Raw genomic sequence first — 143,708 nt, 5'->3', positions numbered from 1 at the left:
GCTTGTTGATTCCAATAAGAAAATGGAAAGGTCGCTCCCCAGCCCCCTGAGCCACAGTATGGTGCAGCTGAACAGGCACAGAGGTCCTCGCGGGTTGCCATAAATTCACGGTGGCTTGCTCTCTAATAGACAGTGAAGGAGGCATCGGCTGTCTAGGGAATGTTCCTAACCTTTGAGATTGATGGATGAGAAGCCTGCCCAGCCTCCGCCCCAAAACTCTCCCTCGAGGCTCCTGTAAGACACAGAATCCTGAGCTAGAGGGACAAAGGGGTGACAGGGGTTAACTCTGATATTCTTCTGCCGGTAAACAATTCATCAGTTTTATGTCTTACTTTTTCTGATGAGGTTAGTGGTGGAGGAGAGGGAGAGTTTAATGATGAGGTGGGTGGAAGGGTAGATCTGCTTATTCAATCACAGTCACACAAAAATAGAGAAGACCTTTAGATGAGTGATCGGCCCCTGGGTGCTATAGAATCTTCTCCGCTAACCGTATTATCGAGCTTGCCTGCGATGAATCGTTAATCATCATTAACTAACATTTAATAGAAAATAATTTTTAAAAATTAACACTGCGCTGCAGTAATTTTCCTTAATTGTAATACTTACACAGCACTATTTAATTTTCAAGTATGTAGTCGAGTTTCTTCATAGACCCCTTTTTGTTTTTTTCATTCAAACTGCTGAAGGCAGAGGATCCCTGCAGCGCCCCCTGGCGGAGCAATTCCTAGAGTTGCCCACAGGGGAAGCAGCCTGGGACTTGGAGCCTCTGTCCTTGTGATTGATTTATGAGTAGTCAAGGTGTCGGCGTCTAGATCGTTTCTCTAAGACCTAGAACGCTGTGGAGTACATGAGAATTCCCAGCAGACATCTGTTGCAGGAATACGTGAAGCTGCAGTCACAGCTTGCTGTCGGCTGCTGCCACGCCATCCGCCTTTGCCCGAAATGCCCTTACCCATCTCTCACCTTCACCTGGGTGGCCCGTCCTGATGCCCCTGTGACACGTTCCCTGGAGCTCTCCAGATTCGGTTAGGTGAGACCTCTGTGCTCCCTTTGTGCCAGACATTGCCCTTCATGGATCACAGCAATGACGCGGGTATAGGGCCCGCTTGTCCCTGAGCCCCTCCAGGGGGTGGATGTTCCTTGCTCATCTCTTCCGCAAGCAGTGTACGTACAAAGGTGCTGGTGCGAGCCTCTCGAATGGACGAGTCAAATCACTGACGCCGTCCTTTGTCCCGCCCCTTCCTTCTCTGGGACGAGTTTCCCTGTCTCAACCAGGGATGCCATAACCCCAGCAATACTTACCAAGCACATTCTCTATGCCAGGCAGTATCTTGTCATGTAAACCTCACAACAACTCTAGGAGATGGATACTTGATCACGCCCATGCTATTTCACCAGTGTAACATGTGACCACCAGCACGCCCCTGGGCTTGCCAAATAGACCCATGACATGGACCCAAGAGGTTCTGAGCCAGCAGACCTGACTTCTTTTCCTCTTCATTCTTCCTTTCCATGGAGATCACTGGCTAAGCCGTCTCAACGTCACATCCAAAGAGAGGTGGGTGTTCATTTATTAGGTGGATTTCCCTGCCTCTCCTTGTTGAAAATAGGTATGGTTGCCTTTGGTACATCCGTCAGGGTCAACATTGACCTGCCACCACTGCTTAGCTAGGATTCAAGGCCCTTTCCAGTCTGGTTTCTTTGTACTTTTCAAGGTTATTTGCAATGACTTACATCCACCAGGATGGTCTTCTCGTTGCTGGTAAATTGGCACCAATCATTACCTGTGCTGAATTGCTCGCGTGAAATGTGCCCCCCACTCCCCTGCTCCCCCTTTAAGAATCAGCTCCCACGTGGCTTTTTTCCTGAAGAAGTCCCTATTGCTTATCCCACCAAACCCTTGCTTCAGCTCAGTCTTGCATGGATGACTTTCTCCCTACACCCTGCCTCCAGATCTTCTGTCCCTCAACTGCTGTTTCTCCTAGTATGAGTCCCGGATCGCCGTCATCGGAAACACCTCGGGGACCTATTAAAAACGGGGCTTCCGGTTCCCCATCCGGGACTCTGCACCAGAATCTCTGGGGGAGGGGCCTGGAACTGGCATTTTACCAGCTCCTCCGAACCAATCACACTGACGTTTGGGAACCACTGCTCTAACCGAATTGCTTTCTTCTTGAATTAATTTTAATTCTCCCGAGAGCCCCTTCAAGAATCAATTTAGCAGAATCTCTTTCTCCTCAAGAAAATGAATCAGGCTTTCTTTCTTTTCAAGCATTTTTCAATGACTGGTTCATACTCTTCGGAAGGATGTGAGACTCCACACTGTCTTCCCCACCCTCAAGGCCACTGTTCGTGACCGTGGGGACCGTCACACCCGACCCTCCAAACTCCTTCATGGCTCTAGTTTCTGCCTCTAGGATGTACCCTCTGCCCTCCTGCTGCAGTACTTCCCCCCAAAGAGCCTGTGATGTGTCCCCAAATACCTCGGTGGTCTCTCCTATGCAGTGAAGCTCAATCCACAAGTGTGACGCTTCGCAGCTCTGCAGTATCCTTTGCCAGTTTGACTCCCCCACCCCGGCCAATGTTTCCCCACACACACCATTGAGAATGCTGTCATGCTCTCTGGAAGACTCCCTTCACCCCACCCAACACCCAACCCAACATGTCCCTCCTTGGGGTTAATTTCCAGAACCATCTCTCTTTCCCTCAATTCTTAGCCCAGGGTAGAGATAGTAGCTCTTTTCTCTGTGGCTTGAGTTCTGCGTAGCATATGATTTACAAAGAAAACATTTAAAAGAGCTTTTCTATGCACCAGCCACCGTCTGTCCATTCCATATATTATCTTACCTAACCTTCCCCGAATCCTCTGCAGGAGGTACTGTTATGATCATCTGCATTTTGGGAATGAGGCAACTAAAACCCAGAAAGGTAAAGTCACTTGTCCAAGGTTACAGAGTTAATACGATGAAGAGTCAAGATTCAAAACTATAGCATGTGACTAACACTAGGCTGCCACCAATAACATGCAAAAATTCGAAAACCCAGATGGGACAGGCTGAATGCTCTGTATCAAGACAACAGGAGGGTCTAGCCATCCGTATCGCATAGTCTCTATGGTGGATGGGAATAATCAGAGTATTTTAGGAAAGAGGAAACAGCACCCATCTGAGATGCTGTCTCGTAACCTAGAGAAACTTAAGCAAAACTATCAGAGAAAGGTGGTGGAAGAACTCGGGGCAACTAAGCCATCTCTTTGTGAGCTAAAAATTGAAAATGACATTGAAGCATTGGACTTAAAGCTAATCTTCTAAGCCTGATGAGACCACAGCAGTTTATTTTGTAAGCTTCAGGGACCATTTATTCCTAAAAGGGATCTCTGGAATACACCAGTGTTTTCTGAACCCTGACAACCCTCATTTTATTCTTGAAGCATCTAAAATGTTGTGTAAAGCAAGAAGCATAAATTTCCATCTAAGCTCCATGAAGGGCTGGCGTATGAGGTCACTTTTGCTGAAGGTAGACATTGGGACAGGTATTTCTCTTATGGTGCTCATCTCCTGTTGCTGTTTATTTCAAGTCACCCACCTGTAGTTGTTATGAGATAGTGAGGAGGAGGCTGCAATGCATTTCTCCATTTTTCTTGTTCTGATACCACAACACTTGGTAACCACCCCACAGGCAGAATGCTATACAATTATTATAAGCTTTGCAGTCAGACCTAAAATCTTGCTTCCATCAATTAGTAACTTCACCACATTAGACAATAGACTTAACCTCCCTGATCCTTAATTTCTTCATCATGATGAAAATGAATATTTATCTCATAAAGTTGTCATTAAGATCAGATGAAATAATGCAGATGAAACCTAGCACATAGTAGGTCCTCAGTAATGATAGCTACCATCATCATAATTGACATTTAATATATGTGTTAATATCAGTAGATTTAAATCTTTCATCTTAGTATTTTTTTATTCTTTTCTTCTCTTTTTTCTTCTGTTGCTCTGTTTCGGCATTCCTTTGAATTTATTTATTTTTTTACAAATATGTTTCAATTTATGTATTGATGTTTTAGCTATATGTCATTGCATTTCTTGGTGATTGTAGGCATTACAACATCCATCCTTGAATTTTTACTAGAGTTAATATTGTACCACTTTCTATAAAATTTAGAGACTTTGCAGCCCTTGCATTGGTCACGTACGGTGGGAGGGTGAAGGCTGAGGTGTTTACTTCCTCGGTTGATCAGATTATTGTCTTGTCTGTGAACTGTCCCAGAGGAGGCTCCATACGGAGCAGCTACATCTTAGCTCCACGACTGAAACTCCAAAGTCAGCTCCTAAGATAAAAGTCACATGGCATCGACCATAGTGGAGAACCACACACCTATTTCTTGTGAGTCTAGCATGGCCAGATTTTCATCCAGTCTTGCAACAGATGATCATTTCTTCATTTGGCGAAATAGCAGTTGTATCAGCTAAGTTGAGTCCTGCTAAGCTGCTGTAATAAATATACCCCCCCAAAACCTCGGTGACTTACAGCAGTAGAAATGTTTATCTCTGGCTCATAAAATGTCTATTGCAGACCTTCCAAGTCCACAGGCAACTTTCCCCATGGACATTCAGGCATGCAAATTCCTTCTGCCTCGAGGCTCTACCAACTTTGGGCATTGGGGTTCTCTGATGGTTCTTCAGCAGAGTGAAAATAGAGGGACTTATAATGCACTGGGCCTTGACGTGGCACAACCATAGACAGAACTCAGTACCTAACTGCAAGGGAGGCTGAGATATATAGCCTAGCTTTAGTCTACAATGGAAATATATGTCCTGTGTAGATGCCAGTACCACGCACCTATGTTAGCAAAATATATTGTTCCTTTGTGAACGAGGTGAGAAAGGGGAGGATAGCACATTCCCACACCCTGCGAAGCCACTCAGTAAATAAAACCATTACCCATCCCTCACCCCCGCCCTCGCACATCTTCACATCCCTTCTCATCCATCATCTATCAGGACAATTTCTGCTGGAGGAAAGAGACAACAACAATTAACGCAAAAACCCAACCCAACCCAACCCAAAATAAAAGGAAACCACGTTTCTGTGAACTAATCAAAAGCCATCATCAATTCTCCAATTTCTTTCTCCGCCCCCAGAGAGCAGATCGGAGGGCTCCTTTGCAGAGAGCTCATTTTCCTGAGTGGTTCTGCAAGAGAATGGAACATTAGCGTTCCTCCTTTAAGGGAACATTGCGCTCCTTTTAGAATTCACTGGGACATTTTGGAATGCAAACAGCAACAGCGAAGGCACTCGTGTGGGGATAATTTGATGAGATTCTGATGTCAGGGACACGCCATACTGGTCTTGGCGTCCCTGGGGGCGTTTCCTTGGTGATTCCCGCCGGGAGAGTGGGTGCGTGGACAAGAAAACACCAGCCCGACACCTCCGGCTCTTTCTCTCTTTTCCCATCTCCCTTCTCACAGAGATTTTCTGATTCCAGTCCCAAGGACTCCTGGGGAGACAGAAGACATTGGAAAATTTTTTCCAACGTCTTCATCGGAAAAGAGTCCACCAGCCAAAACAAATCCACGTGCGTTGGAGGGTTTGGCCAGGAAATAGTTTACAACATTGGAAGTTAATTATCCCAACGTTTAAACAGAAGGTTTTTTTCCTTTCTTTTTTTTTTAAGTTTAATTTTTTTCAGTGACAGTTGATGTTCGATGTTAGTTTGTCTTGGTTTCAGGCTGATGGCATAGTGGTTAGACAGCCATACACTTACCTGGCATTCCCATGGCTCCAGTCCCCACCTGGCTCCACACGTAGTTATTACATCACCGACTGCATTCCCCAAGCTGTGCTGGACATCCCCCGACTCTCCTGTAACTACCACTCTGTACTTCTCAACCCCTTCCCCTTCCCCACCCAGTCCCCCAACCTCCCTCCCCTCTGGCAACCATCGATCTGTTCTCTGTATCTATGAATTGGTTTCAGTTTTGCTCATTCATTCATTCATTCATTCATTTATTTACTGATTCTACACATAGGTGAACTCTTATGAAATGTGTCTTTCTCTGACTGACTTATTTCACTTAGCATAGTATCTCTAGGTCCATCCACACCGTCGCAAAATGTAAGGTTTCATTCTTTTTTATAGCCGAGTAATATTCCATCGTATATATGTGCCAAACATTTTTATTCACTGGTCTATTGATGGACACGTGGGCTGCTTCCATGTCTTGGCTATTGTAGACAACACTGCAATGAACACAGGGGTTCATATATATATATTTTTTCAAATCTGTACTTTGGGTTTCTTCAGATACATACCCAGAAGTAGATTTACTGAGCCAAAAGGCAGTTTCATTTTGAATTTTGGGGGGAACTTCCACACTGTTTTAAAACAGAAGATTTTTGCATGAAAACCCCAAGTTCAGGCATCCCTAGAAAAATCAGAAGGGTTGACAACACAAGACCACATTCCGGCTCTCTGACAGTGAGCTGGGGTGAGTAGCCAAGTATGACTCTTACTTTGGCATGGTTTTCTTGCACTCATGGCCCCGCCGGGTCCATGTCACTCATTTGCATTTCCTGCCCGCCCGCCAGGGTGGCCATCTGACCTCACTGATTCTGCCCCTGAGCCTTGAGATCCTCCAAGCTCTGGCCCTCCTAGACTTGCCTGGGATTCTCTATTTCTTGAGCTAGCAAACTGCAGAAGACAACCAGATCTGGTCTGTTGGAATGGAAATTTCCATGCCGTGAAAAGAAGGACTAGTTCAAGATTTTTATTTTTTTTTAAATTCAAGAGGTTTGTTAGAGTCAACTCTCAGTCCTGCCGAGGCGTGTAGTTGACAGAATGTGTTGGAGTGGGATCAGGCCATGAGTGGCACTGGCCGGACTCTGCTTCACGGAGGAGCAGTGCCATCTGGGAACAGGGCTGTGAGCAGGAATGTAGCCCACCCCACCCCTCGTGCCCTAGATCCCAGGCCCCGGAGATAAAGTCTAAAGGAAGAGACCCAGCTCTGCCTGCCTGTCCACTCTGCTTCTTCATTTTGTATGCGCTGTGGCTGCAACCATGAGTCTATGAAGATGTAGGCTCAAGTCCTGGCCGTTTGGCTCAGTGGTTAGAGCGTCGCCCCTCGAATGGAGGGGTCTTAGGTTAGAGTCCTGGTCAAGGGCAGAGATCTCAGTTGCAGGTTCAATCCCCGGCCCCAGTCTGGGTCATGTGGGAGGCAAGCAATTGATGTGTCTCTCTCAAATTGATGATTTTCTCTCTCTCTTTCTCTCCCTCCCTTCCACTCTATCTAGAAATCAATGGAAAAATATCCTCAGATGAGAATTGACTGAAAAAAAGTTGTAGGCTCAAAAAATACCTTGCCAATGATTCAGTTCAGGGTTTTTCCACCAGGATCCGAGGGAAGAGGGGGGTCAGCCCAGGGCCCCACTGCATTCAGGCAGCTGTCAGCAGGAGTAGGCAGAATCCGGGAGTCAGATGGAAATGACAGAAGGGCCAGGGGCCATGCATTCGCATCACAGGGGTCCAGCCTGGGCTGGTGGCCGGGAAAGACTCGGCAAAGGGATCGAATCTAAGGCACAGTGGCACCTAACACGGTGAGGGGGAGCTTGTTTCAGAGAAAGAGGGCGGCCGGTCCAAGAACCCCGGGATGGGAGGGGACATGATGGCTGAGTTAAGACAGGAAAATAGGAGTTGGGGGCCACGCACGGCCTTTCAGAGCATGGATGGGGACTGGTCTGTACCCTAACAGACATGCAAGGGTTTTATAGCCCCACAGAGTCAACCAGAGAACCCCATTTTTATCTTCTTTCTATGTGCAATTTTATATGTTCTCATTAACATAAAGGACCCGGTCGGTAAGTCAGTTGGGAAAACCACTGCTCCAGCCCACAGCTTCTAGAAATGAGGAAACTGAGGCTCGGAATGGGACGCGACCAGGCGCAGCCCGAGCCAGGAAGGGGCCTGGATGGGGCACCTTGAGGGAGAGCCGAGGCAGGCTTGGCGCAGAGCCAGCAGCTGGGGATGAGCAGGCGGAACAGGGAGCCTGGGGCGCAAGGCTGGGAGCAGCCGTCAGGCATCATGTTGGGATTAGAGCCCGAAGCTGGAGCCCAGCCTGGGGTCAGCACTCCGGTCCTTGGGAATGGGATTGGCAAAGATAAAGCGGAATTCACAAGGCCTAGATAGGCTGAGGCTGGGACAGAAGCAGAAACCCCATTGTCAGAACCAAAAGCTCTGTGTCAGTCATTCGAGCATCCATGGGGGCTGAGTCCTAAATCCCAGAGAGGGGGTGGGCTGAGGCGCCTCGAATCCCTCCCACCAGGGGGGTGGGGCTGGCTGAGAGGAGGCTCAATTTATCCTTGTAAGCCTCTCCCTGACCCCTAATTTGTTTTTAAAAGCAAAAGAGCTGTTTCATCCTGGGGAAATTGTCTTCCGCTTATCACTGGATGAGTACAGTTCTGGATGAGAACACCATAAACCTAATACATGGAAGCCAGGAAATGAATTCAGCTCCTGGCTGCAGGCGCCGGCTGGGTGGCCCTGGACGTGTCCCCTTACCGTGCTGGGCGTCAGCTTTCCAGTCTGCAGAGTGAAATCCGAGCCCCCTCCCAATGCATCTCGAACGTCCTGGGAGCTCTCGTAACGCACGTGATCTGTATCTGTTTAGCAGGGGTTCTCAACCTTCCTAATGCCGCCTCCCTTTAATACAGTTCCTCATGTTGTGGTGACCCCCAACCATAAAATGATTTTTGTTGCTACTTCATAACTGTAATTTGGCTACTGTAATAAATCGCCATCGTAAGTATGTGTTTTCGATGGTCTTAGGCGACCCCGGTGTAAGGGTTGTTCGACTCCCAAGGGGGTTGTGACCCACAGGTTGAGAACCACCGGTTTAGAGGATTGTAACCAACTGAAAGCTATGGGCAGTGTCACCCCAAAATGCCCGCACCCCACACCATCGGTCACACAATTTAGTTAGTTCACAGACCACACATCCCAACACCCATCCCTGCATCCCAGGTTGAGACCATGAAGGTCCTGAAGGAGCCAGAACTATACAAAGCAGGAATATCACGTGGAGTGTTCTTGTAAGAGAATGTGCTGGCCGGGGCTCAGATGAAGTTTCAGGAAGGAAGCAGCTTGCCCAGAGGAAAGGTGTCAACAGACAGACAGCAACACCTGGTTTTTTAACAAGCCTCAACAAAGGAAATGTGGAGCCAGCTGGCCCGGATTTGGAGGGGAGGGAGGGGAGGGTGGGCAGCCTGCAGTTAGGAAGAGCTCAAAAGGAGAGAGAAAGGAATCACGATTTGGGGAATAGACAGGGTTTGGGGGAAGGGGCGGGTTGGTCATGAACTTTGAACATTGATGAACAAAACCATTTGCCCGGAGGTCTTGAGACTGCTCCTGGTCCCACTCCTCCCCTTTGCTGTGTGCCCTTTGGCCAGTCATTTCCCTTTCTGGGCCTCAGCTGGAAGAGGAAGGGTTTAATCTAGGTCACCTGCGAGGTTACCATGAATCTAACCATCTAGACAGGACTAGCTTCCGACAATCTAGACAGGATGCAGGCAGGATCTGCTGCCCTCCGTGTCATAGGGGTGGACAGAAAGTTGGGGGATAATGCTGAGAGTGGCCGAGGACCCGGGGCTGTACAGTCATGGGTCACTTGCTGGCTTTGTGGCTTCACTACCTGAGCCTCCATTTCTCCAGACTGTAAAATATTTCATCACCTCTAAGATGGCACTGATGATCTGACAGGCAATATTGTAGGGGCCGCTACGGAGGGAAAAGTACTGCCGATGAGACTGTGACACTGTCGATTATGAGGTGCATTCCAGATTCAGAGATGCTAAAGCTGTAAATCTCCGAGCAGCTCGGGGTCAGTGAAATACGGTAACGCCCTCTTCACAGGAATGCCCTGGGGGTAAGACAGACTGCATCTAGGATGCTTGGCATAGAGCAAGGGCTCAACGTGAGCTACTAGGTATTAATTAGGCAGGCACTAAATAGATGCTTATTGAACTACAGATGTGGTTAGAAGGTGATACCTGCTTTTTAAAGGAGAGGAACAAAATGCTTGAAGAGAAATGCTGCTTGGAACCAACCTTCCACTGGTTTAGATATGGGTGGCTTTTGGTTAGAGGGGAGAACTGGCCCTGGCCAGTTTTGCTCAGTGGTTAGAGCGTCAGCCCGCAGACCAGAGAGATCCAGTTCGGTTCCCGCTAAGGGCACATACTTGGTTGTCCCTGGCCCCGTTTGGGGTTGTGTGGTGGCAACCAGTCGATGTGTCTGTCTCACATGGATATTTCTCTTTGCTCTCTTCCTCCCTCTCTCCCTCCCGTTCTATCTGAAGATAAATGCAGAAATGTTCTCGGGTGAGGATTAAAAAACACAAAAAGGAGGGGGAAGTGAACTACCTCCGTGCAAATAACCTTTGCCATGTTTAAATGTATTTTAAAAATTGTAATGTTAAGTGAGATGGTTGCGCAATTCACTTTTGGCCTAAAACACAGTTTTGCATTGCTGGCGAGGCCCTGGTCTTGCTTCCCCGGCTTGGAGAACTTTCTTGGTGGACTGCTCCCACCGTCCACAAAGGAGAACCGCCCCCAACGAGACACAGGAAGAGATGAAAGAAAGGAAAAGGAAAAGAGACTTGATCCACAGGGAAATTGGAGAGCAAAGCTGTGAGAAGCAGGGCGGGAAAGGGGAACAGAAAAGAAACCCGTGAAGAAGGAAATGAATGAATAAAAGGAATTGCTTGGGCCTTCATTTCTCAGCCTGAAGGTTGTGCCCTCGGAGGCTGGATTGGGCTTTGGGTGGAGTTGGTGATTCCGGTGCCTTGTCGAGGATCGTTTCAAATGCGCTCACCCCGGGAAGAAGGGCCGCCGGGGTGGCGAGCGGGGTTTGAGGCCGGGGCGGCGTCTCGTCTGATTAGCTGGGCCTTATCTGCAGGGCCCAGTGAACGGCCTAATGCGATGAGCCAGCTTTGCGAAGCACTGAACCGTCCCAACTTCTCGCTGACAGAAGCAGAGCTGAGGTCCTGGCCGCTCCTTATCAAGTGACAGGAACACTTGGTGAAGCCACGGAAATTGGATTTGAGTGATTTCCATCCTCCTCCCTCCCTGCCCCCAACCCAGAGCATTCTGATCGTCCAGGGAGTTAAAGGGACAGCTCCTATCTCGGAGCAATGCCCAGAGAGCAGGGAATAGAACCGGGGAGAGCTGGGGTCTGCCGAGGCCACAGGGGCGGTTGGGGGAGGGGCTGGAAATGGAATCCAGTTCTTCAGGCTACGTCAGTCTTTCCGCTGAGTTGTCTTAGAATGTTTCCCTGAGCAATCACTCTGCCCTGGGTGCCCAAGGTGGTGGATATTTAGTTAATTGCCCCAGAAAATGACCTGGCAGGTAGAGGTATTATCTTTAATGTGAATAAAGCCAATTTGGCAATAATAATAATAGCTGTAACTTATCAGCTGCTATTAATTTGTATTAAAGTCATACCACCCACCCACCATGAGGTAGTTCCTATTATTGTCCCCAGTTTGCAAATGGGGAAACTGAGGCTCAGTGAGATAAAATCGCTTGCTCAAGGCCACACAACTAATCGTGGTAGGTAAGTGGTAGGGTTTGGCTCGGACCCAGGTGTCTGGTGTCAAAGTCAAAGCTCTTAGCACCGGCTCTCCTGCCTGCCCAGAGGGCCACATGAGCAGAACCAGGACTGAGCCTATGACTCCCGACTCTTCACCAGTGCTCTTTCGACAAATGATGATAACAGTAACTTGTTCATTATTATCTCACTTATTCCACCCAACAGCCTTAGGAGCTGCATAGATGGATGGATAGATGGATGAACGGACTGATGGATGGATGGATGGATGGATGGATGGATGGATGGATGGATGGATGGATGGATGGATGGATGGATGGATGGATGGATGGATGGACGGACGGATGGACGGATGGATGGATGGACTGATGGATGGATGGATGGATGGATGGATGGATGGATGGATGGACGGATGGATGGACTGATGGATGGATGGATGGATGGATGGATGGATGGATAAATTGATAGGTTGATGGATGGGTGGATGGTGGGTGGGTGGATGGATGGATGGATGGATGGATAGATGGATGGATAGATGGATGAATGGACTGATGGATGGATGGATGGATGGATGGATGGATGGATAAATTGATAGGTTGATGGATGGGTGGATGGTGGGTGGGTGGATGGATGTGTGGATGGATAGATAGATGAAAGAGGGAGGGAAAGATGAAAAGAGTAGAGATAGAAAGAGGGAGAAATAACCCTTCTTTGGAAGAGTCAATGAATGTTGAACAGATAAAATAAAGAATGAAATGCAACTCAAATCCCTCTTTGACTCCCACAACTTACCCCCTTGCCCATCTGACTCTCCCCACAGCCTTTAAGGCCCAATTAAATCTTACCTCGGCCATATGTTCCAGACCGCAGAGACCGGTCCTTTCCTAACCTTGTAGTGTTCTCATTGCCTAATTGCCAATTAGCGTCTTGGTTACACACTCTCCCTTCCCCTGACTGAAACCAACCATAGCACTTGTTGGCATCGAGCAATGGTTCAATCAGGCTGTTGGAAGAAGACTGGCTGCGAGAATTTTGACTCTGCCACTTCCTAACAAAGCAACTGGGAAAGGTACTCCAACTCCTGGAGGCTTTGCTGTCCTTGTGAAACAGAGACACTGTCCCTGCCTCATCCAGGCGGTAGGGAGACTGCCCAGGAGAAAGCATGCGACAAGCTTCTTGGGAGGTCCGGCACGGCACAAGCACTCGCTCGAGGTAGTTGTTACTACTACTACTGATGTCTGACCTGGGAACCTCCATTCTACCCAACAACATGTAAGGTTTTAAGAGATAGCTACCATCTCTCCTCTCCAGGGGACACACACACACACACACACACACACACACACACACTCAGCTCTAACTAGGACTAGGTATCCAGAATGCTTATTGGTTGATGCCTGCACGGACCCAAGTCTTGGTGTATGTTCTCAACAAGCCTGTAGGGCCTTGGATCCTCTTGGGTCATCAGTAGATCAGGGCACTGTTCCCAGAGCAGGGACCCAGTACCCCTTCTATCTGAGTCAACTGGGGTGAGGCTGGGGCCTGGTTAAAATGAAAATTTCTAGGATCCAGCCCAGGCTTTACCTAATCAGAAACTCTTAAGATTAAGGCCTGGGGACCTGCACTTAAGCAGTTCCTTAGATGATTTTAGTGTGCAGCCTTGAAGAAACCTAGAGTTCAATCCGTGGGGATCTTTGAGAGTTTCTAGTCCACCTTCCTCACTTTATAGAGTGGAGAAAGTGAGGCCCAGAGGGGGTAAGTGATTTATGCAAGGTCACACACAGCAAGACAGTGACAGGGCTGGGACACAAACCAAGGACACCAGCTCACTGCCTCTCTGGCTTTACCCCATTAAGCCACCTACCTCTTCGTCTGGAAGGAGTCCTTGCTGGCTCTACCAAGGGAAGACGTCAAGTAGCATTTGTCGAGCCCTTAGTGTGCACAAGGCACTTGACATAGACTTTCCAGAAACCTAGGGGCTGGGTGTTACCATCCCGTCCTTCTAGAGCAGGAAGCTGAGAATTGAGTGAGGAAACACCACGGTTGCTGTTATAGAAAACAAGTGCCCACGTTACAGGGGAGCCCTTTCATCACCCATGTGGTGAAAATGATTTCAAAATAGCTTAACATGAAAAACATCTTTTCCTCATTCACGTAAACACAATATATGATAGACCGGAACCCATTAGGAATCCCGGAGAACACTGGCCACGACCTTTCCTTACCGTTAGAATTTCATCCAGAGGAGTGATTCTCCGCTGCGAGCAATTCCACTGACATCTTGTGCGGAGAGGCCAGGGATGCTGCTGAACATCTTACGTTGCATAGGCCCGCCCCCCACCGCGAAGAGTGATCTAGCCCGGATGTTAGTAGTGTCAGGTTGGGAACCCCTGGTCTGTGAGATGGGAAGCTTTTATTTTGTGCATGGTCCTTGTGGCCACCCCCACCGCTAGGAGGCAGTGTGACTGCTACTTCCTGCAGCTCACCCCAGACAAGAGACTCACAGGACTCTGGATGGTCCAGTGTCCATACACAAAATGGGTACATTAGGGCGGTGTGAGATGAGGGGGTGGGGGAAAAACAAAACAAAACAGAATAGGGAATACGTGACTGAAGTCTCCTGTCAGATCAAGCGACTGCTAAGAAGTTAGACTTCAGCTCCAGGTCTGTCTGATTCCGCAGTTCATGCTATTTCACGCGCTGCCTCTTTCTTTTTTTTTTTCTTAAATTAATTAATTTATTTTGGTTACAGATGTTTCTCCTTTTTTCTCCCACTAGTTAACCCCCCCTCCCCGCCCTGTCCCCAGCTTTGTTGTCCATGTCCATTGTTCATGCATATAAGTTCTGTGGTTTATCTCTCCCCCACGCCCCCCTTTCTGGGGATTGTCAGTTTGTACCCCACTTCCGCGTCTCTGGGACCACCCCATTCCTCAGACTGTTATGTTCATTATATTCCACAAATAAGTGAGATCGTGTGATATTTATCTTTCTCTGTTTGGCTTGTTTTGCTTAGGATAATACTCTCCAGGTCCCTCCATGTCATCTCAAAGAATAAGAGATCTGCCCTGGCCAGTTTGGCTCAGCGATTAGAGCTTCGGCCTGTGGTCTGGAGAGACCAGGGTTCGTTTCCCGCTAAGGGCATGTACTTCGGTTGCAGTTTGTCCCCGGTCCTGGTTGGGTTGCGCGGGTGGCAGCCACTCAATGTGTCCCTTTCATGTCGATGTTTCTCTCTCTCTCTCTCTCTCTCTCTCTCTCTCTCTCTCTCTTCCTCTCTCTCCTTCCCACTCTATCTGAACAAAAATAAATAAATAAATAAGAGATCTTTCTTTCTTACAGCTGCGTAGTACTCCATTGTGTATATGTACCACAGCTTTTTTATCCATTTGTCTACTGATGGACACTTGGGCTGTTTTCCAGATCTTAGCTATTGTAAATAGTGCTGCTACGAATATGGGGGTACATATATTCTTTGTAAGCACCGCCTCTTTCCATAGCGGTGACAGCCTTGTGAACCAAGATTCTACAACAGAAGCCATCAAATTCCTTTGCATCAAACACAGTCTGTTTTTAATTACATTGTAGGGTAAATTGAGTTTCCCAAGTTTCATTTCAAGCATAACCTATAACAAAATATCTGTTCCCCAGTGTCCCCTTCTGTGAGAAGAACACAGTTTAGGGACTCACAATGCAGACTTACTGGTCAGCCTGGGTCTGCATCCTGGCCCTGCTGATTGGTAGCTGTGTGACCTTGGGGCAGTCCTTTTATTTCTCTGGGACTCTGTTTCCTCCCCTGTAACATGGGGTAATAATAGAACCCGTCTGGAAAGCATATTGAGGATTTTAACTCAGATAATGGATGTAAAATGCTTAGTATAGTGTCTGGTACATGGAAAACACTCAGTAAATGTTGACAATAATACTATCATTGTCGTCATTGTAAGTAAAGCTTCAGGTTAGGGAGAAGGTGGAAAGTTGAAAGTCAAAGCTGATACAGTCTGGGTCTGACCATTCATAGATCACTAAATCTGACCGGTCATTTCTGCTCTTTTATTATTATTATTTCTTTCTTCATTGATTTTTAGAAAGGAAGGGAGAGGGAGAGAAATATAGGAACATCGATGAGGGAGAACATCGATTGGCTGCCTCCTGCATGCCCCCCACTGGGGATCTGGCTCACAACCTGAACACGTGCCCTGACCGGGAATCGAACCAGCGACCTCTTGGTGCATGGGTCGATGCTCAACCACTGAGTCACACCGGCCGGCTTTGTTTCTGCTCTTAATGAAATATACTCAATATTAGAATTAATTACTATTAAAGTGGCCTTGTTATTAAGCACCAAGGGATCGATGGCACACTCAGCGGATTATCGTCTTGGAGTGAAATATCTCAAGTAGGGAAAAAAGCAGAATGAATGCAACGTACTGAAACCATTTGGAAACTCCCTGACTGATGATCTGAGGAGGCCATACCTTATGAGAGAGCTTTGGAGGCAGAAGCTAAGGTGGGAGGGAAAATGAGGAAGAATTCAACTTATTTGGACTCTCTTGGACATTTCTAAATGGGCGGTTCTATAATCAAGCAGGAGTTCGGGAGATTTGAGACACTGGTTACCCCAACGAGGGGTCACTCTATGGGGTCCCTGGATTGGGAGTCAGGATGGTCCAGGTGTGGTGGCAGAGAGGGAGAGAAATCGGAGTTATCAGAGAGACGGTCTGGGACAGATTATCTAGTGCCTTTGAAGCCATGGCAAAGAGTTCGGATTTTTTTCTAAGTATAAGGGTGTAGAGCAGGGCTGTGGTTAACACGGTTGTTTAAAACTCACTCTGGCCACTGGCTGGTGAGCAGACCGAAGGAGGGTGACGTGGGAGACGAGTGGAAAGCTACCGCAGTCATCTGGATGAAAGTTTACAGACGCTTGACATCGGATCGGGTCATGGCAGTGGTGTGGAGAGAGCCCTTAGATGCTTGTACAAGGTAATGCCCTGAAGGTCAAGTTGGCAAGAGGCGCTGATGGATTGGATGTGGAGAGAAAGGGACAAAGGAGGCCCCCAGGGATACCTCCCCTGGATTAGAGCTTAAGTAGCTAGATGGGTGTCAACACCTGTATGCGTCAGCTATTGCCATGGCAATGCTGCATAACAGATCAGCCCAACTCAGGGACGCAGAACTACGGCAGCATGAGTCTGCAGTCACCTGCCGATCCGCTGGGCTCAGATGAAGAAATCTGCTGTAGACATGCCACCTGAAATGTTATTACATCTTGTTAGTTTATTTTTAATACATCTTTATGACATAACCTTATCATTTTGGCATAATGTCGGGAAAATTATTACGAAAGTTCTACAATGAACATGGTTCCCTATAGAATCTGGAAAAAAAAAAAAACTTTAAGCTACCCTGAACAGATGGATGCCTCAATGGCCCGAAGAACCCAGGGTGGAGGATCCTACAACCACTCTAAAGGTTGGTCCCAGCGACCCTGCGACTCAGGGCGTGGAGAGAGGCGCGCGCGCCCGTTTCGCCCAGGAATTCAGCAATTTCGGTTTTCTGATGAGCTTTATGCAGCTGGCGGGGACTCTGTCGGGCAGATAGCTTTGTCGTGCCAAACACAGGACAAGCCTGTCACTGGTCAAGAAGCCCACTCGGAGAGATTGGCTTCCTTCCCCCTGATCCAATGCCATCCATGTCGCACTAAGAATCACCACCAACGCCAAGCCAATGCCTGCCCTCCTGCCCTCCTCCCCTCCTGCCCTCCTGCCCCCTTGCCCCCCTGCCCTCCTGCCCTCCTGCCCCTCTGCCCCCCTGCCCTCCTGCCCTCCTGCCCTCCTGCCCTCCTGCCCTCCTGCCCTCCTGCCCTCCTGCCCTCCTGCCCTCCTGCCCTCCTGCCCTCCTGCCCCTCCATTACTGGTTTCAAGCAACAGGCTCACTCCGCTTGCCAAGAAGCCATTAGACTCCGGAGCTGGCTGATTCTGAGCAGGAGGGTGGGGTGTCTTCAAGGACAAGCTGAACACAGAGATGGGAAAACAGACAGTGGCCTCGACCCAGCATCCATGGCCGAAGGATGGTGCCAAGAAGGAAGCCGACCAAGACCACGCTCCGAGCCCTGCTGGGCAGTGCGTCTCGCCCGCCACGGAGAAGAGAGATCAGGCCTGTGCTTGAGGGACACTGTCGCCATCCCAAGTGGCGACTTGCAATCTGGACAGGAAGGAAGCAGATGAGACTCACGAGACGCAGGCAGCAGCTGAGGCCGGGAAAAGATGAAGGCCTTCGCAAAGGAAGGATGGCTTCTAACTCCACGCAACGGCAACCCGCGCGTGCTCGCGCTCCTCCAGCCACCATGTGCCCCGTGCCTGGTCCTCCTCGGTGGCGTCTGCTGGCTTGGTGGGTGGTGCCGCCATATACGGGCTTGAGCAAGAAGTCATCCATCACTCCTTTCTCTTCCTCACTCCCCTCACCCAGTCCATCCTCAAGTCGGGTCCATTGTGCCTCTGAAATAGTTCTTAAAGCAGCTCACATTTTCTCCATCCTTACCGCCATCGCCCCATTATTAGCCAACGCCAGCTATCACCCGGCCAGCGGCAGCAGTCTGCTTGCTGGTCTGGCTCCCAGCTTTGCCCCTTTGGTCCATCGCTCACACTGCTGCCGCAGACGTCTCTTCAGCACACAGACCTGCTGCTAGTGCCTCCCCCCTGTTTTTAGACCCTCCCGTGGCTCCCGACTGCTTTCAGAATAAAGACTAAAATGATGACTCGGATCCACCGTTCCCAGCACGGGCTGGGTGCCCGCCCAGCTCCCGCCGCTGCACAAGCTGCTCCGTCGGCCGGAACACACTTCTCTCCAACTTTCCCCAAGTTTACCCAGTTGTTCCTCAAATTCTAGCTCGAGCATCCATTGTGCAAAGCGGTGTCCGTTGCCCACTGCCCCCATTTCACTTGACATCAGAAACTTAAATATATACTCAGGGAGTCATAGTCCGTTCCTTCGGAGCCCTCATCTCGGCTAGTAATGATGTCTTCATTTACCTGGGGTTATCAGTTAAACCCTGTCTCCCTGGGAGCTTATGGCTGAAACTGTGGCTGAGTTTACTGAACACCCAACCTGCCGCCGTCCTCTCTAGCCTTTCTCGACGATGGTGAATTCCCAGCCTCCCTTGCAGCTAGGAAGGGCCCAGGACACTGTCTGGCCAGTGAGCTGTAAGCAGAAGCTGCTGATGGGACTTCTGGGAAAGATTCTCAGAAGAGGACAGATCCGACGTGGATGCCCTTGGTCTCTGTGCCTCTTCCCTTGGTTCCTCTTTGGAACACAAAGCCCATGAAGACTAGCACCGCGGACATCCTTCAGCCGTGGAGTCGAAGCCACACGAGGATGGCAGAGCAGCAGAAGGAGCTGAGGGCCTTGTTGCCTCTGTTGAGTGGCTGGGTCAGCACTGATTCACTTACCACCAGCCTCCTATTGCCACTGGGTTAGGGTTTCATGTGACAAACAGCAGCTGAGTTCACCGATACATGTCCATGGGATTTGTATTTATCCCTTGAGAGTCTAACTCATACAAGCTCCATAAGAGGTGACCGGTGTATGCTTTGCTCTGCACACATCCCCAGCATGGTTCCTGGCACAGAGTACATGCTCAACACACATCTACGGAATGAATGGATGGAGAGAGCCCGTCTTTGGATTCCAACAGGCCTGAGCTCCGGTTCCTGCTCTATTGTTGATGGCTGTGTGCCCACTTAACCTCTCTGAACCCCGATTTCCTCAAGTGCAAAACCAGGCTACTCACACCATTTTCAGGGGGGGTTTTCTGAGGGTCTAGGAAGTGATGTGTAGAACATGCCAGACCTTGACTCAATAAATAGTAGCTATTGTTATTATGACCCTGAGTGATTGGCTCTGTCACCTCCAACTGCCACTGTGGGCACTAACTCTGATGCACAAGGCTCTGTGATGGGCATTTGGGGACGAAGGTCTACAAGGTGGACTCTGCCCTCCAGGACGTGGCAGCTCAGTGGGTGAGAAACAATTTGCACAAACGCACGGAGGACTCACAGTACCTCGCAGGAAAACTGGCCACGGAAGGGGCACCGACCCTCCGCGGGAGTGGAGAACAGGGAAACATCGTTTGTCCGGAGTCAGGCAGGAAAGACAAGGCTTCACCACATCCACGCCCACCCCAGGGTCCCCTATGTGCAGGGCAATTCCCCATTGGCTCCTCCTCCTGTCTCCTTTGAAAGCCAGCTGTGTGCCAGCATGGTGCCAGGCAATGGGCACCCAACTGAGAAGAAGACACGGTTGGCAGCCCTGTGCACCCCTCCCCCATCCCAAGCACTCCTCTCCTTCCGGGTCCTGCATCCTCCGCTCAGCCGGCCTGAGGGTCGGGAGATGCTGGTGAGTCTCAGATGAGTGGCAGTTACGCCGGAATAGGAACCAAGACTCTCTGCAGCCAGAGGCTGGGCTCTTGGTGGCCGTGTCTACTTGTGTTTCTTTCCTAAGCTAGTGCATCTCAAAGCGCATCTTCAAGGTGCACAGGAAGAAACCTACTCTCTTGACAGCAGCGATGGTTTCGTGGATGTACATGTATCAAAACTTATGAAAGGTCACTCCTTATTTTTTATTTTGTTAATCCTCACCCGAGGATATTTTTCCATTTATTTTTTTTTTAGACAGAGAGTGGAAGGGAGGGAGGGGGAGAGAGAGAGAGAAACATCGATGTGAGAGAGATACATCAATTGGTTAACTCCCACACGACCCCGAACAGGACTGGGGATCAAACCTGCAACCCAGGTACATGCCCTTGACCGGAATCAAACCCTAAACCCATCAGTCCATGGGCCAACACTAACCACCGGCCAGGGCCAAACCGACCAGGGCCAAAGTGTACTCTCTATATATGCAATTGATTGCATGTCAGGCCTCAATAAAGCTGCTATTTATTTAATTATTTATTTATTTATTTATTTTTATCCTCACCCAAGGACATTTTTGCATTTATGTTCAGATAGAGCAGGAGGGAGAGGGGGGAAGAGAGAGAGAGAAACATCAATGTGAGAGAGACACATTGAGTGGCTGCCACTCACACGACCCCAATCGGGGCCGGGGACAAACTGCAACCAAGGAACGCACCCTTAGCGGGAACCGAACCCGGGACTCTCTGGTCCACAGGCTGATGCTCTAACAGCTGAGCCAAACAGGTCAGGGCATCAGTAAAGCTGCTTTTTAAAGAGCAATGAAAAGTATGAATGTGCATAACAATCTCCCAGGCTGCTTATTAGAAAGTGTAGATGCTTGGACCCCACCCACTGCCCCCAGAGATCTTGATTCAGCAGGTCTGGGGTGACACCTGGGAACCCGTGATTGAACAGCATATTCCAGGTGACCCTGACTCAGAGCCCCCAATTTGTATAACCGGTGGTCCTTAACCACAGCTGAACCTCCGTGGAACTTGGGGACCTTTTACAGAACACCAAGCTGGGGTCTCTCCGCAGCCCAGTCCAGACAGACGCTCTGGGAGTGGGGAGCGGAGAAAATGCAGAAGTCATGCGGGCGCCTCACATGGGCAGCCTGGGCTGAGGACCACTTGCATCAGCACCAGGCTGGGCTACACAAAGCCGGGCCCAGGTGATAACCGATGCCCCCAGGTCCGCCAGTGACGCCCGGCCGGCACCTACGGGGTGGGCCAACATACGTTCACAGTTGTTCGTGTGGGAAGAGCCGGGCAGGTTAGGAGCATTACGATAGCTTTGTTAACGCAAAAGAATGTCACAGTGCAGTGCAGACCTACTTGGGCCCACCCTTGTATTCCAGAAGAAGACCGAGACACTCTGGCTAAACAAGCCCCTCTCTGGCCTGCAACCATTAGGTGACGTCTCTGACGAGCGGTGCACAAAGTCCTCGGCCGCCTTGAAGACTTCTGCGGTGTGAGAGCGAGGCCGGGCCCTGGCATCCGTGTCCCCAGAACAGCGCACAGGCTGCAGGGCCAAGGAGGAGGAGGCCAGACGAACCTGTTGTTTCACAGAATCCAGAGTCAGAGTAGGCGGGGCCACAAGAACAGTCTCATCCACCCCCCGCCCACTCTTGGGGAAGCTGGGGGAGGGAAAGGTAACCACCGGAGGGTAGCCCTGGATCATTATGGTAGAGGGGACGGAGCAGGGTTTTCCTCCATGCAGTCGGCCCTGATCGACACATCTGTCACGTGCTATGGGACCTTGGGCAGGTTGCTCATTCACTGAACAAATACTGATCGAGCACCTGCTCTGTGCCAGGCCCGGGGGCGAGGACTGCGTGGTGAGCGAACAGGCCGGGCATGTGTGTGGCCCTCGTAGTCTAGTAGATAAATCAGGCAACACGCACTGAACAGGCAGCGACAGGAAGAGAAGGTGCAGCCGAGACTGGGGAGAAAATGCCCCGGGGCGATGGGATGGAGACACCGTGGTGACCATGAGCGGAGGGGCAGGCGAGGCTTTGAGAGGAGAGCACACTGAAGCGGAGGCCTGAGCAAGGGAGGGAAGGAGCCAGGGGAGAACAAGGGAGAACGTTCCAGGGAAGGGGGTCATGAACACAAAGGTCCTAGGAGGGGACGAGTTTGGGGTGTCCGAGGACTCCAAGGACGGCCCGTGCAGCGAGCGATGGGAGAGGTCATCGGCGAGGCCAGTGAGGTGACGAGGGACCAGTGGCCCGGGGCCAGGCCAGGAGTCCATTCTCTGCTCAGTGCGCCGAAGCCGAGGCAGGCTCTTCCGTTGTGCGAGACCTTCTGTCCGACCCGTTGTCCTTACCCATGGGGAGGTGGCACTGGGGGACTCGGTTTCTATTCCGTCCGAGGATAGCCCTGGAAGTTGACTTGTTGCCCAAACTGATTCTCCTCACCCCTTGGTGCCGCCGCAAAGCTAATGGCTCGGTGTCAAGGCTGGGGAGCCACGTCATCCGTCACCCACCGGCCTTCATTTGCCCTGCGCCTTGGCAGAAACAAGCCGTTGTGAGCTCCCTCCGCTGTCCCCACGATGCCGAAGCCCTCAGACCCCTGGGGCCAAGTCAGCGGCCACTGGTCAGAATCAATTTCAACCCCAACTTCAGTTCTTAGCCTTCACGGAGCAGAGGCTGGGGACGTGGAAGACCCTGGTGAGCCAGTTTGGTGTCCTGGCGACATGTATGGGCCACAAGGGTACCTGCCAGAGGGGCCCCGAAAAGCACTCCACGAGGCTTTGGAACAGACCCAGGTTTGAATCCCCTTTGTCACCTACTTGCTCCATCATCCTGAGCAGTGACTTCGCCTCTCGAAGCCTCAGTTTCCTCTGCTGTAAAATGGGCTCAGGGTGCCTTCCCCCTCGTGGAGTGGATGGGGAGATAAGTGTGAAGACAGCCCTGGGCCTGACACCTCATGAGCATTCCTGCATTTACTCAGAATCCCCAACCTCCTCCTGGTTTCTGTCAATGGGCAAGGCCCCAGGAGAATTTCTTCCCCTGACCCACTCAGTTTTCCTGTCTATGAGAAGAAGCAGCCGTGTGCCCTGACCTCCAAGGTCCCTCTTGCTCTAAAAGTCATTTAAGTTACATGCACACACACATTCCCGCATGTGCACATGTATGTGCATGCACACACACATTCCCGCATGTGCTAAGTACTCGGACTCTGGAAACAGACATGAGTTCAGATCTCAGCCTCACCTGCCTGACTGTGTAACCTTGTACACACGACTTAACCCCTCTGGGCCTCAGTCTGCTTGTCTGTAAAATGGGGATGCCCGTGTCAGCAAGGGGGGCTTCGGTCCTTAGCCCAGGGGTTTTAGAAATGCTGCGTCGGTATCAGCTGGCTGACCCCTTCTCCCCCCACCCCGCGCACCCCGTCTTGGACTCAGCGGCATCTGCCACAGGTTGATCTGCGACGGGAGCAGGAGCACACGTTCCCCGTTCAAAGCCCCCAGTGCCTCCGTGCCTCCTGAGGGAATGAACAAGAGTTCCACTCGCAGAAATCTCCCTGGTCGCCGATCACTCCCTTCTGGATGTGCAGTGTCCTTTGGGTGGCTCGAGGAATACAAATTTGCTCTTGTCTGGGCCTCTCCTCTCTCTCGGAGCAGCTTCGTCAGGGAGATTTGCTTTCTTCCTTCAGAGGAGGCTCCTGGAGCCCTCTCCCTGCCTGGTGCGGGGCCCATCCTTGCACAAGGGGACCGGAAGGGCCCTGTGGCAGCTTCCCCGTGACCAAGTGCGAAATCTTCACACCCAAAGAATAATAATGATGATGATGACTTTGTTATTAATAGCACTCTCCATGGGGCCCTGCCTTTCCCCATCACCACGAGGAAGGCAAGTCGACCGAGCTCACTTCCAGATGAGGAACCTGAGGCTCAGAGCGGGTAAGCGCTTGGACCAGTGCCCCCAGCTCTTCTCCAAGCCTGGGTGAATGTGCCAGGTCAGACGCCCATGCCTGTTTCACATGCATTTAGGAGGCTCTGGCGTAAGCACAGACACAGAGGACAAGCAAGGTGGTTCTAGCCTGCCCACTGCCGTGCCAGGGGGGTACTGAGAGTGTCAGTGTGGGGGAAGAGGTGGTTCCCTGCAAGGTGCTCACTCACCTCTTAGAAGGTGATATTTGAGCTGAGATCTGGGGAGTGAGGAGGAGCCTGTTCACGGGGACCTGGGAGGAGATTCCAGGACACCGGACCAGGCTTGGGAATGAAGACAGGAATGCAGGAGGGGACGCCGGTGAGCTGGGAGGAAGCAGCTCGCATGGGGCTCTGAGGCCAGCGTAGGAGTCTGATTTTATTCTCAGTGCAACTGGAGGCCACGAGGGGGGTGTGAATCAGCCCCTGAACACTTGCAAGGACACTTCTGAGTGACTTGGGGAGACTAGAGTGTCTTGGGAGCAGGGAAACCCTTCCGGAAGCATTAGCCAGTTCCCCTCTGCAGCTTCAGAGGTACTGAGGGCAGTGGTTGGCGGTCGTGGAGCTGGGAGGGGGCGGGGAGAGAGAGGAGGCAGGATGGGAGGGGAGGCCCGTCGCCCTGGTGAGGCACTGGCATGGTGTCCTAAGTGCCGCGGAAGCTTGAAGATCAGCTTTGATATTGATCAAGGCAGGTGCTGGATAACACAGCCTCTCAGTTTACTAAGCAGCCAGGACGAGTGTGGGGAAAGCCAGGTGGTGGGGACATCTCAGGCAGGAGGGAAGGCTGGGATGGTGGACACTGCTGTCCAGGGTCAGGAGCAGCTCGGCGGAGAGCAGGGCACTTAGGGGAACAGGCCACCTTCTCCTTCTTCTCCTCCTCCTTCTGTCTCTCTGGTCCTATAGACCACATGACAGACAGTATCAGACCACTGGGGCCTGGAGGCAGGGTACCTAGCAACTGAGAAATGGGGCTTATTAGTCACAGCCTCCTGGGTCTGAGTCCCAGCTTCACCAGTAACTGCCTGGGTGACCCATGCAGTGATCTAACCTCTCTGACCCTCAGTTTATCTTTCTTAAATTTTTTTTTTTTTTGGTACATGCCCCTAGCGGGAACTGAACCCGGGACTCTCTGGTCCGCAGGCTAATGCTCCAACCACTGAGCTAAACCAGCCAGGGCCAGTTTATCTCTGTAAAATAGGAGTGAAACATCATTGACTTCATAGGGATGTTTTACCAGCTTTGTTGAGGTATAATTGGCATTCAATTAACCGCACATGTTTATAAAGTACAATTTGAAAAATTTCAGGATATATATTTACCCATGAAATTATCACCACAATCAAGATAACAAACATACCCATCACCCTAAAAGTTTTTTGTGCCCTTTTGTAAAAATTCCTTCCTCTTATTACTTTTCACTCCCCCAACACCTTCCCCAGTCTACCACTCTCACTATTTATTACTTTGAATTTTTCTAGAATTTTCCATAAAGGGACTCGTATAACAGGCACTCTAATTTTTTTAAAATTATATCTTTATTGTTGAATGTATTAAAGATGTTCCACATTTTCCCCCATTGACCCCCCTCCTCCCCACTCCCGCCCCCCTCCTGTCTTTTCCCACACTGTTGTCTGTGTCTATTGGTTATGCATATCAGTTCTTTGGTTTATTTCTTCCCACCCTCCCTACCCCCTTCCCTTTGAGGTTTGTCACTCTAGCAACCAATTTGTACTTCTTAATCCCTTTACCTTTTTCACCCATTCCCCCAACCCCTCTCCCATTTGGCAACCAACAAAATGTTCCCTATATCATGAGAATGTTTCTGTTCTGCTTGTTCATTTTGTTTGTAGATTCAATTGTTGATAGCTATGTATTCATTGCCATTTTGTTTGTTCATATTTTTTATCTTTTTCTTCAAGAAGACCCTTCAACATTTCATATAATAATGGTTTGGTGGTGATGAACTCCGTTAGTTTTTCCTTGTCTGGGAAACTCTTTATATGGCCATCAATTCTAAATGACAGCTTTGTAGGATAGAGTAATCTTGGTTGTAGGTTCTTGCTTTTCATCACTCTGAATATTTCTTGCCACTCCCTTCTGGCCTGCAAAGTTTCTTTTGAGATATCAGCTGACAGTCTTATGGGAACTCCCTTGTAGGTAACTAACTGCTTTTCTCTTGCTGCTTTTAAGATTCTCTCTTTGTCTTGAAACTTTTGCATTTTGATGATGATGTGTCTTGGTGTGGGCCTCTTGGAGTTCATCTTGTTTGGGACTCTCTATGCTTCCTGGACATGTATGTCTGCTTCCTTCACCAAGTTAGGGAATTTTTCTGCCATTATTGTTTCAAATAGGTTTTCAATTTCTTGTTCTCTCTCTTCTCCTTCTGGCACCTCCAAGATGCGAATGTTGGCATGCTTGAAGTTGTCCCAGAGGCTCCTTACACTATCCTCATTTTTTTGGATTATTTTCCTTTTTGCTGTTCTGATTGGGTGTTTTTTGTTTCCTTATATTCCAAATTGATGGTTTGCTTCTTGGCTTTACCTACTCTACTATAGAATCTGTGTAAATTATTCTTTATTTCAGTTAGTGCCTCCTTCATTTCTGACTGTGCATCCTTCATTTCTGACTGGTCCTTTTTCATGCTCTTGAGGCCCTCACTAAGTTCACTGAGGTTCTCACTAAGTTCATTGAGCATCCTTATAAGCAGTATTTTGAACTCAGCATCTGTTAGGTTTCTTATCTCCATTTCACTTAGTTCCTTTCCTGGGGTTTTGTTCTGTTCTTTGATTTGGGACCTGTTTCTTTGTCTCCTCATTTTGGCTGCCTCCCTGTGTTTGTTTCTGTGTATTACTTAATGAGAGGTATGGGGCTAGCTGAGACCAGATGTTGCTTGTTTGAAAGAATTTAGGAAAACCTGAAGCAGGATCCAAGACAGGCCAATCCTATAGTTAACCAACTAGCAACAGCTTGGGTGGGCCTGAAAGTTGGGTGGGGCGGGGCCTCAGGGAATCACCAGGGTGGGGCTACCAGTGTGAGGAGGGTTGCTGGAGTCCCAGATATGGCTTCTCTCTGCCATCTCAGGGAAGGGCTCACCAAAGGAACAAAGGCCTCTAACAGCACGTTTGTCCCGGAGAAAGCCCCCTCTCCAGCCCTTGCTCCAGTGCCAAATAGCTCAGTTCTTCCCTGTATGTCTCTGGTGCCCCTCGAGCTGCCTCCCCTCCAAGCTTAGAGGGAGAGAGTCCGATAAGTCCGTGTGCGGCCCCTTTAAGAGGAGCTACCTGGGGCTCCAGCAGCCTCAGCCTCCCTGAGCCTTAGTTCCCGCTGGTTTTTCCAGCCAGAAGTGATGGGGATTCTCTTCCTGGCACTGGAACCCTGAGCGGGGCACCTGGTGTGGGACGGGGACCCCTCAGTCCTCAGGGAGGACCTTCCTAGCCAAGGTATGCTAATTCTTCCACATGTGGGTGTGGGGCCAGCCTGTCCGCCTCCGCCCCTCCTACCAGTCTCGATGCTGCTTTAATTCCGTAGTTGTAGGACTTCCATTCAGCTTGATTTCAGGTGGTTCTGAATGATGGTTGTTCTGTAGTTTAGTTGTAATTTTGATGTGGTTGTGGGAGGACGCAATACCGTGTTTACCTGCGCCACCATCTTGATTGGAAGTCCTCTAATTTTTTTTGATCTGGCTTTTTTCAGTCGCTATAATGCTGTTGATGTTGTTGTTGTTGTTGGGAGATTCCCTCGTGTCCTTGCTGAGCTGGGTTCCATTGCATGAAGGTACATCTCCTCCACCCAGACACTCGCTGACGACACTCCTAGCTGGGTCTGCTGTGGACATGGGTCCACTTCTCTACAGGGACAGATGTTCTCACTTCTCGTGGGTAAACATCTAGGAGTGGAATGACTGGGTCACATGGGAGATGGCGGCTGGCCTTCCTGAGGAACTTTCTGGTTGTTGTCCCACGTGGTGGCACGATCCGCACCCCACCACACGCGCGGGAGAGCGCCACGCCCTTCCCATCCTTGCCGACACGTGCGACTGTCTGCCTTTTCGTTTAGCCATTCTAATGGGCATGTCAGGGCATCCCACTGGGTTTCAATGTGCACGCCCTCCTGACCAGTGGGGTCGGGCATCTTTCCATACGCTCGTTTGCCATCGGTATAGCTTATGGGGGCAGGGTCTTTCAAACATGTAGCCCACTTTGAGACTTGCTTATTTTATTCCTATTGAGTTGTGAGAATTATTTCTATATTCTGGATACAATTCCCTATCAGCTGTGAGATTTTCAAATAGTTTCTCCCCATCTATGGTTTGCCTTCATTTTCTTAACAAAGAACCAAAGTTCTTCATTTTAATGCGGTACGATTTATTAATGTTTCCTTTTATGGGCATTTTTTTTTCTCCTCGGGTGTTAAGATAATCAGTGCTGTCTGGCTGGTGTGGCTCAGTGGTTGAGCATCGACCCAGGCACCAAGAGGTCGCCGGTTCAATTCCCGGTCAGGACACATGCCCAGGTGTGAGCCTGCTCCCCAGTGGGGGGCATGCAGGAGGCAGCCATTCGATGTTCTCGCTCATCAATGTTTCTATCTCTCTCTCCCTCTTCCTTTTTCTCTCTGTAAAATCAGTAAAGGGAAAAAAAATTAAAAAATAAAAAAAATCAGTGCCGGCACAGGAGTAAGCACTTAGTAAATGTCAGGTGTCGTCATTATTCCCACTAAGGGGACACACAGCTCTTCTCACAGCCTGGGTACGCTCCCGCCCCTCTCTGGGCCTCAGTTTCCTCATCTGTGCAGTGGGGGAATTGCATGGCTAGGTGATGTTTGAGGCCTTCTATCCTGGACAGGTCAGAGTGTCAATATTTTGTAAAGGTTGGAAAGGAACATGGAGGGAAAGGGTTGGGGACTGGGAACCAGCCACGGGGATGTTCTGTTCCCCAAATCAGAAGCCCTGCCTCCCGTTGCAGCCAAGCTTGTCTGCAGGTGGTTTCAGGTCCTCCGAGGGCCCTTGGGTGATGCTGGAGTGGAGACCCCCCGAGGCTACGTGCCTTCCAGAACTACTCAGAAGTGAAGATTCTACAGGTGGGGAAACTGAGGCTCAGGGCAGAGCCGGAATCTGAACGCTGGTGTGCATGACCCCAAAGTGCACGCACTCTGGGCGTCCACCAGACTGGACCCTGGAGGAGGGACACGGCCAGGCAGGCAGAGAGCGCGTCAGCCAGAAACATGTTCTCTCTGAAAGTCACTGTGTGCTTCTCCCGAGCAGCTGCGAGAAAAAATAGAGTGGGTCGGAATTAGCAGATCTTTTTATTCCTCCATTTTAATTTATAGCTTGTTAGTTGACGTGCTCATTGGGAGAACGTCTTGCTCCCTGGCTTGGCAGCAAAGTCAATGACAAAGTACTGACAGCCCAGCACAGCCTTCCCCCCGTGTCAGTCACGGGCTGGGAGCCAGGCATCTCCGCAGCAGGGGTCCTCACACAGGCGTCCCCGGCCTCCCGGAGGAGGGAGAACCCCACTGTTGGCTTGATAGCTGCAACAGGCCAATTTCTGATTTTCATCTCCCCAAACATTTAATGAACCACGCGTTACTCTCCAAGCACCGGAGAAACAAAGGCAGTTAGGACTCCACCCCTGTGTGCAGACTGGAGGGGAGACGGTCTCACTACAAATAATGTTAGGGTGGTGCAATGGACATGGTGGCAGCTGAAAGGAGGGGCAGACTGAGCTTGGGCTGGGGCAGCAGGGAAGGCTACATAGAGGAGGCAATACCTAAGCTGGGTTTTGAAGGATGAGTAGGCGTTCAACAGGATAGAGACGCCCCCCGCCCCCATGCCTGGTGTGTGTGTGTGGAGGTGGGTGGTTTCAAGAATTGTTCCTGCTCTGTTATTTTCCAGCAGTTCTAAGCTGTTGCCCGTATGCCTGGCCAGATTACAGACTTGTGGGGGAAATCATGCCTTTGCATCATAGGTATCCTATAGCACCCCTGGCTCCAGATCACTCCCCCCTTCTCCCCACGAGTCATGACAAACACAAAGGGTCTCCAGACATTGTCACATGTCCCCAGGGGGGCAAATCAAACTGGGGTGAGAACCACTGTCACAGGACATCCATGTATGCATTCATTTATTCATGTAAATTTTCATTTATGCCTTCATCAGACATTTACTGGATACTTGCCAGGGGCCGTGCACTTGGTAGGCATCAGGAACACAAGGATGCACCAGGTCCAGCCAGGTCCACTGCCCTCTGGGAGCTGCCAGGCCACAGAAGAAGAGAGACAAGCTGATGAGATGTGAAGGGAGCGTGGTGGTGGGGTAGGGACAGCGAATAGCTGGGTGTATTCCGGGGAGGCTCCCTGGAAGAGGTGGCACCTCTACTGACTATCAAAGATCAGTAGACATTAGCCAGGTGCAAAGGAAGGAAGGTCTACTCAGTCAAAGAAGAGAGCGAAGACATTCTTAACCAAACGGTTAGGCAAAGGCCTGGCGGCTGAGCCGAGCCGGCCCTCTGGGGGATTACAGATCTGTAACTCGGGCACGGATCTCCAGGGTGGCCAGGGCTGTGGAGTGGAGGGCCACCCATGTCACCGAAAAGCATCTGTGTTGTGTTCATCCTGAGGGCCATGTGGGAGACATGGGAAGATTCAAAGCAACGAAGGAAGAGACCATCAGATTTGGGGGAGAGCAGCCCAGCAGCCAGTGACAGAGAAGCCCCATGATGAGGTCTGCATGACGTGGCCAGGGCCATGCCCTCATCACTTCAGAGGAGCCCCTGATCCCCGCCTGCCCTCGCCCCTGCTCACTGGGGTCCCTTTGCGGAAGAGACGTCTGAGTCACACCTCCTGCCCCTCGGTGGCTCAGTCTCCGGCCCAGCCTGGCTGCCCTCCACCGGCCCAGCCGTTTCTCAGCAACGACAGTCCCTGCCAACTAACGTGGCAGCAGTGTTGTATCTACGCGTCGTTAGACTATTCACTGCGCCCTGATCACACTTGGAGTTTGAAGACAGGCTATGCTATGGTACCACTTCATCTCCGGGGAGTCTCAACTGGCAGCCCCTCGGGTCCAGGGGGCAGAGCCGAGCGGGGCCCAGCCTCTAGGTGCCTGAGGACGGCAGGGTCCAGACACCTCCTCGTGCCCAAGTGATGTGTGATCTTCCGGGTGGCGCGGGCATCGCAGTGGCTCTCTAAAACAGACGACGTTTTATTTTTCTATACCATTTAGGTATGTATTTGGTTGATCTGGGGAGGGAGATACATTAAAGATTGGGAATGAGAATGGAAATGGGAGGTGGTCCAACCTTTAGAGACTGCAGACTTGATTGATTTCAGGTGTGACATTTACTTCAAAAAGGCCCTTCAAACAGGGAGTCACGGTGGTCCGTCTCCCCTCATCTGCTTGCCTTCTGTGGCTTGTTGCCCGCAGTTAACTGGGGCCCAGAAATGTTCCAGTTATGCACCACATGGCAATGTTTTGGTCTATGATAAACCGCATGTACGACAGTGGTCCCGTAAGATTATAAGGAAGCTGAGAAAATCCTATCGCCTGGTGATGCTGTAGCATCCTAATGTTGTAGCGCAAAGTGGCAAAAAGAAACCCGAAACACTAATTCAAAAGAATGTGCACACCCCCGTGCTCACGGCACCATCACTTACAATAGCTGAGCTACAGAAGCGACCGGGTGTTTCCCAATAGACCAGTGGACTGGAAAATTGTGGTGCATAGGTACAATGGAATGGTACTCGGCCATAAAAAGATAATGAAATCTTGCCATTTGTGACAGCATGGATGGACCTAGAGGGTATTACGCTAAGTGAAATGAGCCAGACAGAGGAAGGCAAATACCAGATGATTTTACTTACATGTGGAATCTTAAAAACAAAATAAATGAACAACAACAAACAAAGAGAAACAGACTCATAGATGCAGAGAACAAAGTGATGGTGGCCAGAGGGAAGGGATGTTGGGGGACATGGTAAAAAAGAAAAGGTGATGGGTCCGGCAGATGTGGCTCAGTGGTTGAGCATCGACCCATACACCAAGAAGTCGCCGGTTCGATTCCTGGTCAGGGCACATGCCCGGGTTGTGGGCCTGATCCCCAGTGGGGGGCATGCAGGAGGCGGCCAATTGATATTCTCTCGTCGATGTTTTTATCTCTCCCTCCCTCTCTCTCTGGAATCAATAAAGAAAAATAAAAACAAATTGTCATTTAACAAAAAAAGAAAAAAAATTTAATACGACAAAGCTTATAGAATAAGACGATAAAGAAAATATTTTTATACAGCTGTACAATGTGTTTGGTTTAAGCGAAGTGTTATTACCAAAGAGTTGATACGAAAAAATTAAGCTTAAGAAGTTAAAAAGTTACAGTCAGCTAGACTAATTTGTTATCGAAGAAAAATGCTTTTCATAAACGTAGTGTCGCCTCAGTGGCCCGCGCCCATAAAGGCGCTGTGTGCCACCCTGTCCAAGCCTCAGCTCACCCCACTCAGCACTGCCTCTCCCGGGGCTACTCCGTCCTGCCGCTCCATTCACGGTCCCCGCCCCACACAGGTGTCCAGTGTTTATCCTGTGCCTGTGTTTTTACAGGACTCTCTAGGTGCGCACGGGGACTCGTGTGCACCAGGGTCTGATGCACAAACACTGACCACGGCGGTACCATTGCCGGCATGTTCGGTCTAGGGGTGTGCTGAGCGGGCCCGCGGCCCGGGGCACTAGGTCTCCCGGACAGTCAAGGGATGCGTAAGTGCCTCTGTGATATTGGCACGGTGACTACATCGCCTAAGGATGCATCTCTCCGAAACCATCCCCAAAGCTGAACGACTCATGACTGTACATGGACAGTCTCAGAAATGCACAATTCATACATTTGAAACTGTACACCATTCTCAGTGGTGCGATGAAATCTCACGCTGTCCTGCTCCATCCCGCCCGGGATGTGAACCCTCCCTCTGCCCAGCCTATCCCCGCTGCTCTGCCCGTGGGTCACCGAGTAACCGGCTCAGTTACCAGAGGGGCTGATGAGGTGTCACAGTGCCAGGGTTCAAGTTATTTCACCCTTGTTTTACTGAGTGGTGGCCACAAAGTGCATGAGTAGGGATGCTGGCGATTTGGGTTTGCCAAAGAGAAGCCAGGAAGCTCTTCCCTGAAGTGAAAAGGTCTGCGTGGGAAAGGCGTTGTGTGCAGTGCTCGGTACCATCCCAGTGTGGGCCATGCACTGGGGTCTTGGAACTTACCCCACGTGGACAAGGGGGAACCGCGCTATAAATTAAACTTTCAGTTCCCAGTCTTTGGAAGGGGAGATGGGCAGGGTCTGATGATAGGGAAGGGTTTCGAAACCCTAATGGCGACTCTATACGTAGCAAAACTACAGCTGACTCTGCGAGCTGAATGGTCAGGTTTCTCCAGCTTAAAAGGTGTTGACAAGGCCTGCAGAATGACCTGCTACCTTTGACCTCTGAGGCCCGGCTTGGCATGGCCACTGCCAGCCCCTCACACCGCACAGTCACCCACCCCTTACAGCTTCCCCGCCTCTCGCCCCGAGCAAAAGGCCAAACACACCAGTCCCCCACTGACACACCAGTCCCCATACACACCAGACCCATACACACCAGTCCCCATACACACCAGTCTCCATACACACCAGTCCCCATACACACCAGTCCCCATACACACCAGTCCCCATACACACCAGACCCCATACACACCAGACCCATGCACACCAGACCCCATACACACCACTCCCCCACTGATGCACCAGACCCATACACACCAGACCCCCACTGATGCACCAGACCCCATACACACCAGACCCATACACACCAGTCCCCATGCACACCAGACCCATGCACACCAGTCCCCCACTGATGCACCAGACCCCAATGCACACGAGTCCCCCATGCACACCAGTCCCCCACACACGCCTGTCCCTCCCACATCCAGTGTCCACCTGGGACCCTCTCCCCCTTCATCTCAAACCTCACCCCAGACTCAGCACACGATCTCTCCTCCCAGAAACTGCCACAGCCACTCAGGCTACCTCTGACCTGTGCTCCCGGGGTCAGAAGCCCTCTAGGTAGCGTGACCTGGGTTCAGGTCCCGGCTTGGCCACTTACTTAAGGCATGACTTCACCTCCCTGAGCCTCAGTTTCCACACATGTCAAGCAAGGATAACCAAGTGCCTGCTCACAGGGTTATCGTGAGGACTGAACGGAACATCACTGTAGATGTCAGAATGGGCGCCGGAGCCACTTACCAGCTGGGTAAACCCGGGCAGGTGTATTTCCCTTCTTTGCCCCAGTTACCTCGTCTGCAGGTTGGCTGTCACAATAGTACCTACCTTGCAGAGTTGCTGGGAGGATAAAACGAGTTGTTACGTGCAAAGTGTTGGGCACAAGGTACACACAAGTTAATGTCACTCGTCTTGTTTGGTTAACAAAACCAGGCAACTACATGATTCCTCACTGGGCCGTGCTGAGCCGCTGTGGCCCCGTTGCCCCTGCCCGCCCCGTCTGCTCCCGGGCCCCCGAGCCGGTGGTGGCGGGGAACCGATTCGGAATGCTTTTCATCAGCAGCGTGCAGGCATGCTATTTCACACGCCGGCTGTTTAAACGTACACCTAGTTACAGCTGACTGCCTTGGGTGATTGGTTGGTGGCCAAGTTCCCGTTGGTCCCCGATCGATCTGGAAGCTGAGAAGCAGCCAGAACATTCATCCCGCCATCAGGCCTGCAGCCTGGGGTAATTCTTCGTGGGGGAGCTGCCAGGCCCAGGCGCTGGGAGGAGGCAGAAGAGATGGGTTCCTCCCGATGCACGGACGGGGCCTTAAGCAGCCCAGGTCCCCGTTATCAACTGGGGGGCAGGACACCATTCCGAGGGGCAGGCTAAGGTGACTTAAGAGTGGTTCTGGGCCCCACGCTGCGGACGTCAAGGTCGTATCCTCGGCACCATGTAGCCCAAGGTGACGAGCCAGCACACAGGCTGGCATTTCATGGGCACCCGAGAGAGGACACACAGAGGGAGCATCAGAAATACGAGTTCCATGGGGACGAAGCACAGCGTTGGGGAACCGTGTTCACAGAGATGGCCCTATGACACGACGGCATTCATCCCGTCACTTCTTCGTTGACTTCGAAACTGTGCAGTTGCACCTACCACGAGCCAGGCGTGGCCCCGAAGACTCGCAGATGCCAATAGCAGTCAAATGCAGGCCCCGCTTCCCAACAATCGCAGCAGAAATCGTGGTACCGGCTGCGTGCCGGGCACTGACAGTGAGCCAGGCTTCGCGGGCGTTACTTTAATTCTCACAATCACTCAACGAGATGGGTCCTATTTTTGCCCTTGGTTTGCAGATGGTGAGCCCGGAGTTCGGAGAGGGGTGAGTCACTGGACTGAGGCCCATGCAGTTAGGAAGGAATCAAGATTCAAACCAGTCCCATCAGACCCAAACTCCGGTTGCTCACCATGAGGACACCTGCCTCACGAAAGAGCCAGAGCGCAATGTTTTAACTGGGTGAGAACTACAGAGAGTTCAGTGGGAGTTCCTAGAAGTGGGAGAGCCCACCAGCTGGTGGGGGGGGGGCTAGGAAGTGATATGAGGACCTCCGTCCCCAGCATGCACCTTAACACCTTGCACATAGTAGGTGGTCAATAAGCACCTGCTGGTTGACCAAGTTCATTCAGAGCCTTTCTGAGTACTGTCAGGCAGGCTTCTGCCCCTTGTTTCTTTCTTTTCTTTTCTTTTTTTTAAATAACTATATCAATTTTTTTAGGGAGAGAGAGATAGAAACATCAATGTGAGAGAGACTCATCGATTGCTGCCTCCTGCATGTCCCCACTGGGGATCGAGCCCACAACCCGGGCATGTGCCCTGACCAGCAATCAAAGTGGGCCCTCTCAGTCCATGGGAGATGCTCGGTCCATGAGCCACACCGGCCGGGCTGCCCCTTGCTTCTTCAGTGTCATTCACAAGGCATCGTTTTGTCCACAAGTCCATGAAAAAGGACCTTGGTGATCGTCACTTTGTAGAGGAAGAAACAGAGGCTGGTGGGAAGGGGGTCCGGGCTTGAACCCAAGTCCCCAGGACTCTGAAGCCCAAGTTCTCCCCCTCAGCCTTGGAGCCACTCGGCACTGACTCAAGACGAGATCCAACCCCGGACCCCAGACCCTTCCAGCTCCACATGCTGCCTCCTCCTCAGACCCAAGGGGGTAATTTATCCCACGCGGGTGCAAAACACTCTCTCGTCACTTTCCACACAGGGAAAATGCATCCTCAACCTGCGGGCCTGACCTTGGGCTGCTGCAGGCTGACCCACGCAGGAAGCCTTTCATTCCAATGCCATCCCCCCAACCTCCAACAGCCTCCTGGCCCCCAAATCCAGCTCAGCCTTGGCTTAACTCAGGATGTGGGGTTCCCTCCACTGGCCTGGGCCTGGAGCTCCTTGAGCGGAAAATATCATTGAATTGTGGAGTTTATTCTACTCCTTCCTTTGCTGTCTGCTGGTGTCTCACGGGTGTCGTTTTTCTGCCCTCCCGCGGCAGGGACGCGTCTCCTTTTGCATCCTCCGGTCGCCTTCCCCAAGGCTGGCGCGTGGTGGACGCCCAGGAAATGCATCCGGTGGAACGCCTCGCCTTTGCTCAGGCTGCCCCTCTGTCTCGTGTGCCCTCTCCCCCTCCAGCCAAACGACCCCTCCTTCTCGATGAGAAGAAAGCCCCATTCATGGTGTGTGCCCGACACAGGGCTGGTGCTGGAAAATGAACTTGGAACTCAGGCCAAGGTGATCGGACTTGGAACCGGCCCTCGCCTGCTGTCAGCTGCGTGAATGTGGGCACCTCGCCTCGCCTCCCTGAGCCTGCGGCCGATGGGAGTGAGACAGTACCTGCTGTACCTGGTGGCCGGGGGCACTGAGGAGGGAAAGCATTTAAAAGGCGTCTGGTCTCAGGCCCAGCCGACAGCAGACTCTTCCCGAGAAAGTGCTTTACTTGGAGCAATTTAAATAACAACTTATATGCTGCCAACCACTGAGCTATTGCTAAGTCATGGGCACTAGGCTAGGTATTCCATAAGCATCATTCATTCAGCATTAAATGAGCACTTACTAGTTGCCAGTCATTGTTCTTGGCACTTGGGATGCATCAGTGAAACAAACAAACACAAAAAACAGCCCATAGATCCTTGCCCTCAGGGAGTGTGGTGGTAGTCAGGGAAGACTTCGTGGAGGTGGTGACATTTGACATCCATGTTCCCCAAGTCTCCAGCAAAGAGGACCTTGCCAAGTTGCAGACAGGGGAGGGTGCCCTGGGGTCTAAGCACCCATGTGAGGGAGCGAGCCCTGTGGACATGTTAGAGAAGAGCGTCCAGGTCCGTTCATTCATTCATTCCATCCCCACGAGAGGCATCGGGTCCTAATATTGCCGTTGGAGACCCAGTGGGGCTGACTCTCAGGCTCAGCTCACATGTGAGGGTCACAGCGAGCAGGAGACATCCCTGGCTTGTCACGTGTCTATAAGGCTTTGTGCCTTATGTGGGAGGCAGCGATCACAGAGGTGACGCTATCGAGCCTGGTAGTGAGCACAAGGCAATGGGGCACGGCCCGCCCCTCTACCGCACGTGCATCTTTGCGCCTAACCATGTCCTCGCGCTTTTGATGCTCAGCGTCTCTGCTGAAGAAGATGAAGAAATCTTAGGGGACACCGTCTACCGGGGGCAGGTGTTCGAGAAATGCCCCTTCCCAGTGAAGAACGTTGGTGTCTGCTGCACTGTGACTCCCACAGTGGCGCCCACATGTGCCGGGAGTCCGGGGACCAGACCACCACCTCGCGCAGTGCTGCGGGTACGGAGATGAGGAGTCCAGGCACCGCACCCCACACCTGCTTTTAGGTGCAGGGCCTTCCTGTCCGCTGGTCTGCCCCAGTGAACTCTTTGGGAAAACACCAACGACAAAATGCAAGGCTGTGTTGTGCTGCGGAGCTGGGTGCCTTGTCTGATAAACAGGGAGACCCTCGCCCTGGCCGGTTTGGCTCAGCGGTTAGAGTATTGGCGCGCGGACTAGAGAGTCCCGGGTTCAGTTCCTGCTAAGGGCACGTGTCTCAGTTGCAGTTTGTCCCCAGCCCCCATTGGGGTCATGTGGGTGGCAACCACTCGATGTGTCTCTCTCACATCGCTGTTTCTCTCTCTCTTCCTCCCTCTCTCCCCCTTCCACTCTATCTGAAGATAAATGCAAAAGTGTCCTGGGGTGAGGATTAAAAAACAAATAAAGGGACACTCTTACACCCCTCCGTTTGCTCCCCCACCTGGTTTTGAGGCGACCAGTGGCTCTGCCCCCAGGACCCTCACACTGGTCTGGCTGCACCCACGTGGCTTGGCCCTGCGCCCTCCAGGGGAACCAGCACCGGAGGGAGGAGAGGGGGACCCATCACCTTCCCGTTCTGGGCTTGAATCCTCGGTCTTGGAAAGCAAGTCTCAGAACATCTGCTCCGACGAGTCCCAGCATATTAAGCAGCCGCCGAAAATGTATTGTTGTTGCCTTCAATACATGGCAATTACATGGTGTGTTTTGCTCATTAGCAAGAAATTGACACAGAGGCAATCCTCCTTTTTAAAATTACCACTAATCTCACTGCACCTGTGTGGGGAAAAGGCAGGAGAAAAAAATAAATAAAGGTTGGTAATAACAGTTTCGTGATATTTTAAAAGCAAACATTTTCAGAACTCCCTTAAAAATAGCTTTTGGGGCTTGTGGGCTCCCCCCATCTTATTTTAAGAGGCGCCCCTGTGCCTCATGCCACAGGCTGGCGTTACCCTCTGTCTGCGTCACGGGCTCCAGTGCCACACGTGTCTGGGCACAAGGAACAAGGGAGGCCCGGGGCATGAGCCTGGCTTCCTTGAAGTCTCAAAAGCAAGATGCCACGGTGGATCGTGTGTTAGGGACTTGGTGTGCATTAGTGACACCCATCATACCTAAGAGGCTCGTGAAAAACAAACTTCTCTGGGGGGTGGGAGATAAGGGATGCATATGCCCCCCCAGGGCTCAGAGAGGGAGAGTCACTGCCCCAAATCACACAGCCCGCCCCGCAGCTGGCATTCAGGCGTGCTGCCCACACTGGTTGCTGGAATCATGGTGCCTCACCCTCCCACTTCTTTCTCAGTACACGGGCCACGTGTCATGCCCAGTGCAGCGGCTCACCGCGTACAGTAGGCATTCCACAAACACGTCCTGACGCCGCTGCTACGCTGCTTCCTGACACCCCACCGTGGATGCCCTCCAGGCCCCGGGGCCGGTCTCATTCTGGGGTCAGGCTCCTCTCTGGCTGGCGATCTTGGGTGAACCTCCCATCTCTGTGAGCCTTTGCCGTCTCGGTTAGAGAACTGAGTCATAATCAAGTGCATCTCAAGCTTGTTGGTTGGTTGGCAAGTGCCACGTGTGATACCGGGGGGGAAGGTGCTCACAGAAAACAGTTCAGGAATCAGACTGGTTACTCTGGGGTTGGGCACTCCTTGGAGGACCTGCTGGGCACAGCCTGGAGCTGCTGAGAACGCCAGAGCTGAGCACAGAGCTGGGCATGTGGGAGGTTCTTGATGAAGAATTCATTCACGCAACTAAAAAACACACTGACGGAATGCCTAGTCTTGCCAGGCACTGGCCTGGGTGCTGGGGGTACGTCAGGAGACAGGCAGACAGTCCTGGAGCTGATAGTCTGCTAGAGGGTTGCTCTGCCAACATACCACACCCTGTGGGACTGAAGACAACAGAAATCTGCCATCATGGTGTGGGCAAGGCGGGTTCCTCTAAGCTCTGAGGGAGAGCCTGGTCCACACCTTCTCCTAGCTTCTGGTGGCTGAAGACATCCCTCGATGTTCCCGGCTTCTAGAGGCGTCACTCCAACCCTGCCTTCATCGTCACACAGCACCCTCCTCTCTGTCGGTGTCCAAATGTCTCTCTTCTTATGGGAGCACCCGTCATTGAATTAGGGTTCACCCTAATCCAGTATGACCTCATCTTAACGTGAAGACATCTACTGAGACCCCATTTCCAAATAAGGTCACAATCGCAGGTGCCAGGGGTTATGGCTTGAACATATCTTTTTGGTGGAAACAATTTAACCACCTATAAGGAGATAAAGGGTAACAGATACACAGGGAATGTGTCAGACAGAGGTGGGTACTGTGAAGACAACTAAGCCAGGTGAGGAGGATTTCAAGTGATGAAGGGTCAGGGAAGACCTCTGTGAAGAGGTGACTCTGAGCAAAGGGAACTGAATGAATGAGAGCATGAGCCATGCAGATATCTTGGGGAATAGCATTCAGATTACGAGAAGAGCACGTGCAAAGGCCCTGAGGTGGGATCGTGCTCAGGATGTGCACGGGACAGCAAGCTGCCCTGGATGCAGGAGTGGAGGGAGGAGATGAGATTGGCCAGGTAGGGCAGCTGATCATTTTAGAGACCCAGGGCTTCGGCTGTTACACCAAATAAAAGAAGGCAGCAGAGGGTTCTGAGCCATGAAGTGACCTTGCGTGGCTCAGGTTTCATAAGAATCACTGTAGCTGATTCATGGAGAAAGGTTGTGAAGGAACAAAGACAGAAACAGGGCACTAAAAGAAGAGGAGGAGAGAGCCCTCCGGTTCATCAAAGGACTTGGTTTGGTGGCTCCGTTGACCCATTGAACCCCCCAGAGGAGAAAAGCCAGCAGAGTGACCCATGCCAAACCACAGTGGTGCAGCGTGCACCTTGTCACAGGTGATGAAGCACCACAGCCTCCGAGGCAAATCAGCTCGAGACATTTGCTTCATGAGCACCTCGTGGTGTTACATTCTAGTCACCAGGAAGCCCAGGGATGAGGAATCCATGCAGCCCGGCAGGGGCTCAGTGGTTGAACTTTGACCCATGCACCAAGAGGTCGCCGGTTCGGTTCCTGGTTGGGGCACATGCCCAGGTTGTGGGACTGATCCCCAGTGGGGGGCATGCAGGAGGCAGCCAATTGATGTTCTCTCTCTCGATGTTTCTATCTCTCTCTCTCCCTCTCCCTTCCTCTGACTCTAAAATTAATAAAGGGAAAAAAATTTTGTAAAAAGAATGCATGCAGACCCCCAAACTCAAAGGACTGGCAGAGCAGAGGAGGCGCTCCGTGCACACAGCTTGCCACAGTGAGCTCCAGAACAGAGAAGCATTCATTCTAAATGGGGCATCAGGGAAGTCTTCCTGGAGGAGGTGGCGGCTGAGCTGAGCCTTCTAAAGATGGATGGGATTTGGGCAGAAAGACTTGGGGTGTGGACCTGCCTGGTCTTGGAGGAGGAACTCTGAGGAAGATGTTGACTTTTTTAAATTTTATTGTTGGATTATGGTTTACATTCAATATTATTTTGTATTTGCTTCAGGTGTACAGCCTTGTGGTTAAACAATCACACATTACAGAGTGTTCCCCCTAATACTAAATTTCAGTTTGTCTCATGGACAACTGAAACAGGGAGCCTGCTCAGGGTAGAAGTTGACATTTTTCACTTTTAATTCCTTTCTCCTTTTTTTCTCCTTCCTGGGTGCCTACTGTCAGCCAGGAGTTGGCTGGGCACCAGGGAAGCAACAGCGGATATACAGTGTCCGTCTCTCTTGGAGCCCACGGACCGACGGGTTTGCACCCTAGTGTGCAGCTGGAGTGGGGGGGCTGGGGTGAAAACCACAGCAAAGGGTCTCTTCCTGCTCCTTGCGGCACTGGGTAGCCACGGCGGGTTTTAGGCCGGCCCGTGACACGACTTGAACCGGACGAGGGATAATCATTCGGGCAGCACGCGCAGCATGGATTTGAAGGAGGCCGGGGGCAGAAAGGTGAGTGAGCATTGAAAGGACGGCTGGCAGGTGCACCCTGTCTTTATCTGGGTGACCCTGCTCCTGTGCGGGGGCGAGGAGGGGGGAGTGGAGCGTCAGGGAAGGGAGAACAGGCGGCAGGTCTGGAAAAGGATGAAGGGTTTCCATGGCAACCTTTGCTTGCCCGTCGCCAAGGTAGCTCTGCAAATTCCCCAGGCGTCATTCCCATGGACCTTGAAGCCGGCATCCCTGGCAGCACAAAGCCTGCCTGTAGAAAGACTGGGGTGCAGTGCGTCTGGGAGAGAGAGGAGAGAGTCGAGGGAACCGGGCCACCCTCAAAGTGCCCCTGAACCCCTTCTGCAGGCTCCTCCTCCCTACTTCAGGCAGGGACCCTCCCAAGTCTGCCTTTACCCCTTGGCTTGTATTCTACCCCACGGGGCCTCGGGCATCTGGAAAATGGGCTGATGTGGCCTCCCTGCAGGGCCCTTGTGATGACTTGCAGTTCTGTTTGCAAGCTCCGCACAAGGTGCCTGCTCCCGAGGGAGGCGAGTCAAAATGCCAGCGGTCACTGTGCTCTGTGGCAACGGGCAGCCGGACACCAGGTCCGCCTCTCAGGCCGGCCGCTGACTGGCGTGCGACCTTGAGAAAGTCACTGCCCTCTTCCCTTCTTCTCTCCATGTGCCATAGGGGGATGCTGGCCCATTTCCCATGCACCACAGGTTCTTTAGCCTGATTATCATCATTAGTATTGTTATTGTTATTATTGCTGCGGCTGTCACCACAGGATTGCTGTTCTTAGAACCATTATTATAACCCCTATACCGATGATCACTGATGCAAAGGCAAAGATGATGAGTCCTGTAAATAGTCCACTTAGTTGAGAATATGAAATTATTGTATCAGAGCAGACAATGCCCTACCTCTCGTCTTCCTTTAGACGTAGGATGAGAGCCCACATTAAACTCTGTGTCATCCACACATCAAGACAGGATTGCCTGACCACGTTGAGATGTATCGAGCAAGTTAATCCTTCAATATTCATTTGTCTTCATCTTCATAACGGACCCACGTCTCTGACCCCTGAGTTCCCACTCCAGGTCTGGGTTGTATTTCCTGTTCCATCCTAGATGACCTGAGATTTGATTGAGAATCTTGAGTTCATACCCTTGTAAGATGCAACCCCTCCTCTTGTAGAGAAGCACCTTCAGGGACCAGATTCGGCTCGTGGCTGCATTCCTACCCCTAAGCCAACTATTGGGCACATAGTTGACACTCACAGGTGTTGGAAGGAAGAAGGGAGAGAAGGGAGGGGCGGGGGGCAGAAGTGGGGACGATGCTTTCCAAAGCCAACCCCCTCCAGCCATTCACCCCGAGAAGGCAGAAGCAGACCCTCCGTATCTCTCAGGGGGAAGCCTATGTTCCTCCGGCCCCAGTTTCTCTGTCTTCCCTTTCACTCACCAGCGTCCAAGGGAAGAAAAACTACATTTCTAAACTGCGAGATCACCCCCGTCTTCCAACCTGCCCGCACTCCTCCTCGCAACGAAGTCGGTGACTCTCGTACTATGTCTCCTGGGCCGTCGTAAATTGAATTAAATGAGATAATATTTGTTGAGTACTTAGCACCGCGCCTGGAAATGTTTATTGCGCCGAACTGAATCCGTAATGGGTAGCGACGACTAGCATTGTTGGGGCTGCTCTTCATTAGGGTATTAATAACCCCCCATTAGCACAGCACTTTGGAGCTTCTGACCCACTTTCTGAAGCGATTCCTCATGACACCACCTGGGTGTCCATTTTTCCATCAGACAGATGGGGGTGGGGTGATCGTGCACAGAGCGCGACATTGCTGGAAGGTCATGCACAGGTGCGGGGGCGGTGTGTGGCGAACTTTGGTGGGTTTGGCGAGCATCGAGCGTGCGGTATTGGATGTTGTCTGAGTGGAGAGGTGGAGAGAGCCCTGTCTGTCTGCAGGAAGGCTCCAGGTTCTCATCCCCAGGCGCGCGGTCACTGCCTGGCCGGGCTCTGTGGGCCTGGACCAGGTGCGCGCAAAGCCCAAGTGAACGAGGTGCGTTTGCAGGGCAGAGAGGTCTCGATGATGTTATTCGCGGAACACCTAAGAGCACAGACTTGGGTGTCGCTGAATCCGGGTTCACCTCTGAGCTCCGCCACGTCCTCAGACTCGGGGGCTGGTCTGCAGGCCCGCCACCACCTGGGGGCTGGTTGGAAATGCAGACTCCTTCCTGGACCCCGTCCCAGACCTACTGAGTCAGAATCTGCATGTTCGCAAGATGCCAGGTGACTCATGCACACGTTGAAGCTTAAGAAGCACCAGGCCAGAGAATGAGGGAAAGGAGAGGGCTGGGGAGAAGAGAACCCTGGGAAGGAGTCACTGGGTGACGTTATCGGTTTTCTACTTATTTTCGATTTCGCGTCTGAAGGTCACACCCTACCTGAGACCTTTGAAGAACCTTTCGGGGAATCATTCCTGACCCCCAAATGTCTGACCCCCTGCAGACAAGGTTCTTGAGATTAACAGAGTGATGGTAACAATGATGGTAGTCTGTGAGCCCTGACTCCAGGCCAGGCACTGTGCTCATTTCTTAGGGAGCACCGTCTCATTGAATCGTCACCCGTACCTGGAGGGGTGGATCTTATCATTTGTCCCATTTTACAGATTTGGAACCTGAGGTCCCATGGCTGACCCAGGTCACCTGGCTTTATTATAATCTGAGGCTGTACCTTCTGCTCTCACATGAAACACACCTGCTCACAAACCTCTCACCTGCATTATCATTGCTGCTGCTGCTGCTACAATTGCTGTCTGTCTGTCTGTATTCACTGTCCCCAGACCTCACTTCAGGCTGTCCCTCCGACCTCCCACTTATAACACCCTTTCTCCACCACCTCATCTGTCTGCGCTAAAAATGGCAGAAGAAAGGGTATCAGAGGCCTTGACGTTTTGTGGTTGAATCCACAGTGACTAGCTCATTGCTCGTACATAATGGGTGCCCAGAAAATATCTGTTGCGTTGAGCTTATGGATTTAGTTGAGTTATTATTTGGTTCATTCTCACTAAGTGGAACTATTTAGTTGAGTTTCGTTTCTTGCATACATTCTCAAAAAGGTCAGTGCTGCCCCCGAGGGGGCAAACATTGATTCCTGGGTCCCTGTGTATGTATAAAGCGTACAGACAGATATATCTGCAGGATTAAAGTTTCATGAAAAAAATTATTTGGAAGGTTTTCTGGGAGGGGTGATAATAAAAAATAAAATATCTGATAAGCAGGTTTACAGTATAACTCATTCAAAGTTATCGTTTTCAACATCTGGACCAGAAAACACAAATAGATAGGGCGCAAAATGAAATAATTCACCAGCGTGAACCACCAGTGAAAAGTTCATGGGAAATATTCATCCTTCTAGAGGTCAAGTCGCTGCACATGAAAGTGCCCTTGAGGGACCACATTACAATGACTAAGTTAGCCTAAAACGTTTGGACCAATAACACTAGGTGCTGGCAAGGTTATTGTAGCATTGGCGAGCTTGGAGGTTTTATCATTTAGAGACCCCTTAGGAAAGCAGCTAGGGCTATAAAATTCTTCATGCCCTCTGCCCAAAGAATCTCATTCCAGGTAATTTGTGCGTGGAAATGGATTCCGTGGTAGCAAAACTCATGGGCATACGGGTACTCATTAGCTGTAGCTAGCACTGAGGGAGGAAGGGGAGAGGAAAGGAAGGGAGGGAGGGGGAAGGAGGGAGACGGGTTCAATAAAAACGACACAGGTCATGAAGCACTTAACAGAGTGCTGAGTTCATGGTCAACACTTCAGAGACCGTGGCGTCTGCGTTACCCCCCGCCCCCAACCAGCAATCGGGTAGGAGGAAGCCAGGTCAGCGAGCACCTGCATCTGTCGGGGGGCGGGTGTCTCCAGGCACGAACGTGAGGGTTGTTTTCTGTGTGCAGAATTCTGCTACCTGGTCCTCCGAGCTCATCGCTGGTGGGAAAGCCTGTGTTCTGGTGTGTGCAGTTCGCTCGCTTTGGTTAAGGGGCCCCTGGGGAGCCAGTATGGGTGTGCCGTGCAGACCAGATCTGAAGAGCACTTTGCTAAGAGTTTAGGGAGCACCGGGCTTAGCACCAGGTTCGCTCCCTCTGCCCGTCTGCCTCCGGCCTAGGGATATAAAGGCACCGTAAGGCATTATCTACCTAAGGCCCAGGCATCTGCATTCGCACACTTGCCTTCTGCTCCTCCCAGGAGCCCAGTGAATGCATTAGGAAGTCTGTGCTGATCCCCCAAATCTCCCCGACCATCCCCAGGAGGCCTGGAGAGAGGCCCACAATCCCTTCTGATGTATAAATATCAGAAGGCGGGGGATTTCCAAGTCTGAGAGGTGCCCCTAACAAAGAAGACGGCCAACTCAACCCGTCTCCTTGTTCGTGGACGAGAAATGCTTCATGTGGGTTTTGTAAACCTGGGTCAACTTGAGAAATGACTACTGACCACCGAGAACAACTTCCGCCATGATCCTGGGCACCAGGCTTGTCGCAGTGTTTCTAGATGACCTCCCAATCCATCTAGGCCCCCAAATGCTGGGGAAGAGCCCCGGGGTGTGACTTCCATGTCCGTCAGTCACCAGCACCAAAGACCTTGCTAGAGGGAGACAGGCAGGGAAGGGCGACCTGTGGCGGGTCCAGGCACAGTGTTTGTACAACACAGGGGCAGACACCGGGCCGGACACTGGAATCCAGTGGAAGCAGAGTAGCCAGAGCCCCTGCCCCCGTGGAGTCAAGTGAGACAGACGAACAGTAAGCCTATAATTTGAGAATCGTCGTAACTTCCATCCAGGAGATCTGCAGGCTTGTAAGAGCACATGAGGCGGGGCTGAGATCTGGGGAGCGATGGAGCCTCAAGGAGGATTAGGAGGGAGGGGAGGAGGAGGGGAAGGGAGGGAGAGTTGTCTTAGCTGTCTTTCTCCGCCCTCCCGGCTTGCAAAGCAGAGAGGAAAGAAATGAGCAAATATGAAAATGGGGAGGACAGTGAACAAAAGGTGGGGGACAGGAGGAGGTGAATAACAGATTAGGGGAAGATAAGGGGTGGGGGGTGAACTGGGGAAAGGGAGGTGTGTATCAAAGAATAATAGCCCCGACTGGTTTGGCTCAGCAGTTAGAGCATCAGACCCAAGGGTCTCAGGTTCGATTCCCAGCGCCTGGGCTTGGGGTCCTGCAGGAGGAACTGACCAATGTGTCTTCTCACACTGATGCTTCTCTCTCTCTCCCTCCCTCCTTTCCACTTTACCTAAAAATTAAGGGGAAAAATATCCTCAGTTAACAAAAAAAAGAAAAAGTAACAGAGGCTTGTGGGGACATGGAGATGAGGTAGCGAGTGACTCCGGGAAGTGGGTAAGAGGCCCGCTGAGAGAGGAGGGGACCCACGCAGCATGAAAAGCAGGATTCCTCCATGCCGGCATGTCTCCAAGGTCAAAGGGCTCTTTTTAAACAAACAGAATGCAGCAAACAGAAGAGGTTCTCCTACAACAGGGCAGAAGGTCTCAGGCTTGTCTGCACTATTGGAGTCACCTGGGAGCTTTAGAAAACACAGGCGCCTTGGTACCGTCCCCAAGATGCAGTGCAGTGGGTTTGGATGTGGCCAGGGGATGGGGCTGCCAGGTGGCTCTCATGTAGTCACAGGGCTGAGCACTGTTGCCCTCGGGCTCCAGTTCTCAGAGTCTGGTCCCTGGACTAGCAGCATCAGCAGCACCTGGGACCCTATGAGAAATGTCAAACTGGGGACTCTTGCCCAGACCTGCTGAATCAGGAACTCTGGGGGTGAGGCCCAGCGCTCGGTGTCTTAATAAGTCCTCCCAGGGCATCTTGATGCTGAGTCAAGTCTGAGATCCAAGGTCACAGAGGGAGTTTGTCACCTGCCGAGAGTCCTTCAAGGAGACGCCTGTTGCATCAGGAGAGGTTCAGCTTAGATGCTAAGAGGGACAGAGTCCAGACTCCTCAACATGGTGATCAGGGACACCGTGGCCTAAGCCAGGGGTCCCCAGTGGGGGTGGAGAACAGCTTTTCTCCCCAAAGGACATATGGCAAATGTCCAAGGACATGTTTGGTTGTCACAACTGGGGCGGAGACTGCTACTGGCATCGAAGGGGCAAAGGCCGGGGTGCCGCTGAACATCCTGCAGTGCACAGGACGGCCCCACCACAGAGAATCCTCCAGCCTGAATGCCAATAGTGTCGAGGTTGAGAAGCCCTAATCCAGTTGAATGCACCTAGCAAGTCTCTAGGTTTGCAAGAGAGGCACCCAATGTGAATGGTTTTCTTCCTGATCATGCTTCTGCAAGGTCACAATGGACCTGGAAGGAACCCTACAAAACGCTATTCAACTCCCTCACTTCTCGGGGGAGGAAACAAGCAGAGAAGGGACATGATCGCCTGGGGTCTCACTGCCCTCCATTCATCCGTTCCATAAATATTTATTGAGGATTTACTAAATGCAAGGAGCTGTGTTGGCACAAAAGATGTAATGGTAGACCAGACAGGGCTGATTCCTGCCCTCGCGGAACTCACAGTACACAGGACATCAGTCAGATAAAGGACTTCTTAATTTAAGGTGGCTGGAGAGGCCCTTCGGAGGAGGTGATGTTTACGCCGAGATCTGAAGACTGAAGAGGGGGAGAGGGACCAGGTGGTGCAGAGGGCCCCGTCCTGGTTACCCCCCGCTGTGAGGACAGTCTGGCTTTTCCCTGCAGTGGACTGTCTGCAGCTCACTGATCCAGCGGAAGTTGCCAGGACTCGGAGAAGAACGGACGTTTAACCTCCAGGCAGCATGCGGAGTCTTAGAAAAACCCTGGGGAGTTTATCACATCGAAGACCCTGATAACATCTGTATTAGAAACAAGAATCCAAACAGACTGCTCGTGAAAGATTAGCTTTAGTTCTTGCAGGAGAATAAATGGCTTATACCAACTCTCCCCTGCTTTATCAGCATGCACCTGCCAGCCAGCCACCCCCTCTCCCCATCAGGATGGCACAGGAGGACTCCGGGAATGAGCCTGTCACTCCCAATTCAGCTGAGCTAAAAAGTCTTTTGTGAACATTCACTCTGACCAGGTCTGTGTGGAGAGCTGTGGGAGGGGGACCAGGAGCGAGGATGCCGCCTCGACTTTTGAGATATGTTCAGCTCTCGTATCCACAGGTTCTGCGCCCACGGATCCAACCAACTGTGGACCAGGACTACATTGGTTGCGTCTGCACTGAACATGCACAGACTTTTTTCCTCGTCGTTATCCCTGAACAATACAGTGTAACAACGATTTACATAGTATTTACATTGTATTAGGTGTTATAAGTAATCTAGGGGTGATTTCAAGTGTACGGGAGGATGTGTGTATGTTATATGAAAATGCTACACCATTTTATATATGGGACTTGAGCATCTGCAGATCCCGGTTTCCAAGGGGGACCTAGAACCAATCCCCCACGGATACTGAAGGATGGCTGAATCCACAGGCTTTAGAACATTAATATTCTTACATATCCATTCATTCGACAGCTGCCACATAGGTGTATTGCTCTAGGCCAGGCGCTGAGGATGGAGAAGGAGAAGACACAGACCCTAACTCACATGGTGTGTGTCAGTGTGAGAAGTGAGCAGGAATCAGGGAGCTGTTAATCTAACTGAAGAACCCAGAAAAGCTTCCTGCGCTGAGGATGGAGAAGGAGAAGACACAGACCCTAACTCACATGGTGTGTGTCAGTGTGAGAAGTGAGCAGGAATCAGGGAGCTGTTAATCTAACTGAAGAACCCAGAAAAGCTTCCTGGAGGAGGCGCTGCCTCAGCTGAGGGCTGAAGAGGAGGAGTTAACCATTAACCAGGTGGAGAGGAGAAAGCCAGGACGCGGGTATGAACCAGAATACTGACAACATGGCATGTTTAATGAGAATGAAAAGGGACTGTGTTAAAACATTTGTACTAATTCTCATTTACACTACAACTGTCTTCTGAGGTAGACACTGCTACATACTATTTTTCTATTTTAAATGTGGAAACTTGGGTACAAGGACATGGCATACAGCTAGAAAATTGCAGAACTGGATTTAAACCCAGGCAGTCTGGCTGTTGGGCCAATGTCACTAACCACTATGCTTATACTTTATGTATCTAGAAATTTATGCATGTAATTGGATTATTGGATTATAAAGGGTCTGGGGTAGGGATTCAGGGGCTGATGCAGAATTAAAGGACCTTGTATACAATGTGTGTAAGAATCCAATCTTAGGCTGAGGGTAACGTCTGAAGGATTTTAAGCAGGGGAGTAATGTGGTCATATTTGAATTTTAGAAAACCTCCATGGAAGGAGAATCCTTTGGAGAGAGAGACAGGAATGAGGACAACCGGTGGTCATAATTATTCAGGCAAGAGATGATAATAGCTTGGGCCAGTGGGCATGGCGAGGCAGGAGTGGAGGAGTGGTGAAGTTGAGAAAATGAACAATCATAGACTTTGTGATCGACTGAATATGGAGGGAGCAGAAATGAAAGACTTCCCATTTCCTGGCTTGAGCTAGGACTACCGCAACAGCTGAAATGAGAAGAAATGTATATTTTTGTCACAAGAGAATGAAAAGAGCTTTGGTTGTGAGGATGGAATGTGCTGGTGTCGAGAGACACAGGATAGGAATAGTTGATATCACCCTGTCTTTGACAACCTTGGAAAGAACTGGGGCAAATCTCCTGCATCTAGAGTAATGATGGCCCAAATAGAGTTTTGCCTTGAAGGGCAATCTGAGGTACAGGCAAAGGTGAGGAACTCATGGGGTCACAGCAACAAGTCTACTCTGTTCTAACTAAGGAAGACCAAAAGCATTGCAGGGGCTTGGGAAAGGCAGAAACTGAGTACAAAGAATGAGACAGTAGAAGACAACATGGCAAAAAAAAAAAAAGGATGGGGGAGTCAGGAGGGAAGACTGGATTTAGAGAGTTACATTGAAATGTCTTAACACAGAGGAGCTCTTAAGGGCACGATATCCTACAGGAATCCTTCCTGCAGTTAGAAAAGGCACCAGTGTGAGCCGCTGTCCATTGTGCTGAAATATCCATTAGCAACAGTACACGCAGTACCTTCTTCTAATCCTGAACGCTCATCATGCCTGTCAAATCTCTCCTTGTGCTCATAGTTTCTCTTAACTTCTCAGTGGAAAGTTTGTGACTTCTATGCTATTGAGGAAAAACAATGAGCCATGACTTAATGCATGGTCAATTAGGCATCTAATTTTATGAATGTTTCATTTAAGCTTCAAACAGTTACAAAATGATCCCCACCCCACCCCCTGACCCTAGGAACTTGGGTGGGAAACTCATCCCCTCTCCCATAACATGGTTTATCATCTTTAAAGATCTATATGTGAAATTAAATATACACAGAGCAAAGATAAACATCAGTCGGAGGCATGTGTTTGGTATATTTATCCAAAAATATATATATATTTATTGAGCATTTATTCTGCTGCAAGGGATCAGGAAGCAGGAGGGTATGGAAATGAATCAGTTCCCTGCCACCACAAAGCATATAGTCTAATGGGGAAGACAGACATTAAACAAATAGTCACAGGTGAAATAGATGTTACACATATGGGTTACGTAATGTGGACAAAAAAGGGGAGTTCTATGGAAGATAACCTCACAGGGTGATCTGATTATAAATTCCTGAATGGGCAGGTCATGGTGGGTAGTCATGCCTCAAGCATATCACATTTTAGTAAAAGGTTTATCTCTGCCTTAAGCAAGCCCCATTTATTGTTTCTGTGCCTCTGGGTTAACACCCCCTGAAATAAGTATAACCACCCTCCAGAGAGCACATAGTCTTGTTAACTGTCCTGTAACCCAATCCCGAGTTCCTCCCTCCCACAGCCATTTAATTGTCCTTACATTCCCTCCTTAATTTGAAGTGGACAAAGAAGCTACAAAATTATTGTTTGCCAGAGCATTGGAGATCTTGCTCCCTGGCACATGTCATCAATGTGGCTCAAGTAAACTCATAAAGATTCTCTGCAAGTTTGGATGTTTCTTCCATTAACAGCAACATGTGCCTATGAAGCACTCAGCACTAGGTGCTGTAAGAATACAACATTGGCCCTAGTAAGGCCTCTTCTTTCTTTCTTTCTTTTTTAATCCTCAACCGAGGACATTTTTGCATTTATCTTCAGATAGAGTGGGAGGGAAAGAGGGAGGAAGAGAGACAGAGAAACATCCATGTGAGAGAGACACATCAAGTGGTTGCCACCCACATGACCCCAACTAGGGCCAGGGACAAACTGCAACCGAGGTATGTACCCTTAGTGGGAACCGAACCCGGGTCTCTCCAATCCACAAGCCGATGCTCCAACTGCTGAGCCAAACTGGCCAGGGCTCTTCTTTCAAAGAGTATAGCTGGGACAGTGGGGTATACACAGATAAAAGAGGTTAAAATGACAAAGAAGACCAAATGGATACATGTCATTCAGAGAAGTCAGCTGGAACTGGACCACATTGAGAAAGAGGTGGAATTTATCAAGAAGAAACAGCTGAGGGAACCAAGGACTTTCATCATCTGAGTGGCCCAGGTGGGGAGGAGCCAGCCTAAACGGTTCAGAGTTAGAGGGAGATAAAGTTGGGAGGCTTTGTTTGGCCCAGCCCTGGAGGGTCTTGAAAGCCCAGTGAAATCATTTGGATTTTCTGGCATCTCCAGGGAGAGGGAGCTGAGCTGTACTAGGATGAAAGAGAAATTTCAGGAATAGTAACCTGATCACCAAGGTTAGGATGGGAGTCATAAAAAAAATGGACCCCACAATTCACCTGAGGTAGGGAAGAACATGTGTGGTAGAGATGAGGCTCAGCTACACTGATTCTCGGGGCAATGTATATAACTGGGGGGGGGGGGGGATACTCATCTAGATGTTACAAAGGAACCAGGAGGCAGTATGCAAACTCATTCATTTGTTTACTCAAGTATTTATCTAGCCTCTTGAATGTGTCTGTCTCAGAGCTGCTGGTGCTAAATTCTTAAAAATACATATTATCCCCCAGACTCAAGCTTCTGTCCTAGGGGGAAGGACAGATGTTGAAGGAGTAATTAGAAGCACGGGGAGCTTTGGGAGCATGTAATGGGGACTGACCTGGCCTAGAAATCTGCGAAGGTGATGTTTAATTTAAGCAAACAGCCTGAATTCGGCGTGGGAAAGGGTAGGATGGAGACGAGGAGGACCAACGCGCACACAGTTTGATAGGAGGCTGCTGAAATCCCAAGATGTGAAGCCCAGATCATTTGCCATGAGAAAGCTCGGTCTTTAGAGAGAGGCCAGCATGAGGTCACTAGAATTCAAAAGCAACAAAAAGAATGAGGGACTGATTGGAGCCTAAAACAGAGAACTTTGGTTCCCTGACCATCCACAGAATGACTACCAGTCTCACACTTCGGAGCTTTTATGCATGTCTTCTCTTCCTCCCACAGTGTTCTCCTGCTAGATTGACTACCATTCAGTCTCATCTAATGCCACCTCCTCTGGGAAGCCTCCCAGAACACTCAGCCCTGGTTCCCCTAAACTCATGGGAAGGACTCGATACCAATCACTACTTTCCTGCTGCCCATGGTCTACTGGGTGCCAGACACCATATTGATTCTTCTCTTGGTCTCATTCTCACAACAACCCAGGAGGTGGACATTAGTACTTGGGTACCACATCCCTGCAGAGCCCAAGGGCTTGGATCCCAAGTCCACTCCTCTGCTCAGTGGGCAACCTAGAGCAGGTGCATTCTCCTCCCTGAGTCTCATGGTCCTTGTCTGTAACCCAAAGCTGGTAGGAGCAGCCCCAACCTTCCGGGGCACATATGAGGGGTAAGGGAGACATGAATGTCAGTCATTTAGCTCTGTGGCTGCCCATCCATGTCCCCACATCACCAGATGAAGATCCAGACTAAGGTCAGTGAAATAAGACATCGAAGGTCCTTGGTGAGGAAGTGGCAGACCCTGGGTTTGAGCCCAGTCTCCCTGACTCCAAAAGCCACTCCGCCCTGCCCTGTGCCTGTATTGATATTCTTTCATCTTAAACCTTGCCCTTCAGAAACCAGACAACCCTGGCCGGTTTGGCTCAGCAGTTAGAGCGTCGGCCCGCGGACCGGAGAGACCCGGGTTCGGTTCCCACTGAGGGCACGTACCTCGGTTGCAGTTTGTCCCTGGCCCTGGTTGGGGTTGTGTGGGTGGCAACCACTTGATGTGTCTCTCTCACATGGATGTTTCTCTGTCTCTCTTCCTCCCTCTCTCCCTCCCGCTCTATCTGAAGATAAATGTAAAAATGTCCGTGGGTGAGGATTAAAAAAAAAAAGAAAGGAAGGAAGAAACACAGGCTATTTGCTTAGCTCTGCACAAACGTTATCTCACTTAATCTTCCCAACAACTAACTGAGAGAGCTAGTTCCCCTTTCTGCATCGACCTACATGATATGTGATAAACCTGACCTTCCTCTTCAAACTAGCCCTTGCTCAGCATTTCCCTTAGGGGAGTCTCCCCTCTCCACCTTGTTGCTCAGGCAGAAACCTAGCACCATCCTTGACACCTCCTCCTCTTTCAGCCCATCCCGCTCCATATCCCGTCGAACCCCAAGACCTCCTGGCTCTAAGCAGATCTAGCCTAGATCTTATTCTCCTTTCCGTCTCCACTGCCAGCTAAGCCTCATTATCTCTGCCTTTTTGCTTTTATCCCTGTCCCCTCCCCAAGCTCCAGCCAGAAGTAAAGTGATCTTTGCAAATTTAGCAATGCCACCTCTGCCCCTGTTTAAGTCCTTCCCATTGCTTTTGAGATCACATTAAACCCTTCAACAGGGACAGCTAAGATGACCTTTGACCATCTCTCAGGTCAAAGATTCCCACAAAATTGACTGCTAGTAACACAAAAAATAACTCAAGGTCATTTCAATTCCGTACTCTGGTCAGGCTCTGGGGCTGCACTGGCTGGGGCCAGCACTGGAGGGGAGGATGCTTGTCTTTGGTGACCCTCGAGGGCAGAGGCTGACAACAGAGTAGACGTCGGCAGGGCTGGCTGGGAGGGAGGAGCCACCAGGAGCAGGAAGGGCAGTTATCTTGGAGTTGTGCTCCTGAGTTTGTGCTCTGATCTTGCCCCTTAGCTGTGTGACCTCGGGCAAGTCACTTAATCTCTCTGAACTTTAATTCTGTTTACAAACACAGTTGAAGAAGGTGAATGAAATAAACTGGACAATCTCTGGAGTTTAACCCCCAAATGGGGCATTAGATTGAACCGCATGCAATTGCCAATACTTTACCTTTTTCTAATTTTCACTGCTAAAATGGTAACATCATATATTCATCCTTCAAACCAGAAGTGAGCAAACTTTCGCTGGAAAGGGCCAGAGAGTAAATAGTTTAACTTTTGCTGGCCATCCCATCTCTGAGACAATGACTCAACTCTGTCCCTGCAGCTGTAGACAACAGGTAAAAGAGAAAACGTGCCGTGTTTCAATACAACTTTATTCACAATAACGAACGGTGGGCCAGATTGGCTCATGGGCTGTCATTGCTGACCCTAGCTTTCCACCACAGATTTTCCTTTGCCAATAATAATTTCCGACGTGGAATTCATGGGAACGCTGGCGTGCCTGGCAGAGTGTCTGGTGAGTGGCAGATGCCGGTTCATTTCTGGCTTGTGGCGACCCTACAGGGCATGGTGCGTTCATATTCACTGGGTGTGTTATTAGGGCTGGAGGAATCACACATCAGTCACCCTTCCTCCACTTAGCCCCACTCTCTCTTTTTTTTTATCCTCACGCAAGGACATTTTTCCATTTTTTGTTCAGATAGAGTGGGAGGGAGAGAGAGGAAGAAAGAGAGAGAGAGAAACATCAATGTGAAAGGGACACATCAAGTGGCTGCCACCCGCACGACCCAACTGGGGCCGGGGACAAACTGCAACCGAGGTACGTGCCCTTAGCGGGATCCGAACCCGGGTCTCTCTGGACCGCGGGCCGACGCTCTAACCACTGAGCCCAACAGGCCAGGGCTAGCACCAATCTTAATGACCTCATGGACACTATTCACGGATACAGGTCTTCCCTACAGAAATGCCCGGTTGACTCTGAAGATAATGTCGCCTTTAGGGCAAGTTTTCTTAGATTTGCACCGCGAGCACCTCTCCAGGTGACCTGAGTGTCTTCGGCCGCAGCTCCTTCCCCGTCCCCTCGTCTGGAAAGCCCCCTGAGCCTGCGTGGATTCCGATCTGCTCGGGCATGCGGGTTCTGAGCGGGGGAGGAAATCATTGCTTCCACCAAATTAGGCCAAGTAATACCCGTTTTCTCTAGGGGAAATTATTTAAATAGCATCAAAATCAATTTCCGTGCCATTAAATATTCTGGTCTGTGTTTTAATTGAGACGATTACATATTCCCCAAAAAGCACAGAGCTGTTTGAAGAATCGTGTCTTTTCTGTCTCCCTCTCGCGGGAGCTGCCAAGGATAGCACCTCGGAGGGCCGCAGACCGCGGCGAGCCTGCCTCCGTTCCTATTCATCTTCGTTAGCGCTAACCTGGTTTATCCTTTTTCTTTAAGAAATAAAAATGGAGCTCTGAGAGGCACCCAGGGCGCTGGGAACTCTGAGTTCTTCTAATCGAATAAACCAGGTCATTGTCTCTTCTCCTTAAGGGGCTGGGTTTGTGGTTCATTCCAAGCGGTAGATGGCCCAGTAGCTGGCGGGTGTGTGTGGACAAAGGGGACAGAGGGCGAGGGTCATCCCCAACCTTTGCTGCTCCCAGGCCTTGCCCTGATTCCGTGGACATTCCAGGTGTGTCTTCTCCACACCAGGCACTGCCGGAGGCCTGTCTGGGGAGGAAGAGGTGTCTGGAACAAGTCATTAAAATGCAGTATCGTGAGAGCGATAGAAACCAGGGCCCGGCAGCTCTCATCCTGGTTGCAGTCAATCCCGGTGTCTTTCCTTCGTGTCTCTCTTTCCTTCGAGACTTTCAGCTCTCGGGGTCAGGGACCAAGTCAGCCTGTTTCCACTCTGTCCCCAGCGCTCAGAGGAGGGCAGACAGGGGCAGGGGCTCGGTTAAACTAAGAGAGGGAAGGACGGTGGGAGGGAGGGAGAAAGGGAGGGAGGGACGGAGGGAGGGAGGGAAGGAAGGGAGGGAAGAAGGGAGGCAAGGAAAGAAAGGAAAAAGGATGGGAGAAGGAAGGAGGAAAGGAAGGAAAGAGGATGGGGAAAGGAAAGAGGAAGGAAGGAAGGGAGGAAGGAAGGGAGGAAGGAAGGGAGGAGGGGAGGAAGGGAGGGAGGAGGGGAGGAGGGGAGGAAGGGAGGGAGGAGGGGAGGAGGGGAGGAGGGGAGGAAGGGTGGAAGGGAGGGAGGGAGGACGGGCGGAGGGAGGGAGGGAGGGAAGATGGCGGAAGGAGTGCTCATGTCATCCAAAGAAATGTTGAAAAGGCTCTATAGAGAGGTGATGGTAGGGCCAAGGCGTTTAGGATGAGTCGAGGTTCACCAGATGGCCAAGAAGAGAGAGGGTGTTTCCAACAGAGGGAATCGTGTGTACAAAGTCACAACAATGTAATTCCATTGAGAGCTAACACATCGAGTGTCTACTGTGCTCTAGGCTCTTTACATGCATCTGCTCATTTAATTCTCACGACTGCCCTAGGAGGTTGTGCTCTTACACCCATTCTGCAGGTAAGGAGACTGAGGTCACGGAGGTTCACTCTGAGCTCTAAAGAAATGGCCAAAGATTGATTCTGTGGAGCCAGTGACTGCAGGCTTGGTTGCAACCACCGTATTCTACTGCCCACCTTCCGAAGCACGGGGTTTGGACACTGTTCGGAGTTGGAAACGGCTGCAGGGTGACTGCTGGAAGGTGGAGCACGAGGCTGGCGATGGGTTCAGGAACCTTTCCTCGGACAGCCTTGGAGGCCAGACTAAAGATTTTATACTTCCCTGTACAGGTCCGTGTTTCCCAAACTGGAATTCTGTGGAAGCCTATTATGCAAGACATAGACAGTGAGAGTGGGAGGGAAATTCGTGTGCAAATGATTTGAGAAGCATGGTTTAAATCAAGCCGCGTACATTTTCTTTTTGCAGCAGGACTTTTCAGAACCTTTACCATGAAGGTTGGAATTTATCCGAGAGGAGAAGATGCGTCTCCAACCTCACTTTAGTATCGCACCTCAGAAGCTACTAGAACAGTGAATTTGGGATTGCTGGCATAGATGGTGTAGATTCATGGAGGGGCTTTGAGGCAGGGGATGGATCACAAGGAGCTCACTAGGTCTGAAGGGAAGGTGACTGGAGAGAATAGAGACAGGAGTTTGATTTGGAAGCTCCACCAAGTTCAGGACATGTGTGAAGGCGATCGTGGGGCTGGTCTGCGTCTGGTCCACGTGCCTCAGAGAGAGGCCGCTTCTCAAAGTGGGCTCAGGGGGAAGAAACCGAATTCGCACTCATGGCATTATCCAAACACAGCCATGTTGCTTCTGTATGGAACAATGGGCTGGCTTTCCGGGTAGCTCAATGGTGGTGGCACATTGCCCAGGCCATCAGTTAAATTCCAATCTGATTTCCTTCCAAAGCATTATCTGCCTTGGGAGCTCCTTCTGAACACGGAGCAAATCTGGTTGACAAGGCCAGAAGAGGGATCCGCCAGTCGCAGTGACTCTGCCGTTCACAAGGGCCAGCCTCTCAGATCTTGCCTCACCTTGCAAAGGAGGTCACCCAGCATTAGCAGAGAACCGGATAGAATGAGATCCTAGAACAGCGTTCAAGCGATAGGCAGTCTCAGCTGGCCTAACCACTCCACCCCTGTCCCACCTAAGAGGAAACTGAGGCTCAGAGAGGAGGGATGGGGTGGCCAAGGTCATGCAGCTATTAAACTAGCTTCCTGAATGGGTCTCCCGGCGTTTGCTTTGTGCTGGTTACAGTCCGGAGACATTCCAGTGAACTTAGAAGAAAGTACAGGAGGCACGGAGTAGTGTGCATAATCCAGGGTTTCCTTGTGATGGGGCTGTCCTGTGCATTGTAGAACCCTGAGCAGCATCCCTGGCCTCTCCCCACTCCGTGCTAGTAACACACCCGCCCCAGCGGTGATAACCAAAACTAAACAATCTCCAGCTATTGTGCTAAATGTCACAATTACCCCCAGCTGAGAACCACTGGCCTCGGGAACATCCTAGAGAGCAAGACGTGTTTGACAGAGGTTAAGGAATCGTGATGGCTGCTTGACGTACTGGCTGCGAGGCCTTTGGCATGGTCCTTCACCTCTCTGAGCCTCAGTTTGCTTATCTGTAAAATGGGGAGGATCATTTCTCTTCCACAAGGTTGTTTGTTCTAGGATCGAATTAGGCAGTAGGTGTGATTGTGCAGTGTACATGAGAAGTGCTAAACATATTCTCTGATAAACCATTATGCCTCTCAGTGCGACTTTACATGGTTATGGGAATATTATGAGATATAATTTCCCCTATGCCCAGAAGTTTCAAAGGGAATGGTTCTCAAAAGTCAACGGGCATGTGATTCATCTGCAATACTTGGTAAAAGTACAGATTTCTTGCCCCCCCCACCCCCCACATTCTAATTAACGGGGTCTGGGATGAAGCCCACGAATCTGCATTTGAAAAATCAGCTTAGAAGATTCTACTGCAGTTGGTCTTTTGAAAAGCCCTGGTCCGGAGGAAGGCAATACCCAAGGCTTCTGGCAGAGGATCGAGAACTTAAATGGAGATTAAATCTGAAGAGTGGGGAGGTCTCCGGCACTGTCCCAGCATCATCGTTTGCAGGTCTGAACTTGCTTGGCATTGGCTGTGTCCCTCTGCAAAACCGGGGTTAACCACAATCTCTGACCCACTAGCCCCGACCACTGACTTGACTTTTCTTATTCGTTACTTAAACGGCGTGGCTGCTTTCCAAACTTATTTTGATCCTAACATCACCCAGTCTCTGATCAAAAATGATGGCAAAGCTGTCTTGTCGTGAGGCTAATAAAGCATGTTACCCTGCCGTCACAGAAGCTGCTTTATAGATGCTGTTTGCTATCTGTCAGGGCCCTGCATTAATCTCCCTTCCACTGGTCTCCGAGGGATAAAACCTACCTGGGAAGATCAATATTGTATTCTCTTGCCCACCAGGGCCACCCCTGCTGTGGCCAATGAATTGTCGTTCCCATGATACACCCTAGCACACAAAGGGGGAGGAGCAGGAAGAGAGGGGAAACAAGCCATCCAATGAGAAGAAAGCGACCAGGAAGAACCCTGGGGAGGGCTCAGAGCACCAAGAACACAGAGGCAGTTACGGACACTTGCCCTGGAGGTGGACAGACCCAGGCACAGTGCGAGGCCTGCTTTCAGAAGCTTTGGGATAATAATGCTACTTGTCTGAACCTCAGTTTCCTTGTCTATGAAACGGACCCAAACATAGGACTTGTCGCAGAGGAATAAATAAGATGATGCATGGTGACGTGTGTAGCCCCGTTTCTGGCACTTAGTAAGGGCTACTATTATTATTGAGACATCTTTGTTACTTCCTGCATAACCAGGAACAACTTTCCTTCCCTTCCTGGAGCCCAGTTTCCCCAGTTATAAGATCAGAATTGCCCTGGCCAATTTGGCTCAGCGGTTAGAGCGTCGGCCTGTGGTCCAGAGAGACCCGGGTTCGGTTCCCGCTGAGGGTGCGTACCTCAGTTGCAGTTTGTCCCCGGCCCTGGTCATTCGTGCGGGTGGCAGCCACTCAATGTGTCCCCTTCACGTCGATGTTTCTCTCTCTCTCTCTGTTCCTCTCTCTCCCTCCCACTCTACCTGAACAAAAAATGGAAAAATGTCCTCGGGTGAGGATAAAAAACAAACAAAACAAAACAAAAAAAGATCAGAATTCCTTTGCATCTCTTAAAACAAACAAAAAAGCAACCACAACAAAGCAGGAGGCTTTTAAGTTGTAATACCAGCATTAGCAAAGATGTTGGAAACAGACGTCGATGCTGATGGTTGTGATGTGTGTGCGCGTGCACGTGTATGCACACCGGCCTGCACATGTGCTTTCGTGTGTCACGGAGTTAAGCATACCTGGTGGAGGAAACAGCACGCGAAAGGCAGGGTGGCAGAAAAGTCAGAGGCCAGTTTGCAGAACAGCAGCTACGGACGTGTCCAGTGCCCGGAGAGAGAAGGTGTGCGTTCAGACATCTTGGAGAGTTAGGTTCTGGACCACTGCAGAATTGCCCAGGTGTATCTTTGCACCCCTCCTTTCATCTCATCCTCATCCGGGAGGGGGTAAAGACGGCACATGAGGGATGCATTGCCCCCCACTGAAAGCCAGGCTACCTAAGGCTGGCTCTCGTGGGAAGCTCTCCCGGGGACTCCTGGACACCTGCGACTCCACCCCCTGGCTGGACTCCCTGCCCTCCGACCCTTCTCCCCACCCCCCCCCTCTCTGCTTCTCCAAGTGGGCAGCCATCCTGAAACCCCAATGCAGTTCACCTAGCCCCCCGGATGTACTCCATACTTAGTTAAAGAGGGAGCTGTGAGGGGCAATCCCCATCTAAGGCTGTCATGGGGTATCCACTAATGATCCAGACACCACAGTGAGGATGAAGCGTGTCCGGCCTTCCCTTGGGAACCGGACATTTGGATTGGAATCAGGTCCGACTGACCTCTTCAGATGGATACTCACTTGGTTCGGGTTTTCATCCACACCGTTCACGTGGTGCTTAGCACGTGCCCTTATTTCCAAGTCCTTAAAGGATAGGAACAACAGAATGGCAGTAAAAAGAGTAATTATTGCCCTGGCTGGTGTGGCTCAGTTGGTTAGAGCATGGTCCCATGCAGCAGGAGGCCACGGGTTCGAGTCTGGTCAGGGCACTTACCTAGGTTGAGGATTTGATCCCCAGTCGAGGCCCATGTTCAGGGTGCATATGGGAAGCAACTGATCAAAGTATCTCTCTCAAAAAAAAAAAAAAAAAAAGACCCGGGTTCGGTTCCCGCTAAGGGCACATACCTCAGTTGCAGTTTGTCCCCGGCCCTGGTTGGTCGTGCGGGTGGCAGCCACTTGATGTGTCCCTTCACGTCAATGTTTCTCTCTCTCTCTCTCTCTGTTCCTCTCTCTCCCTCCCGCTCTACCTGAACAAAAAATGGAAAAATGTCCTCGGGTGAGGATTAAAAAAAAAAAAAAAAAAGTATCTCTCTCACATCTATGTTTCTCTTCCCCTTCCTCCCTCTCTGAAATAATTTTTTTAGTAATTATTATTAGGTTTCTGTTGGTCTGCTAGTTACTCTATGGTAGATTTTTAAAATCAAAATTGGAAGATTTGTACTCAATTTCGGGCAGTATCTACTAATGATGAACATGCCATACTATGCAACCAGTGCTCTGTTGAAATAATACCAAGTGATAATGAGTATACCTGTGCACCAAAAACCTGTAAACAATATTCACAGTTACACCAGTATAACAGCAAAACCCGGAAGAGCGCAAATGCCCGTCAGCAGCACGAGTAACGTGCGGTACAGTCACAAGACGGAATACCACGCAGCAGTAACAAAGGAATGAATTACCGCTGCATGCAAGCGCACAGATACACTCCACAAATATAATGAGTGCAAGATGCCAGACACAAAGGAAATGCCGCGTAATTATTCAGCGAATTCATAAGCAGCCAGAACTAATCCTCCGCCACAGAAGGCGACACAGGGACCCGTGAGGGAGTGTGACCGGGAAACACAGCGGGCAATTTGCGCTTCTAGGTCTGGTTGCTAATGAGACAGGTGTGTGCGGCCTGAGACAGCCGAGTGGACTTCCCTATGCCTCGGCTACACTTCGATCTAAGTTTACGGAAAGCATTAAAAAGTACGTTTGGGATCAGGAAGCTAGTTGTGGTCTGCATGACCAGCCTCACGGTGGGCTCGGACACAAGGGAGCTGAGTTCTCCACCCCGCGCTCTTATTATTCCGCCAGGCTCTGTCCGGTCATCTTAATACAAAGTGGAAAACTCAGACAACCCACGTAGAGGTGAAGGTCGACCTCAGGACACGGTTGCTCCTGGTCACGCAGCCTCACATGGGTGTGGGGGCCTGGGAGGCGGGGAGCGAGGGCTCTGGAGTTAGCTCACCTCCCTCTCATCACCCCCACCCCCACACCCCGAGAACGGAGTCCGTTTCCAACAGTTATACCTCCTTCCCCCTGCCGAGCACAGTGCCTGGGACCCAGAGGGTTTTCAGGGAATGTGTTGAATGACTGAATGAAGGGGTGGATTGATGAACAAATTGCTGTTACAAGAATGAAGTGAGAACATGTACTCGGAATGCTTTGAACAGCTCCTGAAATGGAGCGGGGCGGGAAAGGAGGGGGCTCATATGTCAGACAGACCAGGATTTGCAGCCCAGCTCTGCCACCCTCTCCCAGCGTGCTCCTGGGTGAGTGAATTTCCCTCTCTGCGTCTCGGTTTTCCCATCTGCTCAATGGGCAAGTGAGCAGTCCTGACATCACAGAGTCGTTCTGAAGATGAAATGGGACAGTGCACGTAAAACACTTAGCACACCGTAAGGCTCAGACAGGGGCCGTTGTTGTCACCCCTGTGTGAGACATCAGTAGCACTGTGAATGAAGCCACATGGCTCATGAGAGAAGGAGGTTGTCGTCTTCCTGCGTCTCTCTGCACCCCTCTGTCTCCTCCTCTGTGTCACAAGCCCCACGTGAGCTGAGCCAACCTTGGCAGAGTTGGCTGCTGAGTGAATAAACGGACATCCTTCCTCCCCCCCCAGGGAGATGCCTGGTGCCAGTGTACATGGGCACAGTGCCTGTGAAGGGGGCCAGGTGGGCCCCGGACACTGAGGCTCTCTGTGTCGTCTCTGCGGGTCAGCGGGCTAACATTGGCCACTCTGAAGGCCCTTAAGCACATCCCCCAGGCCCCACACCCCCCAGCTGCCCACCGAGCTTGGGGTGAAGGGAGCCTCTCTGCACCACCTCGCCCCAGGCCCACCCCCCAAGCCTTGCTCTCGTTGGCCATGAGAGCTCGGTAGGCTCTGGGCAGGGGCTGGCCGGCCTCCAAGAGGAAGACATTAAGGCTCAGGAGTCAGAAAGGAGGAGCCTGGGGCTTGGTGTGATGGTGCCAGGCTGCTCCCCAGCATGCACCGAGCTCATCTGCGTGGGGAGAACCTCGTCCCGTGGAGGCTGAGGGCAGAGACGACCTGTTGTGCATCCTGTATCTCCCCTCAGAGAGCATGTGCCCGGTGCACGGTTATGAGCTGGGATGGACTGGGCGGGATGGGGCGGGTAGGATGGGATAGGGTGGGTGGAGTCGGATGAGACTGGAGGGAAGGGGTGGGCTCAGATGGGGTAGAATCCAATGAAATGGCTTCTCCAATTTCTGGCCCACGCCCCCCTTGAAGCTGACCTGGAAGGTAGTGGGTGTGGCCAAAGGCAGCCGGAGCAGGGCAGTGAGGACCAGCAGCAACTCCTCCTTCCTCCAAGCCCCAGCATTCTCAGCTATGGACCCAGAAGATAAACTGTCCTTTACAGTCACCTACCTGGACGACATCAGGTCAGGAAGGGATATGAGAGACCATCCTGCCCAGTGCTTTACAAATGATGTTCAAATCCCAGCCCCACCAGCTACTCGTTGTGTTGCTTTGGGCAAGTGACAAAACTTCTTCGAGTCTGTTTCCTCATCTGTAAAATGGGGGTGGGGGGGTAATAATATTATCTACTTTCCAGGGGTGTCTAGAGAAGTAAATTAAATGATCCATGTAAAAATATGTACAAGACCTGGCATATGGTAGGCACTTGTCGCCAATGACCTCTGCCATCATCGTCATCAGCATCCGTGTCTTGAGAAAGAGGAAAACTCAGACTTTCAGCTCTCAGACTCCCACTCCAGCTCTGCTTCAGTCCCATGGTCTCATGTTTGGCTGATCGTGGGAGTCTGGTGGTTCCCAAGATGACGCTCAGGTTCTATACTCGGCTAGAAGGACTCGCAGAACTCGGGAGGCCACCAGGCCCGGAGTTCAGGTTTGCCACAGTGGACGGGCACAGGCTAAATCAGCAGTCTGGGAGGCCAGGCACAGCTCCTGTTGTCCTCTTCCCGGGGAGTTGTGCGGACAGCCCTTACCTCCAACGTGAGGTGTGTGCAGCACCCACAGGGTATTGCCAACCGGGAGAGCTCACGTGAGCTTCGTTCCAGGGATCTTACTGGGGGCTGGGCATAGGCATAAGTGACCACCCATGTGGCTGATGGTAGTCTCCAGCCTGTCTAGAGGTCCAACGTGTGCCAAGCCCAAGGTGCCCACCCTAAGTCACATTGCTTTTTGTCTTGTGTTGGGGTTTTTTGGTACATGCCCCCAGCGGGAACCAAACCCAGGACTCTCTGGTCCGTGGGCCAACGCTCCAACCGCTGAGCCAAACCGGCCAGGGACATATGTCACATTGTTAGCACCCACTGTCCCCAGGTAAACAAAGCCACTTTTATCAGGTAGGACAGGATGTGCCAAGGCTACAGAGGGTCCTTCCCGGGAACCAAGGGCCTTTCTTTGGACTGTGCAGGCTGTGGGCAACGCAGACCCGCTGAGTTAATCCCTGACTACACAGTTACACATGGGCGTCCCTCTGAGCGTTTGTTCGAAGAAATCATTCCATTATACAGAGGGTAAAATTGAGCCCCAGCGATGAGAATGGACTTACCCACGGCCACAGAGTGTGCTCATGAGGCATCCTTTCTGTCCTAATCCAGAGCTCTTTCTTTTGAACCAGAGGCCTCAGTTTGCCCATCTGTAAAATGGTAATGCTAGGCCAGTTCCCCTACCTCCGAGATGCCTTTGCATTCTGCCTTTGTATAGGCTGTTCTTTCTCTTTTCTCTGCTGTCCAGTGCTCAGGAGGAGCCCCTGGTTCTCTGCCACCGTGGGGCACAGCAGGCGTTCTCCTTAGTCCCCAGGGACCGCATAGCAGAGAGACCCTGTGCTCGTTTGTTTGTTGTGGGAAGCACTTGGCATTCGCCCGGGAAGCAGCCGGGCCAGGGCTCAGGGGCCAGCTGGAGCAGAGACAAAACAAATACAGGCGTGGGTCTGGGGGCCAGACGGCCCTGGTTCACACCCTCCCGCACTTTGTCATTGAGATGAAAATAGCATTAGCTACTTTTCAGGAAAAGAAGAAAGCAGCATCTCAGGGTCGCAGATAAAGCCACGAGGACTTATTTGTCCCCAGCAAATAAAGCCACGGTTGTCGGTTAGGTCTGACGAGAGGCCCGTCCTCTCTGCAATGAGCCTCCAGGCTGTAAAACCGCCGCGAGACCTAAAAACTCAGTCTACACGCACCTGCCCCCCTCCTTCCGGTTTGTTTCTCTGACTGATCGGGCAAAGGTCACTGTCCTAACTCGAGGAAGGGGGAAACCGAGGCTTCGAGGGATGCAATTGGTCAAGGTCACACAGCAGTAGGCTGGCGTAACCAGTGTTGGGGTGAGGTCTCCCGACGCCCTGGCTTTTCTTCGCTCCTGGGCGTGTCCGCTGAGCCTTTGGGGACGCTGATGTGCTCTTTCTTCTTGTCTGTGATGCTGAGCTAACAAGTGGCAAGAAATCTGGAACTTGGGATGTCTGTTAGACTCACTCGCGAACCGTCTAGATTCGTTCAGAGAGGTGATTGAATCTAGATAGATTCCCACCGCGGTTGTCTCTGGGAGCTGCCTCGGGTGTCTGTCTCCCGGTCCTACCTCAACGACTCGCTGATTTCCGCGGACACACATAAATCATGTCGTGTTCCTCTCCCCCCGCTCCCCACAAGAAGTCACCGCGTGCACCCCGAGACGTGAATGGAGTGGGGGTGGGCGGAGGGAGGTGGGCACGGAGGTGGGAAGGAGAGGAGGTTTACATGCTAATCAGTTGGCACTGATGGCAACCACAGTTAATCAGATTGTTAAAGATACAAAGGCAGGATCACACCCCTGTGCCAACAGCTTTCAGGGCTCATTCATGGAGAAGATGGATGCCCGCCAGGCCGCTGCTCCCCATGAGATGGAACTGGACATCAAAGAATGTTCGAGGCTTTCTGAACCCAACACGAATTACAAAGGAGGCCCATTAGTGGGGGAGAAGCCGGCTCACAGAGGACAATTATCGGATAATTGCTCTTGTTGCCCAAACACTGAAAGAGGTCTTTCTTGCCTGCACAAGCTTGTCCTTTCAACACCAGCTGCAAGTCGACCTCCTGGGAGGGGGTCTGCAGCGGACGCTGGAGGGGTCCGGCAGGGGCTCCCATGTGCAGCTCCGTGCGCTGTGTTAGGTGACGGGCACCTCGAACCAAAACCTCCGCTCCAGCCACAGGACCTCGGCATGCTGGGCAGTGCCTGGAAAATGCACACGCCAAGCAAAGCAAACCGTGCGACTTACGGGATGGGAGGCCTTTCTCTGCTGGGACCATGTGAAACTGTGCGTGTAACTAGAACAAGTCAGGGTGTACATTCCCCTAGAACATCTCTCCACACATGATACCATAAGGCAAAGCACACTTGTCTAGCACTGGGTTTACCCAGATTCACCTTTATAACTAGTAGTGTCGACATCTACCCGCCTACAGTCCCTCGCCGAAAGAGGTGGACTGTATCGAACACACCACATCTTGTTCTCAACCGGCGCTGCAGACCTATTCATGGCGCATTACAGAGAGACTTACGAGGGGCCTACTATGTGCCTGGCCCACGGCCATGGAATAGGGTAGGGAGACTGTTCCATGAAGGAGCAACATGATCCTTACTGGAGAAACTCACTCCCGGTAGGAAGACAAGAGAGAAGCCAGCCAAGTATGACTGTGATCTGTGCTGTGACGCGTCTCTCTGGTGGTGCTGGGACCTAAGAGAAGATGAGTCAGTGCAGGAAGAGGTTAACAACATGATACGCGAAGTGTTGTCCGAGGGGAGGGGAAGAGAAATTGGACTCCGGAGAACTGAAATGCTTTCACTGAGATGTGGAGGGTGGTGGGAAGCGAGGTGGGAGGCTTGTGGGGACAGACCCCCAGGGACCTTTTAGGAAGAGGCAGAGTCTCTAGTTCACCAGAGAGGACCACCAGCCACACGCAGGTGTTGAGAAATGTCCCTCTGGCCACTGCAGATGGAATGGGCTAGAGTCACAGAGCGAAGTCGGGGAGAGAAGCAGTTTTCGTACCAATGGCTGTGGGGATAACAGGACATCTTTTATCCTATAATTAGATACCACTTGCTCTCTTTACTTCTCTCATGGAGGGACACGGGTTCTTTGGTGCCTTATAAAAATAAAAAGATGAGCCCATCCCGCTCTTCTGTGTTGAATGGAACCCCAAGACCTCGACTGCCCATGGGGTCTGGTCTGCCTTGGATGACCCCCAGGCTCTGTCTGCAACTACACAACGTCACGGAAGATAATCACCTTAGATGATTCTTTTCAGAGAGATGGATTCTGAATATGGGGGAGACAACTTCTAGCTGATCTGGTTTGGGCTGATCCCGTATTGGGGAGTGTCCCACCGTCTCTCCCACGGAGGGTGACCTGTCTGGGACAGTGCGTGGGGCTTTGCTTCGGGGTCTTGGGAATGGGAGGAAAGAGCAAACAGGGCCTTCAGCTGTGCCAGCTGCATGCTCCTTCTTAAGCTGGAGGCGTATGCACAGGGGTATTGGTTGCCTTTGTCTTGAACTCCTTTGGAATGACTGAAATATTTCCAGATGCCCTTCTGAGTAAGTGACGGAGCAAAATATACAATGCAAGGACTCGGACTGTTCAGATAGACAGAAAGTGACAACGAGGGCTGACAGGTTGCTATGCCTGCTTTCCACTCGAGATTTCACTGTTCTCCCTGGAGATCAGGCTGGTACAAGCCCACTTTGCAGATGGGACCAGCGAGGCCCGGTGAGGGGAAGTGGCTTCCAGGGTCTCCTGGGCAGTTAGCAGCAGGCCGAGTCTGGAACACAAACAATCCTGACTCCAACCCCACACTCCTATGTGCTACCTTCCCAGCTGAAACACTTCATCATTTTTATAGGCATACGTATTATTTGGAGATTAAACAAGATCCTACTTACACTGATTCCCTTTAGAAGCAGTATTGATGGACAGGGTAGGGGCAGGGCAGTGCTTATACCATTTTCTCTTTCTTTATTGATTTTTAGAGAGAGAGGATGGGAGAGGGAGAGAGAGATAGAAACATCGATGAGCGAGAACATTGATTGGCCGCCTCCTGCATGCCCCACACTGGGGATCAGCCCACAACCTGGGCATGTGTCCTGATTGGGAATCGAACCAGCGACCTCTTGGTGCATGGGTCAACGTTCAACCACTGAGCCACGCTGGCTGGGCAATACTTTTAAGTTTATATGTTTCAGGTGTTCTTGCATTTTTCAGGTGAACTGTTTTATAGGGAAAAATAATAATTTGAGTGTGTGGGAAAGAGGAAAGACCCTGGGAACCGATGTCCGAACGTGTTTAACTCTATCCCAATTGGCTCTATAATCTTGGACAAGTCACTTTCTTTCTTTGAGACTTGATTTTTTTTTTTTTTTAATCTATAAAATGGGAAAAGTGAAACACTGATCTTACAGAACTGCTTGGAGGTTGGAAGGAGATCACAGATGGGGACGCACTGCCTGAGTGTACATTGCCATCTCAACGTCGTATGGGTACCGCAGGCATACAGTGGGGGCTGCAACTAAGGCAGGAGACAGAACCCCACTGCCCCCCAAGCCCACCTCCCACCTCCACCCAGTGTCCCAGAAAGTCTTCTCAAAGTCCAGAGGAGATCGGCACCGTTCATCTAGCTGAGGGTCCTCCTGCCCACAGGACTGAGTAAGACGAGGGTGCTGGGTCCCCTCTAGCTGGATGAAAGGAATGAGCTGTGCTCATCAGCTTCAGCTCTTCACTATCCAAGGTGGACCCCTGGATGTCTGCACCTGGTCGGTGCATAATAGGTGTTCATTGGATGGATGGATGGATGGATGGATGGATATGAATGGAAAAATTGATGAGCAAATGTGAGTAGGAGAAGAAAACTCAGTCTTCACTCAGTCCAAGTTTTTATTTATAAAATGGGGATTGTGCTTAAGACCTTCTCCAACCTTAAAATTCACTGATGCAAGCAAAACAAAACTGAGCAGCTCTGAGAATGGGAGGGAAGTTCTACTCCACTGAGGGCCATGCTAAGTCGCCTGTTCTTGTTTACTCTGGTTAACCCAGTGGTCATCAACCAGGGGCAATTTTGCCCCCGCCCTATCACCAGGGGACATTTAGCAATATCTAGACTATCTGGAATCCATGTTGGATGTTACAACCAGGAGTGCTACTGACATCTAGTGGATGGAGGCCAGGGATGAGGCCCAACATCCTCTGGGATAGTCCTTTGCCCCCCGGGAAAGAATTATCCAGCCCAGATGTAGAAGTCATAGAATTCACCAGCTTTCTTCAGGGTGGGCCAGATGTTTCTGGTTTGGGTTTGGGTTTTGCTCAGTGTGCTCTGGTGTAGTTTTTCAAGGTTGAAATAGCCCTTTTCACTACTACAGTGCTGTGTGATCCGGGGCAGCCCATTTTCCCCTCTCTGGACCCCAAGATCCTCCTCTGAACACTTTGAAACCATCGACTCTAGGAGCCTAAGAGATGATATTTAATTGTGGGTTCTGTCCGTGTTGGCCAAGCAAACCAACGAGCAGGCTGGGTAAGCCCTTATGGAGTGTGAAGATACAGCAAACCATCCTGAATCGGGTATTATGATGATGAGCATGTAACTAACAATTTTGTAGAACCCTTGACCAAAAACATATCAATCTATGCCCCCGCCAGTTTTGCCTTTTAAAAGTATTCACCACGAGAGGAACAGTCTAATGAGAGAGGAATTATCATCCTCCCTACCAGGAGACCGAATTCCGAAGGGGCTCGGTGACTCAGGGAGTGAATGAAATACTTCTGTGATTACAAATGGGTCTGTCTGCCTCCCCTCGGCCTCTCCATCACTAGCTGCTAAAGGCAGCCTCCAACCCCTGTTCTTTCCATAATTTTTTTTTTTTTACTTAAGAAAGAATTAAATATTTATTGTACAGGTTTTGAGAAAATGCCAAAAAGGAGAAGGGAGAAAACACATCCCCAACAGTCCCACCACCCAGAGGCAGCACCCTGTTGGTGCTGAGCCTTCAAGACAGCTCTCTTCATTGCAATTTGTTGTCGTTGATCGTTTCTGGTCGTTTTCAGACACACCATCGAATTTGACATCTTGCTCATTTCCCTGAACAGTGTAGCAGAAGCGTCCCCCAGCTTCGACTTCCTCCCGTCGCGGCCCATCACGGTGCGCCTGCTGGATGATCCGGGCTTCCTCTGGCAGCCGTGTGGGTCCGAGCCATTCCCCAGCTGCCGGAAGTTAGGGCTCAGACCTTCAGCCTCAGTGCTTCAGAACTGGTGCTTTTTACGTTTTGTGTTTTTTTTACTTTAATGGGCTGCTTCTCAGTCAAATGTCCCAATCTCCCCATCCAAGTTAGGAATTGCTCCGGCTCCGCAAGGTCAGCGGCACCATATGTGTTGAATTAAAGCTCCCGCTCTTCTGTTTGATATCAGTACTCCATGACCGTTGGGTGGTGTCTGTCTCCTTGAGGGCAGGGACCCCACCCGAGTGGGACGCTCTCCTGCAGTGTCAACCTGCAGAGAGTGGGCACCTGGCGCTTTCGCTCATTGGTTGATTGACAGCGTCTGGGCGGGGCACTAAGCGCAAGTGGTCAAGGACGGGCCAAAGGTGACGGCGTGACTGGGAAGGTTAAGGGCTGGGAGAAAGCGGAGTTCATTTAACTCAGTGGTCATTGGGACCCCGGGGAAAACCAGCCTATTCGAGCAAGCTATTACCTTGGATCTCTGAGGCCCTGGAATCCAGTTTTGACTGATTCCCAGCAGGACTAGGTGTTGCATGGCGTCCACTGGCCGGCCTCGCGGCTGAGAACACGGCCTTGGGGCCTCGCAGGTGCGCACACGCAGGCCACGGAGACACAGCATCTGTCCCAAACAAGGCCCTGGGTGCGGAGCTGGCCAGAGAGGCCCCGGCATGTGTGAGCTCTGAGTGGGGAACACGGGGCAGGGAGGTAATTTACCTGACGGGTATGCAACTCCCCTGGGCAGTCGGTCTTCAGAGGAAAAGGGCTGAGGAGTCCAGCGGGATCCACTTCCTAAAGTATTTCCTAGCTGCTGGCTTCACCCCCCGCCATGCTCCTTGCTTCCCCCTGGGTCCCCAGCAGTGCAGGTGGTGGCCCTGGGGGGCAGCTGGGTATGGAATCGCTCTCCCACATTTCCTTCTGCTCTCACGGACTGTGTGGGGTCTCGAAGGGCTGGGATGGCCAGGGGAGGTCGCAGGCCTTGGAAAGAGAACCCCACCTGCTGCACAAACTTGCCGCCCGCAACCCCAGGCGCTTGGAAGGCAGATGAAGGAGGGACCTGTAGGAGGTTAGGCGAGATCACACGCTCTGGAAATGAGCTTTCCTGAGAACCATGAAAATACGAGTCACTGGGCAGGGCTTTTCCAATGTCAGCTTTCAAGGCTGCCCTGGAGACCCAGACAGGATTGGTCTGGCAGAGGAGATGAATAATTTGTCCTGTAACAAGGAGCATGGCGGGGGGTGGGGAGTATCATCGGGGAGGTTTGAAAAACACAGTAGATAACTCGCCCCGCAGAGATGCAAACGGAAGACGGGTTAGAGAGAGGAGTTGGGGGAAGAGACTGCTTCAAGCTGAGGAGGAGGAGGAGGTCAGTGGTCACAATTCCCCATCATTCTTAAGAGAGCCGCTGGTGTGGTCTTTGGCGTCAGGAAAACCGAGGTTGGAAACCCAGCTTTGCTCTGTGACCTTAGAACATTAATGTTCCAAAGCCTCAGTTTGCTCATCCGTAAAAGAGGAACAATAATTTCTACGTAGTACACCTGAGAAAGAATTAAATGAAGTAAAAAAAAAAGGGGGGGGTGGCGAGATGAAGAATTAGATGAGAAAAAAAGCCTTTAGCACATGCCTGGTACATATTCAGCACTCGATAAAATGATCAAACATAAAATGTTATAAATATTACTGTTACTATGGCCAAGGCATACTGCCATGCTATGTCATTTATAACCGTCTTCTCACCTTGTTCTCCTAATACCTCTCTCCCTCCTCCTCCCCCTTTTCTTCTTCCTCTCTCACCTCCCCACTTGTGATCGAGGGGACATTTTTGTGAAGAGACGAGCTAAAACTAATGTCGCCACAGGACTCAACAAAACTCACACCATCAGCCATTTGATAACAGTGACCATGAGCATACGAGCCACAGCCTGGGGCAGACCCTCGAACCTAATGCTGGGAGGCAGTTGGAAAATCTCAATTACACAAGAGGCTTGATGGGCTTGTCCAGGTCCTTGCCGCTTGTAACGGTCCAAGGCAGGATTTGAACCCGAGTTCAACTCTGAAGCCTCAACCTTGGACCAGGAAACCTGCGTGGCCCCTGAACACCCTTGATCTGCCCTCAGGTCATCCACACACCCTGTCCTCCCCTTGCCCGCTCCTGCCCCGGCCACCGTCAGCCCGCAGGGCACACTGGCTGTAGTCAGTGTCCCACGACAGGGGCAGTTGTTGGCCCCAGCTGCAAACTGTTGTGGTCTCTGCAGATGAAGCCACTGCTGCTGACTCCGTGAAAGTAATGAGTCTCTCCAGCGGCTGCGGAAATAAATTTAAATGACTGTGCCGAAGGGCTGGCGACTGTGGCTGAGTGAGTCTCTGCAGAAAATCAACAAGGACGGCTATCAGTCCAAGCACCCCTGTCCCCAGGAAGTAATTCCTCTCTGTCTCGAGATCGTCATCGGGCATGTTCTGACCAGTCCAGCTTCCTGCTGAGGGTCGTGTTCCGATGACGACAGTAAAAACGATGGCGACAGCTGGCATGTACTGGGCACTCACTGTGGGTGAGGCACCCACATGGACGTATAAGTATATAAGTTTCACACGCGTTCACCTGTTGAAGGAGGACTGCCCTAGGAAATAGGGAACTAAAGCCCCATTTTACAGCTGAAGAAACTGAGGCTCAGAGAGGTAAAGCCATTTGTCAGCATGCAGTTGGCAGAGTGGGTCTCAAATAAGTTCATGAAACTGATCTCAGGCATGATTCTGCCAAACAGCTGCCGGGGCCAGGCCTTAAGGTTACTAGGTGGTTTTACTGTCAAGATAAAAATAACTCAGAGGAGTCAGCAGGGTATACAGGCCACCGGGGCCTGGCCCCGGCCTCCCTACCTCGCCAGCTTGCTTTGGAATTAGCCCCCACTGTTCCCGGTCCCCTTGCGTTTCCGCTGACCTCAGCCAGGCCTCCACAGTCTCCTCCCATCCTCTGTTCGGAACCTGCCTCATGCTCTGAATCCGCAAATCTTTCTGTGTCTCCCACAAGGTCACTTTTGTATTATTTAGTTTTTTAAAAAAAGCACACTGCCTCGGGCCCAGGGCAGTAGAGCCCCGAGCCAGGCACAGAGTTTGAAGAGGAGCATGTGGGCTGGTTACTGCGCCTCCTCCTCTTCAGGGACTGTCCCTGTGCCGTGAAAAGCCTGCCCCGCTGTGTCCGGCGGGCATGCTCTGCAGACGGGGTTAGGGCCCGACCTCTGTCCCGGGAGCATGCAAAGCTTCTCTCTTTCTAAGCACTTAGCACATCGAATGCGATTATTTCTGCTTTCCTGTCCCCTCTCCCGGTACCCATACAGCTAGACTGTGAAACCCTCATGCCCTCCATCTCTGTTTTTATTTTTTCTTTATTGATTTGAGAGAGAGATAAAGGGAGAGAGAGAGAGAGAGAGAGAGAGAGAGAGAGAGAGAGAGAGAACATCAATGAGAGAGAACATCAGTTGGCCGCCTCCTGCATGCCTCCCACTGGGGATCGAGCTCACAACCTGGGCATGTGCCCTGACCAAGAATCAAACCAGTGACCTCTTGGTGCGTGGGTTGATGCTCAACCACTGAGCTATACCGGCCAGGTTCCATTTCTCCAGGCTCCATTTCTATTTTTATTTTTTTCTTTATTGATTTGAGAGAAAGAGAGGAAGAGAGGGCTAGAAACATTGATTGGCTGCCTCCTGCGTGTCCCCACTGGGGATCAGGCCCACAACCTGGGCATGAGCCCTGACCGGGAATCGAACCAGCGACCTCCTGGTGCATGGGTCGAAGCTCAGCCACTGAGCCACACCGGCCGGGCCCCTCCATTTCTATAACCCCACTGCTTAGCTCAGTCCTGGCAGGGTCAGCCCTAAGTGTCCATGGCCAGCAGGGGGAGGAAGGGAGAGGGAAATGAAGCGGGGAAGGAGAGAAAGCAGGAACGGAGGGAGGGGAGAGGCAGCCCCTGTATCCGTTGACGAGGCTGCGCCAGCGTCCTGACAAGCCACCTTAGGAGGGCCACCCTCAGAGCCTGTGAGCTAACTGGTGTCTTTTTTTCTCTTCCCCAGATGCACCCCTGGAGGGAGACGCTGGCCCTTCGGGCGCTTTCCTTCTCCCCTCAGGAGCAGTAAGGAGCACCAGTCTGAGCAAAGACAGCCTGGAAGAGAAAGTGACAACCGCCCCAAGTCCAGCCCAGTCGGGGGAAGAGCTTCGGGATCCGGAGCTGGAAGGGACGGGCCCCCCTGTGCACCCGGACCCCGGGGCCCTGTCCACGCTGCTCCCAGCGGAGCCCGGCACCAAGCTGGCCGGCCCCCCCGGGAAGAAGGTGTCTTCGCTCAAGCAGCTGAACTCGTCCAGGAAGCAGAGGAGACCAAAGGCCACGTCCGCAGCGGTGCTCCTGAGAGCGGGGTCCCAGCCTGCGCCCCCACTTCCGGGTCTCCTCTCCTCTGCCACGGAGAAGCCTGGCCCACCAGGAGACCCCGACCCTGTGGCCTCCGCAGGTGGGGAGGCTCTTCAGCCGCCGTCGGAGGAGCCCCTCTGGCCGGAGCGGAAGGGGGGGGCGGTCCCTACGACGCCCGCGCCCCTGCAGATCTCCCCCTTCACCTCGCGGTCCTACATGGCGCCCACGCTCCCCCAGAGGCCGGGCCCCGGGGAGCCCGTCGTGCCCGAGGAGGCCCACGAGGCTCCTCCTGACGACACCAGCCCCATGACCTCGATGGACAAAGGGGAGAATGAGCTGACTGGTTCGGCCTCAGAGGAGAGCCAGGAGACCACGACGTCCACCATCATCACCACCACGGTCATCACGACTGAGCAGGCCCCAGGTATGCAGCCCCGGCCCCGCAGCGTCAGTGAGGCCCCCACAGTGGACAGGGCCTGGGGGGCCCCTCCACCACTTACCGTCTATCAACCCTGGCTATGAGCTTGATCCTGTGGCTCAGAATCAATGTTCCCGTTTTAAAGATGGGACAACTGAGACCCTGAAACATCAAGCACCCTGCCCGAGACCACACAGCTAAAGAGCAGGGTTCAGAACCTCCCCATCTCAGAACAGAGCCCTTCAAAGTGGCCGTGGTCCTCTCGAAGTGCTTCTACTCTTACCGTTACAAGTACTTCTCTAGTCTTGGTAGTGGGTCTGTTTCTACCTTCCTTTCCCTCTTCAGAGAGACACCAACTGTCCATCGTACGTGGATTTGGACAAATGAAATGTGGTCACTCAAACAGTATGAGTCTGGGTTTGAAACCTGATTGCTGTGTGAGCTTCACCCAGACGCTGCCCCTCTCTGAGCTTCGGTTTACTTATCTCTAAAATAGGGACAGAGTGTCAGTCCCTCCACGGGTGAATGGGGTCACCCCTACTCACTGGTCAGGAGAGTGCCTAGTAGTATGTAGTAGGTGATCATTCCATGTTAACTCTTGCTCTTTTGATTGTCATGTTGATTCTGGAGCTGAAGGAGAATTACGAGTCGGGGGGGAGGGGCAGGAGAACACCTCAGGTGTCCCCAGAGGCCCTGCGCCACCCCCTAGCCCATCTGAGACGTTGCATCTGAGCTTTGAGCGGTGTTCTAATCCAAGCGCCTTCCTCCAGCTCTCTGCAGCGTGAGCCTCTCCGACCCCGAAGGCTACATTGACTCCAGCGACTACCCGCCGCTGCCCCTCAGCAGCGCCCTTGAGTGCACGTACAACGTGACCGTCTACACCGGCTACGGGGTGGAGCTCCAGGTGACTGCAGAGGTGCCCTGCGTGGCGTCTCGTCCAGCAGGACGTCTCCTAAGGGTTCTCTCTCACCGTTACCGTCCTAACTGGTTTGGCCCTCTCTTTGCCCTAACCAGGGCCATTCGAACCAGGCTTTGACAGACGAATAGGAGTTCCTAACTCAGGGCACAGATGAGATAGCTTGGCACACATGAAGGGAAGGGGACATGTTGATAAGTGTGAGGTGTGCTACCCAGAAGGAACGTCCTCTGATACCCTGCTTATCAAACACACACACACACACACACACACACACACACACTCAGGGAAGCCCCACCTAGTTCATTTGAGTCATAAACCTTTGCCTGCAAACAGATGGAAAATCAGGGCGAGAGTGTGCCCCAACCTCGGGGTTTGGGGTCTCAGCTGTACCAGTAAAAGTTGCATGACTTTGGGCTAAGGACTTCGTCTCTCTGAGCCTCAGTTTCCCCATCAGTAAAAGAAACAGGATAATGTTGCTACTATGCAGAGTTTTAGGAGGAATCAATATGATAATGCACAGAACGTTCAGCCAAAGAGAACACTCTGTGCGTATTCCCAATTCTGCTCCCCAGTCCCAGACCTTCCCCAGCTGACGCCCCATGGAAGTCCTTAAAATGGACTCAAGAGACATGCCTGGGGCCAGTGAACTGCCCAGAGGAGAGGAATGGGGTGAAGCAGTAAAAGAGGCTGGCACCACGTGGTGACAGACCCTTCCAGGCCGAGGCTAGCGGTCTGGATTTGTGCCTTTTCCTAATGGGCAACGAAAGAGCCCTCAGATGTATCTGAGTAGAGTCAGCTGTACGGCCTGCGTTTTAGGAAGATTTTCTGACTTACACAGGCAAGAGCAAAGGTACGCAGCAGAACCCGTGGTCTGTGCAGCTCCCAGACCTTGCACAGTACATAGCACATAGTAGGTACTTAATAAATGTTCACGGAATTAAAATTGACTGGACAAAAGTTGCAGTTCATCTGGTACCTCACGGACCCTTTCCTCCGCACATGAAAGGACTCGCTCTGTGCCCAACACCGTTGGGAGCCCTTTCTCGGGCACAGTAGAATCCCTTCATCGAGCACCTACTGGGTACCAGTCATGGCTGTTGACCCTGGGGTATGGTGGTGTGCACAACTGAGTTCACCACTTAGTGAACGAGACTGACACTGACGTTTGAAAGGTCCCTAGGAGACGTTTATAGGGTATGTGGTAGAACCACGGTGGAGGGATGGGCAAACTTCTTAGTGGACAGGTCTCACAGAGGAGGGCAATTTTAGTGGGGCTTTGGAGAGTAAGTAGGAGTTCATCAAAAAGAAAAGGGAGTAAGGTATATGGCCTGAACGAAAAAGGACTTACAGGTGAGGCCTGCCCTGCTTACATGAGGGCCAGAGAAGCTAGAATTCCGGGTCTCCCTAGGAAAGGCATAAATATCCAAATTGGACACTGGGAACTGACTAACGTTTCCATCCCACCCCCACTCCATTTGTTCGAAGTCCTTGTGCACCACTAATGTGTCTCCCTGGGGAGTACCAAGAACATGACTCTGAAAGCTCGGGAGTTGGAGCCCCCACGTGGGAGGATAAGAGAGTGGACTAGGAATGCCCTAGAGACGATGCCCCCACTCACTTCCAGTTCATACAGAAAGGGGAAAAGTGTTCAGTCACTCCATAAGTTTTTATTGAGCACCTACTATGTGCCAGGCCCTATCCTAGGCACTAGGGACACTGAGCAACATGGAGCTTGCATCCTGGGGCAATGCCTTCTCCTGTCTCCCTGGAGGGTGGGCTTCCGGCACAGCTAATCCAGCCCCTGCCCCCACCCCAGGCTCCAGGGGAACTCACATCAGCTGCCAGCATTCAGAAGCCTCTCTCCCAGGACCCAGCGGCGGGGGCTCGCCCATCCTCCCACGCCTCTGCCCCTCAGCTTGGTTTCACCTCCTCCTGTCACCTGCGGGGATATGAGAAGCACCAGATGTTTTCAGGGTCGGGTCTCTCTGTCCCATTCGCTAGGGGCTGGCTGAGGGGTACCACATTGGCAGCCTCCCAGCCTAACAGGGCCGTGGCTCAAACACGACTTTCTCTCTGCTACCCCGGACTGTCCCCAGGTGAAGAGCGTCAACCTGTCCGAGGGGGAGCTGCTCTCCATCCGCGGGGTGGACGGCCCCACCCTGACCATCCTGGCCAACCAGACTCTCCTTGTGGAGGGACAGGTCATCCGAAGCCCCACCAACACCATCTCTGTCTACTTCCGGACCTTCCAGGACGATGGCCTCGGCACCTTCCAGCTGCACTACCAGGGTAGGACGGGCAGGGGCCGAGGGACGTCGCTGCTTGCCTCAGTTTCTCCCAGGAGCCGAGGGTTCTCGATCTCTTTGTCCCGGGGGTCCCTCTGGGAGCTGGGGGAAACCTGTGGACCCCTCCTCTAAATAACACTTTGAAAACCGTGAACACGACGTCAATTAAAAAGGAAACGGATCGCATTGAATTGCAGTTGTCAAAATATTGTTTTAATCTCTGCTGTCATAATCTAGGTACTTCTTTAACGCGTTAAATAATAAAATCTCCTGGCAGCTCTGATAATTACTGCAATTTCAAAGTACGGAGGAGCATAAGAAATATGTCAAGCTGTCCATGATGACTTGAAAATCTCTGTGATTTCTCTTGATGACAAAGTCACAGATCTAAGACTATGTTACCGTTGGTTGCCCACATTCGTGATGGAAGGAAATATTCAGTTTGGCCAGACGTTCGTGACAATAAGAAAGCCACTTTTCCCCGTCCAAGTGCATGGTCCCCGTATTTGATACGTGAGAGTCCGCAGACTTCCGGCAAAGGGTCTGCCACCGGGTCCCTGTCTCTTTTTTCTTCTATGACGTCTCTTTCTTTCCACTTTGTCTGTTTCTAAATGTCGTTTCTTTTGCTCTCTGTTCATTTCTCTTCCTTCCGTTCACATCTGTTTCTTCTGGCTTCTTTTATTTCCTTCCTCTCCGTCTCTTCATCCCCACCGTCCGTTCTCTCTTCCTTTTCTCTCTCCCCCATTTCCCCACTCCCCTAACCAGGGGCTCCCCTGCTTATTCGCCAAATCTCCGCCCATCTCGGTATCGGGAACTGTCCCCGTTCACGTCACATTGGCCAAACAGCCGGAAAAACCATTCATTTGTCAACGTATCCGAAACAGGCGGATGACTGTCCGTGGGAATGTCCGTTTCTTCACAGCTTTTCCAGATGATTGTCTTTGTTCATTTAAAAACTAGGAGGGACTGGCTTGTTGAGTCATGAACTGGAATTTATCCCCTAATGGGCACTGGGAACACGGGGATCCTGCGTGGCAGGAGGGATGGAACCGTAGTCCGCTGAGGAGCCCGGCCAGGCCGCGTGCCCCCCTCCGTCCCCCGGGGAGTGGGTGCTGCCTGTGCGCCCCCTGGGCTCAGGAGGCTTCCTCTGCGCTCCCCGTGTGATCCTCACCACGGGGACACGGGGACCGTTATCCACGCCACTGGAAAGACGAGAAGAGTGACGTTCAGGGCACTGTGTCACTCTCTCAAGGTCACACATGTCCTAAGTGATGGAGTGAGAATGTAAACAGCCTGGTCTCCTCCCAAAGCCCAGCCCTCCCGGCCCAGGAGAGTTGTTTTCACGTCTGCCTACCCTCGGGCGTCTCCAAAGCGCGTGTCATTCTCGCTGTGGTCCACAAGTCTGCCTTTGCAACAACCCCGAGATGGTTGTGCGGGAGGGCCATGGGGAGAGGGGTTCAAATGAGGTTTGGGAACTCATTTTTCACCCCAAAACTGCTGTGTCTAGATAGGCAGGGTGAGGCTTTGAGCCGAGGTGCTCGTCTGGCTGTCTCAGCACCTGATCTACAAGGGACGTAAAATGCCCTCCTCCAGCTCCCCGGGGTCACCAGGGACCCCGTCTTCCCTCCGCCGCACACACTGGCCCCCAGGATGTGGGTCGTGTTCTGTATCTCTGCCCTCGGAGGGGTGACTGTCTGCCTCTGGCTTCTCCCCAGCCTTCATGCTGAGTTGCAACTTTCCCCGCCGGCCGGACTTCGGGGACGTCACCGTGATGGACCTGCACTCAGGCGGGGTGGCCCACTTCCACTGCCACCCGGGCTACGAGCTGCAGGGCCCCAAGACGCTGACCTGCATCAATGCCTCCAAGCCGCACTGGAGCAGCCAGGAGCCCATCTGCTCAGGTACACTCCCGCCGCAGCCGGGCCCAGCGGGGTGGCTCGGTGGGAGGGGGGACCAGCCTCCAGGGCACTTAGACTGACCTTAGGGCCCTGGCCCACGTGGCTCAGTTGGTTGGGCGTTGCCCTATGCACCAAGAGGTCATCGGTTCGATTCCCAGTCAGGGCACATACCCAGGTTGTGATCTTGATCCCCCGTGGGGGGGATGCAGGAGGCGGCTGATCGATGTTCTCTTTCATTGATGTTTCTCTCTCCTTCTCCCTTTCTCTTTAAAATCAATAAAAGCATTTAAAAAAAAAAAAAAAAAGACTGACCTTAGGGCTAAACTGTCACCCCAGAAGGAGATACCATTGAGTATTGCCACCTAAATGTTTTTATGTAATAAAACCCACATCACGTAAGATTTACCATTCCTGACATCCAGTTCATTCACAGTATTGTTCAACCGTCACCACTGCGTGGCTCCAGGACATCTTTATCACCCCCAAAGGAATGATTGTCCCCATTAGCAGTCACTCCCCATTCTTCCCTCCCCCTCCACCCTGGCCACCACCAATACGCTTTAAGTCTCTCTGAAGTCTGCTCTGGGCATTTCATATAAATGGAATCATATTATACGTGGTCTTTTGTGACTTGCTTCATTCACTTAGCGTATTGTTTCCAAGGTTCATCCATGTTGGAGCGTGTATCAAAATTGCTTTCCTTTTTATGGCTGAATAATATTCTATTATATAGATAAGACCATGTTTTCTATGTTCACTGATTGGTAGACCTTTGAATCATTTCCACTTTGGGCTAGTATGACCAATGCTGCCTTGATCATTTGTGAACAAGTGTTTGTGTGGACATGTTTTTATTTCTCTTGGTATATATACAGAAGTGAAATTGATGGGTCCTATGGTAATTTTATGTTCAACTTTTTAAGAAACCGTCAAACTATTTTCCACGGCGGCTGCACCATTTTACAGTCCCACCAGCCGTGTGCAAGAGTACAAATTCCTCCACGTCCTCTCTGACACTCCTTATCTTCCACATTTTCTTTTCTTTGTCATGGCCATCCTAGTGGGTGTGCAGTGGTATCTCATTGTGGTTTTGATTTGCATTTTCCTGATGGCCAATAATATTGAGCATCTTTACACGTGCTCAATGGCCATTTGTGTATCTTCCGGGAGAAATGTCTCTTCAAGTACGTTGCCCATTTTTAAATCTGATTGTTTGTCTTGTTATTGTTAAGTTGAAAGAGTTCTTATATATATTCTGGCTACTAGACCTGTATTAGATATATGATTTGCAAATATTCTCCCCCACTTTTTTCATTTTCTTGATAGTGCCCTTTGATGCAAAAAAAAAAAAAGTCTTTAATTCTGACAAAGTCTAATTTATCTATCTTTTCTTTTGTTGCTTGCGCTTTGGGTGTGCCTGCTGCCATATTTTGAGCCCAGTCAATACATACAGAGCACCATGCCAGGGCTGCAATAAATCCTCAGCAATCCTCCGTGGTGGAAGGAACCATTATCCCCATTATACAGATGAGAAAACTGAGAAGGAATCATTATCCCCATTATACAGATGAGAAAACTGAGGCTCACTTGCCCCCAAGTCATCAGACAGAAACTGAACTGAGTCCAGAACCCTTCTCTCCGGAGCTCTTTCCCTTACTGCACCTTCAGTACACAAAACGTGGTCTGCAGACCAGCGAGATAATTAGAAATGCAAAATCCCAGGCTTCATGCAGGACCTGCCGGATCCAAGCCTACATCCTAACATGCTCCTTGTGTAATTCGTGTGCACATTGCAGACTGGGAAGCACTGGGCCATGCCGCGCTGTTCCTGCTCCAGTGGGCAAGGCCTTGACCATCCTCAGCTAAACCCTGTTAGAATCTCAAAAGTCCTGATGGTGACCAGCGGGCTATAGGCTGCCATATTAACTGAGTGCTTACTATGTCCCAGGCCACGAGCCATGGACAAGGAGAACATTTAGAACAATAAACCTAATTCCTGCCCCCCAGGCATTCATAATCAGTGGACTCCGAAAAGCAAGTGAGAGCTGCTAATAAATTCTGCGGTCTCCTCGTTGCAGTCTTGTTCCCCCAAGGCCCTTCTGAATGTTTCTTCTTTGCTTTTAACAACGAAAAAAGCAATCACAGGGCAGTGGGTCTCTGCGCCTCTCTCTCGTTAATTTTTATCTAAGTGTGAAATCAAGGAGGAATTAAGCCTCAATTTGTGCTAAGAAAGATGGATGAAGAGCCATGGCTGGCGAACTGAAACCGAACAGAGCTATCAGTTGGCTTTAACAAGGCGAGAAAGGGGGACAGAGAGGCAGCGAGCGAGGGGCAGGACAGATGGCCGGCGCCCCCGTCACGGACAGTGTCTTCCACCTCCTCGGCTCCTGAGCCATAGCACAGCACTGCGGGCTACGTTTAGAGCACCTACCCTGTGCCAGGGACTGTGCCAAGCCCTCTACATGTGTCATTTTATTGGTTCTTCACCACAGTTATCTAAAGAGGGTGGAATTATCATCACGATTTTACAGTGAACTCATTGTCTCACATTTAGATTTTTTTTTTTTTTTAATCCTCACCCGAGGACATTTTTTTTGCATTTTTTGTTCAGACAGAGCAGGAGGGAGAGAGAGGAAGAGAGAGAGAGAGAGAAACATCGATGTGAAGGGACACATCGAGTGGTTGCCACCCGCACGACCAACCAGGGCCGGGGACAAACTGCAACCGAGGTACGTGCCCTTAGCGGGAACCGAACCCAGGTCTCTCTGTACCGCAGGCCGACGCTCTAACCGCTGAGCCAAACCGGCCAGGGCTCACATTTAGATTTTTAATGATAAAAATATTCTATGATTCTGGTAAAAAATATATACTTTTTAAGCCTTACCCAAGGACATGCTTTTTTAAAAAATTGATTTTAGAGGTAGAGGGAAGGGAGCTGGGGAGAGAGAGAGAAACATCGATGGGAGAGAGAAACATCAATAGGTTGCCTCCCACACGTGCCCCAATCGGAGATGGAGCCTGCACCCCCGGAATGTGCCCTGACTGAAAAGCACTTGACAATTCAGTGTACGGAATGATGCTCCAAGCAACTGAGCCACACTGGCCAGGGCTAAGAAATGTGTTTTCAAGAAATATAAAAGTATAGAATATAGGAGCAAATCGCTTTTATATTCATGGTCTCGATTGACCCTTGCCTATAACTCATTGAAATAGCTATGGCAGACCATTGTCTTACTTTTTTTTAACTTAAAATAATAGTGAGTATTTTCCTGTAGTCTCAAGTATTCTTGGAGGGTATGATTTTTACAAACTATCCGTGGAATGTATTTATTTTACCAAGCACCTGTGAGTAGACAGTCGGGTTGTTTCTCATTTGGGGCTCTTAGAAAAGAGTCTAGCAGTGGGCATCCTCATTCATACATTTCTGCGAAAAGCTCTAAATATTTTTCTTAGAATGAATTCCCAAGACCTTAATTACTAGGTCAAAGTGTTTGAAAATACCGTCTAGATTTTCCACCAACCTGCCCTCCGGAAAGGGCATGCAGTTTGCTTTCTAACCAGTCCTGAACGCGAGTGACCACTTCCAGCACCTTTGCCATCTCCAATTTATTGCTGCTCTTTACCTTGACCGATTTGGTAGAGGAGAATAGAATATCGTTTAGAACTGCATGATTTTATTATTTTATTATGGAATGAGATCTCCTCTCCAACAGGATAAACTCCACTCAGGAGGACAGGACTTTTCCAGGGTCTCTCTCTTACCATCCAGTTTCTCCCATGAAAGGGTAGGGATGGGGATCGGGAGAAGATGAAATACTCACTTCCTCTCTCTCTCTCTCTCTCTCTCTCTCTCTCTCTCTCCTCTCATCACCCACTCACCCTTACTTTCCGGTCCAGCCCCTTGTGGAGGGACTGTGCACAATGCCACCATTGGCCACGTCCTCTCTCCAAGTTACCCCGGAAATGCCAACGGGAGTCAGTTCTGCGTGTGGACAATCGGAGCTCCAGAGGGCCAGAAGCTGCATCTTCACTTTGAGAGGTGGTCGCTGCATGAGAAGGACAGGTAAACCTCTGAGGGTCCCCGGCCATCTCCATTCCTTCCCAGGGTGTTAGAATGCGGCTAGAGATTCAGTCTTGAGACGGCTGAAATTCTGGCTCATGGAAGTCAAGAAAGAAAGAGCTGGAGAGGATGGAAAATGTCTTCGAGATCACCAGCTTTGATCTGTCCCTTTCACAGGTAAGGATGCTAGAGCCTGCAGAGGAAAAGGGGCAAGCCCTAGGTCACACAGCAGGGTGAGGCAAAAGGGGATCCAGACCCCCCCATGTCACCTTGCCTTCTCTTTCTTTCCCCTGAAAAATCCCTTTTTGAAGCTGAACAAGGAGAGAGAGAGTGTTCATTCAGCACCTGCCCTGTGCCCAGTCACATACTAGGCTTCACGGAGAACAGGAGAACATTGGTTCCTGGTAAAATAAGAAGTTGACATGGAAAAACTCGACATGTGCTCATGAAAAAGGCAGGGAGAAGCCACAAGACAATATCTAAGTAAGAGCATATCTATAGCTCCTCGTAAGAGACATAGAATCCAGAGTCTTAAAACTGTACCGTGCTATGACCTTACGCTAGGATATTCTTGAACGTTCTTGCAAACTAGGACCTTCGCTGCTTAGATTTGCTGTTTTGGGTTTGGTTCCCTTGGAAACAGAGAGGTGACGAGGATGTGAGGGAAAGTGGTTTATTTGGGAGTTGATCCTAGAAAATGCTGGTGGAACCCTGGCCAGTTTGGCTCCGTGGTTAGAGCGTCGGCCTGCAGTCCAGAGAGACCCGGGTTCGGTTCCCGCTAAGGGCACGTACCTCGGTTGCAGTTTGTCCCCGGCCCTGGTTGGTCGTGCAGGTGGCAGCCATTCGATGTGTTCCTTTCACATCAATGTTTCTCTCTCTCTCTTCCTCTCTCTCCCTCCCACTCTATCTGAATAAAAAATGGAAAAAATGTCCTTGGGTGAAGATGAAAAAAAAAGAAAAAGAAAATGCTGGTAGAGGCATGAGAGCAAGGGAGAAAAGAGAGCCAACACAGTATGCGTTACTACGCTGGCGACTGTGTGGGCAGCTGGGCTCGTCCGGGGGGATCTCTGGGAAACTGCTGAGCACACCTCAGATGGTCCTTTCGGAGGGGCAGGGGAGCTGGGCTACTTGCTTGGATGAAGGATGCTCCTGGCATACGTACTCCCCAACATTGCCTTCCACCCTTTGCGCCATTGAGCTGGCTGACTGTCAGAGACGCTGGGTAAGAGGCCAGCAGGCAATCTGTGAGCAGTGAGTGCTGAAGGGGTACGGCTAGGGCGCCGACAGTGCTCACTGCATGTCCAGAAAGCCAGCACCTCAGAATTCTGGAACTGATCAGATTTTGATCTTAGAATTATAATGCCCAGGCTTCTTTGAAGTTTCAAACCTAGACCATGAGCCTCATTAAGGAGGAAGGGTTCTTGTAGAAAACACCAGACTGCTGGATAACTTACCCAACTCTTGAGTCCACTCCATACCGATAAATCCCAGCTTTAACCCGCAAGGTGTAGAACTGGGGCGTCAAAACATGGCTTCTTGGTAGCAACAGAATGACCTGGGGGACTTCGGGGAACAGAGCCCCAGTCCTTCCTTCTGGAGACTGATGAAGAAGCCAAACCTGGGAACCTTTGGTGCAGGACACGTTCTAGTGTGGGCGCTGGGTCTGCCTCTTCTGCATGGTGCAGAATAAACCGCGCTTACTTCACACCAGATGATGAGGGCGGGCAGAAAGAAAAAGGTTCATCCAAGTAAGTGTCTTCTGAAAGTTATTGGCATCGTGATAAATGAGCCAGAGCCACTGGTACTATCGTTTCACTCGTAGTTTTTTTTATTATTATTAATGTGTTTTTATTGATAGTTTAGAGAGAGAGAAACATCAATCGGCTGCCTCCTGCATGCCCCCTACTGGGGATCAAGCCCGCAACCCGGGAGCTGAACCCGGACCTCTCAGTCCATGGGACGATGCTCAATCCACCGAGCCACACCGGCCGGTCTTCACTCGCAGTTTCTATGGGGCCCCGCAAAGGTCTGCGGGAGGTATGAGTGGACGACCACCAGGGAAAACCAGTTCTCATGTGTCCATAGGGAGAGAAGTTCGTAGAAGTTCCCTGAGTTTCGAAGTCAGCACACACACAAAATGCAGACGCTCGTGCTAAGAAGAAAAGGGCCGTTACATCTTATTTATTCCACATACTTTCTTGAGGAAAAAAGCTAAAACAACACATGATATAAACTGCAAGAGTTTAGAGCTAGATAAGAAAGGGGACCTCGATCTAAACCTCAGAAAAAGCTGGGAAGGTAACCTGGGGTCCAAAATGAAGTCTTTCTAAACTCCAGTGCTATAATATTCAGCATGAAGGGTGTGTTCTCTGATCAAACACGTTTGGGGGACACCATATACCCTAGCCCTGTGTTGGGAGGTACTAATATACATTAGCCAGCAAAGGTACTGACAAGTCCTGCAGAGACAGGAGGATGTTTAATTTTTATTTAACGCAGTATTTTGCAAACCCATTTGACTATAGACTATCTATGGATTTGAAATAAAAACTGATTATTATTTCAGACAGTCAAGAGAGTATAACTAGAAAGTTGCTATTTTGGGAAGATTAATAGGCTACAGAGATTCCGAGACCTTGAGGTTTTCCTCCAGAGTGACCTTTGCCAGAGGCTTTAGTTCTTCAAAAGGGAATTCCTGGAGCATGGCCTGCAAGATACCACAGAGTCAGCAGAGGTCAGAGACTGTGACATGGTGCCGCCTCACTCTGGGAGGGGCCCCTGGCCTCCCCTCAGCCCCCGCTTCATCTCCGTCACGTGGAAAACCCGGCAAAGTGAGCACACTGGATCCGACATTCGTGTCTTTCGGTGACACTAGAAAGTCATCTGGGCAACAAAACGTAAAGCCTTTTATGGGTCACAGTAAACAAAACTCAAAGGATTTAAATGCCTGTTTATGACTCCATAAAAATAACTTACCCAGTTGGTATACTCTTTCTCTACTTTTGCATAACGTCTGTAGAAATACCAAGGCTAGCAAAGAGTCAAGTATCAGATGGTTTTAATAACAGTAGAAGTGCATACTGACAGCCTGTCTGACGCATTTTATTTTCCAGGCCACTTTATCCTGCCATGTTTTCAAAGCCCACCTATAAAATCGGTAGGAAAGATGTTATGATCCCTCCTTTCATCATGGTGGAAACTGAGGCCCCAGATGCGTTGAGATTTATGTGAACTTAGTCGGTGGGGCACTGGAAACTAGAAATCAGCACTCCTGACTCCCCAACTACTCTTAGGAAATGAACATCAGAGACAGAGCCTGTTAGGGGTCAAATACTGAATAAATTTGACTTATGTGCCTGCTCTGTTCCAGACACTCAATGGGCACAGTCCCACCTACATTAGAGTGTAGGTGAGACTGTGCCCATTTTACAGATGAAGAAACAGAGGCTCTATGAGGTGAAGTGTCCTTGTCCAAAGTCACACAGCTCAGAAGTTACAGAGTCAGGATTCTAACTGTTGAACTATATATACCACTGTGTCAGGAATGATGGGGTCTCATTAATTCCAACTTTTCCTTTAGCAATAATAACCAATATCAACTAACTAGTCTGGTTTATTCCATCGTCCACATCACTTTCCCTGCGGCCTCAGAGTCAGTGCATGAATCTAGGACAACTCTTTCATGCTACAGAAAATGAAACCGTTTCCACTAGATAGAGCAGCTTGTCCGCATGTCAGGGGCAAAGCAGGGCTTTGAGCCGGGAATGAGAGGTGCTCACTGCACACACACACACCCCCGTTGTGTGTGGCTGTGACCCGAGGAGACCCCTCAGTAGCCCTCCTCTCCTTCCCCACCGCCAGGATGATGGTCTACAGTGGGCTGACCAACAAGTCCGCTCTTCTCTACGACTCTCTTCATACCGAGAGCGTCCCCTTCGAGGGCCTGCTGAGCGAGGGCAATAGCATCCGAATCGAGTTCACGTCTGACCAGGCTCGGGCAGCCTCATCCTTCAACATCCGGTTCGAGGGTGAGGGTCCACGGGGGCCTCCCCTGTCCTCAGGTTGGGGGGCTGGAATCAGGGGAGGGCTGGGGCTGGGTCCCGGGAGGTTCAAATCTGGCTGCCCAAAGACAGGGGAGACCCAGTGGCCAGACTAACCCCTGGACTTCCAAAAGCAGACTTAGCTTTACTAACAACAACATCTGCCTTTTGCTGAGCACTTACCATGTGCCCAGGGTCTTACGTCCAGTGTGCACTCAGTGCTTACTGCACTGCGGCGTGAGAGCTGTTACTGTCTTCAGATGGGTAAACTGAGGTTAGGGAACTGAGTGAGTTGACCAAGGCCAACAGTTCGAAGAAAATGGAGATAAGACTTCTGTCCAGCTGGCGTCTGGACCTTGAGCTCTGCTCTGCTGAGTGAGCCCTCTTAGTATCCAGCCACCTCTTCCTCTGCGAGTCCTTAGCAAGGCCCCTCCTGCTCAGCCCTGGCCCTTTAAGAAAGGATGCCCTTCGGGAACTCTCTGTTCTGTCTTCCCTAAGAAAAGTTGGTCTTTCTCTTAGACAAACATGGTTTCAAGCGGTAGAAATCAGGACTGTCAGTTGTGGGACGGGGAAAGAATCCATCTGGGATAGTACAAGGAATTTAAACACAAAAGCTCTGCAGGGTTGGGAGGTCAGAGAGTCTTAGTTCCATTTTGCCTATGAGACCCCAAGAAGCCAAATAAATGGCCGAGGGTCCTCAGCAGGTCCGCCGGAACCAGGTCACAGGATCTGGAGCCCATTGTCCTGGGAGCATCCCTGAACTTTAGGAAGGGACCCATCTTCTGCGATGCAGCCCCGTGAGCAGCCCCCCGACGCACCCGAGCTGCTGTCCCTCTTTGTGCCCCCTCCCCAGCCTTTGAGAAAGGCCACTGCTATGAGCCTTACATTCAGAATGGGAACTTCACCACCTCCGACCTGACCTACAACATCGGCACCGTTGTGGAGTTCACCTGTGACCCCGGCCACTCCCTGGAGCAGGGCCCAGCCATCATTGAGTGCGTCAATGTGCGGGACCCCTACTGGAATGACACGGAGCCCCTGTGCAGAGGTGAGTGACCCCACTGCCCCTCTCTCTGGGGCTCCCCAGCGACCTCCGCCCCTCAGATGAGAAAACCAAGGCCTCTGTTTAGAGCCGCGTCACTACTTTACAAACCAATTTTAGCATCACGACCCTTGCCCGGGCTTCTGTCCTTTGGGTCAGGTATGCTGTCCTTGAGAAAATTACAAAATAGGTCAATTTTTATTGATTGATTGATGTTAGAGAGAGTGAGGGAGAGAGAGAGAGAAACATTGATTTGTTGCTCCACGTACTGATGCATTCATTGGTTGATTCTTGTATGTGCCCTGACCAGGGATCAAACCCGCAACCTTGGTGCATTGGGACGATGCTCTAACCAACTGAGCTACCTGGCCAGGGTAAAATCAATACATTTTATTTTGTGTGTGTGTAATAAATGAAAATAATATTATTGCACAAGCACCATGTCATGAAACTCTTTTTCATTGAATGGCTTTGAGTTCTTATAATCCTTTATTCTTAGACCCAGAAGAGACTTTAAAAGTCATACAGCACAATGTAAATTTTTCAAAACCAACATTATAAACATAGTTCATTAGCATGAAAGATAATTTGGAAAATATGGAAAGACAAGAAGTCATGTCTCATCCCATTGCCCGTTACATAAAATCAATACCGTGCCCTTCCGTCCAGCCTACTTTCTATGCAAAGGTGACTTGTTTTATAAACACATCACTGTACGTCATACTGGATATACAAAACTGTATCGTGAAAATTGATCAATTTTAAAAGATGCCTCTTTGTCCAAGCACAGGCCCCATGGTGCGCAGCTTAGCGACAAGATCTGGGCGTAGGTTTCAGCTCCCAGGCACCCCGTCTCCTATGCATTCTTGTGTGGTGCGCAACTCACCCAACAACACAGGGCGGTCCTGAGCCCAATTAACAATGATGATGATAATGGTTGTTCATAGACATGCAAAAACTGTTTCAGGCACTCCGCCAAGGGCTGTGTGTGATTATCTGATCTAATCCTCACGACAACCCATCCTTTTGGCCCCGTTTGTAGAGGGGAAACAAGCTGTGACGTGACAGGCCTACGAACCCAAGGAGGGTAATTGGCAGAGGCGGGAATGGAACCCAGGTCTCTCTGTCCTCAGAGACCTGTGATCTGAGCCCTCTGGACAGCACTGGCTGTGCAGAACCCTCCTCTGCCCCGGCCCAAGTGCTCTGCCCTCCCCATTTCCCATATTCAGCGCTGCGGAGCCACCTCAAGCCTGGACCCCTGCGGAGCGTGGGCGTAATGAAGAGAAACCCCACTCCTGGCAGCCACCACCTGGATGGTGGCTGACGTGGAATAACAGCCCCACCGTGGTGAGGGATTGATCTCTGTATTAAATGTGCTGGTTTAACAGAGCGGAATTTATTGGCGCTTTGGCCTCTGCCACATTGAGAACTTTCCAAAGCGGTAAACACAGAGCGGGATTTAAAGGGCCAGGCACCAGGTACGGTCATCGCTCTGCTTCAGTTCAGAGCTGGGGTCTTTCACAGTGACGTTAACTAAGAATTACTGAGCTCTTACCTGTGCCGGGCACTGCGCTGTGTTTGACACCCCTGAGTTCAATTAGGCTGCAGAATAACCCAATGACGTCCACAGTGGTGTTACTCCAGCTTCACAGAGAAGAGGAACTAACTCTCCAAGGAGCGACCTGCCTTGCCACAGAGTGTGCTCCTGGAGAGGCAGGACTCGGATCTAGACCCACCTGACCTGAATGTACCATTTCTTAGCCTTTACTCACCCCGCCCAGGGAAGAAGAGGGTTGTTGAGACATCATTCAGAACTTTGAGCTCTGTCCGTGGTCCTGAAAGGACCAAGGTGCACCTTCACCAACCCTCCGCTAAAGGAGGCAGGTGGCCAGCCCTAATCCGATCATCCCGCAGACATGCACGGACTCCCCGAGGAGAAGGCACCTGTTGGCCGTGCACGGCGAGCCATGGCTGTATGACTTCATAGTTCACACTCAACCGCTGTGGCAGATCGGCTTCCTCATAAGTGAAGTGTGTCTGTCTGTCTGTGTCTCTTACAGCCATGTGTGGTGGGGAGCTGTCTGCTGTGGCTGGGGTGGTGCTGTCTCCAAACTGGCCAGAGCCATATGCGGAAGGTGAAGATTGTATCTGGAGGATCCATGTAGGGGAGGAGAAGCGGATCTTCTTAGATATCCAATTGTGAGTGCTTATTGGTGGGCCCCTCCAGCCCATCAGATTGAGGAAGAAAACGGTCCTGCTTTATTCTTTTTATTATTGTTGTTGTTGGCAGTATTACAGATATCCTCCAATTTCCACCCCCTCCTCTTTCCCTCCCTCCTCCCAGCCCCTGCCCCACCCCCAGGCCTTCACCATACTATTGTCTGTGTCTACTGGTTATGCATATGTGTATATAAGTTCTCTGGTTAATCTCTTCCCATTCCCCCCACCCCGCTTTATTCTTTTAACCAATATTAAATTAGCATCTATTATGTGCAGGGGCTGTGCAAAGAACTGGGGTCCCAATGGTGAAGGAAACAGCATCATACACACAGAAACAACGTCCCTAAGCTCAGGAAATTCTTTCTACTAGAGAAGCAGGCATTAAATGAGGACATACACCAATCCTTGTATACTGCAACTCTGGCCATTGATGTAAGGATAGGCTTACATCAATCGTGCTAGGAGATTCTGTAACAGGGATTTGCTATAAAGAGGAAGATCAGAAAAGCCTTCCTTGGGGGTCTGATGTTAAATCCCAGAACTAAGAGATGAGTTGGAGTGAATGCACCCAAAAGGAATAGAATATGCAAAGGCCCTGTGGCAAGAGCAAGCACAGCATTTTCAAAGGACTGAATGTCTAGTATTACCAGGAGGAGGAGGGCAGTATGACACCTACTCTCTGTGTTGCAGTAGATTATTTCCTGTCTGTCTCTCTCAACTACACCAGAAGGTCCTTGCAGTCAGGTTTATCTCTGTTCCAGGGTCTGAGATAGAGTAGTTGCTCAGGAAATTACTTCTAAACAAAGAAGTGCTGCAGCGAACAGACTTACTGGCTGTGTGCCTGTTTCCTGTTCTCCATGATAGCACCTATTAGATGTTCCGATGAGAATTCCCCCCACCCACTCCCCAGGGATTGGGGAAGCACCTACTCTGAGCTAGATGCACCAATGAGAGTTCTAAACATGTGTATCTTGGGTAATTCTCACACACAAAAATACCCTGGTAAAGTAATCATCCTATCATCTGGACCAGAGCCGCCGGCTAGCAAGTAGCAGAGCTGAAATCTGAGTCCAGACTTTGCGGCTGCTCATTCATGCTCTTTCCACTGCCCCGTTGAGACAGAGTGGAGAAGGGGACAGGGACAGATGGTGGTGTCTGGAGAAGCAGAAGAAAGGGCTTCCCGGCAGACCTGACACTGTGGCTGGGGACAGGGGGAGTGCCAAGTTCTGATGAGCCTCTCTGGATGCAGCCACGACCTCTGGGGCTCAGGGTTCTGGACGAGGCTGATGTGCAAACCCAGTCGGCTGGGCAGCAGGACTCGAGGCTGTCAGGCTCTGCAGAGAAACCTCGCAAGTGAAGAGGGAGATTACTTGCAAAATTATTAGCGAGTCTCTTTTGAGGCTGGCCCTTAGAGACAGTGGAAGTGTCCCCGGCGGCTCTCCCAGGATCTCCTGCTCCAGTTGAGTCAAGGATTTGCAGGCTCTGTGCAGTTGCCCCTTGTGCACCTGGGTCAACCTGGGTCAGAATCCTGTCTCCTCCACCTCCCAGCCGTGTGACTTTGGGCTTTTCTCTGGGCCCCAGTATTTCTCAGCTGTGAAGAGGATCATGGAACATTGGTGTTTCTGTGGCTGCTAGGGGCAGGTTTGAAGCATCACTGCTCAATGAGAATGTCTCCCCTTCTTCCCATTCTTGTCTCTCTCATTCATTCAAGATTTATTTATTTATTTTTTAGTGTCTTCTATGAGCCAAGCACAATATTATACACTGGAAAGGCTCTGATAGTTGTTCCTTCTGTGGTAGTTTATCTTGGAAAAGCATGGATTAGGTTGTCTTAATTAACTCTGAAAAAAATAGCTGTGCACCTACTGTGTGCCCGCACTAGCATGGCCCAGGAGATGCAGCTGTGAGGAAAGTGGAACGGTGTCCACACTTACTGTCTACTGGGTGAGGAGGACAAGAAACTATATGCGGTGTAACAAGGGCAACAATGGGGAGAGCAGGCAACTGAGGGAGCCTGAGCGAAATCAAGGAGGGCTTCCAGGAGGAGGTGACTTATAAGCTGGGATGAAAAAGAAAGTAAGTGATGGAGGGAAAGGACGAGTGTCCCAGGCAGCAAGAACAGCATGTGCAAAGCCTGGTAGTGAGAGAGAACGTGACCTACTTAGTGACGTGAAGGAAGTTTAACACGGCTATAGAATGGAGGTTGGGTAGTGGTTACAGAGGCAAAGGATCCAAGGCAGGCTGGGGTCTTCTTAGCTGAAGTTTCCAATAGGAAGCCTTCTGCTTCCTCTAGGAAACCTCTATGGCTCCCCATTGCCCTCATGATTAGTATAAATTTATGGTCCTGGTTTATGAACCCCCTTTTAGAAGTTACTGGGCAAATAATCTGTCTTCAGCCGGGAGACAGTGAAATGAACTCCTGATTTCCCAGCCTCTCTTGCACAGGGCCCCATCCAGCTTTATTCCCCAAGAAATTGACTGCGGTCCCCTCCCTTCTGCTGGGCTCAGCTGTCCTCTCCTCACGGTGCTCCTCCCGGGTGGGGGTCTCACGTCCCCAAGACTTGGATAAGGAGACGAGAACATGGGAACTCTGCTTTCATCTCTTCCAGGCATCAGACAGAAGATGGGAAAAGATGGGAGGGAATAGTGTTCCAGCCCAAAGGAACAGCATGTGCTAAGGTCCAGAAGCAGGAAAACACCATGCACTTCTCATTTGCCCACCATCTCGAATGTGTGCTGAGCACTTAGCCCATCCCAGGCACCTTTACAATGAGCACAGGCGGTGGGCTCCGTGATTATCTCCATTTTACAGATGAGTAAACGGAGGTTCGGAGAGAGGGAAGACTGTGATCACCTGGCTCGGAACTGGCAGAGCTGGGGTTCAAACCCTGCGGCTTTGTCTCTAGGCTGGGGGACCCTCACCAGCTGGGAAGGAGCTGGAGGGAGCCCTGGGTGTCCGGAGCTCAGGGATGCAGGAGTGGCATCGAGGCGGGAGGACGGCCAGGTGGCAGCCGAGTCTGGCAGGGCCTTGAAGGTTGCCCTGGAGAATCTGGATTCGCCCAAATTGGGTAGCAGAAGAGGGGCGTTAGGAAGCTAATAGGATTAAAGTGTTGCGGAAGGGAGCCCGGTCCTCCAGTCGCCAGCCCAAGGCTTTCCCTGGCAAACTCTGGCACACACTTGGCAGAGCGGCATCTGGACTTGGCACCTCCTTCCTCCCACCAAGGGAGTGAAAATAGCATCGCACCAGTGAGGGTTATGTGAGGCCCGAGAGCTGCTGCGTTTAATTTATCTCGTTTGGTTTCCGCTGACAGTTTTAGTAAACCAATTTGGGTTTGATAGTAAAAATAATTTTGTCCTCAGGGCCCCTCAGCCCTGCCTAAGTGTCTGCGATGGTTATTTATCACTGTGGCCAGGAAGAAGCTTTGCACTGCAGGCTGAGGTGGGCAGGTTGCCCACAGTAGGTGCAGGGCAGTGTTTGCTGAGTCTCACGGACGTGGCCCCATGTGCCCGGCATGTGGGGATTCTTTTCCTCTCTTGTCCACTGGGTGGGTCTGTTGATGCTGCGGGCATTTAAGTTAACGCTTCTCATGAGTCACCATTTATAAGGGACCTACTATGTGCTGGGCCCTGAGCTGCGTCGTTTATATCCATGAGCAATAGTGAACGTGCACATTATTATTTAGAGATGATAATTGCATAATTTAGAGCTCATGTAAGTAGGGGTCATTGCAGAGGGGGGATTGCCCAGATTAGAGATAATGTTTCCAGAGCACATTGGAGTCTGGCGGATCGTTGGCGCTTCGTAAGTGGAGATTGCGATGACCAAGAATCCCCTAAGGCAGATAGATATTAGCATCATGTTGGGATTTGGAAACACAGCACAGAGAGGTTACATGGCTTCCTCAGGTCACACAGCTAGTAAAGGCAGAGCCAGGTTCGCACACACACTGAAGCCTCCACTTTCATTGACTTGAAAGGCCTTTGGGGAGACCGGCTACGTGTCTGGGATGAAGCAGGGGCTCCCGAGCCTTGGTCCAGTTCAGGAAGGGCCGTAGGGCCGGGTTAGACCTGGCGACAAGGAGGCTAAGTGCTGTGGATGGCCGGGTGGGGATAGAGACATGTGGGGTGCTGGGTTTGTCTCTGCAAGATTGTGGAAGTGTCACAGAGAGGGTGACCTCCAAGCAGAATCTTGAAGAGAGTGTCAGTTGGTCCGGCCGTGATGGGGGCAGGGCAGCCTGGGAAGCCCACGAGAGCAAAGGGTTCAAGCGAGTGGAAGCGTGAGTTAGGCACCAAAGGGATGCTCGGACTTGCAGCTTTACCTAGGATCCCCTGCCTTGCATTGTTGGGGTTGGGGGTGGGAAGGGGGGGCACACAATCTTAAGATGAGTCAGGACCCCCCAGGCTGAACCTCCTCCACACCCCAGTACCTAGTCCCTCACCCATCATGAACCTGTCACTAACTCTAAAATACAACCGAGCATGAACCTTTTAAATCCTTAAGGACGCGTGAAATCTCGCTCGCTCGCTCTCAAAATAAGGCATGGACAGGTGGGTAAAACAACTAAGGAATTATTGGTGAAGGCAGCAAAGAATGGGAGACCGGAGAAGGGCCCAGAGAGGGGAGGTGACTAACTTAGTATCACACAGCAAGTCAGAGCTAGGACCAGGAAGACAACCTGGTGCGGCGGCAGGAGCCGAGCAGAGGCCGTGACCACGTGGCAGAGGAGCCGCAAGGCATCCGGAGTCCAACAGTGCTGCAGTGCCCTCCTGACTGCTGCTCCCAGCTCTGTGACCGTGGGCGCTGCTGCCTGCCTCGTTTCATTCCCAGAGCCTGGCACCAGCGGGTGCTCGATAAATAGCTGTTCAGTGTTTGCAAGAGTGAGCTGGTGCGTGTGGAAGTTAATCGAATAAGTAAAGTTCTTAGTAAGGTTTCTGACACACGATAGACAAACACCCACAGCTGACTCTGTTTTCACCCCCATTATAGACCGAATGTATGCTAGATGCTGGGTGTGCATTACTTCATGGAGACGCTGGCATCCTTATCGTTAGCATCATCCAAATCAATGTCTGACATTTACTGAGCGTTTATTATACGCCAGTTGCTGAGTGCTTTATCCATATCAACGCATTTAACTCTTACAAAGAAACTTATTTGGGATCACTATGACTAGCCCCCTTTCTACAAATAGGGAAACTGAGGCTGAGAGGGATGACCTCATTTGCCAAGGTCACACAGCTAGGAAGAGGCCAAGTCAAGACTCGAACTCGGGCCTCTGGGGCCAAAGCTAATGTCCTAAGCACACCGTGAATGGTGGTGAGGCGCTCCACCAGGGAGAGAACTCTAGCCCCATCTTGCAGAACAAGAAACCAAGGCTCAGAGACATGCGCCCATGTCCTAGGCACCTATTGTAAATATACATAAATCTCTGAAAGACACATTTTCAACCAAGCTCCAGCTTTCCCTGGCTCCACAGTAAAGCCCAGTCCTAAATCTCTTCCTGTTTACGGGCCCCAGCACAGTTCTTTAACCAGGAAGGAAAAGGACCTAATCGCAAACCTCAATAACCGTGTGATTGATGGCTGCAGACTATTTCTCTCCAGCTGCTGCCAATCTGCTCCGTGCAAGGTAATCCCACACCCTAAAAATTAAGTGCCTTGTCCAGGGACACTTCAGTCTTCGGGGGATGTCACTGTTTCAGGCTGCAAGCGTTCAGCTTGAGAGCCAGGCAAGAAGGGAGAGTCAGCAGTCGAGGGCCCCAGAAGCAAAGATTTTCAGACACCAGCAGAGATCATGGGTGAAACAGCCACCATAGAAATAAATATCTTCCAATGCATCAGCAGAGGGACATGGAATTTCCCCAGAACCAACGTTCCAAGGAATCCAAGAAGGGACAGCAAAGTTTATAGAGCCCAAATTCCATCATGTTTCAGGTGAAGAAACTAAGGCCCAGAGATGGGAGGAGCCTGCCCCAGCCCACTCTATCAGTCAGCTACTGCTGCGTAACAAAGTATTCGAAACTCAGCATCATGAAACAGCGAGCTTGTAGCATTGCTACGGGTCAGAGGGGTGATTTTTCTGGTCTCAGCTGGTTCACTCTTGGGTGTGGGCAGCTACAGGTGGGGTAGATGGTTCTGTGGATTGTAGCTGACCTTTCTCATGTATTTGGGGTGATTTGGGGTCTAGGCAAGCCCTGGTGGAGATGGTTCATCTCTGCTGCATGTGTCTCTCAGCCTCCAACAGCCAGCTCAAACTTCTTCCAATGGTGACTGGCCAGGTTTCCAAGACAACGAGCAGAATCATCGGTGGCTTCCTGAGCCTAGACTAGCAACATCACGTCTGCCGCATCCTGTGGCAAGTCACAAAGCAAGGGCCAGCCCGGATTCCAGGGGTGGAGAAACAGACTCCATTTCTTGATGGCAGAGGCTTCGAAGCCTTGCTGCAAAGGGTGTGCACACAGAGGAGCAGAGCTTGGAAACCATTTTGCACTCCAGCTCTCCCAGCCCAAGAAGAGCAGCGGCCAGAACTGAGGTCTCCTGGCTCTTAGTCCAAAGCTCCAAATGACATGACTGTGTACAGGGAGCCTAGGAGTGGCCATCATTATCCCCATTGTACAGATGAGGAAACCAAGGCTCAGAGAGATGAAGTAACTTGCCTACGATCCCTAGCTAGGAAGTGAAAGAGAAAAGATTTGCACCTAAGGCTCGGTCCCTGGCATTTAGAAGGCTCAGAAAATGTTTTCCTCTCTACACGATGTTTCCAGATGCTTCCATCTTGTGGGAGGGCACTCTGGGAAGATGCTGGATTTTCTCAAAAAGAAGAAAAGGCCGTTGCTTATGGGAGGAAGCCTTGGGTTCAGATCCCAGCTCTTCCACGTATGGCTCTGTGACCTTGGAGAAGTCATTTTACTCCTGAGCCTCAGTTTTCTATCTTCAAAGTGAGGTTAATAAGGGACGTGCTTCTTAGAGTTTCTGAGAGGACAAACACTTGGCAAGGGCACACACTCAATAATTTAATTAACAGCTATGGTGGTGGTGACGAAGAATTCCTTCCATGGTGTGTGCACCAACTGAGCTCTGTTATACAACCGCACACACATACACACCCACATGCACATACATGCACGCACACACATGCACACATGCACCATGCACACACACACATATGCACATACCAAGGTTGGGGGTCAGGTGTGATGTTAAGGAATGAAGTGGGTTCATCCAAAGGTACTACCCAGGGATCCCACCCTATTGCTTATTCCCCTTCTTTCCAGAGTGTTCTCCCAGGCAAGGGATTGTCTGGTCCATGATAACTTGGACAAAAAACCCTAGAGTAGGTTCTCCCCCGATGCATGTTTGTTTTCTGCTCCTCAGCCATGCCAGGCTCTTCCTAGCCTCTGTGATTGCAAGAGCATCTGTGGGAGGGGACCTGCTCCCTGTCTGGAGCTGGGACATTGCCCTGCTGGTGCACACCTGGGGGTTCAGCACGCTGGGATGAAATTAGGTCTGACAGCCCTGGGAGCTTCGGCTGCTGGCTTTATGAATCCCTGACATGCAGTGGCTTCCTGCCGTTACTCTTTGGCACATGTTTACTGAGGGCACATGATGTGGCTGGTGTTGCATTAGATTTCCTAAGGACATGCAGTGTGGCTGGTGTTGCATTAGATTTCCTAAGGACATGCAGTGTGGCTGGTGGTACATTAGATTTCCTAAGGACATGCAGTGTGGCTGGTGCTGCATTAGATTTCCTAAGGACATGCAGTGTGGCTGGTGGTACATTAGATTTCCTAAGGACATGCAGTGTGGCTGGTGGTACATTAGATTTCCTAAGGACATGCAGTGTGGCTGGTGCTGCATCAGGTTTCCCGAGGGCGCGCAGTGTGGCTGGTGCTGCATCAGGTTTCCCGAGGGCACGCAGGGTGCCTGGTGCTGCATCAGGTTTCCCGAGGGCGCGCAGTGTGCCTGGTGCTGCATCAGGTTTCCCGAGGGCACGCAGGGTGCCTGGTGCTGCATCAGGTTTCCCGAGGGCGCGCAGTGTGCCTGGCGCTGCATCAGGTTTCCCGAGGGTGCGCAGTGTGCCTGGCGCTGCATCAGGTTTCCCGAGGGCGCGCAGTGTGCCTGGCGCTGCATCAGGTTTCCCGAGGGCGCGCAGTGTGCCTGGCGCTGCATCAGGTTTCCCGAGGGCGCGCAGTGTGCCTGGCGCTGCATCAGGTTTCCCGAGGGTGCGCAGTGTGTCTGGTGCTGCATCAGGTTTCCCGAGGGCGCGCAGTGTGTCTGGTGCTGCATCAGGTTTCCCGAGGGCGCGCAGTGTGTCTGGTGCTGCATCAGGTTTCCCGAGGGCGCGCAGGGTGGCTGGTGCTGCATCAGATTTCCCGAGGCCTGGAGATGACAACCACTCCATGGATTGAGCCCTGACTGTGTGCACAGCTCAGTTCTGAGAACATTACCTCTGTTAACTTATTTCATTCTCAAAACGACTTATGGGTTCACACAGTTATGCTCCCCAAGTCACAGAGGAGGACACAGATGCTCACTGGGGTTCAGTGGCTGGCCAGCTGGATGCAGGGGTGTCAGGGTCTGGACCTGGCTGTGTGATGCTGAGCCAGGCCCCGCATCGCCCCTCAGCCCGCATCGCCTCTCAGCCCTGCCCCTCGAAGTGGAGCCCATGTCACCCCGATGGCAGCCAGCCTCCCATGAGGGTTCTGCACAGGCCAGCGACGCGTGGGACCTGTGCTCGGGCAGCACACCTGGCAGAGGAGGCACCAGGAAGTGAAGCAGAGGAGAAGCCCGACCATGGCCCTGTGATGCCCGTGGCCCGGGAGCCCCGTGCACCTGTCTGTGCTCCCGGGGAGAGCTGGGTAAGTCCTCCAGGTCCCAGACAGTTCCTTTGGCCTGGAGGACAGTTCCCACAGCCCCGACCCTGGGCTTACAGGACGCCTTTGACAGCTCAGACGAGCCGCACGGAGGCCTAGCGAGGATGCCTTCAGGAGACATGTCATGACGGGGATTCGGGACGACAGGAAACATCCAGCCACTGGCAGCTCGGCTGGGGAGGGCCCTGGACATCTCCCTCCAGCGATGGAGAGCCCCGAGCCCACCTTCCCTGTGCGTGTGCGCATGTGTGCACACACCACATACACCAGCAGCAGTGCACACACACACACTAACCGTACACACACCGCACACCTCGCATCACACCCCAACCGCACACACCAGCACACACAAACTGCACACTCTATCACATGCCACACACACACATCACACCACATACACCAGCAACAGTGCACACACACACACTAACCATACACACACCGCACACCTCACATCACACCCCAACCGCACACACCAGCACACACAAACTATGCACACTCTATCACATGCCACACACACACATCACACCACATACACCAGCAGCAGTGCACACACACACACTAACCATACACACACCGCACACCTTGCAACACACCCCAACCGCACACACCAGCACACACAAACTATGCACACTCTATCACATGCCACACACACACATCACACCACATACACCAGCAACAGTGCACACACACACTAACCATACACACACCGCATACCTCGCATCACACCCCAACCGCACACACCAGCACACACAAACTATGCACACTCTATCACATGCCACACACACATCACACCACATACACCAGCAGCAGTGCACACACACACACTAACCATACACACACCGCACACCTCGCATCACACCCCAACCGCACACACCAGCACACACAAACTATGCACACTCTATCACATGCCACACACACATCACACCACATACACCAGCAACAGTGCACACACACGACACTCCACACACCAATGACAACATATACATACACAATACAAATCCCACCCCACCCTTAATTATGCTCTCATTTCATTATGCTTTAATTATGCTCACTCGAGGTCAGTTCCTGCACCCTAACTTAGAGACCCTCAAATGAAGAAGGCCTCCCACTAATTTTATAAGTTTGGTGAGACACATCCCAAAGGAGGAAGGGGCGTGGGCATCTCCACAAAGGAAAGTCACGGAAGGACTCAGCGTCCGTCTGCGGTCACCACTGGGTCTGGGAACCCAGACCTCACCAGCCTGTCTTCACCCCCGTCTTCCTGAATCTGTCCCTGGATGGCTAGCGAATGAAGAAGTGGGGGAAGGGGGGTCCCACCTTCTGAACAGACAGAAAGCAGGAAGGGTTTGGGCCATGGCTGTTGCTAAGGAAATTTTTACAATTCACAGATTCTGAGATGTTGATCTGGGGACACTGAAGCCCAGGCTGGACAGCAGCTTGTCCAGCCTCACAGAGCATGGAGCGGCAGAGGGGGTGCCTCTCACCGAGGTCCCCTGACACCGGATTTTGTTGCCACACCCCCTCGCCTCTCAGCAGACAGTGGAGTTCATTATAAATATTTTATAAAGATGAAAGGTGTTGTTTAATTGTATCCCTGGCACTAATGATATTATTTACAGCTCTCAATATTATCCCCATTTTACAGGTGAGGTTATTGAGGCTCAGAGAGGTTAATCCACTTTCTCAAGGTCACCCAGCTAGAAACCAGCACATCTGGGATTCGAATCCAGAGCCCACTCTTTCAACACTGTTTCTTGAGACAGAGCAAAAACACCAGGTGGCTAAGGACTGGTTTCTTAGCAGGTGACGCAGCCCGGAGCCATTGGGTTTCCCGGTCCACGGTGCTGGGTGTGAAATGTCACCTTGCTGACCATGACAAAGCTTTGCCCACCGCATCCTGAGATGGCTCAGTCTCCGTGGAAATGAGAAGCAGCTCGGCCCATGGGCTGTCCCAGCACAGGTCTCTTTCTTCTCTTTCCTTTGGGGGATAAAAGGAGAACTGAGCGAGAAGGGAGAAAAATGGAGGGAAAGGAGAAACAAGAAAGAAAAAAGACTGCGAAGGAAGCCTGGTTCTCGCCCTCGGAAACCTCGGCAGCTGCTGTCAGCCCTGGCTTCCTCCCGCGTCTTTAAGGACACAGACCCGGGGCCCCCACCCCGAGATGCTGCGGGTCTGATTAGTCTGGGGCGCAGCCCGGCGTCCTCTGAGTTTTTAGATCTGCCCAGCGATGCTGGGGTGCAGCCAGGACTGAGAAGCCCCGGGCGAGGCTGGGCTCTGGCCTGCCACAGACAAGCACTCGGCGAACACTGGAGGGGGGGCGGGGGGGGGGGGACCAGGGGAGGAACACAGGAGAAAATAAGAAAACTGTTCATTTTTTATGCTTTCAGGTGTCCTTTTAGGGAGCCAAAGAGATTGGTTTTCTGTGTCCTCCCTGGAGGTGACATGCTTTCTTGTGCTGTCTGCCATTTTATCAAATTAAATTGAAACCAAATTAGCACTGAGCCAAAAGGCCCCCGAGCAATTCCACGGTGCTGGGCAGTGTCTGGCGGGGCTCTGCGGCCTCCGGAAGGAGCGGGGTCTTGGGGTCCGGCCTCCGTGGGCTCAATTGACTCTCTGTTCAATGGGATCACTAACGTTTTCTCTGACCACCTTGCTTTGTGGCTGGGGGGATCCGATCAGAAATGGACACCAAAAAACTCTGAGCAAGATTTTTAATAGTCTTCCAGAAAAACATATGTGATTTATCAAAGTTTGCCCCTCCGATTGCATTTATACACTTTGGTTCTCTTTTTTCCCTGACTTGAATCCCATGGTGTGTTTCATCACCATCTCCGTTGTCCCCTGGAGATCCCGCCTTAGCTGCTAGATGCTCTTTTCTTAGGAAAGCCACTTAATAATCCCGCCGAGCCTCGGTTTGCTCATCTGGCAAATGGAGATAAGTTCACCATAATTCATTCATATAAACGGCATTTGCTGCACCTGTGCCAAGCCCTGTGCTGGGCTTCAGGGTTATGCAGGCCAAGAGCACAGCCTCAGGCCCGTGAATGCTGACACCGGCAGGTGGGGTCCAGGGGTTCGGTGTTGAGGTTCTGCCTCCCAACTGCATAGGTTTGGATTCTGACTCTCCTGGATGACCAACTCTTTGAGCTTCCGAATGTTTCTTTGCCTCTGGGTGACTTGGTTTGCTCATCTGTGAAATGGGTGTATGTGAGATGCTTAGAACAGCTCCCAGCCTGCAGGAAGCCTTATGGTGACCTTGGCTGGTTAGTATATTGCTGCAAATGTCGGGCGGGGTGGGGAGCACAGAGGGACCTTGTAGTCAGTAAGATGTCAAGCAGAGAGGTGAGGAGAGGCATTCCAGGTAGACGGACCAGCACGGGCTAAGGCAGGTCTAGGGGCTGCACAGGGCTGGCGTGCAAAGCTGTTTGAGACAGCAAAGCAGGAGGACCTGGCTCTGGACCTCCCGGCAGTCCTGAAAACCTAAGAAAGCGCACTTAATTCTGCGAACTAATTTTTTCTATTTCCACAGTCCAATTTCTATTATCAGCTACTTCTTTTCTCCTCCCTTAAACTGCTTATAAATTGGTTTGCCTTTTACACTCTGCTTACTCTGAGCAAAATAATGTCCATGAAATTAGAAGTTGGATGTGCGAACCATATATTTATATATTTTCCTAATTCACATTTAAATAAATACATAACCATTAGACATTATCAAATATGTTTGTCTAGCTAAAATCATGTTGTAACACCACTGGGAAAGCCTTTTAAAAGGCAAGATTTCTACACCAAGGTCAGATGTTGGTTTTGAAAGAAAGAAATCAAGGTGGCTTGCTCATCATTTCTTTTACACGCTGTCTGTGGAATATTAACTCCCGCTGCACAGTTACAAAGCCCACCTACCACCTGCCCGGGTCCATCCGGGCTCCTGATGGGTTGGGATGAGTCTGGAAGGCGCCCACCTCGGGAAATAGCAGCCTGTACCATGCTCAGGCATACACTGCCCTCTACGGGCCCAGAGAAGAATTGCTTCACCAGAAAAAAAAGCTTGCTAATCTGTCAGATTCAAGTTTACATTCTCTCTTCACCTCTTTGGCTGTCTAGACCCTAGTGGAAAACAGTAATGAGGGTTCCTCAGGCTGTTTCTACCCATCTTTGAAGAAGTGATACATTCACATGATTCAAAATCCAAAGGGACAAAAGGATCTACTGTAAAAATCCTTTCCCCATCAAACAGCTCTCTCTCCTGTTCCCCTGCCTCGAAGCAACCACCAGAACTAGTTTCTTACATAGCCTTCCAAGACTTTTTAAATATTTCAGAAACCATTAGAGAAATCTCATATTTACCAAGATACAGCCACGCAGACTAAATAACCGGTTTAACACTGATTTTATTACAGTCTCTGTTATACACGATCGATAATGGCTACAAAACAAAACAAATTTAATTGTTACCAAGAGATGTAATATTTCAGAGAAAAGATCTTTGTAAAACAGGGAGTCTACAGAGAGAAACTATTACTGTGGTGGGGAAAAAAGTGTTGGAAATCACGGGTTTAATCAAATAAATTTTAGCAGTGATGTCATAAGAGCAAAAGACAGGATAGAGGGGCAGTCAGATCGGGCTTCTTCGTCATGCATATTTTATTTGTAATTTTTTATTCACATTTTCTGATACAAGACTGAACCTGGGCACACTTATTGGAGCTGTATCCATGGCTTTCATGAAATAGCCTATAAAATAGTGGTTCATATCTCGAACTTTGGCATCCGACAGACCTGGGTACGAATCCTAAGTCTTATTTTTTTGTGACCTTGGGCAAGTGGCTTTTCCCAGCTGAGCCTCAGTTTTTCTCATCTGTAAAATGGGATAATTGTAAGTCTTAGTTTGTGGCATTGTTGTTGTTTGAGTGCTTACTGCTTGGAAGCAGCACTGTTGTTATTCAAAAGCTAAATGAGGGTCTTGGGAGATCTTTCCTCAGATAGTCAATGGGACCAGTGTTTCACTGCCCTGAAACAGGAAGGAGTTACAGAGGGTGTCAGAAGTGGAAGCACTGGATAGCAGCCCGCAAATAGCTGCTTGTGCTCGGGAAGGGGCCACAGAATGTTTCTAGAGCAGAGTTAAGGTGAGGAAGCCAGATCCCTGCTGGTCTAGGCCATGGGTTGGTATTGGAATGGCTTATCCGGCAGATAGAGGCATCAAGCCTGATTCTGATAACCTTCACATCTAAGAGGAATGGAGATGGTATGTAGGCAATAGGGGCCCGGGTGATGGACAGGACAAAAATCATTTGGCGCAGCTTCAGTCATTTAGGGCTTTTGAATTAACCTCCTGGAGCAAGTGCTAAAAGCAGCCAGGATGAAAGGAGTCCTTCCTCCCAAGGCTGACACAGGTAAGGGTCTGTTTGGAGGCAAGGCCCTTGGCAGAGATGGAGTCAGAGCCACGGTCCACCCTGGATGAGAGCTGAGACTAAAACCTGGACACCCACCCTGGGCTTGTGCTGTTACATCCAACACACACTCAGCATCGTGCCACAAATTGGGTTACAGTGATGAGTGGGACAGATGTGTTCCCTGGCACTAGGGAACTTCTGGTCAAGCGCAGATGTGGCCCAGACCTTTGGAGCACAGAGTGCTAAGCTCTATAAGAGGGGTGAGCATGTAACCGAAACCAAGGTTTGGCTGCTTGCTGTCACAAAAGCCAAACTCGTGAGACAAGTGCTGGTGCAAAAGGAAAGAGATTTATTCAAGTGCTGGCAACCTAAGAAGATGGGGGACTCTTTTCACAAAGCTCATCTCAACATCTCAGTGCAGGCAGAGGTTTTTATAAGGAGGAAGAGGGAAAGCAAAACAAAGAGATTAAGAGGAAGGGATTGAAAAGTTCTCTATGTGCAGATCAGCACAGTCCATTCCAATAATGACCTTGAAACTGGTCAAGTGATGGTCTAGTGATGGTCTGGTATGCATCATCCTGACCTTTGTCATCCTCGTTTTTGTTTTTGTTTTTTGTTGTTTTGTTTTGTTTATCCTCATCTGAAGATATTTTTCTACTTATCATCATACAGAGTTGTAAGGAGGTGGGAGAGAGAGAGAGAGAGGAACATCGATGCGAGAGAGACACATCAACTGGTTGCCTCCCAAACAACCCAACCAGGGCTGGGGAAAAACTGCAACTCAGGGCCCTTGACAGGAATTGAAGCTGCAATTCATTGGTCCATGGGCCAACACTCTAACCGCTGAGCCAAACCAGCCAGGGCTAGTCCTCTTGGTTTTATGGTTGAAGGGCAACGATTCTCCTAGAGCTGGGATGACTGAAGGTCAGAGTCTGCATCTTTTGCAGTTAGTTTTTAGGATTCTTATACAAAATTGCTGTTTATCTAAAAGCTACATATTAGTCAGAGGCAGCATTTATAGAAACAATGTCAAAAGAATGGTGGGGTGGGTTACAATTCCCCACTGTTGCAAGCACAGACTTCAAAGGAGGTAGTGGGGGCTCTGTGCATGAACAAATCACAGAAGACTGAAACTAAAGGATGGTGGAGGTTACCCAGATCTAGAGAGGGAAGGAAGCAATTCAGGGCAGAGGTAACAGCATGTGGAGAGCCCCAGAGGGACTTCTACATCCTTTGGAGAGATTGACAAGCATTTTAGTCTGGCTGGAGTGTAGAATATTGGGTTGGAAGGGATAGTGAGAGATGAGGTTATGGGGAGGTGAAGGGATAAAAAAAACTAGATACAGCCTGGCCAGTGTGGCTCAGTGGCTGAGCATCGACCCATGCACCAAGAGGTTGCTGGTTTGATTCCTAATCAGGGTCCATGTCCAGGTTGTGGCCCCAACCCCAGTGGGGGGCATGCAGGAGGCAGCCAATCAATGTTCCCTCTCATCGATGTTTCTATCTCTCTCTCTCCCTCTCCCTTCCTCTCTCTCTTTCTAAAAAATCAATAAAGAAAAAATTTTTTTTTACAGGGAAAAATTAGATACATAGAGCCTTAAAGGTAAGGTCAAAGTTTGTACTTTGCCCTGAGATGGGGTGCACTTGTTTTTAATTTAGGTGAAATTCACACGACATAACATTAATCATTTAATATATGCAAATCAGTGATATTGAGTACATTCACAATGTTGTACAATCAACACCTCTATCTAGCTCCAAAACATTTTCATCATCCCTCAAACTAACCCCATATCTATTTATCAGGCTCTCTCCATTTCTTTCCACACTGCTCCCCAGCTTCTGGCAACCACCGGGTTGCTTTCTGTCTCCATGGACTTACCTTTTCTGGATATTTCTTATAAATGGAATCATATAACATGCGGCCTTTTATGACTCGCTTTCTTCCCTTAGCATAAAGCGTTTTAGGTTCATCCGTGTTGCAACATGCATCAGTACTTCATCCTTTTTCATGGCTTGATAATCTTCCGTTGTGTGGGTAGACCACATGTGGCTTATCCATTCATTTGCGGAGTGAAGGGGCCAGATTTGTGCTTCAAATGAAGTCATCTGGCTGCTGATGGGAGAGGGATTTGGCTCAGGCGAGGATGCAGTCAGTGAGCAAGGCTGTCCCACAGTCCAGCTGGAAAATGATGGAGAAAAGCTGTTGGCAGTGACTGGGGGAAGGGGGTGGACAGCCGGGTTGACGGAAACACAGAAGCTGAGGCCTGCTGGCAGGAGCTCAAGACCCCGTGTGCACAGGAAGCCTTCCCCTCTGGCAGCTAAGAGGGGTTGGAGCAGGCAGAGGCTGGCCTTGGAGAGCTGTGTTTTCCTGCAGAATTCTCCCAGATCAAACCCACCTGCCTGCGGCTCCTCTTCATCACCCCTCTGTTCTGAAGTCAAACTGCCATTCTGACGTCTCGGTGCCTCCTCCACGCCACTTCTGTCCTCCGCGGAAAGCGACGTTCTGCCCTGCGGCCAATGTCTCTGTATTTTAAGTCTCCGCGTTTTCATCTCGGCTGGATGCCCTCGATGCGTCAAACACAGTTGGATGAGCGCGTGGAAATGCAAGTTTGTCTTTAGATTGGGGCGGGGTGTAAATGACCAGCCTTCGAGTGTATCATTAGAACCAGTCTATCCAAAGGTGATCCAAAAATATATGATGAATTTATTCTTTCTCCTGCCGCCCCTTATGGACCTTCTCCATTTCTTCTTCTACTCTGGGTGAAAACTTCGCTTCCATAGATCTTCTGGTCATAACAGGTGCCGTTCAGTCTAATAACCCTGTAGATCTAAACCCTCTCCCTCGGCAGGGCCCCTCGGGCTGGGGGTTCTGTCGTGAGGACGGGCTGCTCCTTCTCGCGGGAAAGCCCACTTGTCAGCACTGTGATGTTTTGGAAGACACAGCATGCAGATTTTTCTTTCTGTCTTAAGGGTACTTGATGTGGGCACAGCCTGCCAAGCCCTGCTGCTCTTGACCTTCCCCTCACCCTTCGGCTGCCTTCCTCCGGGCTCACATCTAAGACCCAGACAACAGGAATCCTTCCCCCTCTCATCAATGATGGACAGCTCACTCCCGACGCCTTCTATCCTCTCTTTGCTCTGCCCCAGGCAGGCAGCGCCAGGCTGATTTTCATCATTATTCGTTGCTCGGCCAGTGTCAAAAACAGACACTATTTGCCAAAGCCCTGAAGATACCTGCCAAACCATTAAGGGTTTCCTTGCAGCCTCTTCACCAGGCTGAAGGTGAGGGTAACACACCTTCGCCCCTCCCCCGGGCCCCCTCCCACAGGGGCACTCTTGGGTGGCCCAGTGAATTGTTCTGCCTTCCCTCAGCTAGAGGTGGGGATCGGGCTCGGGGTAGAAGAGCTGCCGGGATGGTGCTAGTATGGACCACTGGAGCCCTGTCTGCGCCCTGTGGTCCTTGCCACTCTGTAGCCATGATGACTTCCTACTGAACATCTCTCCACCTAAAGGCTTTGCTTTCTCTGATGCCATGTGGGCAGGCCAGACGTGCTGGAGATCCAACACCCCTCAGAGAAGCACCCAGCCAATGAGGGCTGGGGGTGGAGGATGAACGCTGCGTCTCCCTCTCCCCCAAGGTACGCTCTGCTTGCCCCCCCCTCTCTCAGTCCCTGCAGGACTGAGCCCAGTGCCCACAGTGGAACTCACCCACCGATGCCCCAGGAAATGACTCCTTCCCTTCCTCCTGTGTCCCTTCCCCACCAGTGCTGCCTGGGGTGGCCTCCCAGATTACCAGACTCCATGGAACGGTCACATCCCTGCTCGGGCTCTGTTCTGGAGGACCCCATCTCAATCAACAGTCCTGTACATCCCTTTGAAAAGTAGGAACGCGCAGTACCTATTGGTTGTTCCTAGCTTAGGGACCTCTGCTGAAGCCCCGGACAACAGAAGTTGCATTCAGTAATCTGTTGTACCCTGGTCACAAAATGCATTCCCAGAGTCAGGGTTTCTCAACCTTAGAACTATTGGCATGTTGGCCCAGATCATTCTTTGTTGTGCATTGTGGGAAGTTTAACAGTATCTGACTCACCTGTTGGGACAACCATGTCTCTAGTCATTGCAAATGTCTCCTGGGAAAACCACCCCTAGTTGAGAACTATTGACATAAGTCATCTGGTGTCATTTGGCATAAGCAGCAATCCAAAGAGAAGAAGATGGTGGTGGTGGTGGGGGTGGTGATGATGGTGGTGGTGGTGATGATGATGGTAATGGTGGTGGTGGTGGTGGTGATGGTGATAATAGTGATGGTGATGGTGGTGGTGGTAGTGATGGTGGTGGTGATGGTGATGGTGATTAATAGTGATGATGCTGATGATAATGGTGTTGATGGTGGGTGATTAATAGTGATGATGATGATGATGGTTATGGTGGTGGTGATGATGGTGATGATGATGATGATGATAATGGTGGTGGCAATGGTAGTGATGATGGCCCTGGGTGACCTTCTGTACCTGGCCTATTGTTCCTGCTCTGCTCATGTCTGTCTAACTGACTACTTACTACATACTTCTGCTGCATTGAGATCATTGAAATGAATGATCTAGAATAAAGCCCAGCTGGGCACTGCCTGGAACCCACTGTGTCACCAGCGGATCGGCTGTGAAGCCAGCTTAAGGAACAAATACCTGTCATCTGCCATGTTTCACTCTAGCCCAACCCCAGCACTTTCATGAGCGATTGATATTTCACGGTACTTAAAACTAAGAGGCTCTTCCTTACCACAGGTCGAGAGTTGACATCAACCCCACTCTGTCTGCAGTCAGATAGACTCCCTGCAGGTCCTTTCATACTGTAGCATTCATGGGACACCTATTGTGTGCTAGACTCCCCAGATTCCAATACAATTGGGGTTTAGAGGCTGCTAGACAGACACTGGCAGGGGTTGGAGCAGTCTAGGCGCTTGGTCTCCAAGCCATGTGTGCAGAGCGAGCAGACAGCTTTTCTTGGAGAGGGTTTTTCAGGTGGTGCAGGGGAAGCCGATGGAGATTACAGGAGCCATGAGCCCCCCTAAGCCACCCCTTGGGACGCGTCACTGAGGAACTGTGGGAGGCGCTGTGGAAGATGTGGTGGTGAATAAAATGCATCCCCGCCCTCTGGAAGCAAATCTTCAGCTGAGTACCTTGTTTCTGTTTTGTTCTTACTCATTGAGGCACCGTCATGGGTGCTTTCCACCCCTTCTCCCACTCCCAGACGTGTGGCAATCACCACGCTCGCTGGAGGAAGCAGTCAGCAGGGGAGGGCTATTGTCCCCCTGCGTGAGTTCCAGAAACGTCACTCGGGGCCATCTCCTGGACTGTCTCTCCCCTCTGGCAGTGGCTTGCTCAGTCAGGGGACCCCTAACAAAAACCCTCCACTGTCTCCCATTCCTAACACGATGACATCCTAACGCCTAAACTTGGGCTCTCCAAGCCCCTCACTGTCTGACTCCTGCAGATCCGTCCAGGGTCCCAGGACTATACCCACACATGCTGACCACCAGGCTTCCCTTCAGGAGCCATGATCTCTCTCCCTTCTGCCTTCTTCCTGGGACTTTGCTTTCTCCCCAGTCTCTGCTTATCTGCCTCACAGTCCCCTACTCTTTCTGAAAGATCAGAAGCAAGCATTACCTCCTCCAGGGAGGCCTCCGTGATGCTCCCAACCGGAGTTCAAGCCCTCCACTGCACTCACCTTGATCATGACTCCTACCCCAACCTCTGGCTTACTAGTCTAAATGCACCACTGCTCGTGACTCCTTGTGCCTTCTGAGCACAGCACAAAGCCTGGCACATTGTAGGTGCTCAAAAATATTAGGGAGAGGGACAACCAGAATAGGAGAAAGACATAGGAGCGAAAGGGGAGAGAGAGGGAGGGGAATAAGGAGAAAGGAAGGAAAGAGGCATGATTTATATCTGTCCATGGTTGATGCAAGAGATGCATTTCATCCAGGGCGCCTAACGTGGCACGCATTTCTGTGGCACACTGAACTGCTTCCTGGACTATTGTCTGTCCGTTGCAGTCCAGATACCTTCGTCAAGGTGCTTTCTTGAGTTCAAGTCTTTGAAAATGTGTCGTCCTTGAATGCTATGTATAGTGAGCCGTGGCCGGCGTGAGCATCCCATCCTCGGCCCCACCCTCTAACACCATAGATAACCTGGTTGATTTTGAGGAACTGTGCACATGATAAATGGAAGCATCATTTCACCTTACAGGCAAAGGCAAGTGATAATGAGCAAGCAGTCAGCTTGTTCTGCATCAGAGACGAATGGGAGACCCAGGCCGCTCCTCCGGCAGGCAGCCCAGTGCAGAGGTTGTGGATGATGGGGGTATTGAGGGCAAGTCTTCTTCCGATGCAGCATTTGGCTCTGCAGGGAGTCCCATGGGGGGAAGACCATTTCATGAATGAGCCTTCCAAAGCCCCACGCACCGGCCAGTGCGTGTGCCAGGCTTATAGGAAGGATCAGCATGTCCTGGTCGTATTTGGAGTCCATGCCCACCTCAATCCCAGTGCCTGGGACCTGACACCTAGTATGTCTCCAAGGAATGTGCATTGCCAAAAAAATAAATCAAAAGCTTGTTGAACCCCCCTCACTTTGCTTCGTAATGCCCTTTCTCTCTGCCCCTAAGCCTGAACCTGAGCAACAGCGACATCCTTACCATCTATGACGGTGATGAGGTCATGCCCCACATCTTGGGGCAGTACCTTGGAAGCAGCGGCCCCCAGAAGCTGTACTCGTCCACGCCAGACCTGACGATCCAGTTCCACTCGGACCCTGCCGGCCTCATCTTTGGGAAGGGCCAGGGCTTTATCATGAACTACATAGGTAGGTGTCTCATCTGGTTAATTTTTTTATTTGCATTTAGATGCAGGTTAAGATGATTTCCTGTACCTCTATCTTTTTGGGGGGGGATGTTTTGCCACATGGGTCTTTTAATATTGCCACAGTAAATATATGTAGTCTTTAAGACCGTAGTCAGAAGGGTCAGGGATTGAGTCGTACTGTTATCAGTGGCTTTGTGACCTTGAGCACATCACTTGACCTCTCCTAGCCTCCTTTCTGTTGTCTGTAAAATGGGAATAGCGATACCTCCTTCACAAGGCTGATGTCGGACTTAGTAGATAAAGCCTCGTAATGGGAGGGTTCATCACGTTTCATTTGTTGTCAGCGGGGACTTTGTTTCGTCAACACCGTCACCATCTTGCCCGAACTGAAGCTCAGCTCTCCCCAAGGACTCTTGGTCCCCGGCAGCCCATGCGACGGAGACCACTCTCTCCCCCTCCACATTTCAGGACCCACAGATGCAGTTGATGTCTTTCTTGATCTCCAGTATGGCTTCCAAACCATTTATCTCCCCCCATCTTAAAAACAAAACAAAACAAAAAAAACAAACCAAAAAACCCTGCTAAGTTCAAGCTAGGTTCACACATGACCATCCAATACCCTCTTATTGTTTTGTCTGCCCCACCCTATAAGGCCCCCTTATTCATCACTGGCTCCACCTCCTTCCGCTCAGCCTATGGACACTGAGTTCCAGGTTCCGTCCTGACCCAGCCTCCCGATGTGCTCTGACCTGGCCTCAGGTTTCTACACAATACCCGTCTTTACTTCACTGACCCCTGGTGTGTGCCTCCAACCTTGAACTCTCCCATGGACTCCAGATTTGTCTAATTCCCTAGTACGTATCCTCTGGTATATCTAATTGGCACCTCAGACTTCACATGGGCAACAGAGCTGGTTGTTCTCTACCTGCCCCACCCCGGAGAAGGAAGCTCGCCTCTCCTGGTTTCTCAGGCTACTTCCTCTTCCCTCGCCCACATCTCACCCACCCTTCAACTCTGCTCCCACATCACGTCTCCGATTCAAGGGCTCCTCTCTGTCTTTCCATGGCCACACTCGAGTCCAAGCTGCCATCATCCTCGGCATTAGGGGGCTGACAAAACAGGAGGTCCCACTGACCCGGCCCTGGAAGGGACCTGAGCTGACAGTGTCTGGTGCATCCCTGTCACAGCAGAAGCAGCCCTGGGCCACCGAGGATAAGGGACTTGCTCACCTGACTTGAGGATCACAGCCAGGCTCCCAGCTCTTAGGGTTTCTCCGCCACCAGTATCCGTGATGATGGCAGAGAACCTGGGATCCACGAGAGGATGAAGGCTAACTCCTTTTAGCTTCCGGAATGGTGGGTGGTGCGTTTTGAGAATTTCGATGGACAAGATTCAGCTAGCAGTTAGGGGACCTGCTGGCCCCTCCCAGGGACAAGGTTGACATCTTGATTTCCAAGGTGGAACAGGATTCATCCTGCTCAGCCTCCCAATTCTACCCTCAGCACCAAACACACTCTGGCTAGAGCAAGATTCCAAATCTTTGGTTCTTTGCCCCCTTGGTGTGAAGATTTGCTCATCTCAATGTAATATAAAGTGTGCTCTGTGCCACCTCCTGCCTCTAAAATACAAGCCGCTTCCCTGACCTTGGCTCTGTCAAGAGCCTCATGCATGGGAAATTAAGTCCCTTTTTTAAAAAATATGTTTTTATTGATTTTAGAGAGAGAGGAAAGGAGAGGGAGAGAGAGAAGCATCAATGAGAGAGTGAAACATCCATCAGCTGCCTCTGGCACGCCCCCTACTGGGGATGGAGCCCGAAATCCAGGCATGTGCCCTGACTGGGAATTGAACCAGTGACCTCTCAGTCCACGGGACAACACTCGACCAACTGAGCCACATGGCCAAGGCAGTGAGTCCCTTTTTTATTTCCAGCTGGTGGCCATTTCTCATCCCTCCCTGTTCTGTTGGCAACTGTCAGAGAGACAAATGCAAGTGCTGATCTTCTTTCATATGTTACTCCGGGGCCTTTGTACCCTGGAGTGTGCTACTAAAGACGTCACGTGCTATTGCTGCTACTTTGCTTGCATTTCCCAGTCTTTACTGGGCAGTGCCCCGGGCATAAGGCGAGGTGCCCTCCCGTCTTCTGCCTCTCGGGGAGAGTTTCTGGCGACTTGGCTTCATTCTCTCCTTAGACATTTCCCCTTTCCCTGCCAGAAGATGAGGTCATAGTTTTGCTCTTCAGTCTCCTCTGGTGCCTGAGTCAGTCTTCCAAAACTGCATTCGGCTTGACAGCAGAAACCTGACTCTGTGCAAGGCTGCCCAAGGTTAGCCAGAACGCCTGGCCCGCGCTCGTCTGGCGGTATCCTGGAGGGGAAGTGCTCTTCATAACCGAAGCTGCAACTTAGATTTGTGTGACGATTTGCAGTTGGCGAGACTCTTCTATATACTCTTTTATTTCATCTTCAAATGCTTTATACTCATTTTCCAGACAGCATGGCTCCCAGACATCTCTTGGCACCGTACGTGCCAGACCCAGCCTAGGCCCCAGGAGCTGGGAACGAACAGGACGCTCTCCCTGCCCTGCAGCTGGCTACGGATGCGAGAGGGAGCCTGTTACCAGGCAGTGTCCGGTCACGTGCTCATGCTGTTTCAGAGTCCTCTTCCCAGGGGTCACAGCCTGGCTCGCGCGGGTACCACACGAAAGAGAGAACAGTTCCCACTGTTCGTATTTGTGTTGAAGAAACGCACAGTTAATCTTACGGAGAAGGCAAGGGAGCCTCTATTTCATGTCAGTGCCAATTGCTTGTGACCACCGATGGTGAACACCACGTTGAGAAGAATTCGGAGGAGGTGACGGCTGACGTCAGTGGGGAGGAAGGGCAAGGCTGATGAGTGATGTCTGCCATGGTGTGGGAGAGGTGTTTGCTATCCTAGGTCCAGATGTAACCAGACACAGGGGCAATTCTCATTCAGCAGAGGAAGCAGATGGAGGGTCAGGGGTTTCTGTGGTCATCTGGAGAATGCTGACGCTCCTAGACTGATCTCGAGGCCTGAAGCCCAGCTCTGGACGTCGGTCAGGGCTTACCCAGGAACACTCTGGGCTTACATGGTTCTGATCTCCCATAATTCTCCTTTGCACACACAGAAGCTTCTGGTACTTCTTGGCTAGTGTCTTTGGCCAAGTGCATGGGTGGGAAAGGAACAGAAAAACAGAGATGAATAAGCAGCGTTTTTTCAAAGAGATATCAGTCCCTTGTGTATTTATTCCTTTAATCCTGGGATCGTAAATAAGCTCTATATTGTAGGTCAACTCCAACCAAATGACAGTGGCTCCCTGGAGTGCTGTGTTGAGGACTGGAGGGTTTCAGCTTGATTCAGGGAAAGAGATTGCTGTGATCGATTAGTGATGTCTGCCATGAGCATAAGACTGGTCAATGGTGGCATGTTTTCGGTGCAGTTGGGTATTTCTTTTGCCCGAAAGTTAGACCATGGTGCTGACTTGGACCGTAAAAACTAAAACCATGATTTCATATCCCTGTTTTCCGAGAGCCTGGCATACGGTGGGGCTCACAGACTCTTAGTCAAACAAACCAGTGACTCCGTACAATCATCTGGGTGCTTCTGCCATACCCTGCCATGAGCCAGCATTCACACTGCCCTTAGGGACAGACAGGGTCGTGATTTTTATCTCCCCTCTATGACTGAGGACAGTGAAGCTCAGAGACGTTTACTGACATAACTGGAGTCACACAGCTCCTCAAATAAATAAAGGGGACTGGAAGGGAAGCCCTCCAACTTCTGGACCAGTTTTCTCATCCTGAGCAAGGTGAAGGGCTCATAGGGACAGAGAATTCTAGAACCTCCACCTAGGGTGTTGGATGGATATGCAGATTCCTGGGAGAGGAGTCTAGGAACTGAAGATCAAGAAGGCCAAGTGAATGAGGTAACTGTGGGGCCAAGATTGAAGTCAAGTCTCTGCTACGTGGTGGCCACACTCAGGGATCACCAACGTGGTGAGCGCCACCGAGGAGACGGGGGTCCCACAGGGATGTGTAGCCACGTTGGCTGCCATTGAAAAGTCAGACGAGCAAACCTTTTCCAGCAAAGCACCTGGCACAAGGCGAACCCCACATCCAGTATTTGCCCCCGTTCCTTCCCTCGCAGCCATAATTTGAGCATTTGCAGCTGGGCCCTAAACCCAGCGCCTGGCTGATTCTCCAAAGACCTATAATTAGAGGCTCCTGTTCTCCACCAAGCAGTCCAGGGACCGTCTCCCTCCCCCCGCTTGCGGACAGCCATGAGCGCTCCATTCCCCAAATAAAACCATGATGAAATCCCAGGCAAAGCCATTGCTTGTTTCTCCAAGTGACTCCTGCAGACAATGCAAGCACTATGCCTTCCCCAGAAGGCACATAAGAACTGCAAATTAATTACACGGTATAATTAGCTCTTTCTCCAAATCTGTGCAGTGGGCACTTGGAGGCAAGAAGAGTAATAATGGGCTTTGGATGACTACTTTAGTAATGAGAGTTTGCTGAAGAAAAACGGAATTATTCCAGAGGAAGTCTCTGTGATAATAAGCTTCATGTAGCGTTTTCTGGAGTGAGGTTAATGTTCACCCGGGGTATGCAATGTGATCTGAAGGAGGCACCCATCATTATTTTTATTTTAACAGTTATGTATTGATCTTCATCTGCGTTATAAAAATATGTATCACTGCCCTGGCCGGTTGGTCTCAGTGGTTAGAGCGTCGGCCCGTGGACCAGAGAGACCCGGGTTCAGTTCCCGCTAAGGGCACAGACCTCGGTTGCAGTTTGTCCCCGGCTCCGGTTGGGGTTGTGAGGGTGGCAACCAATCGATGTGTCCCTTTCACATCGATGTTTCTCTCTCTCTTTTTCTCCCTCTCTCCCTCCCGCTCTACCTGAAGACAAATGCAAAAAAATATCCTCAGGTGAGGATAAAAAAGATATTCATGTCTATCACTAATCCATCAAACCCATGGATTTACTGACCTTCTTAGGATGAGTCTGAGTGGATTGGCTACCCATTGCTGTGTAACAAATCCCCTCCCTGCCACACACACACACACACACAGAATTAGCAATACACATTTATTATGCCACAGTTTCTGTGGGTCAGGAAGTCAGGAGTTAATGTTGGCTGGCCTGGCTCAGGGTCTGCCGTGAGGTTGTAGTCGAGATGTCAGCCAGGGCTGCCGTCATCTGAAGACTCGACCGTGGCTGGCGGCTCCCCTCCCACAGCGGCTCACTCTGCTGTGGCTGGCAAGTCGCTGCCAGGTGTCGGCAGGGGACACAGAGAGAAGAGATGGTGCTGGTCACACTGCTGGTAAGTAGCAGAGCTGGGCTTCTGCCCGGCTCTACGTCCTGAAGTAACTTCATCAAACCGGGAGAATGCTTGGCGAGTTCAGTGACCCTCGGGAAGGGGTCACAGCGACGTCTCAGGGTAGCAGAGTTCTCACTGTTCCCAGGGAGCTGGGGAGTGCGTTCCCCTCTGACATGTGGCAAGCAGAAAGGCCCCTCCCCATCTGGGGATGATGTCTTTGTTTTAAAGAGGTGTCGAGGAACGACTCCTGCTCGGACTTGCCTGAGATCCAGAACGGCTGGAAAACCACTTCGCACACGGAGCTCGTGAGGGGGGCCAGGATCACCTACCAGTGTGACCCCGGCTACGACATTGTGGGGAGCGACACCCTCACCTGCCAGTGGGACCTCAGCTGGAGCAGTGACCCCCCGTTTTGCGAGAAAAGTAAGCCTCGTCCTGTTCTCTTGTGTAAGGCAGTGGGTGGGGAGTCCCTCCCTTGGGTGTTCTTTTGTTTCGTGGGTGCAGTGGGATTATGTGATGTAGAATCTGGCCTCCCTTCTACTCCACCAGCTCACCGATGTTGCTCCCAAATGTCATTGTGTAGCCCTCGGACAGGGATCTCAGACTCAGGTGGCTTCAGAAGCCTGGCAGGTAACGTTAATGAGTGAAATAGACTCGTCAGACAGTAGGGAGTGGTATAGACTGTGGTGAAGGGGAAAGTATGTAGCTGTGTAAAAACATCATTCAAATTCACGTCTTTAAAGTCCCTTTGGTAGCCAAGCAAAACAAAGGAAGCTGGGCCCTGGAGTCCCAGTTGGAAACCCATGTGGTAGGTGGCCAACTTCATCCAGACAACACCCCCCACCCCGGTCTCCGGTTCTTTCTGCCTGCTCCCCCAGGAGTGCGGGCCAGGAAGCTCTGGTGACGGCTGAGTCCAATGTCTTGAAAAGGGGTAGGAAAAGGAAGTGCTTCTGGTTGCAAGGGGAGGAGCTGAATTCGGAGGTGCCTCCCTCCAGCCGCTTGTATCCCCCCTCCTACAGAAAGCTGTCTGCAACCCTCTAGCCGGGACTCCTCGGTGGCACCCCGGTAACCTGGTCACCATCACTCGAATCTCCTGTTGCACAATGAGAAATCCAGTCGTCCCTTGGTATCCGTGGGGATTGGTGCTAGAATCTCCCGTGGATACAAAAATCCTCAGACGCTCAGGTCCCTTCTACAGAATGGCGTAGAACCACGCATAGCGTTAGAAAATACTGTTTTCAATTCGCAGCTGGTTGAATCTGCAAATTCAAAACCCGCAGACACGGAGGGTCGACCGTTTTAAGTGTGACCAGGGAAAGACGGTGGTGGGGAAGGAGTGTGGGCTCACCTACTGTTCCTGCCATAAATATTCTGACATCAAAGGAAGTTAATTATCCTTGTGGGAAACATGAGGAAATTTGTTAAAAATCCACAAAATCAACGACATAAACAAATCTATTAGTTCTGCGACAGTATATGTTGTGTGTGTGTCATGATAGAAAATTAAAAATGGGGACTGAGAAACTCCATCAGTGGTGATATAAGGGACCCATCACGATCTCATTAACATCATCACATGATCAACATTATATTATGATTACATATATTATATACATAATAATGTGTAGAGTATATAATATTACATAATAATAATTTTTTAATGTTATAAATAATGATTTTAATGTTTTAAATAATAAATACTCTTGCCCTGGCCAGTTTGGCTCAGCGGTTAGAGCGTCAGCCCTCGGACCAGAGAGACCCGGGTTCAGTTCCCACTAAGGGCACGTACCTCTGTTGTAGTTTGTCCCCGGCCCTGGTTGGGGTCATGTGGGTGGCAACCACTCAATGTGTCTCTCTCACATCGATGTTTCTCTCCCTCCCTCCCTCGCTACCTCCCGCTCTATCTGAAGATACATATATTTTTTAAATGTCCTCAGGTGAGGATAAAAAAAAGAAGTAATACTAACTTTAAATTACTCAAGTAACAAATGCTTATTGTACTCAAACTGTAGTAACATTATGAAGTAGAAAGTAAAAATCCCTTACAATCTTACTCTCTTAAGCCAAGCAGAAAAAGACAAATACCACATGATCTCACTTATATACGGAATATAATGAACATAACAGTCTGAGGAATACAGTAGACCCAGACACATGGAAGTAGGGCACAGACTGACATCCCTCAGAAGAGGGGATGGGGGGCGGGGGGGGTGGGAAGAGATAAACCACAGAACTTATATGCATGTATGCATGACCAATGGACATGGACAACTAAGCCGGGGACAGGGTGGAGGGGGGGTGGGGTGAGGGGTGCCAATGGGGTAAAAAGGTAAAATATCTGTAACAAAAAAATAAATAAATAAACAATCTTACTCTCTTAAAATGATGCCACTCTTAAAAGTGCATTCTAGCCCAGCTGGTGTGGCTCACTGGTTAAGCATCGACCCATGCACCAAGGGGTTGCCAGTTCAATTCCCAGTCAGTGCACATGCCCAGGTTGTGGGCCTGATTCCCAGAGGGTGGCATGCAGGAGGCAGCCAATTGATGTTCTCTCTCATCGATGTTTCTATCTCTCTCTCCCTCTCCCTTCCTTTCTCTCTAAAATCAATAAAGAAAAACTATATATATTTTTTTTAAAGTACATTCTAAATGGTTCCAATTGCATATGTATGTCTGTGTGTGCTTCACATATACATATATTTGCATGTGTGAATGTATTCTGTATGGTTATATATTGATATTCACATAGAAATAGCTACAAATGTAGATATTGAACCTTACCAAGGATCAATTTGTACAAAATTTCTCAAAACTGCAATTCAGAAATACGGATATCTTTTCATCTCGCACATGTTGTCTACTTTATTCTTTTTTTATTGGTTTATTGTTTTTCTTTTTCTATATTGGTTTTTATAATTTTTAATATGTTTTTATTGACTTATAGAGAGAGAGAGGGAGAGAGAGTTAGAAACATCAGTGAGAGAGAGAAACATCGATCAGCTGCCTCCTGCATGCCCCCTCCTGGGGACAGAGCCCACAACCTGGGCATGTGCCCTGACCTGGAATCAAACAGTGCACGGAATGGCAGCTCAACCAACTGAGCCACACTGGCCAGGGCTTATATTGATGTTTTTATTAAAAAGAAATGGATGCTTGTTTTACTATATTCAAGCCCTCAAAGGAAACCACAGCTCCTTCGCTTTGTTCTCCGTGGTGACTGCTCAGGGTTTTATGAATGGCTGTTCCACACTTCGCTCTTCTCCTGTGGAAGGATTTGCATTGCTGTTTTGTTTTGTTTGCTTGTTTGTTTTGCTCTTAAAGTAAAGGTGTGATGTGCAGCCTTGTGCCCAGGTCTTTGGGCCCTGATGCGAAACAAACATCTCTTCAGCCAGTTCCTGAACTGGCACGACATCCGAATCTCTTCCGTCCTGGCCTGTTCTCCAGTCCCCTTTGAGGAGCCCGAGATGCATTTTCTCCCAAACAGGAAAAGAGCTGAGTTAGGAACCTTTCTAGGGTGTTCTGTAGTTCTTGGGAAACCTGTGGCCATCAAGAGCCCTAACGCGCTTTGGTCGGATTTCATCTCGGTAGTTATGTACTGCACCGACCCCGGGGAGGTGGACCACTCGACCCGCCTGATCTCGGACCCGGTGCTGCTGGTGGGCACCACCATCCAGTACAGCTGCGACCCCGGCTTCGTGCTGGAAGGGAGCTCGCTTCTGACCTGCTACAGCCGCGAGACCGGCACACCCATCTGGACGTCCCGCCTGCCCCGCTGTGTCTGTGAGTCCTGCTGGCTGCTGGGCGGGAACGGGGGAGGCATTCCACCCTTGGGGAGCGCTTTGTATTTTTGCAATCACAGGACGGTTGCTAACATGCATTGAAAACAGGGATACGGCATTATTTACGGTAAATGTGCCAGGCTCTGCGCTGTCCTTTACAGAATGTCCCTCGCTTTCCCCCGGTAGCCTTGTGAGCACCGCATTACTGGCTCCATTTTCAGAAGGTTCAGAGAGGTGAACTCATTGCCCCAGGTCACACAGCTAGTTAAGAGCGGAGGCCAGAGGCAGACCCAGACAGTCCCCGGGCACTAAGCAGGGTGGATTTAAACTCCCTTTGGCCTTGTCTATATGGAGCCACCGAAACAAATGTTTGGTTTAAAAAAAAAAAATCCAAACTCTTTTGCATTTCTTAACCATAAAAACCCAAAAAAAGGCTTCCATGGTCACCCTGTAAAATGGAGGGGTTCCTATTCTTACGAGGCAGGAGAGGTGGAGAGCCATGGTCCGGGGTCTCAGCCTCGACTGCACCTGGGAATCACCTGGGAAGTTTTAAAACCGGCTGGAGATTCTGCCGCCAGCGGTCTGAGTGTCCCTGAGCCGTGAGGCTTTTGAAAGCTGCCCAGGGATTCGATGCGCAGCGGGGACCCGGATCGTTGCTTAAGGGCAGCAGGGCCGCAGGGAAGGAGCTGAGCCACACACGTGTCTGGAGTTTCCGAGCTGTCGGCAGCACTCCTGTTGTACATCAGTGTGTCATCAACCGCGTCCTCAAAGGTACAGGCGGCTCGAGCACCAGAGGCTGCCGGTAGGACTCCGTCAACATGTAAGGCTTCTGCACAGAAAGGGGCACTTTACTGCTCTTCCTTCACACGTAACTAGGAACCTTAGACCACACGCCCTCGGTCTGAGGTCCAGGCTTTCGGGGCTGAAGAGCCTGGGAGATGAATACAACGGCGGGGTCCCCTGGAGACACGGCTACCCCTCCTCAGATATAGCAGTGGTTGTTATCCATCGACCGGGCAGGACATTTTGCTAAACACACTGCACGTATTTGTGAACATGTGTGTAGTATGTATATATGTGTGTATATGCATGGGTGTGCATATATATTAGAGAAACTGAAGCTCGGGGAGGAAACAGATAACAACAGGGATCATTCACTGAATGTGTAAAACACACTGCTAAATGGATTACATATGAATATTTGTGAGCATGTGTATGTGTCACACATATTACATATATATGTATAGGGGTGTGTGTGTGTAAAGGAAATTACAACTCGAAGGCAGGTATATATGCTCAAGGCCATAACACCTCTTCGTGGGCAGAGGTAGGAGCCCATCTGGGACCCCGTCAGCACGCTCAGTGCCCATTCCGCCCGCCGTGCCACCACCATTATGTCACGGTGGGGGCGGGACGCCCACGTGGTGTAGCCTGCCGCCCTGCCCCGGGCCCACAGCCTCGGCCCCTCTGCCGCCCAGACCTCTGGGCCAAGTTCACCCTGGGTGGCTCCTGTCATGGGTTGGATTGTGTTTTCCAAAAATGGATGTTGAAGCCCTGACCCCCAGTACCTGTCCCCGTGACCTGTGTTGAAAAGAGAGTGTTTGTAGATGTCATCACGTTACGCTGAGGTCACACGGGGCGAGGGTGGGTGCCAATCCAGTGACTGGTGTCCTTATAAGAAGAGGGCAGTTCGGACACATGGAGACGCCACGTGAGGACAGGGGCAGAGATCGGAGGGTCACCCCCGCAGGTCAGGGGCTGCCTGCTGCCACGGCAGGGGAGGGGCGCGGAGGGGCGCTCCCCCACCGGTTTCAGGGGATCCTGGCCCGGCTGCCTTGGCCTCCGACTCTGGCCTCCACAGCGACAGTCCTCAGCCCTCCATGTGGCAGCCTGGGAGGCAAATTCAGGTTCCTTTTCCCCCTGCTGACTTGTGTAGCGTCTCAGCTGCAGAGGCCCAGCCGTGAAAAGCTCCTTGTAAAACACTGGAAGGTGGAGATATTTTAAAGGGACAGAACAGGCACTTCCCTGAGGCACAGCCTCCAGGGCCCCCGGGCTGCGGCAGCTGCTGGGTTCCCGAGAAGCCTGCCTCCCTCGTGTCGGGGCGCCTTTCCCTGAAACCTCAGGGCTGGAGCTACAGGGCTCGGGAAATCCACTTCCACGACACCCCTGCGAGGGAGCTCGCGAGCCAAGTAGGTGTCAGGAGACTCGCGACCCTCCAGGAGCCGGAGAAAGGATCCGTCGTGGTTCCCGCCACGTTGCGGTTGCAGACAGGCGAGGCTGGCGGAGATGCCCTGCGAGGCGAGGGTGGTCACCTCCTTGGGCGAGGTGCCGCAGGGAGAGGGAGGTTACAGGCGGGGTTCCGGGGGTACTTTTAAGCAGCTCCACAGTGTTTCCTCTCCTGATCAAAGGCACAGCCCCGGTCTGACGGGCACCTTCGCTGGGCTGTGCCCTTTCCAACACAAACACGTTGAAACCCCTCAAAGCTGCACGGATGGTATGCGTGTCCAATTAACAGCCGGCAAAGGCGGCCCAGAGAGGGTGAGCAGCTTTCCTGGGGTCACACAGTAGGGAAGGGAAATCCTAGGGTTCTCATTCGAGCCTGACGAACCCCAAAAGCATTAGCATCCGCCCTCATGACTGCAGTCCCAGCTTCTGGGGGAAGCTCTGATGCTTTACTGTCGACACAGACAGAGCACGGGGCAAGCGCCGCTCCTCCACAGCTTCTGTTCAGGGTCCCTGGGACCCAGAGCCACGTCCTTTCGTGCCCAGCCCGTCACCCAAGCCACTTCAAGAACAGTCAGGCATCAACGGGGGAGAGAGTCTGGGATTCAGTCAGACACCCCGCCAGCCCTGCTGGGTGACCTGGGCATGTAGCTTGCCCTCTCTGGGCCACGGAGCTCTCATCCGAGGGCTGAAAAGGAAATAATACTCCGGCAGGGTCGTTGGAATCAATTCATTTGGCCATTTCTAAGCGCCTCCTCTAAGCAGACTTATGCTAGCAAGAAGTTCCCAAACTTGCTCAACTCCAGATACCCTTGGTCTCAGGAATTTTTTTCATCAATTTTGTAGGCCAAAATACCTAATAATTCTATTTATTACGTAGTTTGGTCCAAACACCTTAATGAGTAGCTATATCCAGATCACTTCATAGCTGTTTGGGAGCGTAATACACATGAGCTGAAAGAGAAGATCACATTTTCATTTCAATCTTAAATAACTGCAGTTGCCGCTGCAGGGATGCGTGTGCCGGGGGGCTCCACCGGACTTCTCAGACCTCAGCACCGGGCTGAACTCTTCCTGTCCCATGTTGATGTGTCACAGTCCCTGCCCTCCGGCACAGCAGCCACGGAACACCCAGCTTCGCAAAGACGGGCACCCATGGGGAATGTAGCTCTACCTCCTGTTGAAACAGGGACCTTCCTGGAGCTGGTAGTTCCCATGGGTCTGAGAGACATCACTGTGTCTCCTCAAATTTTTATCCTCATCCGAGGACATTTTTCCATTTTTTGTTCAGATAGAGTGGGAGGGAGAAAGAGAGAGAGAAACATCGACGTGAAAGGGACACATCGAGTGGCTGCCACCCGCACAACCCAACCAGGGCCGCGGACAAACTGCAACCAAGGTACATGCCTTTAGCGGGAACCGAACCCAGGTCTCTCTGGACCGCAGGCCGACACTCTAACCGCTGAGCCAAACTGGCCAGGGCGCTCTCCTCAAATTTTTACAAAATCTCACAACACTGCTGTGAGTTCATGGTGGCACCCCAGGACACCTTGGTGCACAGTTTGGGAACCGTGGTGGTCAGCCCTGCAAATACAGCGATGTGTAAACAGACACAATCCATGGTCTCATGGAGCCTGGGGGTCTACTGGAGATGAGGGGAAGAAAAAGAAATGTAAGAAGAAAAGAACAATGGATAAATATCACCTCCTCCAGGAAGGCCTCCCTGACTGCCTAGGCTAGGTCATGTTTCTCTCCTCAGAGTTCCCACGACACCTACAGTTACAGTTTTCATAGCACTTGCTGTAGCTTATTGAAATGATTGGTTTACATGTTCAGAGAAGCACACACACAACTCACTTGCTAAGATTGTATCCAATTAATTCTCCTATCTCTCGGGCCCAGCAGACTCAATGGGATGTGGTACTATTACTGTCACTGTTATTGTTAGTGATACTAATATGGCCTCTATTACACCTTGCGGCTTCCCTTCTTTGATGGCGGCGTGGTCAATGGCTCCTCAGGCTCCCATCCAGAAGACATAAACCACGCTACCAAGAGTAATGAGGATTCAGTGAGGGTTTCTGGGTGGCTCTCTGGGGAAGCACTTGGGGATTCCCCAGGAGGCCCCGGCAGAGCTCACGGGGCCTGACGCTGACCTTAGCAAAAGCTCCCATGGACGAGCTGTCCCCAGCGTCCTCACCCCGCCAGCACGCCGGGCTCTAGCTGGGTGTCCATCTCCATTTAGATTCCTGTCTCTGAGAAAGCAATAGTCAGGACTCCGTGACAGCTCCGGGGATCTGAGCCAGGCAGGGCTCCTCACAGCAGTCACGAAAGGCGCAGGATTCGAGCTCCCGCACGTCCGGGTTTGCATCTAGCTCTGCCACCTGCCAGCTGTGTGACTTCGCTGAGAGGGTGTCCTCATCAAAAAGGCTAAGGAAATCATCATGCCAACCATCTATATAAAAGCCCCTGACAATGTGTCTGGCATATAAGGAGTGCTCAGTCAACACTGTTTGCTAATTACCACTCAGTTTCAATGTTCTGCTGCTGCTGCTGCTGCTGCTGCTGCTGCTGCTCCCTGGGGTATATTACAAACCAGTTGTAGCAATAACTACCTAACACGCTCTGGCTGGGTTGCTCAGCTGGTTAGAGCATCATCCCAATATGCCAAGATCGCAGGTTTGATTCCCAGTGAGGGCACATATGAAAAGCAACCAATGAATACACAGATATGTGGAACAATAAATCAATCATTCTCTCTCTCTCTCTCTCCCTTTCTCTCCCCCCCTTCCCCTTCCTCTCTCTCTCTAAAATCAATTTTAAAAAATAACTAGTGAACCTGATTTTGAGCATTTTGCTCAAATGTACTCCAAAAATTTACATTTTCTCCTACAGTTAAAGAGAGGGGGAAGAATGGAAGAAATAGAAATGAGGGGAGGTTAGTGATCATGTCTACCTACCCATCAGTCTAACACTCTTGAATTCCTGGGAGAGAACAGGACGGGGTCACACGGATTGCAACCAGACCTATTTAAACCTTAGGCCAGTGTTTCTCGGCCAGGGGTGATTTTACTCCCCAGGAGACATTGGCCAATGGCAATTTCTAGAGACATTTTTGGTTGCCACAAGAGTGGGCAAGAGGTGCCACAGGCAACTAGCAGGTGGGGGTCAGGGATGCTGCTCAACATCCTACAAGGCCCAGGACAGCCCCCACCACAAAGAACTGCCCGGCCCACGATGTCAATAGCATCTAGGGTGATAAAAACTACCTTAGATGATTGTATTTCAAAGTGTGGGTACGTCCTCAGAGTATGAATGTCATTGCTCAGCTCCGTCTCAGCTAAGGACGGGGTCTCGGTCTAGACCATTGACTTAACAGGCAGGAGAAATGTAGTCTAGATACGTGAAGTGATTCGCCCAAGGTCGCACAGCAAGATTCCTGCCTCCGGTTTCACATTCAAGTCACTGTGCACGTCCCTCTCCTGCCATCTTCTGGGAGCTGAAGGTAAATACAACCACTTCAAAGAACGCTGGTTTCTGCCAGGGAAGAATTCCACACGGAATTCTTCTCAGACTTTTACTGATGGTTGGCTCGAAACGGAATCAACTAACTTGAGAGAGAATCCTGGACTCGAACCATAGTTCAGCCACTTCCTCTTGGGGGACTTTTCGCAAGTGCCTTGGCCCCTGAGCCTCAGTTTTCTCATCTGTAAAATGGCTGTGTGGTGTACTGATTATCCGTGGATCTGGGCCGCCTGGCTTTGAATCCTCTCTCTCCCACGAACCAACTTAAGGGTACCCAGCAGTTATGTGGTTTATTTGCTCAGCTACAAACGGGGACGGCGATAATAATAGCTGGGCCTTGGGGGTGTTATGATAAGTAGGTGAGTTCCTAGATATAGAACTCCAGATAGTTACTGACAAATAGGATGCTCTCAGTCAGCATTGGCTATTCTGGTCATTACTGTTACTGCCTGTAAGGATCGGGCGAGGACTGGAAATAATAGATGCAAATCATCTGGTACAAAATGACTGTTTGACTCTTTGGGAAATTAATGAAATGACTCGTATTTTGTGGTTCTGAGCCCTAAACCCTTCAAGCCCTAAAGCTCTGGCTGAACTTTAGAATCAGCTGGGGAGCTTCCAAAACGACCTCAAAGTGCCTGCGCGGTGGAGATGGGGCACTGAATAATCTAGGGGGGTGTAGTGCAGCCAGGTGAGAACAGGTGAGGACGCCCCCCCCCCCCATCTTCCTAAACTGCTGGCAGCATCCTCTGCCATTTTCTAGCTCCCCAGGGCCAGGACCGTCCCTGGCACGGGGTGGGCATCTAGAAAGTGTTTGTGGAACACACTCCTGTTAGGTTACATGAAGGCAGGGGCCGTGTCTATCTTGTTCATCATCGGATGTCCAAGGCCAAGATCAGTGCCTGGCACATAAAAGTTGCTCAATAAATGTTTGTGGTACTCACTAATCTGTTGATTTATGAAAGGAAATTCAGGGAAGGTTGTGGGGAAATTCTTCTGAGTTACCATTGCCACCTGCTGGCCACTATGCTACATTGCAGGTGATGCACACATTTGCCTTAAGGATCCTTTACTTCCCCTCTGCCCAGGAGGGAGGGAAGCAGCAGGGAATCAGACCCGTATCTCATCCCACCTCCCATCTCCCACCCCCAGCCGGGGTCCTCACTCTCTCCCAGCAGGGCACCGCTTTCCAGGTTTCCTCTGGAAACCTTCCCTCACCTTCCCACCCGTGACCGTCAGGTGAGGATGGTCCTCTGTGCTACCCCCTCAGAGCCCTGACTGCACTGGGTTGCAGTCACCTGACAAGCCTCACTTCCCTCCCGTCGGAGTTCTGGGCAAATAGGAACCATGCTTGTCCAGCTCACCACTCTACACCTGTCCCTGGCACAGAGGGGCGGAGCATGTCTGCTGGACTCGGGGGTCCATAAACTATCAAGTGCAGTGCCCTGGGCCGCATCTCCCAAGGAGTGTTATATACACCACTGGTGGCGCCGGCGTGGCTTGAGACCGTGCCCAGACTAACTTGTTGGTGTTTCGTTTTGTTAAGAAGATGGAAACTGATATTTGAAATCTGTGATTATAGAAATATTACGTAGGGTGAGGCTAAATCATATAGCACTATTTCCATGGAAATGCAAATCAGTAGACATAAGAAGTACTAAGTAGCCCTGGCCAGTTTGGCTCAGCGGTTAGAGCGTCGGCCTGCGGTCCGGAGAGACCCGGGTTTGGTTTCCGCTAAGGGCACCTACTTCGGTTGCAGTTTGTCCCCGGCCCTGGTTGGTCGTGCGGGTGGCAGCCACTCGATGTGTCCCTTCACGTCGATGTTTCTCTCTCTCCCTCCCACTCTATCTGTACAAAAAATGGAAAAATGTCCTCGAGTGAGGATAAAAAAAAAAAAAGAAGAAGAAGAAACGTGAACTTTAAAAAAAAAAAAAAAAAGAAGTATTAAGTAGACAATAGTACACCTGCTATGAAAAGCTGACAGAAACTGTAAAGGCCGTACAAATACGCAGCCTCACACACATGGGCTCATTTAATTCTCCTAACAGCCCTGTGACAGAGCCCATTTTACAGATGAGGAAACTGAGGTTCAGAGAAGTCAATATTTTGCCCACAGAGGTTATTTATGGTGCTCCTATGTATACCAGGTCCTGAGCTTTAAGCAAGCCTTAATGGGCCCATTTCCAGGGAGGGGAACTGACATTAAATGATTAAATACAATACAGTGTATGCAGTGCTGGGGTGGAGGAAGAACCAGAAGGGCTAGTGACTGAATTAGGGGTATGGGGCACCAGGGAAGGCTTCCTGGAGGTGGAGAAATGAGGACTGAGTATTGAGAGACAAGACTGATCCAGCCTGGGTGGGCAGGTAAGGTATAAGGTGAGAAGCAGAGGGACTATTGCCTAATTTAACACCACCATCCATCATTTATTGAGCATCTGGGACATGCCAAGAGCATTTTACACCATTATCTTACTTACTCTTCCAAGTCCCTATGAGATAGGCACTATTATTATTTCCATTTTACTGATGGGGAAGCTGAGGCTCAGGGCACCCGTGGCCCTTTGCTGGAGGTCACACGGCTCACTAGGAAGGAGCAGAACCAAGATTTTAACCCGTATTCCACAGCCCCGTGAGTCCTACCATGCTCGCATGTCACCCATGGCAGAGGAGGGAGAGAAAGATGAGCTGAGGAACGAGGAACAGCGTCACGTGAGGTGGGGGTGGAGAGGGAGAGTGTGCAGAGACGGGCCGAAGCCGGGTCACACCAGCTCTGAGTAGGGATCCCCAAAGATTTGCATCATCTCATCAGAGCTCCTTCTGACTTGCATTTCAGCGGAAGAGTCCCTGGCATGTGACAACCCGGGGTTACCAGAAAACGGGTACCAAATCCTATACAAGCGACTCTACCTGCCAGGAGAGTCCCTCACCTTCATGTGCTACGAGGGCTTCGAGCTCATGGGCGAAGTGACCATTCGATGCATCCTGGGACAGCCCTCCCACTGGAACGGGCCCCTGCCTGTTTGTAAAGGTAAAGAACCCTCCGTGCAGCACAGGGACCGAGGGACCGGAGACGGCAGGGACCGGAGACGGCAGGGACCGGAGAGGGCAGGGACCGGAGACGGCAGGGACCGGAGACGGCAGGGACCTGAGACAGCAGGGACCGGAGACGGCGTGCAGAGGTTCTGAATCTGCCGAAACGCTGAGCTACTGCATTTCCGTAAATCTAAGAGACCACATTATATTCTGCACCCTGAGAAAGAAAAAAAAAAAATTCCGCCCATTAAACGATGACACGATGCCTCTCCTTGCTTAGCATTTTTATTTTGACTCACCAAAAGAGCGCTTCTGAGCCTAGATTTTTATCGTGAACAAGAGCTATTCTGCTTTGACTCCTGCTCCAACAACGTGGCTTCAATGTTTCCTGCCTCCTGCGCCCCGTCTCACCACCACTTGGTTCCCGAGGGTCACAGGCTTACAGAAAGGAAGCCCTTAGATACGCTGAGAAATATAGCAGAAACTAACCCAAATGCTTTTTAGTATCATGTGGTCTGGGAAATTATTTCATAGTAAAACTGATTTAAGTTTGGTTTAATTCAAACACATGCCTGGGCTGGCCGGGGTGGCTCAGTGGCTGAGCGTCGACCCATGTACCAAGAGGTCGCTGGTTCGATTCCCTGTCAGGGCACATGCCCAGGTTGTGGGTCCGATCCCCAGTGGGGGGCATGCAGGAGGCGGCCAATCGATGTTCTCGCTCCTCGATGATTCTCTCTCTCTCTCCCTTCCCTTCCTCTCTCTAAAATCAATGAAGGAAAAAAAAAAGTCTATAAAGGTATTAACATACCTGCTGTGGTCGCATAGGATCTAAACCTTCATGGACCTGGGTCCCAGAGGCCCAGGGGTGGTACCTGCAGAGCCTCATTTTGCTCCCAGCTTCCATGGACATTGTCTCCCTGACTGTGAAGCCCTCTTAGGTTCAAGTCTCTCTGCTTTTTTGGTTGAGGTCAAATATCTTCCTTTGAGATTGGGAGGAACTTTAAGGTTAACAGCAGTTAGTGAGTTAACTAGTTGTGTTTTTTGTTGTTGTTGTTGTTGTTGTTTTTACTGGTTTTGTTTTCATCACATTGTAATGATGAAAATCAGAGCGTTGCTTTGACCAAGGCACGAACCGGGAGTCTCGGTATTAGGTAGGACATGAATGTAGCTTGGCCATCGGTGGGACCTCGCTCCGCCCCCTTGTAATGCAGTCTTCTTGTCTAAGCGCTCGCTCTGAGGTTTGGCATCGTCGGAACCTCGCCACATGGGTACACTTCTGTGCTCAGCTACCATGACGACCTAGGTGCCAAAGCTCGGAGATGCCAGCCCCCCTCATTTTCAACTCCCGGAGACGTTTTGCCGGAAAATGAAGGAATCCCCGAGAGTTCTCGTCTGTGTCAGTGAACGAATGAAAACAGTTCTACGGGGAATATAAAACTTAGTCAAATAAGTACGGAATAAAAGTGGAGTCAGAAAGGTTCACATAAATATGTTTCAAAGCAGGAAACCAGTGTCACCTCTGGCTGGAGTTGGGATTTGGGGTTTGGGACTTTCTTCTTGACCCTCACCATTCATCAGCCCTTGTTCTACAGGAAAACACCAGAAAGACCGGCTCTCTGTAGTTAAGAGCCGAGGCCAGAGAAAGTCAGGCCGTCCGGGTGGAAATCCTGCCTCTGTCACGCAGAAGCTGTGTGATGTCAGAGAAGTGCCTTCACTTCTCTGATGCTCTGTTGGTCCATCTGTGAAATGGGGATGATAACAGTATCTGCCTAACGAGATTGTTGTGAGAGTTAAGTGAGCAAATATATATAAAGCTCTTGGCATGACATTCGGTGGGTGTTCAGTAATTATTCCTTATGGCTAGTGTTGTCCGTGTTTCTCTCATACCTATCTTGTCTCCTCTCAGGAACCGGGGAGGGGAAAGTATCCAGCATTTTCACTAAATTGAGTAGCCCAAGAAAAATGAAACGTAGCATGAGCTTCAGTAAAGCGTGGCATGATGTTTTGCTCTCATTCATTTTGGCTTCGTAACATGCACAACGAATTCACTTGACATTGACCAAGGCTCTCTATTTCTCTTCCAGTTAATCAAGACAGCTTTGAACATGCTTTAGAAGGTGAGTTCCATAATGAAAAAAATCCAATAAATCAAGCCCACAGCAAAAACAAAAAACAAGGGCAGGTCCTAAACTCTCCCAGTCCAGGTACTCACAAAAAAATAAAAATAAAAAATCTCCCTTCACCCAGCTGCAGATAGTTGCAAAATAAATGATATTGCAAAGAAATGACCCAGAAGGGATTTGATGCCGGCTCCGCTCGTGAGATAAGGAAATCTGAGCGCCCTCTGCCTGACAAAGGCATCACCCTATTGTGAAACTTCTCAACCCCACGGCACTGTTTGTCCGTGGGAAATTAATCTGAAATTAAACCCAGTGATGTCTCACCTGCTACGCTGGGCATCCTCCTGTCTTTGGGAGAGAAACGTAGGCTCCGGGGGATGTTCTGTGGTCTGTTTTTCCCTTGGTCTTTCTCTTCCCCAACATACCTGTCCTGGTATCCTCTGTTCTCTGTTCTCCTTTTATTAGGAATTTCCTCGTACGATTTATGAATGTGCTGCAGATGCTGAGAGCTATGTAGGATTTGCTCTGGCTTCCGTTTCGTGCCCCTTGCCTCCCCAGCCCCTCCTACATGAAACACTGCGTCCTGTGCAGGCTGCCCTCGTGGTCCAAGGCCACGCTGTGGTGCTAAGAAAATACAAAGTCGATTGTTTGGGTTTGGTTTTTTAAGTTGCAACCAATTCAGCAGCTTTAATTATTATTTTTAGAGCCATTTAACTTTCTGGTGGTAAAGGGTGCACTCGGAACCCGGGGCGGTGAGCATGATGTGGCATCAGTCACCGTTCCAGGAACAGATGACATTTAATCTGGGCAGGCAGAGCCAGGGTGCAAATACAAGGGCATGTCGTTAGTCACTTCACCGGGGCAGGAGAGGACGTTTCGCGGTGTCAGTGTCTCGGGCCGTCCCTTTTCTGCCTTCTGCCAACCGGTGAGCAATGAGGACACCTCAGCGTTTTGGGGTGTCTCAGTGATTCTGGTGCTCACGGTCCGCTTTGTGCTCCTGCGTTTAGCGAGCGAGGGTGTTAGGGCGGCTTTTGCAGGCTCCGTGGAGTGGCGGTTAATGAACGGTGGGTTGGCGTGCAGCTGAGCTGTGCTGGACATGGCCAGGGGGCATGGCAAAGGGGCCTGGAGGCTGAGCGCCTTGAAGAGATGCGGGTCCCCTCGAGCCATGCCGGGAACACCCCCCGGCCTCCACGGTGGCTGTCATAGTTCCTGGGATTTTCACAAACGTTGGAAGGTAGCAGGAGGCTCCAGGCGAGGTCGAGAGAGTGTGCAGACGTGGCCTCCGAAAATCAATATTGGGTTTTACAATTGGGGTACCACTGGGGTGCAGTACTGAGACCTGCCGCTGCTGCCCAGCACCCTCTCCTGGAGCAGTTGGTCATGCAGCTCTGGGAGGGACCTGCCAGTCTGGGTGTAGCAGCTCCCTCCCCTCCACTCCCTGTGATGTCAAGCGAATCCGCCTTCTCAGTTAGCACATCTGGGGTTTCTCCAAGTCTTCCCTTCAGTGGGATTTTAACCAGATTTCAACTGTACCCTCCACCAAAAAAAAGGGGGGGCATGGTATGATCAGGGTTAAAAGAGTGTAATTCTCGGTTGCCCCCATGACCACCCCGGGGACCCACGGACGGTCTGGACTCGGTTGCAGAGAACCAGCACCCACTTGCCTAGTCTCCGCCTCTTTCCCCCTTGGACGGTTGCCCAGCGGCTAAGGCCCAGTGACGCCAGTTCTTAGGTGGGTGCAGGTTGGAGGGTGGGCGCTCCCCGGGAGCCAGGTGCCATGTGGGCCGAGCGCATGCAGCAGGAGGGCCCCACTGGCTTGTGTGTTCAGTAGCAGAAGCGGCAGCCGAGACATCGTTGGAAGGCGGGAGTATGGCGCTGGCCATCTTCATCCCCGCGCTCATCATCTCCTTGCTGCTGGGAGGCGCCTACATCTACATCACCAGGTAGGGCTTCCGAGCAAGGGGCGGCAGGGGGCTGCCATCTACCCATCCACTCGTGTCCGGGGGGCCTGGGCAGTTCCTCTCTGAACCTCAGGGTCTCCACCTGCAGCTTGGCGACAGTGGCATTTGTGTGATTGAAGGGATGATGTGACAGCTCAACTAGGGACAGATATTTATACTGGAGACCTAGCAACCCTCCATGGTAGGAAGGCTGGGCATGCAGCAGCCAGTAAGACAGAGACTACCCCTGACCTCAAGGAGCTCTGGTTCAGTGGGACAGATAGCATTTCACACTGCCCGGCACACCATTCATTCATTCACTCATTCATTCATTCATTCATTCACTCATTCACTTGTTCACTCACTCACTCACTCATTCATTCATTCATTCACTTAGTCAACAACTCTGTGTATTGACAAGCAAATGTGTACCAGACATTGTCCCAGGTGTTTGGGGATCATAGAACTTGCCTGTAGTGAAGAAGGAAGATATTTGAGCATGGCGAGAACAGTCACTAATTCATTCAAATTCACAATTGTTGAGCACCTACTATGTGTCAGGCATTTTTCTGGACTCTGGGGAGATCATTGTGAAGAAAAAAAAAAAAAACAACTGAAAGAAATCTTTGCCCATGGGGCCCAGGTTCTAATGGGGGGAAATAGACACTAGTACATAAGAAAAGTATGTAGTATGTTAGAAGGTGATGGATGCAGGGAAAAAGAAAACCAGGAATGGAGAAAAAGGGAGCTGGGAAGGGGCGGTGGGTCCACCTTAGATGGAGCAGGTAGAAGAGGCCCCATGGAGAAATGACTGTTTGAGTAAGAATTTGAAAGCAATGCAAATTTCTAGGATAAGAGAAACAACATGTGCAAAGGCCCTGCGGCAGGTATTTGCCCAATTTAAATTTTCCCTGCCCTCATGGAGCTCACGGTCCAGTAGGGGGAGAGGAGAAATGCACAAAGTGTAATACACTGTAATAAACACAATGAAGGAAGGAGTGTGGTAGCAGAGGGGAACCGCCTTTAAATAGGTCAGCAGAGAAGGCTCTCTGAGGCATCGCAGTATTAGTAGGTGCTCAATAAATGCTCATCGTTGTTGTTGTTGCTCTTGGCATCAAAGAGGGACTTAAACCACTTTTCAGGTGAAAACAAATTAAGCTTCACCCCCTCCGCAGTCAGGGAGACACTAGGCTCTAATTATCACTGACTGGGTTAGAACTTGAGAGCAATTAGGATTTCAGCTTTCACCCCACTCGGATTCTCACCCTCAGGAAGCTGTTTCCACACACCCTCCTTGTCGTTCATGGAGGTGCTGGCGTTCAGAAAGTGGCACGAACTGTTCCCTTAGGCAGCAATGTTCAACCCGTGTGCTGCGAGAATTTTTAAAGCATGCAATACCTGACTATGTGGTCGGGGGTGCTGACCTCTTTTCCCTTAGATTGTCAGATACAAAAAATGACAACAGCCAACACAACAGGAGTCGTCGGGTGTGAATGCCTTGTCTTGAACCATAAATATATGGGTCATATAATAGAGTTGCATATTATTAGTCACGACATATAATAATAAGGTTGCATCTGATTGGTTAATTCTTTTTTTTTTTTTTTTTGGTACGTGCCCCCAGGGGGTACCGAACCTGGGACTCTCTGGTCTGCAGGCCAATGCTCCAACTGCTGAGCCAAACCAGCCAGGGCTTGATTGGTTAATTCTTGGTACCAGAAATTCTTATATACAAGTATAGGTACCTGGGTGTTTTCTGTTTGTTTTTTTAAGTCACTTTGGAGCAAAAAGGGTAGGTAATTACTTTTTTTTCCTTGGTAAATCAAAATTATGCCTATTTTTTTGTTAGATGGGCAAAAAAATATTTTTTCTGGTGTGCCAAAGAATTTTAGTAATTAGTCTGTGTGGCATGAGATGAAAAAGGTTGAAAACCGCTGCCCTTAGGCATACTGAGGTGTCTCCTGGTCCGTAACGTCTCTCCTTCGTCGTCTCTTCTCCAGATGTCGCTACTACTCCAACCTCCGCCTGCCCCTGATGTACTCGCACCCCTACAGCCAGATCACCGTGGAAACCGAGTTTGACAACCCCATTTATGAGACAGGGGTGAGTTGGTCTCTCCTCTCTCCCAGGCGCCTCCCTCTTTGCCTGCTCTGAATTCGCTGACATCAACACTGAAGGTTTGATTTCCTTTTGCTCACGATGCCACAGGCAGAAGGGCGTGGCCAGTGGTCCTGTCTCATCCCCACAGTGACCCTTATTGAACTAACTGCTGAGAGAAGCCAGCTCTCTTTGCAAGTTGATGACAAGCCTGTAACACTGTTCACTCTTAGCAGAAGGATCACAGAAGGACAGGGCTCACCAAAGACCCATGGAGAGGCGGCTGAGATGGGTCAGAGCTCACTGGTGGCCTGGTGGCCACAGAAAACATTCTCACCCATCTTATTGAGCTCCACACCTTAATGAACGGCGTGTGCAACATTCCTACACGTTTGAGTGGCAGCCCTTGTCCTGGGTACTAGGGACACAGTCATGAACCAAAGAGACATGATCTGGCCATTAATGAGCTTCCAATCTTGCAAAGGTGACAGGTATTAATAACAACCATAATAATATGTGTCATGGGCTGGGCACCTTAAATGCATGATCTCCTTGAATCCTTGCAACTATTTGTGATAGATTCTGCAGTTATCTTTGCTTGACTGGTGAGGATAATGAGGTCAGAAAAAAGAAAATGTGACTTGGCCAAGGTTGCCTACCACCAGAAGGGACGGTCTGGAGCCAGGATGCAAACTGTACCTGGTGCCACTAATCATTATATGTCCTGCCTCCCTTCAACATCAAATGACAAATATATGGGTAGCAACTAGTTCAATTACCCTAATATTCATGGAGTGTGTCATATTCTCCAGGCCTCCAGGGTAGAGGAGCAGGAAGGTATAAGAAGTCATGCAAACTAATGCAAATCATATATGCCAATGAATGTCTCGATTGCAACAAGTCACTATTTCTAAGGACTATGAAAGAAATTAGACAGGGTACTACAAGAATGTAGGATGGGGGACACTTTGAAGTGATAGGGGAAGGTAACATTGATACAATGATATAAAGCTGAAACATGTAAAGTGTGTCAAATTTGGTGGTTATAGAAGATGCCAGGGAGAAGGGAGAGCCCATGCAAAGGCCCAGAGGCACCTATGAGGAACCAGAAGATGGGTCAGGACTGCAAAACCACAACCCTTCCAATTGATGAACAACCACCTCCCAATACTTGAGGAGCATAAACTTGACTTGTTCCTTGTCCCTATTGATGTTCCTCTGACCTCCTGTGTTAGTGATTGAGTCAGGTGTAGCAATTTTACTGCAAATTTAGAGCCTAAAATAACACACATTTATGATGTCATAGATTCTGTAGGTCAGGAGTCCGGGCACAGCTCAGCTGGGTCTCTGCTTCAGGGCTCCCAAGGGGGCAGTCAGGGTGTGATCTCATCTGAGGCTTGGCTGGGGACGGAGGCATTGCCAAGCTCACGTGGCTGTCAAAGGCGTTTAGTTCCTTGCAGGTGGTTGGACTGAGGGCCTCAGTTTCCTGCAGGATATCATCTAGAGGCCACCCTTGGTTCCCTTCCATGTGGCCTTCTCCATAAAACAGCCCACATCATGGAAGTTTGCTTCTTCAAAGCCAACAAGAAAGAAAGAGAGTATCCTTGCAAGATGCAACTCACAATCCTATGTCACATAAAACACAGGAGTGGCATCCTGGGACCTTTGGGCCAGATTCGTTGGTTAGAAGCAAATCACAGCCCTGCCCGTATGTAAGGGGAGGGGATCACACAGGGTGTGAATACCAGGAGGTGAAGACCATAAGGTCTGCCTTAGAGTCTGCCCACCACACTCCCGTACACCATGAAGTGCACATCTGATTTGCATATCTGTGTTAACTCAGCAGAAACTATAGACGTCCACTAAAGCATGTGACAGCAACCTCTTCCAGGGCACAGACTATGACTTCTTATACCTCCCTGCCCCTCTGCCCTGGAGGCCTGGAGAAAATTACACACACTCCATAAATATTAGGGTAATTGAACTCATTGCTACCCATATATTGTCATTTTAGATATGACACTGGTAAGAAGACGTCATATTTTGCATCCTATGTGGCTTGTTTCCAAATCCTCAAGAAGACCAAGCTGATGAAACACAGCACTTTAGGAACCAGACCTTGTTCATGCTTATCAGTATAGCTATCAATCACCTAGCACTATAGTCACGCTGCGTAACAAGCAATCCCAGAGCTCAGCCACCCAGAGCAACACATTGACTCGCTCATCAGTCTGTGAGGCCACGTTTCCGGTGAATTACACTGGGCGGCGGCGGTGGTTCGCCTCTGCTCCCTCACTCGTCTGGGACTGGCTGGTCATTGTCTGGGAGGCTGAGCTCTGCCCTCATGTCCTTCATCCCTCTGCTGAGACTAACGGCTATGGAGACATGCTCGGCTCGAGGTGATGGCAGAAGGCCAGGGCACAAGTGGGAACACACAAGCCCCTCTGGGACCCATTCCTTTAGGACCCGTTGGCCAAAGCAAGTCAGGGTCGGAGTGGAAGGCACCGCAGTGGCACGCGGCCACTGTCGTGGTAGGGACACAGAGCTAGAACCACATGCATCCCTGTCCACACGAGCTATAACAGCGCTCCGCATCTCTCTCTTGCAGGAAACCAGAGAGTACGAAGTTTCCATCTAAAGAGAGCTGCACTTGAGAAGGGAGCTCACAGCTACGGACTCAACTACAACCTCCTCGAGAATTCACCCAGAGACCATGTGGCATTTGATGGAAAAACCCCAGCGTGTCGGCCGTCTTTTCTTTGGACTCTTTATTGAAGACGTACTGTTTTCTTCCCTGTATTTATTCTATTTAAAACGGAGATGGGTGTGGTTGGATGTGTTGCCCACGCAGTCAGATTCCTGTCGCGGCCTCGATCGATGATGCTGAAGGCGGTGGAAGACCAGCGAAACGGTGGCCGCGGCAGCCCGGGGGGGAAGCAAAAGCAGGTCCAGTGTCTCCCACCAGCAATGCCTTCTGTGGCTGCACTAAATTGCATGCATCTTTGAGACCCTCGCCCGTGGTGTTTTAGTATAAACGGAAGTCCCCAGGTTCGGTTGGAGAGGGTACTGTGTGTCGGATTCACTGGGGTTGGAATTTCACCCGGCTACCGAAAGAGGTCTCCCCCCGAACAAATCCTGTCCCCCTTCCAGCTTCCCCAGCTCCGGAGAGGTCTCGCCGCCTCCCCGCCTTCCCTCGGTCCTTCTGAAGGAAGCAAAGGTGTCACGTAAACACCCTCTTTTACCCTGGCCTCACTGGACGCTGGCAAAATAAGAACATGTCTTCTTTCTAGAAGAGTGGTAAATGACCAAGAAAAGTTTTCAGAGAGGCTAAGAGATGGGAGGGTTCCGATGAGGAGTTGGCGAGGGGGACACTGGCGGTGGGAACCGAGGTAACACCACGTTGTCGCGGACGCTCCGTCGGTCATTTGGGCTAGAGCGCCAGAAGCCATCACCTCCTTCAGCGAGGCCGCCTCCAGCTGTGAGGACAGACCCGCAGCCTCTGGGGCGGGGCAGCCTTGTCCGGAGAGTCCTAGGGTTTGCGCTGGAGGGGAGGTGGGTGGGGGGTGAGCTCTGTTTCCCCCCTGGGATGCTGGAATGCCTGAGCCCTCAAAATAGAGGAGATGCAAGCGGCTGTGTCTCTAAAAGCTGTAACTTCAGAATACACTGCGATCCGGTATTTCAGGGGAAGGGAGGGTGCCGGGAGAAGAAACTGGTTTTCGCCTGTCTGAGGCTCTGCCCAGATGTTGGACGGGGCGTGAACGCAGAGAAACAGAAGCAGGGGTTAAAACCGCAAAGGAACCCCCGTGGTACGATTCAAACCCCAGTGGGAAGCGAAGGAGGCATTTCAGGCCAGAAAGGAATTCATAGCACCTTATGAATGACATAAGCATCCTTCGATTTTATCAGGGTCACTTCATCCCAACCCAGTGGGACTGGCGAGTGTGTAAATACCAAGGAAGAGTCTTTTCTAAATACGGGAATAAAGAAAAGGCAGGGGTGAGGGTGCACGGAAGGAACTCGGGCCTGTGGGTTACGTCCCCAGGGACAGCCGATGGCTCAGAGAGGCGCACAGGTGCAATGCTTTTGGGTCCTCTTCGGCCCCCTCCCATGCTCTCTAGAACTGTGTTGAATCGGCTAGTCTTCAAACAGGAAGAGACGTTTCTGCTGTCATGCCACTGGGAGAGTGGCCAGGAGTGCATCATTTGAGAGCTTGTTTTGGAAACATCTGGAACAGCTTAGGGTAGTTGGCTTTGTACACACACACACACACACACACACACCCTCCTCCTAACAAGGAGCTTGAACCTCACTCCATCTTGGAGGTCTGAGGCTGGAATACTTCCTTCTGCCAGGGAAGACCATGCGGCTTAAGGCGTGCGTGACGCCCAGCGAGAGACCGTGAAAGGCTGCTTCCCAGCCACCGGGAGCCCACCCCGTTTTCTGCAAGAACCAGAGGAGAACCGTCCCAGACCATTCGTCAGCGATGTCAGGTTTGGAGAAAGGCCGACAATGCAAATGACATACCCCTTTTTGAAAAGGCAGAAAGAATCCAATCTTTGCTTTTGTTTCTGTTGGATGATTATTCTAATCCTAACCCTGGGGCATCTATTAATGAGTCTTAATTTTCGGACATACGCTACGATTCTGTGAAAACTAGACGTTTGCCTTTCGCAAAGACTGATGGGATGCAAAATCTTTATTCTAACCTTGTCCCCGCAAACTGGCCGGGCCACGGCCCAGGAATTCTTCCTGGTTGTTGGATAGAAAGGTGTCGATCTTTTAGTCCAGGATTTCGATGTCTTATCTCTGTCTCCGTAGCACAGCACCATCTTTTACCGGTTTGTTTTAGCCTAAAGATGGGTCGTGCGAGCTTGACAATGTGCAGTGTGATTGAAAAGACAGGTTGCTGTCTATTTTTTGTTCCGAGTGTGTCTGTGTAACACGTAAAGGTAAAGAAACCATGAGCCTAGGGCCCAAAATGTACCAGGCATCTCCCTACAGTTCCTACGTGTCTGTTTTTATAAGCTCAATATCAAAACCCATTGGGATTTAAATATTTTTGAACAGGACACAATCTTGAGAAACTCGAGAATGGACTGAATCTTCCTATACAAGCCACTCTTTGTTTTTAAAACGGTGGGGAAACACGTTTACAGAGGTTCCGAGCTTCGAAGAACACGCGTGATGGCCCGTGTCACGTGCTAAGTCCCACAAGCTGGACCTGTCCGCTGGCGCCCTGTGCTGTAAAAACACACACCCTCTTCAGCTTGGAGCTCTTCCTCTTGCTATTTGGGGAGGCAATGGGGGCGTAGAATCATTTAGCCAACGTGAGTATTCTGGTCGCTCTTTGATGGCCATCCTGACTTAGCTCCACAGACATGCTTGAAAGATGATCTTTTGAAGTCAGCTCCTTGAAGAACCTCGGGGACCTGGGGCCTGTAGCTTCAGAACCTGCCCAACAGCCCTGCAGGAGGCAAAGAGGCTGCACCATCAGGATGGTTGTGGAAGCAGGTAGTGACTTGACAAACAGGTGGGTAGATTTCATCTGAGCACGAGCCTTGGGCAAAATGACCTTTGTTTGGGGTGAGTCCAAAGAGTATGACCTTTCTGTGCCCTCGAGTGGTCATGGCGGGTCGTCTGAGTTGCTCAGCACCCCCAAAGGTGGGCTTTCTTCTGGGAAGTTTTCATTTTCATTTGATTCCCCAAACAGAATAAAAAGCAAAACCGACTTTCTAAGCTAGAATAATGAAATGATGTCATTTTCCACTTTGTATATATTGATGCTAATAAAACAAATGAAAAAGAGTCAGATCCGTGGGGGTTTTGTGACAAACAGTCCAGGGTGGCGCCAAAGGGAGTGTCTCCAGTTTCCGGGGATTCGTTTGGGGTACACCTGCTGAAACTCTGGCGGCCAAGACAGGACTGCGAACTTGGGGAGAGTTCTGGGAACACTGGGGAATGTTCGGGACAGGCGAGACCACCGCCATCATCACACACACCGCTGTGCCCTCTGTGCGGGTCAGCATAACGAAATATCCTAGGCTGGGGGCTCAAACTGCAGACATTGACTTCTCACAGTTCTGGAGGCTAAATCCAAGCTCAAGGTGCCACAG

General features: G+C 50.8%; 1 protein-coding gene across 1 annotated transcript; it reads left to right on the top strand.

The window, feature by feature from the left end:
• Positions 1–37,550: 37,550 nt before the first annotated feature.
• SEZ6L (seizure related 6 homolog like) lies at positions 37,551–141,217 on the top strand. The gene is made up of 19 exons (XM_036277287.1): positions 37,551–37,802; positions 64,162–64,313; positions 70,961–71,094; positions 75,196–75,951; positions 76,716–76,849; positions 78,961–79,153; positions 80,865–81,050; positions 84,945–85,110; positions 88,969–89,135; positions 90,001–90,195; positions 92,250–92,388; positions 113,340–113,536; positions 119,104–119,298; positions 122,464–122,655; positions 131,239–131,433; positions 133,523–133,555; positions 135,387–135,501; positions 137,499–137,601; positions 140,204–141,217. Exons 1-19 carry the CDS (start codon positions 37,551–37,553, stop codon positions 140,231–140,233), a joined length of 3,534 nt encoding a protein of 1,177 aa, XP_036133180.1. The 3' UTR covers positions 140,234–141,217.
• Positions 141,218–143,708: the final 2,491 nt, after the last annotated feature.

Source organism: Molossus molossus, unplaced genomic scaffold, assembly GCF_014108415.1.
Source record: "Molossus molossus isolate mMolMol1 unplaced genomic scaffold, mMolMol1.p scaffold_m16_p_22, whole genome shotgun sequence".
In the NCBI taxonomy this organism is placed as follows: Eukaryota; Metazoa; Chordata; class Mammalia; order Chiroptera; family Molossidae; genus Molossus; species Molossus molossus.
This window is presented reverse-complemented; position numbering and strand designations above follow the sequence as displayed.

Excerpts from the sequence above, each read along its gene's own strand:
- SEZ6L (XM_036277287.1), top strand. The coding sequence starts at position 37,551 with ATGGGGCACGGCCCGCCCCTCTACCGCACGTGCATCTTTGCGCCTAAC. Across the intron at positions 131,434-133,522 it reads GCCCCTGCCTGTTTGTAAAG|TTAATCAAGACAGCTTTGAA; the intron begins GTAAAGAACCCT and ends TTTCTCTTCCAG. Across the intron at positions 135,502-137,498 it reads GCCTACATCTACATCACCAG|ATGTCGCTACTACTCCAACC; the intron begins GTAGGGCTTCCG and ends TCTCTTCTCCAG.